Raw genomic sequence first — 144,179 nt, 5'->3', positions numbered from 1 at the left:
CGCAATCGCGATAAGTTACAATCCGACCTTCATCAAAGTCGGAAACGTTCGAATGGTTCAAATGGCTCTGAGCACTATCAGACTTAACTTCTGAGGACATCAGCCCCCTAGAAATTAGAACTACTTAAACCTAACTAACGTAAGGACATCACACACATCGCCGGCCGAAGTGGCCGTGTGGTTAAAGGCGCTGCAGTCTGGAACCGCAAGACCGCTACGGTCGCAGGTTCGAATCCTGCCTCGGGCATGGATGTTTGTGATGTCCTTAGGTTAGTTAGGTTTAACTAGTTCTAAGTTCTAGGGGACTAATGACCTCAGCAGTTGAGTCCCATAGTGCTCAGAGCCATTTGCACCATTTGAAGCCATCACACACATCCATGCCCGAGGCAGGATTCGAACCTGCGACCGTAGCGGTCACGCGGTTCCGGACTGTAGCGCCTAGATCCGCTTGGCCAGTCGGAAACGTGATGGTACGCATTTCTCCTCCTTACACGAAGCATCACAACAACGTTTCACCAGGCAACGCCGGTCATCTGCTGTTTGTGTATGAGAAATCGGATGGAAGCTTTCCTCATGTCAGCACGTTGTAGGTGTCGCCACCGGCGCCAACCTTGTGTGAATTATCTGAAAAGCTAATCATTTGCATATCACACCATCTTCTTCCTGTCGGTTAAATTTCGCGTCTGTAGCACGTGATCGTCGTGGTGTAGCAATTTTAATGGCCAGTAGTGTAAGAGGATAACAGCTGCAAAGCTCACTGCAGAACTGAATGTCGCACTCGTGAGCCCTACCGGCACCAAAAAACCACGAAGAGAACTGTATTAGCTGTGTATTGCAGGGCGAGCTGGAATTTGAAAACCAGTCATCAGTGATGCAAATGCCTGTTACAAGAAAACGTGGTACCGAAGTGTTCTGCGTAGTTGTGCGTGCGTTATGTCTGAGCTAACTGAATTCGAACGTGGATAAATGGTGGACGCTTCCGTAACCTGGGTAACGGAGCAATGGGAGAAAGTCATTTGGTCGAATGTGTCTTGTTGCATACTGTTTCCAACTTCTTGCTGAGTTTACTAATGAGTGAAACATGGCTAGACTGGTTCAAATGGCTCTGAGCACTGTGGGACTCAATTGCTGTGGTCATAAGTCCCCTAGAACTTAGAACTACTTAAACCTAACTAACCTAAGGACATCACACACATCCATGCCCGAGGCAGGATTCGAACCTGCGACCGTAGCGGTCGTGCGGTTCCAGACTGTAGCGCCTTTAACCGCTCGGCCACTCCGGCCGGCAAACATGGCTAGGGTTCGATGATTATTTGGGCGGCCATATCGTGGTATTCCAGAGGCCCCATGCTTAGTCTGCAAGGTCGCACTACTGCCAAAGATTATGTGACCCTTTAGGCTAATCAGGTCCATCGCATGGCACGGTGTTTGTTCCCCAATCGTGATGCTCTTTTCTGAGAAGAGAGGACCCCTGTTCACACAGCTCGCATCGTTGAGGACTGGTTTATAGAGGACGAGAATGAATTGTCGCTTCTGCCCTGGCCACTATAGTCACTAGATCTCAAAATTATTGAGCATTTATGGTCTACTTTGGAGAGAAGGGTGCATAATCGCTAAATCGCTATCCACCTCCACCATCGCTACCTGAACTTGCCACTACTTTGCAGGAAGAAAGGTAGTAGATTCCCTTGAAAACCACACAGGATCTGTGTTCATCCATTTCGAAATGACTGGAAGCTGTAGTGAATACCAGCGGCTTCCCTGCACCGTATTAGGCATGGTAATGTGTTGAGTTTGTGGTGTTTCCATACTTTTGTCCACGCTGTGCACCCGCACCAGGGTCAACTCTACATGCCACAATATGAACGGGCAACTCACACCTAGCGCCAAAGTAAACTTTTAATGTCGATAAGTAACTTGAATTCACTCAAAGTTTCTATCTTCATTCATGTAGACGATGTGGTGCTTCGAAACCGGATTAACCTCTCTGAAACACTGACCTCTGACAATAAGGGCTAATCTAAAATTTAATAATAGTGTTTGTCAGTTGGGGCTGTGCGGAATTTCTTCTCATCATCTCCGTCTGGCGTACGGAAAACGCGTCGTCTCAGATGCAGATCTTGGTAGATAAACACTTTGCACACACACTGTTACAATTTTCTCAAGACTACTGAAAAGAAATATCCGCTGGTCAGTCGTATTTGTGTAGATTGGTTCTCTTTTATTCTGTATTGCTGCTTTTCCGTCTATCACGATCCAAAGGTCTTTAATGGCTCAAATGGCTCTAAGCACTGTGGGACTTAACATCTGAGGTCATCAGTCCCCTAGAACTCAGAACTACTTAAACCTATCTAACCTAAGGACATCACACACATCCATGCCCGAGGCAGGATTCGAACCTGCGACCGTGCAAGCAGCGCGTTTCCGGACTGAAGCGCCTAGAACCGCTCGGCCACAACGTCCGGCATCTTTAATGTGATGTTAAAATCTTCTTGATACAACAACTGATGTTCGATCAAAGTAACTTAGCGGTTTACAACCGAGCAAGTCAGATGGTGGTGGCAAAGAGCCACTGAGGCGCTACTCCCTTTGAGAATGGCTGTAGTCCCCCTTTCTGCAATGGATGCGACCTTGAATATCCAATAGCGTAATAAAATCGCACTTCGTGAGGCAAGGGCGCTTTCTTTACTTCAACTACGCGTGAAGCCAAGTTAATCATTCTATGATAATTTCGTACGTTTCTGCAACGTGAACCCAAACAATGTTCACAATATTACCAATTCCAAACATTACTAAAATACAAGCCGTATCCGGAGAAGAAAGATAGCAAAAACGATAGGATGGCTGTTCTTTCGTACTTGGTGACTCTGTTATTTCCTCTTGGGCTGGAATGGTGTATAAAAATTAATGCAAGCTCACTTGGGGCAGTGGAGTGCCAGGAAAGCGACTGCGTCGCTTACAAATCCCATCAATATCGTCCTGTAACACAAAAAGGAGATGGTACCTTGTGGAATGGGTTGTGACGAGTTGTGAAACTATGATAGTTCACCACAAAAGTGAGAGAAATCGACACACTAAGGGATGGCTCCAGACACAGTTACCACCAGAGAAGAAAATAGAAATTACAGCTTTAGAAACGGAACAACAGACCTTTTATAGGCTGAGGAAGCAGAGACGGACTACTTCGAGTCGAACGTTGGCTTCTGGTATATAATATCAATGTTATCGTCTACTCTGGGAACCTACGTAATGTATGTGGTACTGTACATAACAAACAGTGAGGAATGTTCTGCAGGAAAATTTGTTTACTGCATGATAGCAACGGTCCACTTGGCACACCAGCTCTGTCGCAATCCATCGGCTGGAAAGTACGGTTCTGATCTTACACAAAGTGACTGTCGCTTGTTTCTGTAGTTGAAGGAGCCGGCCGTTGTGGCCGACCGGTTCTAGGCGCTTCAGTCCGGAACCGCGCTGCTGCTAGGTCGCAGGTTCGAATCCTGCCTCGGGCATGGATGTGTGTGCTGTCCTTAGGTTAGTATGATTTAAGTAGTTCTACGTCTAGGGGACTGATGACCTCAGAGTAAGTCCCATAGTGCTCAGAGCCATTTGAACCATTTTGTAGTTGACGGAACACCTGGGTCACGTGGGTCGAAAGACTTCTGCTGACAGCGATGAGATTCATGACGGCAGTGAAAAAGTGTGTGAGAGGGTGAGAGTAGTAGAACGTCTACAGTGTTAGAATAATAAGCTGGTACTGAGGCTCTCGAAAGTGTTGGCCATCAGTGGTGATAATGTGGGAAAGGACGAAAAGGTATTGCAAATTACGAAACGTATCAACATATTCCTAGAAAACGGTTTATTTACTAAGGAAACTAGCTGTCTGTTTGTTATCGTGTGACCCTTAACTGACATGCAAATTAGGGGGCAGAATCGCGATGTTAAGCAAATCACACCCAAGTGGGTTTATATTGAATCTGCACAAAATATGTAGCGCAGTCTTATAATGGCCCTGATACAAATCCTGCACGGGTGGTTAGCCTCTCATATAATTTATTCATCAAATTAATTGATCAAAGTTCCCCTCCAAAAATGATGATGGGAAAGGATTCTGGTGAGTATGACTATTTAACAGGTTAAATTCCGTCCTAAAAATTTACAATTACATTTTTTTAAAATGGAACACAAAATTGATAACAGATTTGTACAAGGAACAGTCACGTATACAGTCCTCACTTGATAGAGGCGTTGGAAAGAACCTATTACAAACGACACTGCATGTAATCTAGAATGCTTCTCCACTACGCGAAGTGCGAGCAATGAGAACAGGTGAAATGTATAATAATGATAAAGAAATGGGTAATCGGATGCAGTACCATGATATCACTTAAGGAGCAAAGGCGTGCTACAGATGCCACCGCTGAAAAACCTCGCTTCGAATTTTGGACAGCTGAAAAATCAACTGGAACCCTATTGGTCAGAGCTTGGTGTGTACCGACAGTACGGCGCTATGTGGCGTGCTGATGATAGTTGCTACTCGTGGCCGGCCGCTGCATGGAGATGGGCTCCGCCTTGAAGACCGATCGAAGCGCAAGAGCGAGAAAACTGTCCGGATGGATGGACAAGTGAAACTGCGAATGAAATTACTCTGCAGTAAGTGCAGCAAATTATGCGACCGGCTGCTGTGGCGGCCAGCTTCTCTTCCGCCCAGACAGCCTATTGGCTTCTATTGATGGGTGAATAACAGCTTCCTACGTGCAGAGGAAAAATATGTTTGTGTTACCTATAAATAGCAGTCCTTCTAAGTGGTGTACTGAGATACATTCTTAGTGGGTTCATATAAGTATCTGGCAGGTCTATACAGGTCAGTGCCGAAATAGCACGTCTGAGTGGTTGTCTTGGTTAGTGAATAGCATGTATAAATTAATTTTCATGTTCTGGAAAGTAGGTTTGCTATGAAGGCTTAGACCAGAAGGGGAAATCATGTTTGTCGTGAGTACAAACAGCATCACAAATATTCTGCGAGTACCAGCAGGATAGAGATTAGAATCATGTGGGTGAATGCCTACTGGGTGAGTAATGTGCCCCAGTCAGCATGACGTGGACGAACTTGTGCTTGGTGATCGTATGAGACACAGCTCTGATGTCATGTGGCCATTGGCCATGGTGCTAGATCATTTGCTTTATTATATTGTAGCGGTCTGTGTGGGTACTGCTCAATTGTAACCACACTGATTGTATGTGCACATCAGTCTGCTGTTGATGGTGAAGGGGCTGGTGAATCATAGCGTGAGGACTTGGCTGACAGATCGGTGACAGTATGCACATAGCCAGCAGCTGATGGCAGTGGCAATGGCTGTAGTGTAGCCCACTGCAGTGTGTTGCAAACTCGACAGAAGACTTGTGACACACAGGCTGGGAATGGCAGAACTTGGCCATACTACCACAGACTGTTCGTGGCGCTGATGGAAACAGCACAGTGTGGCACAGCGACGATGGAAGAGGTCCTCCCAGTTGGTATTTGTTTAAATAAAGATCACATTTGTTCCATCCTGTCATACTGTAAATTTTTGAACTTAGGACAAGTCAGTTCTTGGGTTACAAGCTTTTAAGGTAACTGCAGTGCAGGAATTCACTTAAACAATCAAAGTTTTATGTCGGATGGGTAGGGGAAATGATGATGAAGTCCCATATCCTGAGGAGCGTAGGGGACGATGCGGGAGACCCGCACTGCCGACTAGGCAAGGTCCTAGCGGAGGTGGCTTGCCATTGCCTTCCTCCGACCGTAATGGGGATGAATGATGATGATGAAGACGACACAACACCCAGTCATCTAGAGGCAGGGAAAATCCTTGACCCCGCCGGGAATCGAAGCCGGGACCCCGTGCGCGGGAAGCGAGAACGCTACTGCAAGACCACGAGCTGCGGACTGGTAGGGGAAAACCCTCTAGGAAATGTGGGATGTTTTGAATTTCCTGCCAATATTCAAATATTCAATATTCAGATATAGGGAAACTGGGCTATATCACGGGGATGAGCAGAGGGTAGAGGGGGGGGGGGGGCAACCTGACATTGTCAATGATGTTATCAGAAATCTAGCAGCAGTACAGACTGCACCGAAACTGTCCCAGTCACTCTACTTGTATTGCCACAGCATCCCAGTAATTGTCTTGGCGGCCCATGTTGGAATACTGAGCTGGCCACTCAATCCAGTAAACACACTGGCGTTGAAGATATACGTCAACAAGAGGAGCACCATGAAGTTGAAATTTGAAGTTTCGTAAAGTAAAACAATGATGTAATGTAATTCAAAAAGGACCTTCATGAAACAAAAACATTTATCTTTGAAGAGAAGAGCTCCAGAGAGATGGAAAGATGCATTTTGCCAGATAATGACACCCTGAGCGCTCTTAATGGCCACCAGCGTACACGAGAGACAGACTGTTGTCATCCTTGGGGCAGACAGGAAAAGGATGCAATGGGTATTCCTAGCTGGTATCCCAGACTGAAGGCTGTGGCTAAGCCATGTCTCCGCAATATCCTTTCTCCCAGGAGTGCTAGTTCTGCAAGGTTCGCAGGAGAGCTTCTGGGAAGTTTGGTAGGCAGGAGACGAGATACTGGCAGAAGTAAAGCTGTGTGGACGCAGGCTGTGTCGTGCTTGGGTAGCTCAGCTGATGAGCACTTGCCCGCGAAAGGCAAAGGTCCCGAGTTCGAGTCTGGTTCCGGCGCATAGTTTTAATCTGCCAGGAAGTTTCATATCAGCGCACACTCCGCTGCAGAGTGAAAATCTCATTCCAGTTCCTATACTCCCTGTTAAAGATACTGAATACAGCCTTTTTATCCTAAATGTTTTGCTGCTTAATATTTTCCATGTATTACTTTTCAGTATGAGAAATCAGTTCATTGCAACATAAAAATTTTAGACTTTTTTGTGTCCTAGGATGTATATTATTTTGTTCTTATGCTTAACTTTTGGTCTACCGTACAGACAAAATGTTACACTTTTTATATATGAGGATGAATATCATGTTCCCAATATTATTTTGCTGTTACGAGTAACTTTTGGACTCCCATGTAAATACAGTTTTACACATTTTTATGTATTAGGTTGTTAAGCAGATTAATTTTCATCATTTCTACTTTTAGTAGCTCTACTTGATTAAGATTCACTAGTTATTGATTTAAATGATGAAACACCTCACGGCTACGTGTTTCATGCTTAGCATGAGGCCTTTCGAGGATTTATTCTCATTGTCAAGTGCATTTGCTTACATAAGTATTTTGTGTGATAATTGCATGTGTATTTTTCTACATCTCTTGCACTACTGTGTGCCCAAAAGAGACACTGCCAGGCCGAGGAACTTTTCCATCATCCCTGGAATACCATAGCTCTTTTCAACAACTACACACACACACACACACACACACACACACACACACACACACACACACAAACACGCGCGCGTGCTCGAAGCTTACTTAGTCCCATACCTCAAGAAAAGATGAAAATTTCCTCCACTGCTCGTCTCAGAGGCAGCCGGTTCAGTTCGAATCTCAGTGGTGAAAGAAATTTTCATCGCTTTTATTTGGCCAACAAGGCGAGGACAGATGTTGGCGTACAGTTTCTGATCACCAGACTTATTGTAAGTGTCGAAAGTAGAGCATTCGTTTTAAAAGGCGTTTTTCTTATAGAGGATGTCACAGGAAGATTGGTCAATATTTAGGGATATGACAGGAATGCTCACTATAAGCAAAAAGCTTCATATGAACGTGTGCAATATTCCGAATGGTTTATGAGACAGAACATATTTAATGTACATTTCTTTATGGGCTACTGGCGCGCATGTATGTGTCTTACTCACTCAACCTCTTGGACGTTTTATTCTAAGCCAAACGAGCTCGTTGCTTTTAGTCTCTTTGCTCGGGATATCTTTGTTTCACTAATCTACCCCGTTTGAAGACGCAGTTGTCCATGGTTTGTTGTTAGTAACGTAGTGCGAGGGATTTAGAGTGTATCAGACAGAAGCATTGGTTAACTGTGTTCAAATTAAAATGCCACACATCTATACTAATAAATAATATGCAGATAGGGTGTACGTTTACAGCTTCTGCAACGGTAGTGTTCCTACTGCAATCGATGAATACTGTGATTATTTTCCAACACGTCGAATTCCTAATCGTAGAGTGCTTACCAGAGTTTGAAGCAAACTGCTTGAAACAGGTATTCCTCTGAGTTTCAATTTTTTTCTGAACGTGTAGATCTACAAATTGTGCAGGAACAGCAATACATTGGTGAAATGGCGCAACGATAGTCCTACTAACGCACACGGCGACTTCCAGCACGTATTAGTGTCCCACGAACACATGTATGGCGAACAGTACATGTGTAAGACATGTACCCATTTCACAATCTTCATACTGGCGACAATGCCACACGACTTGAATTTTGTCACTGGTGAAATGATAATCGTCATTTGCTTCCATTAACACTATTCGCCACGTTTACAAGGAATGGAGTCAACAACACGCGTAATAATCACCGATAGTCGCATGAAAATCCACACGATACTATGGAAAGCAGCGCGGGATTAGCCGAGCGGTCCAAGGCACTGCAGTCATGGACTGTGCGGCTGGTCCCGGCGGAGGTTCGAGTCCTCCCTCGGGCATCGGTGTGTGTGTTTGTCCTTAGGATAATTTAGGTTAAGTAGTGTGTAAGCTTAGGGACTGATGACCTTAGCAGTTAAGTCCCATAAGATTTCACACACATTTTTTTGATACTATGGAAACAAATTTCTAAGTTCGTTTTCGATCAATATTTGGTGCAGCATGCTCGGTAAAATGTTGATAGATCAAGACATTTTAGAAGAGCGAATGACGGGACAGAATTACTTGTACTTTTTGGGAAAATCGTTTGTTAGACAGCTTGAGGACGTTTTTCGGTCATGCGAACTGAAATGTACTTCCAGTATGACGGAGTCCCTCCACATTTTTCCAGACATCTGAAGAAATATGAGTACCGCGCTTGCCATAATTGCTGAATTGGTGGTGGTAGTACAATTAACTGAACACCAAGATCACCAGACATTACTCCGTTAGATTTCGGCTTACAGGGTGTGGTGATGTCTGAGGTGTACAAATGAAAGGTGAATACGTGGGGTGAACTGCTTAGTCGCATCGTGGACACTGTTGCCGTCGTTAGGGAACATGCAGAGGCGCTCAGCCTAGCAACAGAAAACGTTCTACCAAGAGTGCACAGAAGCGATGAAGTTGACATAGTGGTATTCGAACATTTTTTGTGAATTCTACAACAGCTATAATTCGACGCATTCGATGAAGCTTAGAGCTGAATGTATGAAAAATACATATGTTTCAATTGATATTTTGTAAAACGCATGCTGTGATGTTTACCAGCTGTTGTAGATGTGTACACTCGTAAACCTGACAATGTATTGAATAATACAGAAAATAAATAACAATGTACATTAAATGTATTCTATCTCGGAAACTATTTTCAATAGGGGATATATCCATTCGAAGATTTCCGCTTCAAGCGACAGTCCCTGTCATATCTCCGAATACTGACTATTTCTCGTGGAACATCCTGTATATGCAAGCGTATCTTTAATGCATAGTAGGTACCAGCCTACGCCAGGTCAATTTAGAGCATGAGTATCCAATAATCATGGAACGTCATGAAACTCTCAACTTCAGCAAGGCGTTGTCCCGTGCGAAGAACTAATCCACAACGCACAGATATTGTAGAATTAAAAGAAGAACAGCAAAGGCAATGCGTAAAAGATGCCAGGAATGTAATGAAGAATAACGAGCTCAAAAATGGGCTCGCATTGTCATTGACATACACCGTCCTCAGGAAGTGTACAAAGAAGGTAGCTCACAAAATCCTCGTTCGACCAATACCGGAATATTGCTCGCCAGTCTCTGATCCTTACCAAACAGGACTCACAGAGGAAACGGAGAAAAGTCAAAGAAAAGTAACACGTTTCGTTACAGATTCATTTAGTAAGAGCGAAATCGTCACTGTCATGCTCAGAAAAATCCCGTTGTAGGCACTGCAAGACAGGAGTTGTGCATCACGATGTCGTTTGCTGTTAAAATTCCGAGAGCGTACGTTCCTAGAAGAGTCTACCAATGTATTACTTCACTCCACGTATATATCGAGAAAACATCACAGAGAGGCGTACCAACAGTCGGTGTTACCTCGAGCCATTTGCGAAAGGGAGCAATGACCGTGTAAACGAAGTACCCAACACCAGATAGTATAAGGTCGCTTGTGGATTACTGATGTACATGTAGATGTAGATGTAGCTTTATGTGAACACATGTCGGTGGTTTCATTCGCCTCATGCTGACTGCCTAGATTGTGAATATTATGCTCTATTTCAAGTGTTGGCAATGTGCGCACATAACCGTCGCATCCAAAGGACAGAATACTTGTGGCGCGCTAAGCAAATGTTTAAACGAATCGGGCTATTATCCAATGTGAGATCGAATTTTGTTTAATTAAAGAGAAGAAGGAAGAAGAGAAAAACGTTACGAAGCGAATTCAGTATTCCGAAGCCAATAAAATTTACCTGGCTGAGAAAACAACTACGTTCGATGCATTTTTCGCTTTCGTGATGAAAACCACCTAAGTTTAAACATTACCAGTCACAAACAGTATTAATAAAAGCTCATACTAAGAGATGTATCTAAAAATGTTTCAGTGGAGGTGCATCAGAGCTAAAATCTACAGACAGAAAGTAGACTAGCACACTACTGCAACTTTATCTCTAAAGAAAGAAAAACTGTGGTCAATTATAGAACACAAGCACGCTAATATTAACTCAATAAGGAGATGATAAGCTGGCTGATGACATGGAATTTGATATCTTTTCGAGGGTACCAGATTTTCACTCTACCACCTTTCGATAGTCAAGTAGCCCAGACTACGGGACCGTAAAACAATAGAAGTAGGAATTACAAAAACACCACGAGTATAATGATTCCCATCCTGCAGTGGTATATAAATTGGTTCAAAATACACGTTGATGAGTTGAAACTGTTGGCACAAGAGACACATCTGAAAAATTTTGACATTTCGCTGTTGAGGGTTTACAGCCTTCACCGAAAAAAACGGTATCAGTGGTAGTAAGGCTAGAGGAGGAGTGAGCATCTTTTTGGATGATGCATACTACTTCTCTTCTCTCTCTCTAACTACCTGCCTACAAGCAGGGGATATAACAGTGCATGTGCACCACACACTCACTATGTATTACCTGCCTCAGACCACGGAGGAGTATTCCACTCGAATCGCCACCCCCGCCAGCCAGGATCCGGTTTCCTACATGAGTACACTGCAGTTCACAATTAAGTGTTTGGTAGGTAGTTCATAGAACCGCTTCCATACTATTTCTTGACCATTCCACTCTCTAACAGCTCGTGCGAAAAATGAGCAGCTAAATTTTTCCTTGAGAGCTCTGATTTATTTTATTGCAATGGTCATTTTTCCCTATGCAGGAAGGAGTCAACCAAACACAATTCCTGACAAAGAGGTGAAGCACCCATAAGACACGGTCAGATATCAATGCAATATCGTACATGTACACACCATCAGCTAGTATGTGCATGATAACTGTTGCAATTCTATGTGACACGTAGAACGGTTGCCAGACTGCTTGCTCTTGTTTAGTGTTGTTACCAGGCCCAGTAGGATATATAAGGGGCGTGAACACCGTCAGTTCTTGTGTAATCACTGCGAAAGACACGATGATAGCGCGTATTTGTGTGAGACAACGTTATCAGCACCTGACAGCAGTTGTAAGCGACCTCATAGTGAGCCACCATTTGGCGGGCTGGTCGAATAGTGCAATATGAAGATTTGTGGGGAATTTGGATGTAACAGCGACAGTGACAACGTTGGGCAGCGTGGGAATGTGAGGGCAGGTATACTCGTCATCAAGGTTCCAGCCGACCACGTCTGACCACCACATGGGAAAATAGCCTTATTACCCATCCGAGAATAAGTAATGGATTTCTTGCAGTATTTTGCATCATCTGGCATCATTGGTTGGAGACTAGGAGGAGCTAAAACAGAGAATTACCGTCCCAAGCGTAGGCTGCCGTTGACACCACAACACAAAGCCGCTGCGTTTGGAATGATGCCATTATCGGGAAGCATGGACTACTGATGAATATTATCACATTGTGCTTAGCGATGAATCGCGGTTCTGCTCTATTCCCGATGACCATCGTCAGTTGTTATAGCGGTGACCTTGGGAGAGGTCCTATTCTTCCAATGTTTTGGTGTGGTACAGTGGTGTTACCCTGACATCATGGTAAGGACAACCATCGGGTGTGATGCAACGAATAAATTAACATTCTTAAAAGTATTACAACCAAGTAATCGGAAAATCATATCTAATTTCACCACAAGTCCGTTACGGATGGGGATGGAAGTGTAACACAAAAATCGTAATCTCTTAAATATTCGATCTGAATGATTTATTAATCAAAAAGTTATATACGGACCAAGCATAGACAATGTTCCCCAATCATATAGTAATCATTTGCGGATACTTTAATCATCCAACAATTAAACGGGAAAGTTGCTGTTTTGTTTGTGGTGGGCGTGATAAGACAAAAAAAAAGGTCCAAATGGCTCTAAGCACTATGGGGCTTAACATCTGAGGTCATCAGTCCGCTAGAACTTAGGACTACTTAACCCTAACTAACCTAAGGACATCACACACATCCATGCCCGAGGCAGGATTCGAACCTGCGACCGTAGCGGTCGCGCGGTTCCAGACTGTAGCGCCTAGAACCGCTCGGCCATTCCGGCCGGCTGTGATAAGACATCCTGAAAACGTTACTATATGCCTTCTCTGAAAACTGCCTAGAACAGATAGTTAGGATCCCCACTCACGGTCTAAATATATTAGGTCTAATAGCAACAAATAGACCTGACCTCTTTGAGGATGTCCACACCGAAACTGGTATGAGTGACCATAATGCGGTTGTGGCAACAGTGATAACCAAAGCACAAAGGGCAACTAAAACAAGCAGAAAGATATAATGTTCAGCACACTAGATAAAAGATCAGTAGTACCATATCACAATGAGAAACTTGAAACTTGAAACTTTCCGCACAGGGCAGGAGCTTGTAGAGGAACTATGTCTCAGCTTTAAAAGAATAGTTGATCACGCACTGGGTAGGTATGTACTCAGTAGAACACTCCATAATGGGAGGGAACCTCCATGGTATACAGTCACTGTACAGAAACTTGTAAAGAAACAGAGATTACTGTTATTCAGTAGGTGTAAAACAAAGGTAGCGGTATAGATAGAGAGACTCTGGATGAAAGGCGGTTGGCTATCAAGAAAGCAATGCATGACGCCTTCAATGACTACCGTAGTAGTATATTGTCAAATGATCTTTCACAGAACCCGAAGAAATTCTGGTCGTATGTAAATGGTACCAAAGTAAGTGCCCAGCCCCTGGCGCATGAGGCAGGAACTGATAAAGAGGGTAGCAAAGCAAAAGCTGAAATGCTTAACTTTTCCTTTACGAAGGAAAACCCAAGAGAATTGTCCCTAATTAATCCCTGTATCACTGAAAAGATGAATGAAACAAATATTAGTGTCAGTGAGGTTGGGAAACAGCTGAAATCGTTAAAATCGAACAACGCACCAGGGCCCAGTGGAATCCCTGTCAGATTCTATACTAAATTTGCGGCTGAGTTGGTGTCTCTTCTAACTATAATCTGAGTTAGTCTCTCTTCTAACTATAATCGACCGTAGATCCCTCGATCAAAAAACTGGGGCCAATTCTCGGAAAAAAAGCACAGATCATACCCATCTACAAGAAGGGTAACAGAAGTGATCCACAAAACTACCGTCTAATATTCTTGACATTGATTTGTTGTAGAATCTTAGAACATATTCTGATCTACATAATGAGGTATCTTGAACACAATGATCTCCTCAGCGTCAACCAGTACGGATTGCGAAAACATCTATCATTTGAAACACAACTCACACTTTTCTCGCATGACATACTGAGTGCTTTGGAGCAGGACAGTCAGGTAGATGCAGTATTTTTGATTTCCCAAAACGATTTGACTCAATACTACAACTACGGTTATTGACAAAAGTATGGTCATATGGGATATCAAGTAAAAGTTGTGATTGGATTGAGGACGTTTTGTTAGTGAGTACGCAGCATGTTACCTTGGATGGAGAGTCATCGTCAGATGTAGAAAGAACTTCAGGTGTACCCAGGTAAGTGTGTTTGGACCTTTTCTGTTCATGTTATATATTAGTGACGTTGCAGACAATAGTAATAGTAACATCAGGCTTTTTGCTGATGATGCAGTTATCTATAATGAAGTACTATCTGAAAGAAGCTACACAAATATTAAGTCAGAACTTGATAAGATTTCAAAGTGTTGCAAAGTTTAACAACTTGCTTTAAATTTTCAGGAATATAAAATTGTACACTTCACAAAACGAAAAAACGTAGTATCTTTGACCATAATATTACTGAGTCACTGTTGGAATCGGCCAAGACGTACAAATATCTGGGTGTAACACCTCGTGGGGCTGTGAAATTGAATGATTACATAGGGTAAAGCAGCTGGCAGGCTTCGGTTTATTGGTGGAACACTGGGAAAGTGCAATGGGTCTACAAAGGAGATTGCTTACCAGTCACTCGTGCGACCCATCCTAGAATATTGCTCAAGTGTGTGGGACCCATACCAAATAGGACTAACAGGGGATATTGAACGTATACAGAGAATGGCAGCATGAATCGTCACAGGTTTGTTTAATCTGTGGGAGAGTGCCACAGAGATACTGAAAGAACTGAACTGGAAGACTCTTGAAGATAGATGTAAACTATGCCGAGAAAGTCTAATAACGTAGTTTCAAGAACTGGCTTTAAATGATTACTCTAGAAATATACTACACTCCCCTACATATCGCTCACATAGGGATCGTGAGGTTAAGTTTAGAAAAATTAGAGGCATTCAAATGATCATTCTTCCCGAGCTCCATGCGTGAATGGAATGGAAAGAAACCCAAATAACTGGTAGAATGGGATGTACCCTCTGACACGCATGTTACGGTGGTTTTCAGAGTATAGATGTAGATGTAGAATGAAAGTGCACTTATCAAGGTATTACATTGGTATGATCCCTACATCGTAGAAGAGTTAAATTAAATATAACAGTGCATTAAATTGAGTAGTGATAAGGGTGGACAGGATAATGCAGGGATGGCAATTTACACTCGTTATACATCAAGAAATAAAAATAAGCATCGCCTTTCACCACTGATCCCACTATTGAGACTACTGCTGACTCAGCAGAGGGAATCTCATCTCAACTCTGAGAACATCACAAATATGAAAAATCCAATAAATTCCATAAAATAAACGAAAAGAAAAATAATTCCCATGGATAGGTACTCTTTATGTTCCGCGAATTTAGATCAGTCAAAAATAAAAAATGAAAAAATAAATACAAGGACTGAATTTCAACCTACACTGAACGGCACGTGGTCAAACTTGCCACTATACATGCAAAGAAATCTTGTCTCTTCCTAGACAACATTCAACTGAAATTCAGTACTGTCCACAAATACCCCATTAATGCTGAAGCCAAAACTAATAAAAAAAAGAACTCAGTTTGGTCAAATCCCCAAACCACGAATATCTGTTAAATCACACCATTCCAAAACAATGAAAAATAATGTACGTATATAAGCATTCATTCTGCTCTGCAAATCGAGATCTGTTGTTGTTGTGGTCTTCAGTCCTGAGACTGGTTTGATGCAGCTCTCCATGCTACTCTATCCTGTGCAAGTTTCTTCATTTCCCAGTACGCACTGCAGCCTACATCCTTCTGAATCTGCTTAGTGTATTCATCTCTTGGTCTCCCTCTACGATTTTTACCCTCCACGCTGCCCTCCAATACTAAATTGGTGATCCCTTGATGCCTCAGCACATGTCCTACCAACCGATCCCTTCTTCTAGTCAAGTTGTGCCACAAACTCCTCTTCTCTCCAATCCTATTCAATACCTCTTCATTAGTTATGTGATCTACCCATCTAATCTTCAGCGTTTTTCTGTAACACCACATTTCGAAAGCCTCTATTCTCTTCTTGTCTAAACTATTTATCGTCCAAGTTTCACTTCCATACGTGGCTATACATCATACAAATACTTTCAGAAACCATTTCCTGACACTTAAATCTATACACGAAGTTAACAAATTTCTCTTCTTCAGAAACGCTTTCCTCGCCATTGCCAGTCAACATTTTATATCGTCTCTACTTCGACAATCATCAGTTATTTTGCTCCCCAAATAGCAAAACTCGTTTACTACTTTAAGTGTCTCATTTCCTAATCTAATTCCCTCAACATCACCCGACGTAATTCGACTACATTCCATTATCCTCGTTTTGCTTTTGTTGATGTTCATCTTATATCCTCCTTTCAAGACACTATCCATTCCGTTCAACTGCTCTTCCAAGTCCTTTGCTGTCTCTGACAGAATTACAATTTCATCGGCGAACCTTCAAGTTTTTATTTCCTCTCCATGGATTTTAATACCTACTCCAAATTTTTCTTTTGTCTCCTTTACTGCTTGCTCAATATACCGATTGAATAACATCGGGGATGGCTACAACCCTGTCTCACTCCCTTCCCAACCACTGCTTCTCTTTCATGCCCCTCGACTCTTATAACTGCCATCTGGTTTCTGTACAAATTGTAAATAGCCTTTCGCTCCCTGTATTTTACCCCTGCCACCTTCAGAATTTGAAAGAGAGTATTCCAGTCAACATTGTCAAACGCTTTCTCTAAGTCTACAAAAGCTAGAAACGTAGGTTTGCCTTTTCTTAATCTAGCTTCTATGATAAGTCGTAGGGTCAGTATTGCCTCACGTGTTCCCATATTTGTACGGAATCCAAACTGATCTTCCCCGAGGTCGGCTTGTACCAGTTTCTCCATTCGTCTGTAAAGAATTCGCGTTAGTATTTTGCAACCGTGACCTATTAAACTGATAGTTCGGTAATTCTCACATCTGTCAACACCTGCTTTCTTTGGGATTGGAATTATTATATTCTTCTTGAAGTCTGAGGGTATTTCGCCTGTCTCATACATTTTTCTCACCAGATGGTAGAGTTTTGTCAGGACTGTCTCTCCCAAGGCTGTCAGTAGTTCTAATGGAATGTTGTCTACTCCCGGGGCCTTGTTTCGACTTAGGTCTTTCAGTGCTCTGTCAAACTCATCACGCAGTATCATGTCTCCCATTTCATCTTCATCTACATCCTCTTCCATTTCCATAATATTGCACTCAAGTACATCACCCTTGTATAGACCCTCTATATACTCCATCCACCTTTCTGCTTTCCCTTCTTTGCTTAGAACTGGATTTCCATGTGAGCTCTTGATATTCATACCAGTGGTTCTGTTTTCTCCAAAGGTCTCTTTAATTTTCCTGTAAGCAGTATCTATCTTACCCCTAGTGAGATAAGCCTCTACATCCCTACATTTGTCCTCTAGCCATCCCTGCTTAGCCATTTTGCACTTCCTGTCGATCTCAGTTTTGAGACATTTGTATTCCTTCTTGGCTGATTCATTTGCTGCTTTTTTACATTTTCTCCTTTCATCATTTAAATTCAATATCTCTTCAGTTACCCATGGATTTCTGTTAGCCCTCGTCTTTTTACCTACTTGATCCTCTGCTACCTTCACTATTTCGTCTCTCAAAGCTACCCATTCATCTTCTACTGTATTTCTTTCCCCCATTCCTGTCAATCGTTCCCTAATGTTCTCCCTGAAGCTCTCTACAACCTCTGATTCTGTCAGTTTATCCAGATCCCATTTCCTTAAATTCCCATCTTTTTGCAGTTTCTTCAGTTTTAGTCTACAGTTCATAACCAATAGATTGTGGTCAGATCTATCCAATGATTAAATATGTGATCGAACACGCCATGATTCACACGAAGAAGGTTCATCTCTTTCTAAAAGAAGTGGTCAGATTTGGAAACTTCAGTAGACGCCACTCACACACTGAAGGTGAAAATGTTTACTGAAAATTAAATATGGAACAGACTTAAATCCTACCATTGCGCATATGGTATGCTACTTGAACAATCCCACATGCTTCCAAGTCCCAAAAACTCATGAAAAATATAGAATTCAGGCCCATGCTTCTCCCAATTACATTCCACGATTTTACTTTACACACTGAAAGCAATTTCACCATGATAACCATATTGGAGAAAGAGGTTTCTTTGCACTACATCACACGTGGTGGACAGACATGCACTCACGAAGTATTACCTACCAAAAGTGCAAGAAATAGTAAGTCCACCTCCGAAGTGTCTGCTACCATAACTAATGTAATTTTCCCCAAAATTCCAAAAAGACTAAGTACATTCCAATACCTACATGTATAGACTGTATGAAGGACACCCTTTCTTACCTACACCCAGAGGCCGAGTGAAGTACCAGACGAAGAGAGAGTGCCTTCCTCTACCTGCTTTCTTCTTTCTCCCTCTCTTCTTTCAGCGTTTCTTACTTTATTTTATATATCGATACGGTTACGTCCTAGCAGGTCGTTTTATGCAAGAAACGGCCCCTCTGAAGATGGTGTATTAAGTGTACCCTATTTTTAATATTCATGAATGGTACAACATCCGTGTCAGAAATGGAAGACATTACTGGGTCTATACGTTTTTATGCGCAGCTTACCTGTCCTCTATAGAGGGGTCTCTAAAAGCACATAGTATTTTAAAACTTGTCACTCCACTTGTATCGTACCTTTGTGCGATAACGTCTTGACAGTGGATCTATGGTATATGTGCCTACAACGTCGTTATATTTAAAATTGTTAGATACAGACCACTATGGGTGTTCTTAAGGCCAGTCCTATCAGTCCTGATAGTCTGATTCGTCTGACTGCCATACTATTACGCACATTTAGGGCTATTCTTTACGATTGTCAGCTGCTAACAAAACCATTTTAAATCCGAGCACACGGATTTATTTCAGAGCTGAGTGTAGAAAATATTGTTTTCCACCACAAGACTGGGGTTATAACCCGTGTTGGTTTTAGAGACCCAGAATTATTTTAGAGTTTACTGTATAAGAAAAGATCCAAAACGTAATTTGTAGCCATTCTTGTAATATTTTAGATAAGTGCCACACGCCTAGTATATTCTATAAGGATAACTCACAACAGGAAAGACTCAGTTTCTTGGTAGCCATCTCTGACTACTTCTTCAAGTCTCGATTTTTAAAAAAATTTACTGTATTTTCTGGGGAGCTCTATGATATTCTGAGTCAATGGGACAGATGAGATGTCGCTGAAAAACAAATTTTTTTACTTCTCTGATTCCCTCAGTGCTTGGACATACACGAATTAGGGGGAATAAGCAAGCGGTTGTATTAGGGTAGGAGAGCTACAGGGATCACAGTGAGTCACAATGTGCTATTCCACTGCACGCCTTTATATCGTTGTTGAGTCAAAGACCCATGCAGTTCTGAGACGTGAAGCTGCAGGTGGTGTGGGACAAGAAGCTATTGTCCCTAAAGTCATCTGTCTGTGGTGCATTTCATACTGGTCACTTTGACGGGACATAGTCTGCCCGGCGCTTCTCTTAATAGGGCACTGTCCATTGACACATGACTTCATACTGAGGAATGAAGATCCGCCAGTGTGTGGGTCAAATGGCATATAGATTAATGTACACCACGTATCAGCAGAGTACGATCTATATTTTGACAGAGAGGGGAGAAACAGAACTAGCCTTCTACTTTATATGAAGATGGGATGAGTGAGCTTTTACACACTCTAGGCATATTATTTGTGCAGGGGCATTCAGTATATTGTAGAGTGGCTGATTCACCCGTTCCTAGTCAAGTGGTCAGCCCATACAGTTGTCATGCTGTACAACAGGGCCCGCCATGGCGTGCCAAACTTTACACATGCAGGGTGTGTGGGCCGTGTGCAGGCCAAGGCTGGGCGTGGTGTTAGCTTTGCTCGTTCCTTCTCGGAAGAACCTGCAACAGTGCAACATTTCATTGAGTACTGGGGGTGGCATGGTATTTTTCGGTCGGCACAGCACTCTTCAGGTCGACAGAATCGTGCTGTCAGCGATGTTTACCATTCGCTATTTGTTTGTGGTGTGTAGTACGTTCGCAGGTCCAGTGATGATGATGTTTGGTTTTTGGGGAGCTCAACTGCGCGGTCATCAGTGCCCGTAGAAAGTCCGAATTTTTACACAGTCGAATCTAACCACTGTCACGAATTATGATGATGAAATGATGAGAGCAACACAGTCAGTCTCCGGGCAGAGAAAATTCCCAGTCCGGCCGGGAATCGAATCTGGGACCCCGTGATCCAGAGGCAGCAACGCTAGCCACTAGACCACGAGCTGCGGACCGCAGGTCCAGTGGCTGTTTGCACAACAAGACGCAGTCTAGCGATCTATTGTTACAAGCTTTTAAAAATGAATGGGGATGACAGAAGACAAGGATGAGAATTCTAAATATATGTTATGCAGTCGCAGAAGTGATGGGTACCGCAAATTTGCTATGAAACGATATTGCAGTACCATGCAAAAGAATTTAAAGATTTAGTTGACAATGCTCGTGACAATGATCGTGAAATGATCGGCGGATGGGATTCATTGTTCTGTACATCAAGAAGCACTCTGTGCTAAATTTGCAGGCATGCAGCACGTGAATATATTGGTAGTATGAAGGGTAAAATTTCTGATATCTCCCACATTATTCCACTGTCAGTTTCAATTGTTTCCTCTGCAACTGAACTAAGAGTATGGAGACTTTATATATCATTGCAAGTACGTTGGTTAAATTAAGGGGCAAGCCCGGAATGATCTTTTGATTTAAAACCTACTGTTGTAGAATTTATGAAAGAAAAAGGAGTGCAGGAACGAAAATTAACATCCGAAATGGATTTCAGACCTCGTATTTTAAGTGGACCTGACTGCACTTTGCATTTGCAAAGTGAGAAGCAGCTTTCTGATTTCATGGGGATGCATTTAAAAAGAAAATCGAATTGTAGGAGTAACATATTTTGAGAAAGCTCACTGGCATTAAAGAAAACGAGAGGTTTGAAGAATTCATTGTGGCGTTGAAAGTATTACAAGAATAATTTCCTAGACGCTTAGAGGAGACTGCCAATCTTAAATCAGTTCTGGAGCTGTTTTCGAGACTATTCGTCGTTTCAGTTGCAAGCGTCCCTATGTATGTGAAGATGTAACTGACTGAACTGCAAGGTAATCCCCATTTTAAAGACAAATTCCTTTGACCTCAAAACTATCCAAGACGTGTACATTGCTTTCGTCAGGTAGAGTTTCCACGTCAGCATAGTGAGGTTGTATAAGTGCTACAATATTTCGACCAACATATGTGTATGAAAGACATTTTTTTGTTATGAAACTAAATAAATCACGATTATGTCGCAACCTGAATGCGAAAACTTATGAAATTGTGTCTCGTATGCAGACAGTTTGTACCAGATAAAAATTATATTATGTCTTCAGCGCACCAACGATAATTAAATAATACTGAAAATTTGTTTTGTTCTTTATCTGTGTTGTTGATAAATGTGAAATATAAAACCAAGTCATAGGCAATGGGACTTCATTGCCATTTACATGCGGAGCGTTCGCAATTCGCTCTCCTCACGTTCCGACAGCGTGGTGTGGTGGTGGGAGAAACGTGCCACCCAAGCCAAGTGCTGTAACACTCGTGCCAAGGGACGGCTCGTCGGCCAGATTCTTGGCTATCCCTGCTGTAGGATTTTAGATCTTTTGCTAATGAATGTCTCCTTTCCATCAAGTTTCATATCTCATGATTTTAGCATGTGCACGCCTAAGGTTTGCGCACGCGCCTGTTTCTGTGTGTGTGTGTTTTGGAGAGAGAGAGAGAGAGAGAGAGAGACAGAGAGAGAGAGAGAGAGAGAGAGACAGAGAGAGAGCGACAGAGACAAAAAGAGAAAGCAGAGACTCTGAGTGCGTGTGGCTTAGGAAAATACGATATTTCTATTCTACAAGCCCCCCCATGAACCATGGACCTTGCCGTTGGTGGGGAGGCTTGCGTGCCTCAGCGAAACAGATAGCCGTACCGTAGGTGCAACCACAACGGAGGGGTATCTGTTGAGAGGCCAGACAAACGTGTGGTTCCTGAAGAGGGGCAGCAGCCTTTTCAGTAGTTGCAAGGGCAACAGTCTGGATGATTGACTGATCTGGCCTTGTAACAATAACCAAAACGGCCTTGCTGTGCTGGTACTGCGAACGGCTGAAAGCAAGGGGAAACTACAGCCGTAATTTTTCCCGAGGGCATGCAGCTTTACTGTATGATTACATGATGATGGCGTCCTCTTGGGTAAAATATTCCGGAGGTAAAATAGTCCCCCATTCGGATCTCCGGGCGGGGACTACTCAAGAGGATGTCATTATCAGGAGAAAGAAAACTGGCGTTCTACGGATCGGAGCGTGGAATGTCAGATCCCTTAATCGGGCAGGTAGGTTAGAAAATTTAAAAAGGGAAATGGATAGGTTGAAGTTAGATATAGTGGGAATTAGTGAAGTTCGGTGGCAGGAGGAACAAGACTTCTGGTCAGGTGACTACAGGGTTATAAACACAAAATCAAATAGGGGTAATGCAGGAGTAGGTTTAATAATGAATAGGAAAATAGGAATGCGGGTAAGCTATTACAAACAGCATAGTGAACGCATTATTGTGGCCAAGATAGATACGAAGCCCACACCTACTACAGTAGTACAAGTTTATATGCCAACTAGCTCTGCAGATGACGAAGAAATTGAAGAAATGTATGATGAAATAAAAGAAATTATTCAGATTGTGAAGGGAGATGAAAATTTAATAGTCATGGGTGACTGGAATTCGAGTGTAGGAAAAGGGAGAGAAGGAAACATAGTAGGTCAATATGGATTGGGGGACAGAAATGAAAGAGGGAGCCGCCTTGTAGAATTTTGCACAGAGCATAACTTAATCATAGCTAACACTTGGTTTAAGAATCATGAAAGAAGGTTGTATACATGGAAGAACCCTGGAGATACTAAAAGGTATCAGATAGATTATATAATGGTAAGACAGAGATTTAGGAACCAGGTTTTAAATTGTAAGACATTTCCAGGGGCAGATGTGGACTCTGACCACAATCTATTGGTTATGACCTGTAGATTAAAACTGAAGAAACTGCAAAAAGGTAGGAATTTAAGGAGATGGGACCTGGATAAACTAAAAGAACCAGAGGTTGTACAGAGATTCAGGGAGAGCATAAGGGAGCAATTGACAGGAATGGGGGAAATAAATACAGTAGAAGAAGAATGGGTAGCTTTGAGGGATGAAGTAGTGAAGGCAGCAGAGGATCAAGTAGGTAAAAAGACGAGGGCTAGTAGAAATCCTTGGGTAACAGAAGAAATATTGAATTTAATTGATGAAAGGAGAAAATATAAAAATGCAGTAACTGAAACAGGCAAAAAGGAATACCAACGTCTCAAAAATGAGATCGACAGGAAGTGCAAAATGGCTAAGCAGGGATGGCTAGAGGACAAATGTAAGGATGTCGAGGCCTATCTCACTAGGGGTAAGATAGATACCGCCTACAGGAAAATTAAAGAGACCTTTGGAGATAAGAGAACGACTTGTATGAATATCAAGAGCTCAGATGGAAACCCAGTTCTAAGCAAAGAAGGGAAAGCAGAAAGGTGGAAGGAGTATATAGAGGGTCTATACAAGGGCGATGTACTTGAGGACAATATTATGGAAAGGGAAGAGGATGTAGATGAAGATGAAATGGGAGATACGATACTGCGTGAAGAGTTTGACAGAGCACTGAAAGACCTGAGTCGAAACAAGGCCCCCGGAGTAGACAATATTCCATTGGAACTACTGACGGCCGTGGGAGAGCCAGTCCTGACAAAACTCTACCATCTGGTGAGCAAGATGTATGAAACAGGCGAAATACCCTCAGACTTCAAGAAGAATATAATAATTCCAATCCCAAAGAAAGCAGGTGTTGACAGATGTGAAAATTACCGAACTATCAGCTTAATAAGTCACAGCTGCAAAATACTAACACGAATTCTTTACAGACGAATGGAAAAACTAGTAGAAGCCAACCTCGGGGAAGATCAGTTTGGATTCCGTAGAAACACTGGAACACGTGAGGCAATACTGACCTTACGACTTATCTTAGGAGAAAGATTAAGGAAAGGAAAACCTACGTTTCTAGCATTTGTAGACTTAGAGAAAGCTTTTGACAATGTTGACTGGAATACTCTCTTTCAAATTCTAAAGGTGGCAGGGGTAAAATACAGGGAGCGAAAGGCTATTTACAATTTGTACAGAAACCAGATGGCAGTTATAAGAGTTGAGGGACATGAAAGGGAAGCAGTGGTTGGGAAGGGAGTAAGACAGGGTTGTAGCCTCTCCCCGATGTTGTTCAATCTGTATATTGAGCAAGCAGTAAAGGAAACAAAAGAAAAATTCGGAGTAGGTATTATAATTCATGGAGAAGAAATAAAAACTTTGAGGTTCGCTGATGACATTGTAATTCTGTCAGAGACAGCAAAGGACTTGGAAGAGCAGTTGAATGGAATGGACAGTGTCTTGAAAGGAGGATATAAGATGAACATCAACAAAAGCAAAACAAGGATAATGGAATGTAGTCTAATTAAGTCGGGTGATGCTGAGGGAATTGGATTACGAAATGAGGCACTTAAAGTAGTAAAGGAGTTTTGCTATTTGGGGAGCAAAATAACTGATGATGGTCGAAGTAGAGAGGATATAAAATGTAGGCTGGCAATGGCAAGGAAAGCGTTTCTGAAGAAGAGAAATTTGTTAACATCCAGTATTGATTTAAGTGTCAGGAAGTCATTTCTGAAAGTATTCGTATGGAGTGTAGCCATGTATGGAAGTGAAACATGGACGATAAATAGTTTGGACAAGAAGAGAATAGAAGCTTTCGAAATGTGGTGCTACAGAAGAATGCTGAAGATTAGATGGGTAGATCACATAACTAATGAGGAAGTATTGAATAGGATTGGGGAGAAGAGAAGTTTGTGGCACAACTTGACCAGAAGAAGGGATCGGTTGGTAGGACATGTTCTGAGGCACCAAGGGATCACCAATTTAGTATTGGAGGGCAGCGTGGAGGGTAAAAATCGTAGGGGGAGACCAAGAGATGAATACACTAAGCAGATTCAGAAGGATGTAGGTTGCAGTAGGTACTGGGAGATGAAAAAGCTTGCGCAGGATAGAGTAGCATGGAGAGCTGCATCAAACCAGTCTCAGGACTGAAGACCACAACAACAACAACATATTCTACAAGAGATTGTACTTTTTCTCCTTTCTAACCACACTCGTTGCATATGGTTATAGAACTGATGGTAAAGACCCCGACATTTTCCACCGCCGGCCGAAGTGGCCGTGCGGTTAAAGGCGCTGCAGTCTGGAACCGCAAGACCGCTACGGTCGCAGGTTCGAATCCTGCCTCGGGCATGGATGTTTGTGATGTCCTTAGGTTAGTTAGGTTTAACTAGTTCTAAGTTCTAGGGGACTAATGACCTCAGCAGTTGAGTCCCATAGTGCTCAGAGCCATTTGAACCATTTTCCACCCATGTAAAACTGTCATCATCAACTGTTTACAGCTGTATGTGCACTCTGGAAGTTATTGTGCAGTGCATGGCCAAACGTGATTCATATTAATACCAACAATTTTACGTGCTATTCTATTCATGGATTGGATAAGGAAGAACACTGTTTGGCTGGCTCTGAGCACTATGGGACTTAACGTCTATGGTCATCAGTCCCCTAGAACCTAGAGCTACTTAAACCTAACTAACCTAAGGACATCACGCAACACCCAGTCATCACGAGGCAGAGAAAATCCCTGACCCCGCCGGGAATCGAACCCGGGAACCCGGGCGCGGGAAGCGAGAACGCTACCGCACGACCACGAGCTGCGAACAGAACACTGTCTATATTCCTCTATACGTTCTCTACTCTCTATTACATTATTCTCATAATTTCTACTCGAGACAGATGATGGAGATAGAATTGTGTCATATTCTGCCTGGGACATCCGTTTTCTAAATTTACCGAAGAGAGTTACGCGAGAAGAATATCGCCTTTCTTCCAGAAAGTTTCAATTAAGTTTTCTGAGCGTCTGTAATAAATGCTTGAGGAGCTATACCAACTTGTAACTATTCTAGAAGCCTGTCCGCCTGCTTAGCTGAGTGGTAACATGTTTGCCCACCATAAAGCGGAACCGGCTTCGATTCCCGGCCATATTGGAGAGTTTCTCTGCCCGTGGACTGTTGTCGTTTTGTCCTCATCATCACCGACACACAAGGTGCCCGATGTTGCGTCACTTGAAATACGACTTGTAACTCAGCGGCAGAACTTCCCCGGAAAGGGACTCCCAGCCATCAATATCACACGATCATTTCATTTCTAGCAGCCCGCCTCTGATTTCGTTCTATGTCTGGAATCGTGCCTACGTGATGAAGATTCCACGTTGGAGCAATTCCTTAGAACTAACACCAATTAGCGTCTTGTGTGTGCTCTTCTGTATAGATGCACTGCACCTGCCAACAAATCTAACTCTTCAATTTGCCATCCCCATAATCGATTCCTCGCATTCATCTCATTTCATATCGCTTCTTAGTAGAACCACTAAACATTAAAACCATTTAAACGAGTGAGGGGCTCCAGAAGATTACCTCAAATTTTGTACTTGTATAGTATCATGTTATTTCTCTTTTTACAATCATCATGTATTTATCCGCACTTATTACACCAAGTGGATAGTCTATGCTCGGCGTTCTGCATTTTCTTACAATACTTAAATGATGAAACTTTCCTGTAAACAACACAGCCGTCAACGAGTAACCTGAGAGTGCTGTTGTCCCTATCTGATAAATCATTTATGTGCATTAGTGGACCTATTAAACTTTTTCTTTCGCTTGTACCGTTTTCCCGCAGGGATGCAGGGTCGGCAAGGTTAATCGGATTTGGCAATGTTAGATGAAGGGGTGGCTGGATGCCCTCCCTGCCACCACCCTGTACCTCCCGGGATGGAAATAGTATACTCAACTGTCTGCGACTAGTGTAATCCATGGAATAATGCGAAAGTGTTCATGTGTCTGATAGCCGTGGAACTGAGGCGGGACATGGGGACCAGCCCGGTATTCACCTAGGGGAATGTGGTAAACCGCCTAAAAACCACATCCAGGCTGGCCGGCACACCGACCGCCGTCGTTAATCCGCCGGGCGGATTCGATCCGGGGCCGGCGCGCCTACCCGAGTCCACGAAGCAGCGCATTAGCGCTCTCGGCTAATGTGGCAGCTAGTGGACCTACTAAACTTCTTCACAACAAATTTGTTGCTTTCGTTTCCGTTAAGCATTTGGCGTCCAGTGTAACCTACTGGGTGCTATCAGTCATAAAGATTACGAGACAGTCACATATCTGTGATAATGATGATGATGATCTTTGGTTTGTGGGGCGCTCAACTGCGCTGTCATCAGCGCCCGTACAAAGTCCCAGTTTCTACACAGTCCATTTTCTTTTCACAATACAATATAGTCACTCTCACAAATGATAATGGTGATGATGAAATGATGGGGACAACACAAACACCCAGTCCCCGGGCAGAGAAAATCCCCAACCCGTCCAGGAATCGAACCCGGGACTCCGTGATCCAGAGGAAGCAACGCTAGCCCCCTTTGCTTTCATTTTGTTCCTTATTATTCGACGTATTTGATCGTAGCGGACGTCATATGACATCCGTTGAAGTTCGTTGCTGATGCCTTCACTCAGTTTTTTAATTACAGAGACCAGCCAGCTCTTTAACCAACACGCTTAGCTACCGTGCCGGCAAGTGCACAGAACATCTGATAAATTACCTCCTAAAGTAATAAACCTACCTGTCAATTTGAATCGACTATTTGAAAAATATCGTGTGAGAAAATATCGAGTTATGTTTCACACTAGCGCAGGTATGTGACCGAGGATGGAAGGGCAGAATGGAAGGGGGAGTCATGTGGTTCGTTAACCCCCTCTCAAAGAACACTTTAATAAATATATGTTCCTTTGATACAGATCGATAACAATTTTCAAACTTTTGAGACAACTATCGGAGAATAAAGTAGATTGAAATGAAGGGCCTCGAAAATGACAAGACGTTATAGCAAATTACAAGCTACACTACCTAATCAAAAGTATCTGGACACTTCTATGTAATGCAGAATTTACCACTAGATGCCACTGTAGATGGACACACCAGTATAATAAGAGGCCGAAAGTATTGTGTTATCAGGTGAGAAGCAGTAACAGCAGAATGGATCGCTCAGGGGAGCTCAGTAACTTCGCACGGGGGCTACTGATTGTATGTCACCTGAGTAACAAATCCATCAGGGTCATGTCAACCCTTCTACAGCTGCCAAAGTCAACTGCCGATGAAGACTGATTGCATTTCCCGAGTATTCTACCAATAGACCCAAATTTGCCACCTGCTTTACATACTACTGAGCCTATGTGATCATTCCATTAGTTGTCCCTACAAAGTGTTACACACAGGTATTTGTATGAGCTGGTGTTATAGTCATAGGGTACTACATTATTTAATTTTGTGAAATGTATGATTTTGCATTTCAGGATATTTAAAGTAAACCGACATTCTTTGCACCATTTTGAAATCTTTTCAAGATTTGACAGAATATTTATACAACTTGTTTCAGACAGTACTTCATTAGAGGTAACTGCGTCATTTGCGAAAGGTCTGAGGTTACTCTTAACGTTGTCCGCAAGATCATTTACATACAGCACGCACAGCGGGGGTCCAACACATTTCCCTGAGGCACACCAAAAGTTATTCTATGTGATCAAAAGTATCCGTACATCGTGCTGAAAATGACTTACAAGTTCGTGGCGCCCTCCGTCGGTAATGCTGGAATTCAATATGGTGTTGACCCACTCTTAGCCTTAATGACAGCTTCCACTGTCACATGCATACGTTCAATTAGGTTCCGGAAGGTTTCTTGGGGAATGGCAGCCCATTCTTCACGGAGAGCTGCACTAAAGAGAGCTATCGATGTCGGTCGGTGAGGCCTGGAACGAAGTCGGCGTTCCAAAACATGCCAAAGGTTTTCATAGGATTCAGCTCAGAACTCTGTGCAGGACAGTCCATTACAGGGATGTTATTGTCGTTTAACCACTCCGTTACAGGCCGTGCATTATGAACAGGTGCTCGATCGTGTTGAAAGATGCAGTCGCCATCCCGTAATTGCTCTTCAACAGTGGGAAGCAAGAAGGTGCTTAAAACATCAATGTAGGCCTGTGCTGTGATAGTGCCACGCAAAAGAACAAGGGATGCAAGCCCTCTCCATGAAAAACACGACCACACCATAAGACCACCGCCTCTGAATTTTGCTGTTGGCTCCACACACGCTGAGAGACGACGTTCACCGGGCATTCGCCTTACCCACACCCTGCCATCGAATCGCCACATTGTGTACCGAGATTTGTCACTCCACACAACGTTTTTCCACTGTTCAGTAGTCCAACGTTCACGCTCATTACACCAAGCGAGGCGTCGTTTGGCATTTACCGGGGTGATGTATGGCTTATGAACAGCCGCTCGTTCATGAAATCCAAGTTCTCGCACCTCCCACCTAACTGTCATAGAAGTTGCAGTGGATCCTGATGCAGTTTGGGATTCCTGTGTGATGGTCTGTATAGATGTCTGCCTATTACATATTACGACCCTCTTTAACTGTCAGCGGTCTCTGTCAGTCAACAGACGAGGTCGACCTGTACGCTTTTGTGCTGTACGTGTCCCTTCACGTATCCACTTCACCATCACATCGGAAACAGTGGACCCAGGGATGTTTGGGAGTGTGAAAATCTCGCGCACAGACGTGTGACACAAGTGACACCCAATCACCTGACCACGTTCGAAGGCCGTGAATTCCGTGGACCGCCGCCTTCCGCTCTATCACGATGTCTAATGACTACTGAGGTCGCTGATATGGAGTACGTGGCAGCAGTTGGCAGCATAATGCACCTAATATCAAAAAGTATGGTTTTGGGGGTGTCGGGATACTTTTGATCGCATAGTGTATGTCTACATCTGCTGATAACTTCCCTCCTAGATAACTTTCTCCATTCTCCTTACCAAAACTCCTCAATCCAGTTACAAATTTCGCTTGATACCCTGTATGATCGTAGTTTTGATAATAGGCATAGTTGTGGTATGAGCCGAATGTATTTCGGTAATCCAGGGATACTACAGCTTCTTGACTGCATTGATCCAAAGCTTTCAGTACATCATGTGTGGGAAGTACGAGTTGAGCTTTACAAGAACCACGATATAGATAATTCTGTTAGAGATACCTCATCATGTGTGTAGTCAAAATATGTCCTAAAATTCTACAACAAATCGATATCAAGGATATTAGACGGTATTTATATTTGTACAAGGTGGTCAGAAGCTGTCTGAAGGGCTTGTAAGGGTAAGAATATTTCTCTCCGTTTCAGAGTTGAATAGCACTGAAATTATCCAGTCAGGCCGTTGCGAACGCAGATTCAAGCAGACCACCAGAGACGGGGTCGCCAAACGTCTGTTTTGTTTTTTCCTAAAACCGAAGAAAAGGGCGATACAAAAACTGGACATGGGACGGTAGTAAGGATCGAACCAGAGCCAAACGCTGACCAGTCTTGTGCGCTATCATCTATGTTATGAGAACAACTGATACTGCATCTGGCGGACCACTTGAATTTGCGCGTGCAACGATCTGATTGGCTAACTTCAGTGCTAATTAACTCGGCAACGGCGCAACTTACCGAATTTTTGTCTTCACAACTGTTCCTCCGTACAACCAACCCTCCAGTACTCTTACAAGATTTTCATACTGTTTCTGACTGCCCTGATGATGAACTACAGTTTCAAATATTGAAATTTATTCCTGAAATTCAACTTAACTGTAATAGGTACAGACGTACTGCTAAAACGACATATGAAAATTTGTGCCGGGCAGGAACTCGGATTTCCCGCTCATCGCAAGCGGTTGCCTTACCACTTGCGCTATCACTGCAAACTCCGCGGACCGACCCAAACTTGCTTATGTCACACACCTATCTATTTCTTATAGATTACTAATTCATTTACCCATCTCGTGATATCCTCTCAAGTTTTTAGAATAAAGTCAACAAGAAGTCATAGACTAACATCGTCATTTTCGTTACAGGCATGTCTGCGCCTTATATACTCTAATCGCCTCAAATATATGTGTATGTAAGGCGAAATCTGTCCTGTGACGAAAATGACAACGATAGTCTATGACTTCTCCCTGTCTCGATTCCAAAAACCTGCACGGGGATCACGAGATGTGCGAGGGTGGGTAAATTAATTAACCGTCTATGACAAGAAATATATAGGTGTGTAACGTAAGGATGTCTGGGTCGGTTCGACGAGCGTTCTCAGATAGCCTAAGTGGTCAGGCGACAGCTCGCGATAAGCGTAAAATCCGGGTTCAGATCCCGGCTGGCACAAATTTTCATGTGTCGCTTTAGGTAGTACATCTAAACCTATCACAGTTAAGTTGAATTTTAGAAATACATTTCGATATTATACCTTAGTTTTGGGGATCATTACTGCTACTCTTTTTGTAGACGGGTGTGGCCTATGCTGTCTTCGAACTACTGGGCATGACTTTTGTTTGAGGGAACTACGATAGATTATAGTTAAAAGGGGATCTAACTCAGCTGCAATTTCATTATAGAATCTGAAAGTGATTTCATCGGGGCCTCGACCATTGTCCAGTTCTGACGATTTCAGTTTCTTCTCAACGTCGTTGACACTAATACTTCCTATACTTCCTTTACCCATCTTTCCAGTGGTACGAGGATTAAATTGGGGCAATTTTCCTGGGTCTCCCTTCGTAAAGAGACATTTGAAAGTAAGTTAAACAGTTCTGCTTTTGCTGTGCTACGCTCAATTTCAGATCGTATTTCATCCATGAATGACTGGACGCAAACGTTGGTGCCAATAACAGCCTCTACATACAACCTATTATCCAGTAGTCTCGGTTTCTTCAGAAGTTCCTTTACAGTGGCTGTAAACCATGAACCCATCATGAACTGTTCTGCTGGGTTCATACGTATCCAGTGCGTAGTCAACTATTTTTTTTAAAAACTTGAGCCATAGTTCCTTCACGAGATCCTGATCTACGCTAAGAGTTTCAAGTTCCTCACCGAGATATTACGCTATTGCTCTTTTTTCTAGTTTACAGAGAATATAAATCTTTCCACATATTTTAGTTGCTGGTCGTACTTGGGTAATCATTGTAGCTACAACTGCCTCATGGTCACTGATACCTGTTATAATGTCAACGCCTCAAGGAGGTCACGTCTACTTACTGTCATTAGATCTAATACATTTCCATCGTGAGTGGATTACCGAGCTATCTGTTCTAAGTAGTTTTCAGAGCAAGCATTTAGTCATGTTTCACAGGGTATCTTATTCGTGAGTTCCAAAGTGCTACCACCGTTCCAGTTAGCACACGGTCTATGCCTGGGGAATTAGAAGGAATAGGGTACAATGGTCGAGCAGGCCCTTATAAGCGAGACATTTCTAAGTGACGCTTGAGGTGGTGTAAAGAGCAAAGCCACTGAACAGTAGATGACCTGAAACAAGTGATTTGGAGCAGCTCGGAGTCGATGATTGTATCTTCACGACAATGCACCATGTCATAAAGTAGCATCCGCGAAGCAATTGTTTGTGGACAATAACATTCCTGAAATGAACTGGCCTGCCCAGAGTCCTGAGCAGAATCCAGTGTAAAACCTTTGAGATGAGTGATAACCTTGGCTTTGCTCCAGAGCCCAGCGTCCAACATCATTACCGTCACTGGTTTCGCCTCTTGAGGTTAAATGGGTTGCCAGTCGTCCATAGGCATTCGGACACCTCACTGTTTCCGATAGAATTAAAGCCGCCATGAAGGCGATGGGTGGACACGTCCCGTATTGATGTCCACTAATAAATGTCCGAATACTTTTAATCAGATGTTTACCATTGGATACTTGCAGCTGCTTGCCTGAGGTCTAGCCTAATTGGATGGTTTTGTGGCCTGATCGCCGCAAAAAATTTCCCATATGGGCTAGTAACCCTTTGTTTCCTAAAATAAAAAACTTCTCTCCGCAAGCAAACTCATGGTGTGCTGCAGAGGACACATTGTGCAGCACTGTCTATTCCCGTCTTTCCTGTGCCAGTCGTGAATGGCGCTCGGCTGTCGGTAAGCCTCCGTATAACTAAACATCTTTCTAATTTGATCTTCATTGTCTTTTCGCGGGATATGTGTAAGAGTTGTGGTCCAGGGGGTAGAACACTACACTCCGGCACTGGGGGTCCCGGGTTAAATCACTGACAAGGGTAGGATTATTTTTCGTTCCAGTCCCTCCAGGATGGCTCCAGGTCCCCTCAGCCTGCTATCAAATGAGTACTGAGGACCTTTCCCGGGGTAAAAGACGGCGAGGGCAAAGGACTCGCCATCCTCCCCCTACCAATGTCGGGGTGAAAGGCTATGCTGTAGCTACAGTCAGGCCAATAGCCCAGTCACGGGCTTGTGCAATAGACTTTAATTTTTGTATGTAAGAGATGGCAATATATTGGTTGACTCATCTACACTAATGAACCAAAACATGACCACGAGACTGAATGCCAAATCAAATGGTTCAAATGGCTCTGAGCACTATGGGACTTAACTTCTGAGGTCATCAGTCTCCTAGAACTTAGAACTACTTAAACCTAACTAACCTAAGGACATCACACATATTCATCACACACAGGATTCGAACCTGCGACCGCAGCGGTCGCGCGGTTCCAAATTGAAGCGCCTAGAACCGCTCGGCCACATCGGCCGGCACTGAATGCCACCTGGTAGTGTTGTAGCCATGGTAAGGGAAGTATATAAGCGGAACAGAGATGAATGGGGAATCAGTTCAGCGCAGATACGGGCCGAAAATGTGGAAATTTTCTGACATGAGCGACGCTGACGAAGAATAGATTGTTATGGTCCAGCACCTGGGTATGATCATCTCGTTAACGGCGAAACTGGTATACTGTTAGCATGACAGTGTCGCAAGCATCTATGGAAAGGGGTTGAAGGACGGTGAAATCACGAGTAGGTGACAAATTGTTGGATGTTCATGTCACATAACAGAACCTGGATGTCGCAGGAGTGTTGCGATGGGTAGTGCAGGACCGGCAGCGATCTGTGGCAGATCTGTCGGTAGACTACATGCTAGTGCAGGCACGAGTGTTTCTGAGCACATTGTTCAGCGCTCAATGTCGAACATGGGGCTCCGCAGCAGACGACCCTTAAGTTTTCCCATTTCGACACAAAATCATCGTAAACTAGATAGAATATTGGCACGGGAACACTGAGATAGGATCGTGAATCAGTCGCATTGTGTCGCTTAGTCGGATGAATCATGCTTGTGGTTACACCAGGTCGATGGTCGTGTCCAGATAATCCGTCATCCGTGTTATGCTACTGAGGGAGTTGGGGGAGGGTGGGTTCATTCACCTGGGATTCCGTGGGATCTGTGGTAGTAATTGAAGGCACAGTGCCAGCTGTGAAGTACATGAACATTATTGTGGACCACCTACATACCTTCATGCTTGATATCTTCCCCATCGACGATGGCATCATTTGGCAGAATCACTGTCCATGGCACGAGGCCATAATCGTGTTACAGGAATTTCAGGACTATGAGAGTGAACTCATTTTGATGTCTTGGCGATTGCCAGCCGGTGTGACCTAGTGGTTCTAGGCCCTTCAGTCTACAACCGCGCTACCACTACGGTCGCAGGTTCGAATCCTGCCTCGGGCATGGATGTGTGTGCTCTCCTTAGGTTAGTTAGGTTTTAAGTAGTTCTATGTTCTAGGGGATTGATGACCTCAGATGTTAAGTCCCATAGTACTCAGAGCCATTTGAACCATTTGTCAGTTTCAGCTGATCTGAACTCTTATGGAACACATCAGTGACGCTATCGGACGCCAGCTCCGCACCCACAAACCACAAACCCGTAATTTATGGGAACTGCGTGACCTGCGCTAGAGGATTAGGTGCTACATATCTCCGAAAACCAACCAAGGACTTATTAAATCCATGCCGCGCAGAATTGCTGCAGAACTGCTTTCCAAATGTTGACTTATGCGCTATTCACCAGGTGGTCATTTATTGGCGCATCATTATATGATCGTGTGGTCTCGCAATTTTAACATAAACTGTTCTGTAACAAACAACGCCTCTCTTGTAACGTCTGACAACGTAGTTGGATGAGTATTTCCTTGACGCTTTCGGGCTTACTAAACAGATCCATGACGAATGGTAATGAACATCTCTCGATCTTCACTATTTCGTCTATCAATCCTATGCGGTAAGAGTCCCAAACTAAGGAGAAATACTGAACTATCGGTCGAACGAGGATTGTGTAAGTTACCTGCTTCGTGGATCCTATAAACTTCCTGAGAGTTACATGAATGTATTCGCAGTTGCGAATGATGACAATGAAAATTTTCAATGGCCCGGGATTCGGAGCTGATTTCCCGCTTATCGCGAGAGGTCGCCTTACCTTTTGGCCATCCGAGCGCGACTCACGTCCAGACCCGAACTTCCATGTGTCGTCAGCGATCATACCGTTTACATGGGGCTCCCGAAACCAGATTTAGTAAACCGATTTCCCAATGCCGCTTCTGGGTGGTCATGTTAACACTTCAAAATCGATTCTGGAAATCCACTTCTAGGTGTCGGTTTTCCAACCCCGTAATCGAATTTCGCTCCCGTGTAAACGCAACCGGTTTTGAAACGTGCTTGGACTGTCAGGTTTCGCCTAGTTTTTAAAAATTTTCTGCTGATGTGGAGGGAGTGACTTTTTGTACAGTGAAGGATAAGTTGAAATATTAGACTGAAGCTGTTTACACCTCGTCTAATAGAAAAGAAATAGCTATTGTGCTAAGTCAGAAAATGTAACAACTTTTCCTCAGGCGACATATTTAAATGGGCTAGCAAATCCGCTTGAGACCTTAACACGCAAATATGACAGCGAAAAACGGTTCCCCAAATTCGGTTTTCGTCTTTCGGAAGATGTGTCGCATGTAAATAAAGGTAGTGCAGGTGTCCACAACCTGTGCTCGTACATTCATTACGTATATTCCGGTACAGGGGAGAAATTTTACTTGAAAGTCGCTTGCTCAGTGTCCCGGATAAATACGATGTTGCGGTGCCTGTGTCATTTCGAATTACGATGCAACGTCCCACTGTGGTGACTACAACCTTCTTGAAATACATGAAATGTACACGTATTCGCAGTTGCGAATATGGACAACCTTCGGTTGTATAATGGAATGACGACAACCAAAATTTGTGCTCTACCAGGACTTGAACCCTGCTTTCCCACTTTACGCTTTGGCTATCCGTGCGCGACTAACGGCGAGACCCAAACTTCCATTTGCCGTCGCTCATGTGTCACAACCTGCACTCGTACATATTATGTAACTCCCGTACGGCCGAACGGGTGGGTGGGTGGGTGGGAGGGTGGGGGAGGCGCGGGGTGGGGGTGTGTGAAGGGGGAGAAGGAAGACACTGTAATTGAAAGTCGCTTCCCGTTATCGGCGAATAAATACGATAGTGTAGCGCCTGCATGTTCGAAGGAGCATTGCATTGCATTTCTTAACAACACGGCCATTGCAGTATCGTCTTCCTGAGATATCTTTCAAAGCACCTCAGTCCGTCGTATGCCTTTCCTAACGTTGGTTTTATATGATCGTTCCACTTTAAATCTCTCTGTCCACATACACCCAGATACTTTATGAATGTGACGGTGTCTGTTAATCAATCAGTGATCGTGTAATGGTGCAATAACGGGTCTTTTATGCACAACACTTCGCATTTGTTGACGTTGAGTCATCGACAAATATACAGGCTATACATAAAGTCCGGGAACACTTTCAATTATTTATTGCACAAGAACCAAACATTGTACTGGTATCATACATATGTCACTTTGAAGAGAAACGCTGAAAGTTTTTTTTCTTCATGTATACCGTCACAGCGTAGTTTGGTAATTTGCCAGTAGTCAGTGGTAGTCGCGATCATGGCGAGTTCAGGCGCGGAGCGAGCTTTCTGTGTGTTGGGATTGTTGATAGTTTAATTTTTAGCGACGAAGCCACTTTTCACACTAATGGAAAAGTGAAAAGGCATAATTGTCGAAACTGGAGTGTTGTGGCGTAACAAGGTTGCTACGCCACACTGGGAAAGGAGCCGAAAGAAAGGCACGCGTACACACACGCCGACTGGCGTCAAGTCTGGAACAGGTAACTATTGAATGGTAGCAAGAAAAGTACGTAGCTGCTTTATACTTAACTTTTATTCTTTGATGAATACAGCGTTCTTCTTGAGACATTTATACGATAACTCTCAAACTAGGTAAGGCTAATGGCGCCTTGCTAGGTCGTAGCCATGGACTTAGCAGAAGGCTATTCTAACTGTCTCTCGGCAACTGAGAGGAAGGCTTCGTCCGTATTGTCGCTAGCAATGTCGTCGTACAACTGGGGCGAGTGCTCTATCGTATATCGAGACCTGCCTTGTGGTGGCGCTAGGTCTGCGATCACACAGTGGCGACACGCGGGTCCGACATGTACTAAATGGACCGCGGCCGATTTAAGCTACCACCTAGCAAGTGTGGTGTCTGGCGGTGACACCACATGGAGTACAAAGCATCAACACGACTGCATTGAATTTGAGCGTGATTCCCCAAAGGTAAATGTTTTTGTGCCTTGTCATGTCGAAAACTGTATGGGCCATTCTGCTTCGCCGAGAGCACTGTCACTCGATATTCCATATTCTGCTTCTACATGTTGTAATAATGGCTAATGCTTCAAATGTAATCGGACTCTCCGTTCATCTGTCAGCAGGATGGGGCTCCACCAGCCGGGCGCTGTGACCGAGCGGTTCTAGCAGCTTCAGTACGGAACCGCGCTGCTGCTACGGTCGCAGGTTCGAATCCTGCCTCGGGCATGGATGTGTGTGGTGTCCTTAGGTTAGGTTTAAGTACTTCTATGTCTAGGGGACTGATGACCTCAGATGTTAAGTCCCATAGTGCTTAGAGCCATTTGAACCATTTGGGGATCCACCCCATTCTTATCGTGAAGTTCGTGGGTACCTGGACACGGAGCTGCCGCATCGATGGGTCGGCCGTGCTACAGAAGGGGACAGCCGTTTCATGAAATGGGCTTCCCGATCACCAGATCTCACTCCGTGTCCCTTTTTTCTGTAGGGACACGTTAAAGATCTGGTGTATGTACCGCCTCTACCACGTGATGTAGCAGAGCCCCGGGAGAGAATACGGGAAGCGACTGCCACAGTCGACGATGCCATGCTGGGACGGGTATGGCAAGAATTCGATTAGCATATTGATGTCTGTCGGGTCACTCATGGTTCGCATATCGAATGTTTGTAAAAAAACTTTCATGGTTTCTCTTCAAAATGCAATATGTATGACATCTGTACAATGTTTAGTTCTTGTGCAATAAATAATTGAAAGTGTTCCAGGACTTATGTACAACCTGCAGAAGTAAATTCAGGCATGCACTACAAAAGCGTATTGGGACCCTTGCTGTTCATGTTATATTTTAATGTCGTGGGGAACAATATCAGAAGTAACCTTAAGCGTTTCGTAGATGGTGCAGTTATCAATAAAAAATACTATCTAAAAAAGGCTGCAAAAATATTCAGACAGACCTTGGTAAGATTTCAAAGTGGTGCAAATACTGGTAAATTGCTTTAAATGTTCAGGAATGTAAGATTATGCACTTCAGAAAAGGAAAAAAAGAACGTAACAATCTATGACTACACTATCAATAACCATAACTGCAATCAGTCAACCCACGCAAATACGTGGGTGTAAAAACTTGAAGGCATATGGAATGGAAAAATCACACAGCCCCAGTCATAGGTAATGCAGGAGTCACATTTCGGTTCATTTATACGATACTTGGAAAATGCTATCAGCCTACTATACAAAGGATATTGCTTACAAACTACTCGTCCGACTCATCCTAGAATATTGCTCAAGTGCGTGGGACTCATAACAAGTAGGACTAACAGGAGGAATTGGAAGCATACAAAGAAGGGCTGAATGAATGGTTACAGGTATTTCCTACCAATTTGAAAGCGTCACGGAGATGCTGGAAAACCTGAACTGACAGACGACTGAAGATATACGCAAACTATGCCGTAAAGGGCTACTTGCTAAGTGTCAGGAACCTAGGAATATACTGTAAGTCTCTAAGTATTGCTCCCGTAAGACCATGAAGACAAGATGGAACTAATTACAGCGCACACAGAGGCATTTAAACAATCTTTCTTCTCACGCTCTATAAGGGATTAGAACGAGAAGACGCCCAAATAACTGACAGTACGAAGTATCATGTACCATTGACTTCACAGTGGTTAGCAGGGTGTGTATGTAGATGTACAGGGTTATTCATATGTACTTCTGGGGTTGTAGAAAAAGACTGTGCGAAAATTGTTAGACATACAGAAAAATGACAAATATCAGTGGGTAGAGCACCTCACGAAGGTTAGATTCGTAATACTCGCCATGACAGTCACAGAGCGAACCAATACAGGTCAAGCGTTCAGAACATATCATATAATGAAGAAATGCGGGGGTTCTGTGCCCTTGAATTCGCTGTATGTGAATTAATTATGACGGTTCACCCACAATTTAGCACCAGATATCAGGTAAAATCGCCAACGGACAAAAGAATTCATGGATGGTACTATACATTCCGCGAGACTGGCTACTTCTGTGGTGCGAAGAAAACAGACTGCCTGGGACCGTCAGCAGAGAAAGTTGAGCGTGTGTGGGATCATTCGTCAGGAGCCCAAGGAAACTAACGTGAGATGTGAGAAAAATACACCGCAGTCAACTTTCCGGCGCATTCTGCGCAAAAGTCTCGGTGTAAATCCATACCGTATGCAATTGTCACAAGTGCTGAATACTCAGGACCATGAGCTTTGTTCTGACTATTACAATGTCTTGCAGAGGCTACTGGAGGAGTACGGTTTATCGCAGAAGTTGGTTATCAGTGAAAAAGCCGTGTTTAATATGTCTGGAAAGGTGCATCGTCATAAGATGGTATTTTGGGCACAGAACGTCCAAGCTAGATTGTGGTGCACATTCGTGATTCACCTAAGGTTAACATCTTTTGTACCATGTTCTCTTCAAAATTTCACTGGCTGTTCTTCTTTGCGGAGAAAACTGTGACAGGTTTCATGTTCCTGGACGCGTTGTAGCATTGGTTCAAGCCTCAATTACAGCAAGACTTTGAAATCTTTATTTTGCAACAAGACGGTGCTCTACCACACTTTATTTCAGACGTTCTTGATTTTCTCAGTGATGAACTGACTCAGCACTTGATTGGACGAGCTACCCACTAGGACTCTCGTCTTCAACGGCCCTCACGGTCACCTCACTTAACTCCGAGTGATTTCTTCTTGTGGGGTTATGTCAAAGATCGTGTGTTCCTACCTACGCTGCAACTTCATTTCGAAGAGTTGCTATAAAGGATAACTAATACGGTCTCTGGCATCGACCACACCATGTTAGGATGTGTATGGCAAGAGTCTGACCACCGTACTGACGCGCCTCACAGACGGTGCCCATACTGAGCACCTGTAATGTGAGTGAAAAACTTGGAGAGATTCTCTATCCACTATTATGTGTATATTTTCTGTATGTCTTGTAGTTTTCTTGCAGTCTTCTTCTGGAACCTTGCAGGTACTTATCAATAACCCTGTAGACAGAATTTGGCGTTGTTGTCTTCAGTCCGAAGACTGGTTTGACGCCGCTCTCGATGCTAGTCTATCGCGTGCAAGCCTCTTCATCTCTGCATAGCTAGCGCCACCTGCATCAGTTTGAACCTGCTTAAGCCTTGGTCTGCCTCTACCGTTTATACACCCGACACTTTTTTCCATTACCAGACTGGCAGTTCCTTGACATCTCGAGATGCGTCCTATCAACCGATCCCTTCATTTAGTTACTTTGTACCATAAATTTCTTTTTTTTTCAATTCTATTCAGTGCCTCCTAGTTTGTTATTGGGTCAGCATTTTTGTGTAGCCCTACATTTCAAAAGCTTCTATTCTCGTCCTGTCTAAACTGCTCATCGTCCACGTTTCACTTGTGTGAAAGGCTACAATTCAGTCGAATGCCTTCAGAATTTCTTGCCATTGCCAGTCGTTATTTTATAGACGCCTACTTTGGCCATCATCTGTTATTTTACTGTCCAAATAGCAAAACTTATTTACTACTTTTAGTTTTTCATTTCATAATCTAATGCCCTCAGTATCGCCTGATTTAATTGGACTACACTCAATTATCCTTGTTTTGAGTCTGTTGATGTTCAGTTTATAGCCCCTTTTCAAGAGATTGTCCAATCATCAACTGTATTTCCAGATCCTTTGCCGTCTCTGACAGAATCACAGTGTCGTCGGAAAATTTAAAGTTTTTGTAACTTCTCCGTGAACTGTAATTCCCTTTCCAAATTTCTACTTGGTTTCCTTACCTACTTTCTCAGTGTGCAGATTGAATAACGTCGGGAAAGCATACAACCCTATCCCGCTCCCTTCTCTATTATGGCTTCATTTTCACGACATTGGACTCTTACAACAGCAGTCTGGTTTCTGTAAAAGCTGTAAACAATCTTTCGTTCCCTGTTTTTTATCCTTGGTACTTTCATAATTTCAAAGAGTTTAGTCCACTCAACATTGTCAGAAGCTTTCTCCAAATCTAAAAAAAGTTATAAATTTAAGTTTGCCTTTCTTCAACCTATCTGCTATAAAGGGCGTTCAAAAAGTTTCCGTTCGAAGGCCGTGCAGTCCAGAACTGGTATGCCGATCAGGACAAATCGCCGTGTGCATCGAGGCAATCATCTCACTGACGCACCAGGTTGAAGATAAACCCCACCCGAACAGACCATGAAGGCCCAACGGTACCGACCGACCGCCGTGTCATCCTCACACGAAGGCATCACTGGATGCGGGTTTGTAGAGGCATGTGGTCAGCACACCGCTCTCCCGGCCGTATGTCAGTTTACGAGACCGGAGACACTACTTCTCATGGGCTGAGTGCACCCCGAGGTTGAAGATACCTGTTTGATAAAACACCGTGTCCTGCTGCATGAAGAAGTCCGTAACTGCCTGCTGCACATCCTCGTCCGGCAGTAACCGTCGACCCTTCAAAGCCCTTTTGAAGGAAGCGAAGGCGTGATAATTGCATGGATACACAGCAAAACGATAGGGCGAGAGCTCGAGTGTCTCCCACTTGAGCTGGCGCAACTTCTGCGTTACGACATTTGCGATATGGGGACGTGCGTTACCATGAATCAGCACCACATGTCGCAATTTTCTCGGACGTTTCGCCTTAACTGTCACTATAATTCATCCAGCGTTGCGCTGTATCGTTCTCCAGCGATGGAGACACCAGGTTCCTTGAAATGGTTTAGGCTGGCCTCCCAGATAGACCGGCACCTTGTGTCAAATCGTGACCAGCGTGGAAGTTGGTGCACCATTCCACATCGATGGTTTTCGACAGCTATGCTGCCCCATACACATTCTTCACTTTCCGATGGATGCCTACGAATGTTTGGCCCTCGATAGCCAAGAAAAGAATCCGTTTGGATGCATTTGGTATTAACGTAGCCACACTTGCGGTTTTCATCATTTTCTGCATGCACATCAGAGAGACACGAATGTCACACTAATCCCTGTCTACATGTCGGTGTTGCATTAGGACTATTGATATTTTTAAAAATATCGGGAACCCGATATATTGATATTTTAAAAAAAATATCATTCTCGACGACAGATGTGTCGAAAAAAGTATTGATATATCGACGGAAAAAATATCGATGTACTGGCCTGTAAAAATATTGGTTGCACATTGTAAATATACTGCCAGTTTTAGAGCTGTACATGTAACTACTGGTATATTACTAGATATTCTATACACCAACAAACTATCAGCCTGCCCTTTAAAACAAGAATTGATAAGGAAAACGATGCACGTTCACACTTGGCGATAACCACTTTGCTAACAGTGGTAATTGTGGGTAAGTGGCACAATAAAAGGTGTCCGATGGGTCCGTCGTTCGGTTTAGTCACATATCGAATTTGTCTGGAACACTTCATGTAGACTTCCCTGTTTTTTCACTCCTGCAAACTCCAGCTACCTAGCAGTTATAGTGTCAAACATTGCGTGGTGAAGTTAAAAAAAATGGTTCAAATGGCTCTGAGCACTATGGGACTCAACTGCTGAGGTCATTAGTCCCCTAGAACTTAGAACTAGTTAAACCTAACTAACCTAAGGACATCACAAACATCCATGCCCGAGGCAGGATTCGAACCTGCGACCGTAGCGGTCCTGCGGTTCCAGACTGCAGCGCCTTTAACCGCACGGCCACTTCGGCCGGCGTGGTGAAGTTAACCGTTGCAATTTCTGATACCAGTACCGAGTGACATTTACGTTAGCATTTCCCCTCACACGCCTCTGCCCGCCGCAAAGACCAATTTTTTCAATTAGATTTTTGTTCATCATTTTCAGTAACTGTTTTTGAAAATGCCGTTATGAAGAAGTAGCACACTAGTGACGTTAAAAATTGTTTTCTAACCCAAGTGGTGTGCTATTTCTTCACATCGCAAATCTTGTTATTCCAATAACACCGCCACCCCCATTGTAATCGAACTTCTTCTTTGTGCCACCTATTTTGCTTCACACAGTCAAAGAGAAAGACTGGGTGTGATGAAAGCTCAAAAAGTTTGTAACACTCCTTCACACAGTGAAAGTAAAATTACGTTCCACTATAATTTTAAAAGAACAATTTCAAATATTTACTGAAAAATGCGAAAAAAATATAATATAAAATAAAAATATCGGCAGTCGATATGGACTTTTTTATATCGGTATAGCGGGAAAATAGGAATCGAGCCGTTATATATCGATATTTATTGGGCAGAATATCGATAATTCGAAGTATCGAAATTTTTTCAACAGCCCTAGATTATATACCCATACCGGAGTCGCACTACGTTCCATATACGATGCAGAAATGGCGTCAAAAGGAAACTTTTTGATCGCCCATTATAGTCGTAGGTTCAGCAGAACTGCCAATTCTTGCACCAGGCATCGATCCTATGCAGGCGGTCTTAAAACGCCCTAAACGACGAACAATCTGCGACTTGACAAGGTGACACTAAATTCTTCATTTGTGTGGCCATAGTGTCTGTAGTTGCTTTATAATTCTTGAGGGTATTTTTGGTCTGTCGTTGCAACTACAAAAATGCGTGATTTATTCACCAGAAGCGTTTCGTTTTATTGAGGTAAAGCATCATCAGTGGTGGTGATTTTTCGGCTGATTTCTCGCTTACATCGGGAAATGCGGTCTGCTAGTGCATAGATGGTTTTCTCTATTTGACACTGAAAACTATCTTCTAATTTTTAGATGTCTGCAGAGCTATGCACTTCTCACACCACACTTTTATTCAATATAAAAATATAAAAAAAATAAGATAAAAATATCGGCACTCGATATTGTCTTTCGATATCGATATAGCGGGAAAGGAATCGCGCCGGTATATCTCGATATTTATTGGCGAGAAGGTCGATATATCGAAGTGTCGAAATTTTTTCGTCACCCCTAGATTGTATATCCATACCGGAGTCGCATTACGTTCCATCTACGATGCAGAAATACCGTAGAAAGGAAACTTTTTGATCGCCCATTATAGGATAAGTCTTAGGTTCAGCAGAACTGCCAATTCCTGCAGCAAGCGTTGATACTCTGCAGACCGTCTTAAAACGCCCTAAATGACAAACAATCTGCGACTTGACAAGGTGACATTAAATCCTTCATTTCTGTAGCCATAGTGTCTGTAGTTGCTTTATAATTCTTGAGGGTACTTTTGGTCTGTCGTTGCAACTACAAAAATGCGTGATTTTTTTCACCAGACGCTTTTCGCTTTATTGAGGTAAAGCATCATCAGTGGTGGTGATTTTTAGGCTGATGTTTCGCTTACATCGGGAAATGCCGTCTGCTAGCGCATCGAAGTTTTTCTGTTTTTGACACTGATAATTTTCGTCTAATTTTTAGATGTCTGCAGCGCTATGCATTTCTCACACCATACTTATATGCATTTCTCACACCACACTTTTATGCATAAAAGTGTGGCGTGAGAAATGGATAGTGCTGCAGAACACCTAAAAATTAGACGAAAATTATCAGTGTCAGAAACAGAAAAACATTGATGTGCTAGCAGACCGCATATCCCGATGTAAGCGAGAAATCAGCCGAAAAATCACCACCACTGGTGGTGCTTTACCTCAATAAAGCGAAACGCGTCTAGTGAAAAAGTCACGCATTTTTGTAGTTGCAACGACAGACCAAAAATACCCTCAAGAATCAATGACTGTCACGTGTTCGAACCCTGAATTCGCGCCATCACTAGTGCATTTTTCTAGAGGGTAGTTCTTTGAGAGGTATTTCTGTTTCGTTAGGGACGTCATAAAGTTCACGCTCTCGGATTCGGTAAAAGACGGTCGTTAGCGTTATCGGTATACAATTGTACACATGTCGTCGGGGGCGCCCACCGTGCGTTCCGTGGACAACAAAAGGCTAGGGAGCAGCGGGCTCAGAGATTGCGCTGGCCGAAAGGCCGCCTACCGGTACTTTCTCGCGGCGGGCGTGTATAAGCGCAGCCGCAAGGTCGCCGCGGCCAGTCCGGCGCCGCGTCGCACAGCAACATGAGACCCGCAGCAGCAGCCGCCGCCATCCTGCTCCTCGCCTTCGTCGGTGAGACTCCCTCTCGTTCCGCAGCACAGCTTCCCGGACTCTGTGAGAACGCTCGATGGTCACAGAACTGCGGGGCTGTGCGCAGGCGAGAGGACCGCCTATCGTACCTGTGTATTTGACACCAGACAGCACCGCTAATTTTTAAATGTCACAGTTCACTGCGGTCTGCGAATTTCAGTTCAGAATTTAGATCGCTGTTCATTGTTGCTTTATTATTCGTGAGTTACTAAATTGCTCGACTTTTGGAGAACACGTATGGTATTTCAACGAGTAGCGAAAAAAAAGTTGTTCTAATTCATTTTGCTGAGATTTCATATTGTGTGTTTCAAAGCAGACAGGTATAACGCAGTCAACGAGTTTAGTAGGTGATCTATTGATCCGATGAGATTACATTTCCCTGGAGATATACTGAGTCTCAATTTTAACTTCCACCATGGTAGAACCTGAAGCACTGAATTAAAACTTGTGCCATGATGGGCTGAAGTGTGAATTTGTGTTAGGGAGGGTCCTGGAGTAGGGTAGTCTGTACAGCTGTGTCGGCTACAATTCCACGGTGGTATAGTGGGCAACACATCTGCCTAGTGAGCACGAGATCTGGATTCGAGTCCCAGCCTAGTCACAAATTGTAATTTGTTACTTCAGCTTCTATCCTTATCGAAGAGTTTAATAGGCACTAATTTACTGAGCACTACTGAACAGATCTACATAGTTGTTTGCTGAATAATCACATTTCCGTACTTGGAGAGTATTTGCACCGATGCTATGGCAACAATGTTTGCAGACGTTCTCTTGCAAGTGGGCTTTATCCTAGACGATTGTTGAGACATTGCCATTTCTGAACAGCAACTTATTTTCTTTCCTTATATTTTACTTTACTCGTACATTAAAAGGAATTACGGTACTTTCTTTTGATACATAACCATGACACCGGAAAATTAACAGAAAAAATATTTATTTGTTGGCGTAAAGATATTTTTCATGACATTAATGGCTCACTATTGTCCGCGAATTGCAGTTCAGAATTTAAATCATTATTCATTGTTACCTAATGTATTACGTAAATTACTTCAATTTTAGGTAAGATGTATGTCCGCTGATAGACACATCAGCAAGTGACATTCTAGTGCGAACTAAACAAAAACCAATTATTGCACCTTTGGTTGGTCTTTTATACTGGGGTTTCCAAGCAGCTTTTCTTGCGCTGTCAGCGAGTTGACTAGGCGCTCGTTTCTTGAGCATCAATTAACATATCTGTATCTATATAGTTGTGTACGTAGGAATAATTTGCGCCAGTGCTATTGCAATAATATTTCTGGAATTTCTCTTACAAGCAGGCTTTATCTTAGACGATTATTGAGACCTTGCCATTTCTCAACAACTGGTTATTCGCTTTCCTACTGTTTCACTTTGTTCATACATAAAAGTTAAGAGAAACTACGGTGCTTGTGATATGCAACTCCCAGACTCGAAAATTAAGATAAAAACAGCCATGTGACGGCGCAAAGCTGTTCCACATGATTGTAAAAATAGATTTTTGCACTGTGAACAATGTATTTATTGGGCAATATAATGATAAAATCATTTTCTTGTAATATGGGTCCACAGATTCTACTGTATAATTTTTTTAATTACGTCATATTTACTTTTAGCTTTTACTGTTTTTGTTTTACTATTGTAATTTCAGCATTTATGCCATTTTTGAGCATAAGTGCCGGCCGCAGTGGCCGAGCGGTTCTAGGCGCTTCAGTTCGGAACTGCGCTGCTGCGATGGTCGCAGGTTCGAATCCTGCCTCGGGCATGGGTGTGTGTGATGTCCTGAGGTTAGATAGGTTTAAGTAGTTCTAAGTCTAGGGGACTGATGACCTCAGATGTTAAGTCCCATAGTGCTCAGAGCCATTTGAATTTTGAGCATAAGATTTTTGACTTCCACGTTGACGTTGGACAGAGATAACAGCTGAAAGCAGATATGATGTCATTTAAATAATAATAAAATTCGTATATGCTCTTTTCGATAGCGTTTTTACGTCACCAGAGTACATTTCGAACGGTTTCGTCACTAGTATTCAGTTTTCATGGAAGGGCCTTGATTGCGACGCGCCAGAGACGCTTATCTGTCAATTTTGCTGTTTTATGTTGTTTATGACGCCCCAATGGAACAAGTTACACATGTTGTTTACATTGTTTTTTAAAAAATTTATACATTTCCAAAGAAGACAGCTGAAGTCCTGATCAAGAAAATGTGCTTCGAAACGCGTATTGGTGAAGTATAAAAGCTATTCATAGCACAACACACGGATTTTATTATGAAGTTTTGTCCTTCCACTGTTCTGCCAAGAACAGCCTCTATGGCAACCATGAAAAAAGCTGGAAGTGTTTGTCACTCTGCAGTATAAATGCGAACGCAAAGTCGGTATCAGTTCTCCGCATGCACAGTGTTTGACGAAGTTACATCGTGTACCAGGATCATCTTACCCCCTTCATTTTCCACTCGCTGGTTCTACGCTAGAAGAATGATTTTCGTTACCCCTATGGTTTAGCACGAATTTCTATTGTTTCATTGTCGCATTCATTATGCGAGAGGTACGTTGGAGGAATTAACATGTTTTTTGGCTCGTACTGGAACTTAGGTCACGTGACACCCGATGCCGCGTGTTCTATTGGAGTTCGCTGAGCGACTCAGTGAAGCAAAGGTCATTCTGTAGCCAGACGACTTGCATAAAGTAGAACACGTCGCGAGACACTGCAGGCGGCGGACAACTTCCCCTAGAAGGACACGCGCTCCGGAGGCCGTGCCAGCGTTTTCCTTCGTTTTTGTTACTTTGCCTTGAAACGGCTTCAATAATGTCAAGTGTGCTGATATATCCAAGGACATTCTAACGTATTAGCTGCTTTTTGAGGGACACTGATCATTACATTGTAATTCGTCTATGCACGCTGGGCGACCTTTTGACTGGAACGGGGTTGAGAGAGTGAAGTAACATCTTTTTCCTTTCATTGTAGTTACGTAACTGAGCGGATTCTACAATAGCTGGTATTATGTAAGTTACGATATAAAGAATAGTTATAACTGTTTACTTCCTTAAATATTGTTCCTATCCAGAATGGTTCAAAGGGCTTTGAGCACTATGGGACTTAACATCAAAGGTCATCAATCCCCTAAAACTTAGAACTACTTAAACCTAACTAACCTAAGGACATCACACACATCCATGTCCGAGGCAGGATTCGAACCTGCGACCGTAGCAGTCACGCTGTTCCGGACTGAAGCGCCTAGAACCGCTCGGCCACCGTGGCCGGCTATACAGAATGAATTAGAGCCATTCAGAAGTGTTTAGAAATTACCATCACAATGCTCTGTGCTTTGCATCGTCTATAGCAATTAAGCAGTCACGTTAGGAAGAAAAGTTCTGTGAAACAGACGGGTGAAAGATTACTTAAGTTAGTTGTTCGCGTCTTTGTTGTAACGCTTTGAGACAGTAGGGAATTTGTAAGACGTCCAACTGAACACCTTTGCGAAAGACTTTCACCTCGCCAGCAGAATACGTGCACAACGGAGACAGCGCCTTTGTCTTTTTCCATGCACTCGGTCATATCTCACCTGAATCTTCGAAAGCCTTATTTCCAGGTGGTTACGAAATTTTGATGTAGTCTTCTGGTTTCTGTCTTTCGTGTGAAGAAACATTGAAATGAAATGAAATATCGTGTGGCTAGGGCCTCCCGCCGGGTAGACCGTTCGCCTGGTGCAAGTCTCTTGAGTTGACGCCACTTCGGCGACTTGTGTGTCGATGAGGATGAGATGATTATTAGGACAACACAACATCCACTCCCTGAGCTGATGAGGAAATCTCCGGCCCTGCCGGGAATCGAACCCGGGATCTTTGGCATGACATTCCGTCGTGCTGACAAACACTCAGCTACGGGGGGGACTGAAGGAACATTCATAAGAGTGAACAATGATGAAGGTCACTTTCGCCTGCAGTGTGCATCCAAATGCAGTTACCTTGCCTATACCAAGAGCGGGGAATGTTTCCACTCCGTTGGAAAATTTTTTGTGGCAAGTTTCTATGGGCCCAAACTGCCGAGGTCATCGGTCCCTAGGCTTACACGCTACTTAATCCAATTTACGCCAAGGACAACACACACGCCCACGCCTCAGAGAGGACTCGAACCTCCGACTGGGGAAGCCGAGCGAACCGTGGCAAGGCGCCTGAGACCACGCGGTTAGCCCGCGCGACATTTCTGTTGGAATAAACTATATGTCACACATCAGTGAAACTCATCCGGGAAGTTTTTCAGGTGTTCTCAAATAGCAATATGAAAATGTGGGCAATATGAATGATAAGAAAGAAACTAATCATAGTTGTTTTAATTTCTACCAGTGATTGCATGCATTTCGATGTAATACAACCGAAAGTAATCAGCTACGGAAATATATTTCCATTTTAGGACAAGCGAGACCGTTTCAAGAGGACGAATGAACACCTAACATGTCGATTTCACAAGATGGTGGCTGGTTGCTGTTTTTATTTCGTTCACATCGTGTTAAACACACAGTCGTGGATTTCCACTATTGAAGAAGTATAACTAGGACGACGCTCGTTTCACCATAGCACTGAAACGGAACAGTGAGAATACCATTAGAGCTGCTTCACCACAAATGTGTATGTATAAAGGACGATTAAAAGTTTTCCGCTTGAAGACTTTGCTTCAGCGTATATGCAACGCAACACGGTTCCGATGCGAGCGTACAAGCAACGAGATTTAGACAAGGGATGAGTGTGGCATTCGTGTCTTTCCTACGTACGTGCAGTAAATGCGGAAAAGTGAACTATGGCGGCGTTATTACGAAATGGGTCCAAACACGACCAACGTGCTGTTATTCTTCATTTGGCTGCCGAAGAACAAACATCGGTAGACATCCATGGAGAATGAAGAATATGTGTGGGGCAGCATGTCTTTCGAAAACCACCGTTGCGGAATGAAAACTGCGACAATGGGTGCTGCTACTTCATGATAACGCACGTCTCCATAATGCAAATGTCATAACGCGGAAGTTACGACAACTCAAACAGGAGACACTCCAGCACCCGCCCTACAGCCCTGATTTCTCTTCGGTCCCTTAAAAAAGACCTTGCAGGGTTGACAATTGCTGTCGGACGAGTATGTGAAGCGGGTAGTTGCACAGTCCTTGACGCAGCAGGACGAACAAGTATCTTCAGCCTGGTGCGTCGGTGGGATAATTGCCTCAATGCTCACGGCTATTTGTCCTGATTGGCATACCGATTCTGGACTGTATGGCCTTCGAACAGAAACTCTTTGATCGTCTCTTAATCAACTGCTGGAAACACAGGCACAAAATTATACGTGCAGTGAACTCGATACATGTTTCATAGCCGGCCGGAGTGGCCGAGTGGTTCTAGGCGCTTCAGTCTGGAACCACGCAACCGCTACGGTCGCAGGTTCAAATCCTGCCTCGGGCATGGATGTGTGTGATGTCCTTAGGTTGGTTAGGTTTAAGTAGTTCTGAGTTATAGGGGACTGATGACCTCAGACGTTATGTCCCATAGCGCTCAGAGCCATGTTTCATAGGGCACCTATATCAAAACAAGTGAGTACCGAAATGGTTCACTGAACAGAGCCTAGAATGATTTCTTTCAAATCTGACTTTATATCTCATGGCTTTATTGTAAACGGGACTTCCAACCCAACAGAAAAACCTGCGTAAGGTAGAGTTATTTTTACGACAACGCTGGCTTCACTATCAGCTGTTTGAAAACGCCGCAGCCGGTTCTGAAGTACATCGGCAGATTATTATTTGGAAAACGGTACGACGCTCTCCGGTGTAGATGGCAGAAATGTGCGAGGCGGAGGAAAGCACACGGCGGGCTGGCACGTATTTTGTTTGCGATGCGCGGCGGTCGGCGGTCGCGAGCGCTGCCAGGAGAAAGCGGCCACCGACAGCCGTCTTGTGAAAGACTCGCGCCGCGCCGTTACGGCTTCTCTCTCTGCTAACGTCCTCCGCACGCTTTCGGGACAACCCGTCTATAGCTTGCGATCCGCTTGTGCCCTCTCAGCAGTTCCGTCATTCTCTCGGGTAAACGGACTCTTGTTTGTGAGGCATTGCACCGAGGTGACAAAAGTCGTGGGATACCTCCTAATATCGTGTCGGACCTCCTTTTGTTCGTCATAGTACAACAACTCGACTTGGCATAGACTCAACAAGTCTTTGGAAGTGCCCTGCCTTGCTGCCGTCCATAATTGCGAAAGTGTTCCAGTCGCAGGATACTCTGCACTAACTGACCCGTCCGCCCCCGGTAGCTGAGTGGTCAGCGCGACTGAATGTCAATCCAAAGGGCGCGGGTTCGATTCCCTGGCGGGCCGGAGGTTTTCTCCACGCAGGGACTGGGTGTTGTGTTGTCCTAATCATCATCATTTCATCCCCATGGACGCGCAAGTCACCGAAGTGGCGTCAGATCGAAAGACTTGAACCAGGCGAGCGGTCTACCCAACGGGAGGCCCTCGTCACACGACACTAATATTATTATTATTACTAACTGACCCCATAAATGTTAGATGAAATTCTTATCGGGCGATCTGGGTAGCCAAATCATTCGGTGAATTGTCCAGAATGTTCTTCAAATCTGCCACGAACAATTGTGGCCTGGTTACATGGCGCATTGTCATCCGTGAAACTTCCATCGCTTGGGAACATGAAGTCCATGGATTTGCAAATGGTCTCCAAGTAGCCGAACATTACCATTTCCAGTCAATGATAGGTTCAGCTGGACCAGAGGACCCAGTCAAAAAATGGCTCTGAGCACTATGGGACTTAACTTCTGAGGTCATCAGTCCCCTAGAACTTAGAACTACTTAAACCTAACTAACTTAAGGACATCACACACATCCATGCCCGAGGCAGGATTCGAACCTGCGACCGTAGCGGTAGCGCGGTTCCAGACTGTAGCGCCTAGAACCGCTCGGCCACAAAGATGCAGTCCATTCCATGCAAACACAGCCCACACCATTATGGAGCCACCACCAGCTTACACAGTGTCTTGTTCACAGCTTTGGTCCTTGTCTTCGTGGGGTCTGCGCCACTCTCGAACCCTGTCATCAGTTATTTCCAACTGAAATTGGAATTCATTTGACCAGGCCACGGTACCAGTTGTCTAGGGTCCAACCGCTGCTCTCAGTCGTTAAGTGAAGGTCATAAGCCATTGTGTTGTCCGTAGTAAGAGGTAATGCCTGATATTTGGTATTCTCGGCGCACTCTTAATACTGTGGATCTCGGAGTACTGAATTTCCAAAGATTTCCGAAATGGAATGTCCCATGCGTCTAGCTCTAATTACCATTCCGCGTCCAAAGTCTGTTAACTCCCGTCGTGTGGCCATAATCACGTCGGAAATCTTTTCACATGAATCACCTGAGTACAAATGAGAGCTCCGCCAATGCACTGGCCTTTTGTATATACCTTACGCAAGCAATACTGGCGCCATCTGTATATGTCCATATCACTATCCCACGAACTGCTGTCACGTCACTTTAAAGTCATCCAAATGTGCAAACACGTTTCCTATGCTATCCTGCTTATCTGCAACTCGCATACTGTAGAAAAACAGACGCAGTGTTGGCACAGAACCACCGTACCATAGACGCCTGCACGCAGCAACTTGTGCAGACATACCAGGTTTTATCGTACTGTCGTGCCCTTAATGTCATGAGTTTCGTTTAGTCCCGCCACAATTATGTTGGCACAGTGTATCCAGAACGCAATGATATTTTTGTCTTGCATCTCGAAGATCCCTGAACTTACGAGTATGAGCAAACAAACCGCTCTTGTAAAGCCTTGCGAAACAGTCCCAATTACGTATTTTCCTTTCCAAAAATTTTTTGACGTTATTAAATGGGTCTGTCAGAAGTTTTTTCCAAGTATTTTTTGATATATGAGCATACTAACTGTTACACTTCTGCAGAAGGTCCTCTCTAGAGTCTATAATAGTATCAAGGCAGAGTCGAATGGCTCAAGATCAGACTGTCAGAGGCAGCCTGAAGAATGTAAACCGCACTGCAGGAAAACACTCGTTGAAAATTTTCGATGAACGTTCTGAGGTGCTGTCATGATGAGAGAACTGATGTAGGACGAATGGTTTTAAGTGCCTCTGGTGCTTGTGGCGGGTATTCCCAGAAATCGTTTACCATTCAGGGTTCTCGAACTGCTACTGGTGTGTCTTCATATTCAAGAGCTCACTTCTTTTGAGGTTTAATTTGAACCGTATAATGATAAATACAGTTTTTTAAACCTACTCGTGTAATCGTTATATTTAGACTGCAAGATAAACTACTTCGAAATTTTTGTCTCACACTGACGCATTTGTCTCTTTGTCAGGGAATACGGTAACTAGTATTGGTCAAGTTTCATGCTGGTCTTCCAGTATGACATGACACTCAAGCACACACAGGTCCAAGGACCCCCTAACTCGTGAGATAATACATGTAGGCCTTCCTTCATTAATGTATGAATGTCAACAAAGTTCTCATAAACGGCCGAGTAGACCGGACAGGGAGACACGTCTCTTCAAGACTGAGGTTAACCCCATAATCCTTTGGAACCGTATGGATACTGTAGAGTGAGGTCGAAAGAGTTTCCCTGGCACTGGAGACAAAATCTCAAAGCACTGATTCACTGTCAGTTCTAGGAAAAAGTTTTACTGCAGAACAATTCACTACTCTTCTTTCTAATACTAAATACCGTGCAGATTATCGATCAACAGCAACGCCAATATTGATCAGAGGAAGTCAAACTACACTACTGGCCTTTAAAATTGCTTCACCAAGTAGAAATGCAGATGATAAACGGGTATTCATTGGACAAATACAGTATACTAGAGCTGACATGTGATTACATTTTCACGCAATTTGGGAGCATAGATCCCGAGAAATCAGTACCCAGAACAACCAACTCTGACCGCAATAACTGCCTTGATACGCCTGGGCATTGAGTCAAACAGAGCTCGGATGGCGTGTATAGGTACAGCTGCCCATGCAGCTTCAACACGATACCACAGTTCAAAAAGAGTAGTGAGTGGCGTATTGTGACGAGCCAGTTGCTCGGCCACCATTGACCAGACGTTTTCAATTGGTGAGAGATCTAGAGAATGTGCTGGCCAGGGCAGCAGTCGAACATTTTCTGTATCCAGAAAGGCCCGTACAGGACCTGCAACATGTGGTCGTGCACTATCCTGCTGAAATGTAGGGTTTCGCAGGGATCGAATGAAGGGTAGAGCCACGGGTCGTAACACATCTGAAATGTAATGTCCACTGTTCAAAGTGCCGTCAATGCGAACAAGAGGTGACCGAGACGTGTAACCAATGGCACCCCATACGATCACGCCGGGTGATACGCCAGTATGGCGATGGCGCATACACGCTTCCAATGTGCGTTCACCGCTATGTCGCCAAACACTGATGCGACCATCATGATGCTGTAAACATAACTTGTATTCATCCGAGAAAATGACGTTTTGCCATTCGTGCACCCAAGGTTCTTCGCTGAGTACACCATGCAGCGTCACGGGTAACCGCAGCCATGGTCTCCGAGCTGATAGTCCATGCTGCTGCAGACGTCGTCGAACTGTTCGTGAAGATAGTTGTTGTCTTGCAAACGTTCCCATCTGTTGACTCAGGGATCGAGGCGTGGTTGCACGATCCGTTACAGCCATGCGGATAGGATGCCTGTCATCTCGACTGCTACTTATACGAGGCCGTTGGGATCCAGCACGGCGTTCCGTATTACCCTCCTAACCCAACGACTCCATATTCTGCTAACAGTCACTGGGTCTCGACCAACACGAGCAGCAATGTCACGATACGATAAACCTCAAGCGCGATAGGCTACAATCCGACCTTTATCAAAGTCGGAAACGTGATGGTACGCATTTCTCCTCCTTACAGGAGGCATCACAACAACGTTTCACCAGGCAACGCGGGTCAACTGCTGCTTGTGTATGAGAAATCGGTTGGAAACTTTCCCCATGTCGGCATGTTGTAGGTGTCGCCACCGGCGCCAACCTTGTGTGAATGCTCTGAAAAGCTAATCATTTGCATATCATAGCATCTTCTTCCTGTCGGTTAAATTTCGCGTCTGTAGCACGTCATCTTCGTGGTGTAGCAATTTTAATGGCCAGTAGTGTATTAGCAGCAGTACACACGTAGACGGGTGTAAAGCGTGCTGTGATTTGTTCGTGTGGATTGCGATGTTATAAGACTTCCACTGCACTCCCTACAAGAATCGGGTCCAATTAACTTCCAGAAAATCGTGTGTATCGAAAAAAATTGAAGCCTCTGCTCCTGAAATTACATTTTACTTTTCATGTGGCACCACGTCAGAGCTTTACCGTGCGCAGGTCTACTTCGTTTCTGGAGGAACCACCACCAACGGAGGCCACTGACGTGGGCAACAACGTGGTGATGAGAAGGATCGTGTCCCGCTATGACGGAATGTATTATTTGGCAAAGTAACAGAAGACCTAACTTCGGTGGCAACACCGTCGTGTTCACACACGAAAAACGAAGAGGCAGTGGTGGAGTATACTCAAATATTCTTATAAGTGGAGCACTCTCACACTCTACGCACCAATATCACACACAACACAATAATTGAGCATTGACCGACAATTTTGTTTCATAACAGTCCTCGCGCACTTAACAATATTTATTCACGGTGTAATATACACTGTCTGATAAAAAAAGTGAAGCACCCAGAAGACACGATCCGGTATGAATGCTACATGGTACACGTACACACCATTGGCGGATATGTAAATATTAAATATTTACCAGATTAAGGGGCTTGAACAGCGTCAGATGTTGAGCGATCACTGTGAAGGACACAGAGATGCCGCATACTCGTGAGAGACAGAGTTACTCGTATCAGCACTTGACAGAGTTTGAAAACGGCCTCATTGCCGGTCTCCATTTGGCCGGTCGGAAGAATCGTGCAATATCCAGATTTATGGGGCATTTGGAAGTGACAGAGGCCCGATGTTGGACTGAATGGGAACGTGAGATCAGTCATACTTCTCGTCACGGTTCCAGTCGACCACCTTTGACCACCACAACGGAGGATCGCCGTATTGTGCACCAAGCATCTGGTAACTCCTTCACATCTGGTATCTGTGGGACCAGTGCGGACGTCAACTGGTTCTCAGTGCCAGTATCGAGCATATCAAGAAGCAGTTACAATAGCTGTGGGTCAGCTTATCTCAGGAGAGGATACAACGGCCTTATGAGACCTTCCCAACCGAGTCAGTGCATGCATCTAGGTTAGGGAGGGCGGGGGTTGGGGGGTGGGGTGTGATACCGTCATACTGATAAGGGGCTCATACTGTCAAGTTGTTTGCAAATATGATTAGATTCTATAATCACTGAAATAACGTCCCGTATCGTCACAATCCACGATATTTCATTCCGTTTCCTCCTCTCCTGGGTGGTTCTCTTTTTTTGGCCAGACACTGTATGAGAATTCACGTTTCTTTTGAATAAGCTGCTGGTCGCTATGATTCTAATACTTACTTCTTTCGTAAAAATTTAATGAGCCTTTTTTTTTCAAGTATGTCGTCTTGTTCGCTCAAAATTCGACTCGTTCACTCAGTGTTCTTTTAGAAACAAATCTTGCAGACAGAAAAATTTTTCTCAGAGTTTGTTTGCTTTCCTTGAAGTGCAGATCTGTGGGACAAAAGCTCCGAAGTTCTCGCAAATTCGGTATTTTTTGTAGTTTTCATGAAATCACTTAAATTTTGCCTAATACGACACCTATCCATATGTGCACACTTCTTCTTGTTCTTTGGGCACATAGAGGATGGACAAGACAAAACTGGTTCAGAAATATCTCACTGTACTTAAGATCCGCACCAGGTTGCTTATCTTAAGGTACATGAAATACGAGGGCTCTCTCTCCCATTTTTTTTTTTTTTTTTTTTTAAATGGTCCGATCGGTTGCGAATTGGAAACCACAGTGAAAATCAAACAGGTTTCATTTGCAACATTTAGATACACCTTCCAGCTACTTCTCTACAGACTCGCCACTGCGACTCAGACGTCAGTCATAGTGCGTGGTACTAACTTTTTAATACTCTCGTCATAGAAGGCAGCCGCCTGTGCTTTCCGGCAGTTCTCTACGCTGGGCTGCAGCTCGTTTCTGTACCAAAATGGTGTCCCCATAGCAAGCGTTTCGTATGAGCAAAGATATGAAAATGAAAGGGAGCCAATTCCGAGCTGTATTGTGGTTGATGAAACACTTTCCATCGAAAACGATGCAGGAGGGTCTACGTTGCAGCTGTGGCATGCGGTCGAGAATTGTACTAAAAGTACCAGCACCACTGCCGCACCTTGCTGTTTCTCATGACATTTACGTTATGTGAGCTGCATGGAAATCAGGCGGACCCCCTCAGCATGAAGAAATTGAATGTTAGCACGCACTTCAAACTTGGCGGGGGACATCTTTATATGCTCACTGTGCGCCCATAACTGAAAAGTGCAACATGACGCCATTGACGGTCATACTAGAGACACCGCGCAACACATCTGCGCAAACGGTTACTGGATCTTCGGTATGCTCTTTCGCGACTGATCGGACACTGAAAAAAAAAATGCCCTCACACTTCCCGGGCCAGTTTCATTTTGCCCACTCTACACTTGCACCCATACCTCTCTGCATCGTCTCTCTCTTGCCGTAATTTGCACACCATTGACTGTCTCAGTTTTAACATTTTGCATGGATATACCATCATTTTTAACTGTCAGAACTGTCGCTTCTTTGTCCTTCTCACCATCAATAAATGTAATTACGTTAACGGCATGCCGTCGTGGCATGTTTCGCGACCCCTTTCCATGCATACGCTGTCAGGGAACGACGCGTGTTGCTTTGAATGAGAAGAGATGATGTTTGGTTTGTGAGGTGCTCAACTGCAGGGTCATCAACGCCCGTACAAATTCCCGATTTTTACACAGCCCAGTTTTTACACAATCCAATCTTGCCACTGTCACGAATGATGATGATGATGAAATTATGAGGACAACACAAACACCCACTCCCCGGCGGAGCATCACCACCCGGCCGAGAATCGAACCTGGGATCCCGTGATCCAGACGCAGCAACACTAGCCACTAGACCACTAGCTGCGAACTTTGAATGAGAACGTTGCTGCAGCTAGACATCTGACCAAGGTAGTTCCTGGTTTGGTAGTGGCTTCGTTTTGCGTTGGTTAGTAATGACAGTGGACAGGCGAGCCGCAACGCAGCAAATAAGTCGTCAATTTAGCGATGGACAACAATAACCGGTAAGCTGTCACACCATCTAGAACAGTGGTTCCCAACTTTTTTTGAACTATTACCCCCCAAGTGCAATTGGTTATTTTGCCGTACCCGCACCCTCCAACCACCCTCCTCCCAGTCATAAACTTTCGCGCCTTTAGAATGAAAAAGAAAACGCTGGACAATTTTATTTATTAAATTATGAAAGATGAATGATATTTAGTATTTGTGGGTATTTTATCAAGCTACGTACTAGTGAGTCAATGAGGCAATTGGTACTGCTTATGTCTCACAACCGTTTTTGTACTCCAGTTGTTATCAGTCAGTGTACGTCATAAATCACGCTCCAAAACTATTCAATTCCTTGTTTTTATTTTCATTGGTTCAAATGGCTCTGAGCACTATGGGACTCAACTGCTGAGGTCATTATTCCCCTAGAACTTAGAACTAGTTAAACCTAACTAACCTAAGGACATCACACACATCCATGGCCGAGGCAGGATTCGAACCCGCGACCGTAGCGGTCTCGCGGTTCCAGACTGCAGCGCCAGAACCGCGCGGCCACTTCGGCCGGCTATTTTCATTGCTATCATAGTCAAAAATCTAATTTCACATGTATAAATCTTGACTAGCACATTTATTTTCGATCTGTTGTGTTCTGGCAGTTGGTGCGTGGTGTGTGTGTGTGTGTGAGTGAGTGTGTGTGTGTGTGTGTGTGTGTGTTTTGGAATGAATGCTGAAGCAATTCCCACTGTATCGCGAGTGCTACCTACAACTCCTTCTCACGTAAGAAAGCTGACTATACACAATAAGCGTGGGCACTTGTTAAAAAACAATTCCCCCCTGCATACTCCTCTCCCTAGCGGTAACTGCTTCCCCTGCACTGTGCACCTCAATTTAAAATTAACAACTTTAAAGTGTGTGCTCTGTACTTACTGTTTGTAAATCACTTGACTGGACTCCTTACTTATGCACTGTCAGAAATTGGTACACTTCAAACTGTTAATGCTTTATGTCTGACCAATAAAATAATAATAATAACACTGCGTAGACTACTACAGCAACCTTACGTAGTTACTGTTGTTTGGTGCTGTCAATTCGTTCATTTAACTGTTTCGAAGTGAGAAATGGCTCAATTTCTGGTCTACTGCAGGAACTATCTACAATCTGGAGAACACGTTTCAATCAAATATTTAGTGTTTGTTACGTGTATGTCTAACTTTTCCCGTCATGTGTGTATGGTAGAAAGCACAAAGTACGTGTGTAGCGAGTGGATTATGTGAGTGAGAGTAACCTTTCATCTCCACCGCATAGTGTCATAATGCTATTAAGTGAGGAAAAGCAATTATTGAGAAAAAGTAACCAATATTATCATTTAACAAAAATTTAATTTCGTGATAAACCACAAACAAATCCTTTTTGTTTTCACCCCTCAGAAAATTTCATTTTAGCCATCAGGGGGTAATTACTCCCAGGTTGGGAACCACTGGTCTAGAACCACCTCAACGTGATAGGGTAGAGAAGCCAACGACTCACACGTGTGCCATCGTTCACCGCACGTTAGTGGAAGCAGATATTAGCACGAACGCCTTAACACCGCCATTGGACGCCCGAAGCACGATAAAGGTCGTCTGGAACGGTATGCTATGATGCTCGCTGATTGCAGGGCACGAACACTCCGACAACCAAATTAGATGATCACTGCGATTGAACATTGGGCAGCACTTACGAAAGTACTCTTCTCTAGAATACCTTTATCGGTGATAAAAGGAAAACTCTGATAGTCTGATATCTTCCCTTTCTTTTGCATCATCAGTCATCTGACTGGTTAGACGCGGCCAGCTACGAATTCCTTTTCTATGCCAAAGTCTTCATCTTAGAGTAACACTTGCACTCGTCGTCTTCAATTATTCGTTGGATATATTCCAGTCTCTGACTTTCGCTGCAGTTTTTACTCTCTACACCTCCCTCTAGCACCATGGAAGTTATTCTCACGTGTATTAACGTATTTCCTATCATCCTGTTCCTGCTGCTTGTGAATGTTTTCTTCGCCGATTCTGCGGAGGACGTGCTCATTTCTTATTTTATCACCCCGCCTAAAGTTTAGCATCTTTCTGTAGTACCACATCTCAGTCACATCGATCCTCTTCTTCTCCGGTTCCCATGTAGTCCACGATCATTTCCAGAGAATGCTTTGCTCCACACGTGCATTCTCAGAAATTTCTTCCTCAAATTAAGGCCAATGTTTAATACTAGTAGATCTTTTTTGCCAGGAATGTCTTCTTTGCTTGTGCTAGTCTGATTTTTGTACCTTCCTTTCTTTCAAGGTAGCGGAATTCCTTCACTTAATCTACTTCGTGATCCCAATTTTGATGTTAACTTTATTGCTAAGCTTATTTCTGCTGTTTCTTATTGCTTTCGTCTTTCTTCAGTAGACTGCTGATTTGGTTCAGTGTGTCCTTTAATTCTTCCTCTTTTTCACTGAGGATAGCAACATCATCAGCAAATCTTATCGTTGATATTCTTTCGCCCTGAATTTATTGCCACTCTTTAACGTATTTTTCATTTCCGTCATTCCTTCTTCGATGTGCAGTTTGAACAGCATGGAAGAAATGCTGCATACCTGTCTTATAGCCTTTTTAACCCGTCCCTTCGCTTCCATTCTTATTGGATCTTACATATGGTCTATTAGCTGTATTTCCCTACAGCCTACATCTATTTATATCAGAATTTATAATATCTTTGCGAGGCGTTTTATAAGTCGACAAATTCTATGAAAATGTCTGAATTTTTGATAAGTCTTGCTTTCATTTTCAAGCACAGCTCAGAACTGCTTCTCTGGCGCCTTTGCCTTTCCTAAAGCAAAACTGATCTTCACCTAAGAGACTATTAACCATCTTTTCCATTCCTATATATTATTCTATTCAGCAGCTTGGATGCATGACTGTTAAGCTGATTGTGGGATAATCCTGGTATTTGTCTGCCCTTGCTGTCTTCGGAATTGTGTGTATGATATTTTCAGAATGTCTGATGATATGTCTACAGTCCCATTGGCTCGACACATCAACCTGAATAACCGTTTTGTTGCAATATCTTCCGGTGATTTTAGAAATACCGAAGAAAGGTTATCTCTGCCTTTACCCTTATTTGACCGTAAATCTTCCAAAACTCTGCCAAACTCTGTAACACTGGATCCCCTACGTCTTCCAAATCAACTTCAATTTCGTCTTCGACCATGTCAACAGACAGTTCATCTCTCTCGTAGGGGCTTTCAGTGTATTCTTTCCATCTGACCATTTCCTGCTCTACGTTTAACAGCGTAACTTTTCCTGCACTCTTAATGTTGACACCTTTGATTTTGACTTCGACTGAGGTTGTTTTGATATTTCTATATGCTTAATGTGTCCTTCCGACGACAAATTTTTTCCCAATTTCTTCACACTTTTCCTCCACCCATTTCGCCTTGGTTTCTCTGAATTTAGCATTTTTTCACTGCTATGTGACTTATATTGCTGTATTCCTGTCTTTTCATTAACATTCTTAGACTGCCTTATTGTGTCGATCAATTCAAGTATTTCTTCTGTTACTCACTGCTTCGTCTAAGCTACCTTTCTTGTAACTTTATTTGTCTGCCCAGCTTCTGTGATTGCCCTTTGTAGAGATGTATCTAAAGATACAGAAACCTACAGAACGATCGTGTGCATCCGTATGTGTGTCTACAACGCTCCACAGGCGACCTATAACTACAGCAAGACAATATACCATCCTATTTCTCCAGAATGATGTGAAAGTAGTCTGAGGAACAGGAAACGATTAAGAGGCTACCTGTGTTGCATACAGCTCGCCTGACGTCATTTCCGTTGAGTACTTTTGGCGTATCTGGCATTCCATCGAGAGAGATGTGTGCACCTTGGACTCAATTCTGGCTAATCTAGATACAAGTTCTTTTGGAATGGACCGAAATAACAGAATCGCTTAAAGAAATTACCTTTAACAGTTTTGCGAAAGATATGTATAGTTCATCCTTTAATACCCATCATAATTCGAAATGTTCCCTCCATTGAATTCACTCATTCATTTCAGTTATTTTTACGGTTTGAATGCCTGCCTTTAAAGATTCCTCTATAGTTCTTCCATTTATTTGCTTTAGTGCGATCATTTATTTTTTCGAGACTATTCCACAGATTTTAATGACTTTAAGTTTGAGATTAGTCTAACCAGTCCACGTATGTAGTAAAATGAAATTTTGCAAAATGTGTTCAAGATATTGATTCTACTCCGTATCACGAGAAACACCGACACAATAAACGTAAGGCTGTTAGAGGGAAGAGAAGTGGTATAGGAACAGAAGAGGATATTGTCGCAAGGGTTAGCGGACACGAGAGCTGAGTCAGAGACGCGGAGCGAAACCGTTAAGCGGCTGCGCAGATAGGTCGCGCTGGCATTTGCTGGTAGCAGCGCTTTCCTCCAGCCGTTTCTCCTTGCGTGCCGTAATGTTCACAGCGATCAAATGAGAACTCACTTGCTCTCATCTAAATCTGATAAAAGACCAAGCAGCCTCGGCAAGATTCATCTTCTCCGTGGGAGACCGGTGCTGTTATATGGTTTATCTGCTTTCTTTCTCTTTTTGGGATTAGTGGATTTGTACTGGATACGGTTTGTACCCACGACTTGGAAGAGAGGAAAGATTGATATGACGTAATAAATGGAAGAGATGATGCAGCGTGGCGTTCCATTTTTTGCCTAGATAAATATCGGAGAGTGTTAGCATTAAAATTACTTATACTGCTCCCCAAGAAGTATTGCACAAATTCTCGTTGAACAAAATTGAGATATATCACCATAAGATGACGTCCACTCAGAAATTGTATAAATACGTTCTCGGCTTAGTCAGTATTCTGAAAATCACTATGTACTCTAGCACTGACAGTACATTCGCCTTGCTCCGTTAGTGATATAGGTTAAAATTAGCGGTCTGTCTCTGGCAGATTCTCGCATTGATCAGTCACTAGAGCACTGGATACGAAAGACGAAGCTCTGGGATCGAATCTGGGTCCGGTACGTATGTTTAACTTTTGAGGGAAGATCACTTTGACTTATCTTGCTTGTTCGCTACGTGATGCAACGGTAGCAGAGTACTTTTTAATATGCTCTTTAAGTACACTAATTGTCTAATCCATTTCCGCAGTTTCTACATGGTTCAAATGGTTCAAATGGCTCTAAGCACTATGGGACTTAACATCTGAAGTCATCAGTCCCCTAGACTTAGAACTACTTAAACCTAACTAACCTAAGGACATCAAACACATCCATGCCCGAGACAGGATTCGAACCTGCGGTCGTAGCAGCAGCGCGGTTCCGGACTGAAGCGCCTAGAACCGCTCGACGACAGCGGCCGGCGTTTCTACATGAGCGAAATGTACTGTCTGCATCCTTCCTTAAATTACCGATTGAGGTGGCGAAGTAGTTACGACACTGGCCTCGTCTACTCGAGGAGCAGGATTCAAATCAACGCCGAAGTATGCAGAATTAAGTTTATTGTTATTTCCATAACTCACAACAGGTGAATATCTGGATGATTGGTTTACAGTAAATAGACCGAGGCCTGTTTATTTCTCTTTCTCATTCAACTAAACTAGTCCTCCCTCTCTAGTGCTCTCGAATTGACATAACATTTTTTAACTCTTCCCTACCTTAAATCTTTCGATATTGGTGTAGAAATATGGGATGAGTTCCACAGTTTAATCGTATGTTCTATACCTTAATATCTATCTTACCAGAGAGATATCTCATATGCTTCCCAATCACACTGTGAAAGGTTTCACAACTGTTTAGTAATTACGTTGCTAACGAAGTTATACAGTTCCTGGACAGCTGACACCTATTCTGGAGAAACTGTTAGCGAGAGGAGTGACGCTCAAATGATGGTCTAACCATCCTGGAACAGTTTTCGTATAGTCTGTATAATCTGCAGTAAGTTACTAACCATATGGTTCCCTAACAAATTGATTTCCTGCCCCCTTCCTTGAAGAGCCGAAAATTTTGTATGATACTAGGTTTAACAATATAATAAATATAATACTATTGTTTTTTTTGGTAGATTGTCACAACCGTTTGTAATTGGAACAGGTGTTAGACAAGGGGATGGGCTCTCCCCACTGTTGTTTAACATTGCCCTTGAAAAATGCGGTAATAAAACCAGAAAGTTTGTATGCGATTGAATGCATCCCACTGAACAGAAAACGTCTGTTGGAGAAATTGGAAATAAAAGAGAGAAAAATACTGAGAAAGATCTTAGGACCTAAAAAGGATGGACAAGATTATAAATTGCGATCCAATAAAGAGTTATACGAGAAAATTGAAAAACTGACAACATCCTTTAAAAAGAGAAGACTGAGTTTCTATGGGCATGTCAAAAGAATGGCACCAGAAAGAACGGCAAAGAAAATCCTGGAATACATGGAAAGCAGAAAGACACAAATTAACTGGCTGAAAGAAGTAAAAGAAGACATTGCAGAAATGAACATTATACCAGAGACAGTTTACAACAGAATGGAATATAGGAATGCCATCAACAAAATACAGGGATTCAAAGACCGAACGCAATCAAAGAAGACGGGAACAACCTGGTCGCAAGAACGTAAAGAAGCCCACTCAGAAAAAATGAAGAAGTACTGGGAAGAACGCAAGAAAAAGCACAAGAAATGACTGATGCTTAGCGTAGTCCAAAGTTGACTGTAACGAATAATAATAATAATAATAATACTATTGTCGGGAGTGTCGGTGTACATTGAGTAAACAAATGGGATAGCGATATGAACATATACAAATGGCTCAAATGGCTCTAAGCACTATGGGGTTGAACATCTGAGGTCATCAGTCACCTAGACTTAGATCTAATTAAACCTAACTGACCTAAGGACATCACACACATCCATGCTCGATGCAGGATTCGAACCTGCGACCATAGCAGGCGAGCGTTTCTGGACTGAAGCGCCTAGAGCCGCTCGGCCACAACGGCCGGCACATATTCTAATGACGATAGCACCACGTACAGAAGGTATAAAAGCAGAGTGCAGTGGCGAAGCTCTCACTTGTACTCAGGTGATTCATGTGAAGACGTTTCCTACGTGATTTTGGCCACACGACGGGAATTAATAGACTTTGAATGCAGAATAGTAATTGGAACTAGGCGCATGGAACATTCTATTTCGGAAATCGTTAGGAAATTTAATATACCGAGATCCATAGTGTCAGGAGTGTGCTGAGAGTACCAAATTTCAGGCATTACCTTTCACCACGGTCAACACCGTGGCCGACAGAATTTACGTAACGACCGAGAGCAGCGGCGTTTGCATAGAATTGTCAGCGCTAACAGACAAGCAACGCTGCTTGGAATAACAGCAGAAATCAATGTGGGACGTACGGCGAACGTATCCGTCAGGACAGCACAGCAAAATGTGGCGTTAATAGGCTATGGAAGCATACGATCGATGCGAATGCCTTTGCTAACAGAACGAAGTCGCCTGCAGCTCCTCTTCTGGGCTCGAGACCATGTCGATTGCGCGTTAGACGACTGGAAAACCGTAGCCTGGTTAAATTAATCCCGACTGCAGTTGGTAGGAGCTGATGGAAGGGTTCGAGACCACATGAAGCCATCGACCCAAGTTGTCGACTGATGGCGGCTTCATAATGGTGTGGTATGTTATATGGAATAGACTGGGCCCTCTTATCAAACTGAACTGATCATTGACTTCAAATGGTTATGTCCTGCCACTTGGAGGCCATCTGCAGCCATTCAGAGACTTCGTGGTCCCAAAGATATGGGATTTTTATGGAAGACAATGCGCCATGTTATCGGGCCACAACTGTTCGAAACTTGTTTGAAGAACATTCTGGACCATTCTATCAAATAGTTTGCTCACTCAGATAGCCCGTCATGAATCCCGTCAAATATGTGAGGGACATAATCGAGAGGTCAGTTCGTGCAAAAAGTCCTGCACCGGCAACACTCTCGCAATTATGGACGGCTATAGAGGCAGCATGGCTCAATATTTCTGCAGGGGACTTCCATCGACTTGTTGAGACCATGCCACGTCGAGCTGCTGCACGATATTAGGAGGTATCCCATGACTTTTGTCACCTCAGTGTATGTTTCGGTGATCCGGAAGTTTATGCTGATGAATTTTCCGTGATAATACTCAGGAGCAATCTTATTAATATTGCAGTACGAATTGTTTTGTCCATATTAGTAACAAATGAAGCCTCCTGTGTATTTCACATGGAATGACCCTCGGTCGTGGTGATCCGAAACTAATACTCGGATCTGCGGATTCCATATCTTACTCTGCTGATCTTATTTGGCTAAAATTTGCGAACTTAAATCAGGTGCACAATATCTATGATGAAGGCAGGAGTCGGACACAACTTTATTTTAAACCACTTTACTTAAAATCCGTCGTCTAGAGTAATAAAAGAAAAGTATAAATATAATTAAAATCCAGTGCATAGAAAAGCTATTCTGAGAAAATTCTGTGCAACTTGCATCCAAAGTTACTTTCACATCGTCCAGCCGGCCGGTGTGGTCATGCGGTTCTAGGCGCTACAGTCTGGAACCGCGCGGCCGCTTCGGTCGCAGGTTCGAATCCTGCCTCGGGCATGGATGTGTGTGATGTCCTTAGGTTAGTTAGGTTTAAGTAGTTCTAAGTTCTAGGGGACTGATGACCTAAGTTGTTGAGTCCCATAGTGCTCAGAGCCATCTGAACCATCTCACATTGTCCAGCACACACACACACACACACACACACACACACACACACACACACACACAATATGGTAACTAAGGAGGCCCAGACAAGCTCACCCAACCACAAAAATAAATTGCAAGCTCTTTATTTGCGTGGAACATATTACTACAGGAACAGTCTGACAGACATTAATTGCTAATGAACTTAAGCTCTCTTATTAGAAAAGTGTTAAGAAAGGTCTGAAATAAAACCAGACAACAACACTAAATAGTCACAGCGTAAAAAGCCTCATTGCGTGCACGCACCGTACCTCCTGTAAAGCTAAATTATTGGTTGGGTTTGAATGACATGGGTTTAAACCAGATTTTGGCTGCTTGATAGTTTATATTTAAATATTCTGTACTACACAGCAGTTAGGACTTTCAGAAAAAGCGTAATTATTTAAACAAACAGACTTAAATCGAGACTGGACGCGTAAATCGCATTTAAATAATTATTCTGATGAATGTGAAACACTTCTTTTAATTTATGGTTTCAGAATAAATTCACCCTATTGATTTACGATTCCGCGTTCTGCAAAACACAAAATGCTTTTCTCTGTTTTTTTAGTAGCATGAATTCACTCTTTGAATACACTACACAAAAGAATTAAAGGGTCACTTTCTCTGAAACCACATCATTTTCGCCCACTGCGACGCAGAAGCTTGAAATTTGTCTCAAAGATGTCTACAGCCTTCCTCTGTTATTCTGAAAAAGTAGGACGCCCAGCGACATCACTCTCGGTCTCAGATAGCAAGATGTCGACTCATGCGAGAAGAATCCAGAGCTCAGAAGTTCATGTGAGGTGTAAGGGGAGTAAATGAAGTCGAATTGCTCCAGATTTTCACCACAATTCTGCCCAATTCCACTGTGGACGTGTCACACAACGGGAAGGACGTCACACTCTCCCTTACCCACGTCTCACGCCTCCTCTTGAACCCTCTGCGATGGAGGCAACACCTAGCGTTGAAATTGTTTTCTTATGAGTGTCCAATAAAAACATTTCAGACACACCGCCGAGGCGTCAGGAGAACGCTTTAAAGGACGTTAATGAAACCGCTCCTTCCCTTGGGGCGTTTAGTTACACACATCTCACGATCGAAAACATAAGTTTTCATTGCGATATGCAGCAGGACGACCTTCTTGGGAACCTTTGACGCTGCTGACGGCCCCCGCCCATCCCAGACGATTCAACCATTCTGCAAGGACACGGTGGGGTTGCAAACCCGTGGAACATGTGTGGTGCCACCTCCAGACACCACACTTGCTAGGTGGTAGCCTTTAAATCGGCCGCGGTCCGTTAGTATACGTCGGAACGCGTGTCGCCACTATCAGTGACTGCAGACCGAGCAGGTCTAGAGAGACTTCCTAGCACTCGCTGCAGTTGTACAACCGACTTTGCTAGCGATGGTTCACTGACAAATTACGCTCTCATTTGCCGAGACGATAGTTTAGCATAGCCTTCAGCTACGTCATTTGCTACGACCTAGCAAGGCGCCATTATCAGTTACTATTGATCTTGTGAATCATGTACCGTCAGACCGACGTTCACCAATTAATGGATTAAAGTTAAGTATTCCACCAGCTACGTCCGTTTTTCTAAATTCTAATTTCCTTGTTCTGTTCCAGACCCCACGCCAGCCTGCGTGAGCTAAAACGCGTGCCTTTCGGCCTCCTCTAGTAACACGGTGTTGGCTCTCCTGCCAACCAAAACAACATGATCAGACCCATTTAGAGTGTAGGGACCGTTCAAAACCATTTGACGATATTTGAACATGATCCGAAACAGCTAAGAGTCTTTATCCTTTATCATCCATCCTGTTTTACACCCTCCTGTGGTGTGTTCATGGGGGCGTGTAGCACTGACACGTGCTCGAATAAAATGGCAAAAGGTGCGTCTAAGACAATTCAGTTCAACAACTCCGTCGGTGCCTACCGTACTCATTTACTGAGCAGCTTAGAAATTTGCCTGTGCAGACACAAATCCTGACCGATTTCAGGGCGTCTGCAGGCAGACAGCCCCTTCGACATCCCTCATATTCTGCATACTTACAAGCCGGCACTTGAGCAGCAGTGTAGAGCCACTCAGCAGTAGTATGTTGAATGGGTTACTTGTCCACAGGCTCCTAGAAACCGGTCAATGTTTGTCTCTGTACGAGTACATTTTTAAACTGCTCAACAAAGGTACGCAGTTGGCTCCATGTGTGCTACCGAATTGGGGGATCTTGCCATTTTATTCATAAATGTGACAGTGTCGCACTACCCTGTGTTCAGTCCACAGGTGGGAATGAAACAGGAGGGCTGAAAAAGCATAAACACCATTTGCTCCTTCGGATAACATTCAAATTTCGTCGAATGTGTTTGAACGGCCCCTACAGCTTCCACACTGTATACCAGAGCAAAACGTGTGATCTAAATACACTCCAAAATGGTCAGATCACTTTCGATGGGGCTGCTGCCCCACGATGTCCTTAGAGAAGGCCTAAATCATCCGATGGTGTCAGCAGTGTGGAAGGTTGTCAAGAACGTCATCGTGCTGCTTATCACACTGTGAACTGTCGTTTTCGATCGCGAAATGTGTGGGAATCATCGCTCCAAGGGAATGGGTGGTTTCATTGCCGCCCTTTATTCCATCCTCTGAGGCCTTTTCGTGTGGATACTGAGTGGCAGTGTGCCTGAAATGTTTTCCACAGCCGCCCATAAATAAACTGCGTGGTTTCAACGGTGGGTTCCGCAGTTCTGGCCCCCGTCACAGAGGCGTCAAGAAAAGGGTTGAAATTTGATAAAGGGGAGAGTAGGACGACCTTTCCATAAGAATGTCAAATCAAACACTTTTCAGCCGCCTAAATTTCCAAATTGTTATTTTATTGGGTTGCCATTTCAGGCCCCCTGATCTTCGTGTAGAAGATTCCCATCAATAGCCCAGTCAAAATACGGGCATTCAGAGACTGGTATCCATAGGACCAGATGTGGGAATTTTGCTACATGCGTGCAGGGACCGGAAGATGGCGTAATATATCGCCAAAACTGGTAGCCCAATAAAATAACAATTTGGAAATTTTAGACGGCTGAAAGGTGTTTGGTTTGACATTCTGTAATAAACAACCGAGGTACCGCAACCAACTGTGAAAAGATGGACATACGGAGACCTTCACATCGTGTGACACGTCCACGCAGGAGTTGTGTAGTACTGTGGTGAAATCTGGAGCCAATGTAAGATCATTAACCTACCTTTCACCTCAAGTGGTTCAAATGGCTCTGAGCACTATGGGACTTAACATCTGAGGTCATCAGACCCCTAGAACTTAGAACTACTTAAACCTAACTAACCTAAGGACATCACACACATCCATGTCGGAGGCAGGATTCGAACCTACGACCGTAGTGGTCGCACGGTTCCAGACTAAAGCGCCTAGAACCGCTCGGTCACTGCGGCCGGCCCTTTCACCTCACACGAACTTCTAAGAGTTGGTCACATTTTCGCATGTGTCGACACATTCCTATTTGAAGCGGCACCGATCCCGAGAGTGACGTCACAGGCCACCACGCTCTTGCACCATTACAGAGGAAGGTTGCAGGCAGCATTGAGCCAAATGTCACACTTCTAGGCGCTTCATTCCGGAACCCCGCTGCTGCTACGGTCGCAGGTTCGAATCCTGCCTCGGGCAAGGATGTGTGTGATGTCCTTGGGTTAGTTAGGTTTAAGTAGTTCTAAGTCTAGGGGACTGATGACCTCAGATATTAAGTCCCATAGAGCTTGGAGCCATTTGAATTTGTCACACTTCTGCGTGGCAATGAGGGTTCAAAAATGGTTCAAATGGCTCGGAGCACTATGGGACTTAACGTCTGAGGTCATCAGTCACCTCGACTTAGAACTACTTAAACCTAACTAACTTAAGGACATCACGCACATCAATGTCCGAGGCAGGATTCGAACCTGCGACCGTAGCAGCAGCACGGTTCCGGGCGGAAGCTCCTAGAACCTCTCGGCCACAACGGCCGGCGGCAATGAGGGAAAATTATGTAGTTTCAAAACAGTGAACCTTTAATTCATTTGCGCAGTGTTATTGCCTAATGTCCTCTTGATTTCTGCTGTTAGTATATACCGACAGGACAAGGAAACAGTGAAACGGTTAAGGAGTTGGGAAACACAATGTTGAAAAGTTCGTCATACGTATCATACTAAAGAAGCGTAACATAGCAGATGGAGACAGGTGATAAAGAGTAGTAAAATGCCATCCTGTTAGGTCTAAGACAAATGGTGCACATTTACAAATAAATCGATACGCGAAGAAGTTGACATACTGTTAGGTGACAGAGCCGGCCGAAGTGGCCGTGCGGTTAAAGGCGCTGCAGTCTGGAACCGCAAGACCGCTACGGTCGCAGGTTCGAATCCTGCCTCGGGCATGGATGTTTGTGATGTCCTTAGGTTAGTTAGGTTTAACTAGTTCTAAGTTCTAGGGGACTAATGACCTCAGCAGTTGAGTCCCATAGTGCTCAGAGCCATTTGAACCATTTTGTTAGGTGACAAGAAGTCTCGGTAGCAAAAATGAGAGGAAATAACTTTGTATTCTACTGCTGTCGATCATTCTGGCCCCAATGGACCCGTCAATCAGATTGAAGTTGGAGGTGAAGGTTGAACGTATGCACGATTCTGGGCTCTGCGCCTTGGCGGCCGAATGGTGTTCCGGGCGACGGCGGCCACACCCATCAACCTTGCAGGGCGGGGCGGCCTTCTGGCCACGTCCCAGACGCAGCGCGTTCCGTGTCCTCAGGTCGCACGCTCCAAGCCAATGAGACACGGTTCCTCGCATCCGTGTTGCGTTGTTTGGCAGCTCAGAACGCACGGAAATATTTCAGGTCCGGTCTTTCTGATGTGACACGTTAAAGTCGTAGTCTATGTTAACGATGAAACGTTCCTTTCATCCGTCGTCGGAGCTTCCGCGGCTATGACCTCAAGTCCCACTCGCAGTCACGGCTGGAATCCATGCACTGGCAACGGTGATCGGCGCGCGAGATCAACTACGTGACTTATTGCTCCGTAGATTCACTCGGAAAAGTATATTGGCTTGCCCGGATTAATTCCCTGTATTGGTACCCCTGTGGAATCAGTTTAAATTAGACTAACCAGCCTCGCTTTGACCTGTGAGACAGAGTTAAAAATGTCCCTATCCCAGAGTCGATAACTGAAAACAATATTTGGAGATTCGACCAGAGGACAGGAATAAGTACACTGCTAACAGTTCATACATCGCCACCAACTGGCGTCTAGCAACTTCCGCCAACACTCTCCAGAACAACAAGGAAAGGAATACAGTTAAGTGTCGGTAGGGCAACAGCTCCACATACACACCAGCGAAACAAACGGGATCTATTCGCTTAAATTAAATCTCAAACTCTTTCAAGATTTCCCGTGCTGACAGAACAGCTACACTGAAAAGCCAAATAAACTGGTACACCTGCCTAATATGATGTAGGGCCCCCCTGTGACCACGCAGAAGTGCCGCAACACGACGTGGCATGGACTCGACTAATGTCTGAAGTAGTGCTGGCTTGACTGGGAGGGCTGTCCACTATTCCGTAAGAGTACGAGTGGGTTAGATCTCTTCTGAACAGTAGGTTGCGAGGCATTCTAGATGTTCTCAACAATGTTCATGTCTGGGGAGTTTGGTCGCCAGCGGAAGTGTTTAAACTTAGAAGAGTGTTTCTGGGGCCACTCTGTAGCAATTCTGGACGTGTAGGGTGTTGCATTGTCCTGCTGGAATTGCCAAAGACCGTCGGAATGAACAATGGACGTGAATGGATACAAGGGATCAGACAGGATGCTTATGTACGTGTCACTTGTCAGAGTTGTATCTAGACGCATCAGGGGTCCCAAATCACTCCAAATGCACACGCCCCACACCATTACAGAGCCTCCACCAGCGTGACTAGTCCCCTGCTGACATCCAAGGTCTATGGATTCATGAGATTATCTCCATACCCGTACACGTTCATCCTCTCGATACAATTTGAAACGAGACTCGTCCGACCAGGCAGTATGTTTCCAATCATCAACAGTCGAATGTCTGTGCTGACGGGCCCAGGCGAGGCGTAAAGCTTTGTGTTCTGCAGTCATCAACGGTACTCGAGTTGACCTTCGGCTGCGAAAGCCCATATCGATGATGTTTCATTGAATGGTTCACACGCTGACACTTGTCGATGGCCCAGCACTGAAATCTGCAGCAATTTGCGGAAGGGTTGCACTTCTGTCACGTTGAACGATGCCCTTCAGTCGTCGTTGGTCCCGTTCTTGCAGTACCTTCTTCGGACGCAGCGATGTCGGAGATCTGATGTTTTACCGGATTCCTAATATTCACAGTACACTCGTGAAATGGTCGTCCGGGAAAATCGCCACTTCATCGCTATCTCTGCTGTGTCCCATGGCTCGTGCGCCGACTATAACACTACGCTGAAACTCACTTAAACCTTGATAACCCACCTTTGTAGCAGCAGTAACCGATCCGACAACTGCGCCAGACACTTGTTGTCTTATATAGGTGTTGCCGACCGCAGCGTCGCATTCTGGCTGTTTATATATCTCTGTATTTGAATACACATGCCCATACCAGTTTCGTTGGCGCTTCAGTGTATATTAATCACTGAAGATCACTAACACCCTCTCTCATACAAGCAATACTCAAAATTGACCTCCACTAGCAACTACCACACCCCACTGTCTTCCACAGTTCTTCCAACGCTAGGGGGTGCAAATAAAAGGAGCTAATCCCAATTCTAAATCTACATACATACGCCGCAACCCACCTTACGGTGCATGGCGAAGGGTTCCACGTATCACTACATGTCATTTCCTTTCCTGTTCTACTCGCAAATACAGCAAGGGGAAAACGCCTGTCCAAAAGTCTCCGTACGAATCCTAATTTCTCTCGTCTTATCTTCGTGATTCTTACGCGAAAAGCACATGGCGACAGTAGAATCGTCCTGTAGTCGGCCTCAAATGGCAGTTCTCTAAAATTCTGCAATACTGCCTCGTGAAAAGAGCGTCGTCTTCCCTCCAGGAAATCCCATTTGAGTTCACGAAGCATCTTCGACATACTTGTCTGCCGAGCGAACCTACTGGTGAATAATTTAGGAGCACGCCTCTGAATTGCTTCGATGCCTTCCTTTAATCTGAAAACCCCAGTTAAGGGGCGTGGTAAATGTTAACGAGCTGCCGGGATTTTAAACTGATACCTACTAGCAGGATGTCCCTGGTTTGTTTGGATACTGGCAAAAGGTGGGAGGATATCACTAATAAACTACTGGCCATTAAAATTGCTACACAACGAAGATGACGTGCTACAGACGCGAAGTTTAACCGACAGGAAGAAGATGCTGTGATATGCAAATGATTAGCTTTTCAGAGCATTCACACAAGGTTGGCACCGGTGGCGACAACTACAACGTGCTGACGTGAGGAAAGTTTCCAACCGATTTCTCATACACAAACAGCAGTTGACCGACGTTGCCTGGTGAAACGTTGTTGTGATGATTCGTGTAAGGAGGAGAAATGCGCACCATCACGTTTGGTTCAAATGGCTCTGAGCACTATGGGACTTAACTTCTAAGGTCATCAGTCCCCTAGAACTTAGAACTACTTAAACCTAACTAACCTAAGGACATCACACACATCCATGCCCGAGGCAGGATTCGAACCTGCGACCGTAGCGGTCGCCCGGTTCCAGACTGTAGCGCCTAGAACCGGTCGGCCACCCCGGCTGGCCACCATCACGTTTCCGACTTTGATGATGGTCGGATTGTAGCATATCGCGATGGCGGTTTATCGTGTCGCGACATTGCTGCTCGCCTTGGTCGAGATCCAGTGACTGTTAGCAGAATAGGGAATCGGGGGGTTCAGGAGGGTAATACGGAACGCCGTGCTGAATCCCAACGGCCTCGTATCACTAGCAGTCGAGATGACAGGCATCTTATCCTCATGGCTGTAACGGATCGTGCAGCAACGACTCGATCGCTGAGTCAACAGATGAGGACGTTTGCAAGACAACAACCATCTGCACGAACAGTCGACGACGTTTGCAGCAGCATGGACTATCAGCTCGGATACTATGGCTGCGGTTACCCTTGACGCTGCATCACAGGCAGGAGCGTTTGCGATGGTGAACTCAACGACGAACCTGGGTGCACGAGTGGCAAAACGTCATTTTTTCGGATGAATCCAGGTTCTGTTTACAGCATCATGATGGTCGCATCCGTGTTTGGCGACATCGCGGTGAACGCACATTGGATGCGTGTATTCGTTATCGCCATCCTGGCGTATCACCCGGCGTGATGGTATGGGGTGCCATTGGTTACACGTCTCGATCACCTCTTGTTCGCAATGACGGCACTTTGAACTGTGGACGTTACATTTCAGATGTGTTACGACCCTTCATTCGATCCCTGCGAAACCCTACATTTCAGCAGGATAACGCACGACCGCATGTCGCAGGTCCCGTACGGGCCTTTCTGGATACAGAAAATGTTCGACTGCTGCCCTGACCAGCACATCTTCAGATCTCTCACCAATTGAAAACGTCTGGTCAATGGTGGCAGAGCAACTGGCTCGTCACGATATGCCAGTCACTACTCGTGATGAACTGTGGTATCGTGTTGAAGCTTCATGGGCAGCTGTACTTGTACACGCCATCCAAGCTCTGTTTGACTCAATGCCCAGGAGTATCAAGGCCGTTATTACGGCCAGAGGTGGTTGCTCTGGGTACTGATTTCTCAGGATCTATGCACCCACATTGTGTGGAAATGTAATCACATGTCAGTTCTAGTATAATATATTTGTCCAATGAATACCCGTTTACCATCTGCATTTCATCTTGGTGTAGCAATTTTAATGGCCAGTAGTGTAAGAAAGAAATAAGGAATAACAAAACTGTTGATACATTCTGAAATTGGAATCGGGTAAAAAAACAACATTTAGCCGAGATCAGCTTTCACTGACATTATGCGTTGTAAATTGACACAGAGCACATATATTGCAACCATATTTAGGTACACAGAAATGTGATCAGTCTGCAGGGAGAGTACTGAGCCACAGAGAACAGGCGGCAAAGGGGGAGACTCAGGTGAATCGTACCTCATAGCTGGCGGTTTTGATTGCGGTCTTGGCTCGTGATACTCGTGTTTGCGAAGCGAATGCAACGGCGAACGTACGCGTGGGATGTCGCTACATTGTGTTCAAGGTGATGAACAGCCAAACTACTACTAATTATTGTACCTGTAGCAAGTCGTGACCGCGACAGTAACGAAACTGCAGCTGCTGGTCCCCCGACTAGAAGCTCGAACTGAAGGTCGAATGTGACGTCAGATAACCCTTTTACGGCTTGGTGGCACAGTACTCCTGTAGGCTTCCGACGTTTAAAAAAATTGAGCCTTTTCTAAGTAAATAGAAAATCTTGCTCCAAATCTCCTTACAGGGACATAGCGGCCAACAATACCTTTTTGTCGACAGAGGTTCCTACCCAGCCTCAGTTCCAGCTGCCGGGAAGGCAGTTCTCACTGTATCGTTACACCTCCTCAAGGAAGAAAAAAAATAGTTTAAAACTTGAATAGTTTTAAGCGGTTGAGGCCATTTTGATTAAATTATCGGCTCCTCTCAGAATGACGGCAGTCAGAATCTGTTTTCAGATTTCTATTCCTCAGTATATTAGGAAACGTTATTATGACGTTTCTTTTCTCTCGGAAATTTCGTTAATGGTTTAAATTGTGACTGAATTTTCAAGGAACTCGCAATAAACTTGACATGGAAGTTTTGGATACACCGGTAGGTTATTCATTAATAAATGGTCTTGGGTCTCTCATCTGATTTTCTGCTTATTAATTCGTACTCGACTCTCTCTGTGTCTGCGGCGTTGAGCTACTGCACACGGGAGCGGCTCCTCACGTGACGGTCCTGGGAAGATCTGTTGTGTTAGCCGCTCCACAGGGCCCAGCATCGCTTCTTACACCTTCGACGACTACCGCCGACTCCTCGATTTCACGAACTCCAAATAATTCCACAAAATAATATAATATTTATCCCGTCCCTTCTTTCTCAGCCTGCTCCAACAATAGATTTAAACATTTCCATTGGCCGTTTCCCACTTCCTCTAATACACACACCAACAAACGTTTTGCAATAGCTTGGTATGTCGTGCAGGTGAGTTTCTATACCGATCGGAAGGTCACCCCTGACGTTGTTTGTAAACACACACACAGCTACCATGAGCGCAATACAGTAGAACGCCGCACTCAGTGATTACGGCATTACACAAAAAAAAAAAAAAAAAAATATGGTTCAAATGGCTCTGAGCACTATGGGACTTAACTGCTGTGGTCATCAGTCCGCTATAACTTAGAACTACTTAAACCTAACTAACCTAAGGACATCACACACATCCATGCCCGAGGCAGGATTCGAACCTGCAACCGTAGCGGTCACGTGTTTCCAGACTGTAGCTCCTACAACCGCACGGCCACTCCGGCCAGCTACGGCATTTCAGTTGAAAGTTAAGCACCAGTAATGACGCATTGAAGACATATGTCAAGAATGAACGTTCTTTATGCCAAGAAGGACATTTGAGACCAGTGATCATGTCCGCATCTTCAAGTTACGCGCAGAAGTATTCTCAACCAGGGAAGTTGCTAGACGAGTGCACTGGAGTCAAAGCGATATGCTGCAGACATGGCTCTGAGCACTATGGGACTTAACATCATTGGTCATCAGACCCCTAGAACTTAGAACTACTTAAACCTAACTAACCTAAGGACACCACAGAACACCCAGTCATCATGAGGCAGAGAAAATCCCTGACCCCGCCGGGAATCGAACCCGGGAACCTGGGCGTGGGAAGCGAGAACGCTACCGCACGACCACGAGCTGCGGACAACTGCAGAAATGGAATCGGTTCCTATTGAAGTTAGTGTTGAGGACTGACGCCACGCAAGCCATCCACGTTCGACGGGTGCACTAGATGAACAATATCTACGACTTTTGACTCAAAGGAACGGTGGGCAGAGTGCTTCAGGACTGAATTTGGCGTTCGAATAGGCTAGAGGACGTTATGTATCGCATCAAACTGTTTGGAGACGACTGAATGATGCGAATCTCCATTCCCGACGACCATGGCGAGCACCACGTCGTATTTCGTAACACGGTGGACTCCGTTACAGATGCGCAATAAATCATGCAGAATGGACGCCTCGGGATTAACGGTGGGTGGTCTTTACTGACGAAAGTCGTGTCTGTTTGTAGCCTGATAATTTCTGACAACGTGTTTGGAGACAACCCGGTGATATCGAACGTCTCCAATACTGTGTCCAACATGTGGAGCGTTGTTCTGCGGTGGCATTACATAAGGCCATCGTACACCTCTCGTAGTTGTTGAGAACAGTCTAGCTCCTCTCCGGTACGGGGACGAGATTCTTCAACTAATAGTGGGACCGTATCGCCAACATTTTGGGATGATAATTTGCGTGGCGTTTTCAATGGGAAATGTTTGATCACCCACAGTACAGACCGTAAATGACTCCCTCTGAGTTTCATCTCTGCTCCCATGAGCCGCTGGCTATGAAGACAACATTTCTTCACAGACAACGAGCTGTAGACTGGCGTAGAGGACTGGCGGAAAGTATAGGTGGCTGCCTTCTATGACGAGGGTGCTGGAAAGTTTGAACAGTGTTACGACAAATGTCTCAGTGAGAGCGACGACTATGTAGGCAAGTATCTGCAAGCTGTAGCTAACTGTTAAAAATAAAACATTTTTGATTTTCACAGTGGTTTCCACTCGCGACCGATTGGACCATAATTTCTGAATAGCCCCCGTACAATGTCCTCAGGTAATGGCGTTGGAGGGCCAAGGTTTCGGCAACCCGTGATGCATTCCTGTATAGTTGGCGTCTGTTTCACAGGTGGTAGCCTTGGAACACAACAATTTTTCATCGGCGTCTCTGATGTAGTTTTTCTGTACTGATGCAGTCGTTCTCCAGGTACGTTTCCTGTGCCCAAGTGTACGGTCTTGGGCTTAAGAGCTTAGCGAGGTATCCAAAGCCTAGCTATCTGCTGCAAAGAGCTGATGGTGAGTACAGAGGAAGATATTTTCTTGTTCTTGCAGTGTGACTCCCTTTCCCACAAACTGCCATTGTGGGACAAACTGTGCACAGTGTATGATGTCATATACCATGCAGACAGAATAACCCACATGTCAAATCACTTCACTTCTAGATGAGGGACAACATGGTTACCTTGAAGGTAACAGCTATATAATGTTTGAGAGTATGTCAGAGTCAAGACAGTCTTTGATCGTAAATTTCCTTAATTCTGTTCAATAACTGGTTTCGATCGTAATGATCATTATCAGACTGATTTAAAACAGAAGAAGCACCTTTATGAGTAAGAGCATTATGGTAAGGTGCAAAATTATAATTAGTAGCATTGATTGACATTTTCTGAGATGCATCTAACAAATGACATACCTGCCTCCTTAAACTTAGTAAACGAAGCAAATAAAATTGATAGACATGGTTGACATCTTCACATGTTGCAAAATGCAATAAAGCTGTGATTAACAGTTACGGCCTGTAACGTTGGGCCGTCATTAAAACACTACGATAACGGCTCAATACAAACAGCATAGGGGGTGGCCGTTAGGTGTCACTCTCGGTAAGCAGAGTCTACAATGGCGTGCTACGAGCGCAGGGAAGGGATATTTGAAATGTTACGTAAGCTAAAATGCAATTTGTTAAAAGAGGCAGAGCATAAAAATGGGTGCACAGCAAAATATTAGTTAAAATTACAAATGCCAGCTATGCACAATTTACAAAGGCTTGTTACAAAGCCAGTGAAAATACTATACAAGTCACATTATAAGGAGTGAAGAATGCAGTAAAAAAAAAAAAAATAAGAACTAGAGCATTGAAATGAAACGACAGCAAGATAGTAGTATCAGATGCAAATGTCACCTCTCAAGCAGGTATCCACGACGTATATAGTACATAACGAAATTAACTGAAAGTAGCGTACCAGCACACGAAAAATATCTTCTACGTATCAATATAATGATGGTCAATGAAGTCGGAAACAGTTATTGAAATGAATAAAAAAAAATTGCAATCAAAAACATTTGTTTTCGATGTTCACTTCACTCCTATTTGCCAAGACATAAACAGATTTGTGCTGTAGGAGAAGCAGGTTATTCTGAACGACTCAGTTGGAGTAAGGCGGCAAGAAAGAATCGTACAACTCATTATCGAAAGAACCACCCTCTCATTGCCTTGAAGTAATGTAGGAAAACTGAGTAAAATGTAAATCCGCGTGGCCGGACGGGAAACTAAAACCTACGCCGTTCGAAATCTGACCGAATATCTTAACCATTGTTCATGACCTAGTTTCCCGTATTTCAACTTGTCTGGCTTGTATTAAACTTTGCTTAGCTGCATGTTAATAGAACATTCAGTTACAAGTGTTGTATCCTCAATTTCAAAAAAACGATTTCCTAATTAAGATTGTTGAAACAAACATATTTGTTGATTTCTGGAATTTGTTTGTAGCAAGTGAAGAATTTTCTGGTTTCACTAAAATAACTTTTGGCATTGAGGCCATGCGGAAGCTTTGAAACCAAGACAAGTGTTATGCTGGCACTCTTGCTGATATTTCCAGGAATCTGTCCTACAGGACGCAATCAGATTTCTGCAGAAACCGACCTCTGGCCGTTTCCAGTTAATAGACTTTCACATTGTCCAACGCCTGCCGATGACTGGAAGCTGAACAGTTCGAGGAGAATTTCTGATACGTCTGAGTTGTAAGATGGACAAATGTTTCCCATTCTGTTAGTATAGAGAAATACTGCCATATATAAATGAAGCAAGATTTGTGAAAAACGTGTTTTCTCATAAAATTTAGGACCTTTTGACCTACGGAGTTTTTCTCTAGCTTAGAGATGTTTTGAGTGAGCGGAAAGAAAATCATTGATTTGCGAAAGGGATATCCTTTGTCTCACAGAATATCGTATTGCCTACCCGCGTAAGATTCTAATAAATGTTGTTTTCCTGTGCATTTCTGCTATCTGTTATTAACTATCAGGTCGATATCTAAATACTGTGTGTGCTTGTTCAGAATAGGGTAACGGTTGTGATGTCATAAATGAAAGAAGGGGGTAGTGAGAAACAGTGAGCCGCCGGCACGTAGCCTAGGGCCTCCTTGAGCTTACGGTTCCCATCCTACCGACGGCTCATTATCAACACATGTTCTTTCTCCACGGAGGGGGAGACAGCATTCACAATTTCCCAGGCGATCTCAAAGACTTCGAAATAAATTCGCTGAATGCGAATATCTTGGAATCAATTGTATTACGTATAGACATAATACATATTGAACAATGGAAAATCAAGGATAGAATGTAACAATATTATGAAAAGGAAAGTTGCTACTCACCATATAGCTATATGGTCAGTAGCAAAAAATGTTCAAATGGCTCTGAGCACTACGGGACTTAACTTCTAAGGTCATCAGCCCTAGAACTTAGAACTACTTAAACCTTTCTAACGTAAGGACATCACACACATCCATGCCCGAGCCAGGATTCGAACCTGCGACCTTAGCGGTCGCGCGGTTCCAGACTGTAGCGCCTAGAACCGTTCGGCCACCCCGGCCGGCGTTAGTAGCAACTTTTCTTTTCATTGACATGAAAATTTATGCTGGACGGGGAGTCGAACCCGGATTTCTCTCTTATCTCGAGCGGTCGCCTTACCCACATTGGCTACTTGTGCACGTGTCCTAACCCGATCCAAACTTTCATATACCACACTGTCTACATCACTAAACCATAGTCCCTTACACAGGCTGTAGATGAATCTCGGTTCCGCACAAATTTTCATGTGTCAGTAGTAAGTGGTACATCTATATCTAACACAGCTGACGCGAAGACATTCGCATTCAGCTAATTTATTTCTTATTAATTTTGGACGGCTGTAAATCGTCATTAATGCGTGTTCATCCGAACATGCAAGTAAATCTCAGCGAAGTTGGCAAATTACGACCTTCCACCAGCTATTCTCCCTCCGCCGGCCGTCAACAAGCCATCAAAATGTCACCAAGAATCAGGATTCGAAAAAAGCTTTCTCAGTGTCGAGCGTCACCGCAGAAGCGAGCCTTAACGATATCGTATGTGTAATATGAATGCATTAATATAATTGATTAGCATGGATGGGCAATGAATCCACAACCTCCAGTGCGAATGCACGGTATCGTTCGAACTCCTGTGGAAATCTAAAACAAAGGTAGCAAGCACATGGACGGGGACTGCGGGCGGCTAGGTACTGCTAGGTGGGAATGTGGATCGGCTGGGGAGCGTGCCGGGATAGTTCGTGCATTTGCGATAAACGCTGGGTCCAGATGGCGTAGTGGTTAAAGCAACTGTCTCGTAAGCTGAAGATCTCGGGTTCGAGTCCCCCCGCCGTTCCTTAAATTGACATAATTAACAATCTCGGATGCGACATCGTATCTTTTTTTATCGGTTTAGTGTTAAACAAAGAGAGAAATCATGGAGCATTATTGAGTTTTGGATTCCTGACACTGCCATTCGGAGTGATGCCCTGCAATTTTTCCTTCAAGGAAGACGTCCGTTACTGATTTTTGATTTTTTATACTAGTTCTTCCACAAAGAAATTGTTCAAGAGCAGAGCTCATATATTTCGTCGCCACACAAACATTTATTCCCGCTGTAGTATATCAGCGAAATAACAGTTTAAGTGAAACTTCCTGAGAGGTTAGATCTTAGGGTGGGACCCATGCCTTAAACCAAACCTTTGCTTTTGCGGGAATTGCGAGTCATCCGCTCCAGATGACGTTTCTGGAGTACAAGGAAAATAAATTAGTAGATTGCTGTCAACTTTTAATTGCGGATGTACGCGAGCCCGCATTGCCATTTCGGGCGACACTTGCTCGTTTGCCTTGATCTTTCCGAATGTCACGTCGTCTGACCTTTCTTAAACCCGTATGCATTAATTAACATCTCGTTCTACGGGATCTTCCTGCAGTACACCGTTTGGATTATACTAGAGAGGAAGCAGCTGTGAATCCACGACATAGGTATTTTCTTAACATGATTTAAGACTAAAACATAAAACACAAAAATGTTTGATTTTTTCTTGCTGCCGCCCACTGTAAGGAGACGTTTAGAAAGGAAGAAAGGAACATTAGGGTGTACAGTTCCTTCGACAACGAGTTCATGGGAGACGAAGTACAAGCTGGGACTGGGAAAGTATGTCGAAGAACATCGCCCGTGTTCTTTGCAGAGGACCCATTCCGGCATATATCTTAAGCGATATCAGGGAACCACGAACAACCAAAATCTGAATGGCCGGATGGGGTATTTACTTATTTTATCCGACCAGGGGATCCCGACAGTGGAGAGGAACATACATATAAAAAAGTTGCAAAAATTGTTTACCAAACTTCTCAATTTCTTTACGTACTTGTGGTTCAGTTATGTATACATCTGAGATACTCTAACGAGGAAAATTATAACTGCCGACGTATCTAATAATAATTGTGATTCTCAATATCAATAATAACATTATAAACAATAACAAAAATATTAATTTTGCACTTTTCAACATCATCCGATACTGGAGATATGATGACATAGAATATGGATATGCCAGTGACGGAAACTTGTAAAATAGGGTATATTGTTTCAATAGAAGGCACCGTAGACACAGAGGCTGGGAAAGACTGAGAGAGGGGAGGGTGACTATACTGTACTGCAGAAACGTATGCAGAATAAATGGCAGTTGTGATAGAAGATAGACCATTAATTATCTTTCGAGGTGGAAAAGGAGCGGAGTTTTGCTGAGATTTTGAAGGAGATCGTTACGAAGTTTGGCTCCCGATACAGAAAATGATTTTGAAAAAATGGTTGTTCGAGTTTATCTCCCTATACTGCTCATATAATAGTGTTGGATGTTAAGCTGGAAAAGAGGAGAGCAATGATTGCCTAGACGGTACTATAAACAGAGTATATGATAGTCTTTACGCTTATCTACACGTAATTGTCCATAGCCAGGGCTTGTATGGTCGAAAAAACGAACATCAGGAATGATAGTTCAGCTTCTTAAAAACTGTGCCACTCGCAGACGTTATATACTGTGGTGACAAAAGTCGTGGAATAGCGATATGTACAGACACAGATGTCGCTAGTATCGCGTACGTAAGGTATAATAGGGAAGTGTATTGGCGGAGCTGTCATACGCATTCAGGTGATTCATGTACAAAGATTTCCGATGTCATTGGGGTCGCACGACGGGAATTAAGAGACTTTGAACACGGAATGGTAGTTGGAACTACATGCATTGGACATTTGATTTCGGAAATCGTTAGGGAATTCAGTATTCTTAGATCCGCAGTCTCAAGAGTGTGCTGAGAATACCAGATTTCAGAGTAGAATTAGAAGCGATTGCTTAATTAAATTCGGACCTTTATAAATGAGATGTCAGTTCAGAGCAATTTGACGTAGTGGTGTGCACTTACGATTAATTGTACAATGATTCGTGGAACATGAGACAAACTGGGTAACAACTATAGACCAGAGCAGCAACAAAATACACTGAAGTACGACGAACATCGCATACACGCTCCTCCAACGACACATATTGACAGGTAAATACAAATATCAATCACGCATACAGAACCGATAGAGGAATTCATCATAAACCAAATTAAATCAGAGAATTCGTAAGTTGGCTATATTCATGCTGATAAGTGTGGTACATCTGTTACACCACAACAATGAGGATAAATGTTAAAAACGACCATAGACTTATCACTATCCATGTAAAAATGAGGACACAACTGAGAGAGTAAAAGAACGACCAGCAGAATGTAAGCCGTACATAAGCAGTGCGCTAAAGATGTGTATGCCCACAAATTGTTCTCATCCTACTTAGTTATGCAAATAATAGTTTGGAAAATTTTTTGGGGTAACAATACTAACGATACTTCAATACAAGAAGACAATTAGAAATAATTAATCAATTATATGCAGACAGTTTTCCAAATACTTTCACCGAAAGTTTTGTCCAAAAGCGGAATTATCTGAGCATAATTTTAGACTGCAGCCTTGGTGTTTCTATAGTAAACACTAGTGGTTTTCTTGTGCTGTATAGCACCTTCTTGAACTTTGATCTGTTATTATAGAGGGTAGACAAAATATGAGGGCTATTTGGAAAATGTGGTCCTATTGGGCTCGAAATGGAAATTACATTGAAAATCCGATGAAGCTTTGCATAGATGTGTTGGGCAGTCTCTAGTATGCCTGTCGATCGCGTCACGTCACTCTTTTCAGTTATGAGGGAACAGTGAGCATGTAAAGATGTCTGGATAAATAGTGTCACCCGCCAAGTATAAGGGCCTGGTGAGAGATTTCACCTGATGTCATGCAGCCCACATAACACAACTGTTACGCGTGTCCTTCTTCGTGACAATATTCTCGGTCCCATTCTGCAGGGGCAACGAAGAAGCCCGTGCAGCATTATCGATGGCAAATGTTTTGCAGCGTTATCGACGGGAAATGTTTGATCGCCCAAAATAGAGCCTGTAATCGTCTCCCCCTGAGTTTCATATCTTCTCACGTGAACCGCTGGTTATAAAGACAACGTTTTGGGACAGACAACGAGCTGTAGACCAGCATAGAGAATTGACTTTTAGCGCAGGCGGCTGCCTTCTGTGACGATTAGTTGGAACAATGTCTAACAAGGGGAGGCCACGACGTTTGGATCGCGGATTTACTTAAAGCTTTGTACACCTTTAGTAGGCAATTAAAACAACATAATGTGCAAACAGTAAGGTGTACTACTCTGGCAATTTCAGGAAAATCGCAAGAGAAGTTTTACGCGTCTGTTATGTAACTGATGTATCTGGGTGTAGGTGCCGGACTTGGTGAAGTGGTTAGTTTTGGAGCTTCGTAAGACGAACGAGTACGGATTGACGGTTCGACTCCTGCTCAAATCTTAATTTTTGTAGTACAAGTGTAAATCCTGTGATATTCGAAAAATTTGCACCTACACTATTCGTTCTTGCTACATTAGCAACGTCTCACCGCTAAGCGGGTTAACTTCCAAATGGGGCCTGCCTCCGTGTCTGCAGCTCGAAGAGTCGAGGTGCAAAGTAGTTCCGAGTACCTCACTAGATTGCATGTATATAGGATTTCGCAAATCACATCTGGAATACATTTTCAGGAAAACTTTAGGCGTTTCTTCATTTCCTTGTCGATAGTTATAAACATGTTTGTTCTAATAATTAAATTTAATTAAAAATAGTTAGTAGTCAAATAACATGAAATTCACTAAAACTTCACGCAAATACACGTGGTTTTTGAAATTATATTACCTCTCAAATGTCATATAAATTAAATAATATGGCCAGTGATGAAAAAATTATCGGTTAAAAATTGAGTTTGAGTGAGTTCGAAAGTTGACCACCGTGAAAACTAACTTCCGACACCTACGCACATATGCATGAGTTACATAATAGACGAGCATAATTTCTCTAGTGGTTTCCTCGGAACTGCCGGAGTAGTACACCTTACTATTTGCACGTTATGTTGTTTTAATGGTTTACTATAGTTATACAAAGTTTGGAGTAAATCTATGATCCCAACATGATGGGCTCCCCTTGTAAGTCGGAACAGCGACTATATAGAGGAATAGCTGGAATATGTAGCAAACTGTTGCAAACAAAACATTTTTGATTTTCACAGTGGTCTTCATTTCGTGACCGATCGGATCTTACTTCCCAAATAGCCCTCGTAAAACTGGCCGGAAAATATTTCATGCACCTAAGATAGGCAACCCGACTTATATCGTGTGCCCCAGATGTGGATGATGGGAGTGGTGTTGCCGACGCTAAGGAGCGTGAAATATGTTCTGGGAGTCTTACTTTTCTCACGCTGTGTTAAGTGTATGCCTAGCAGTTAGTGTGAGTTTATGTGCATGAGACAAGGCACAGGAAGTACGAGTGTGTGTGTGTTGCAGGTGGGAGCGCGGCGCAGTCGCGCAAGAAGCCGACGACGGCGGCGCCCGCGGCGGAAGGCGAACTGGCGGACGAGTGCCCCGAGCCGAACGGCTACTTCGCAGACGCCTACCAGTGCGACAAGTACTACGAGTGCCGCGACGGCGCCATCACCGAGAAGCTCTGCCCCGACGGCATGGTCTTCAACGACTACAGCCCCGATCAGGAGAAGTGCGACCTGCCCTTCAACATCGACTGTTCCAAAAGGCCGGAACTCCGTAAGTTGTGTACAGACTGCTCTCGTGGCATTCCTTTACGTTGTTACGAAACTTCCATCATCATATGCAGCAATCATAGCAATTCTGCACTAAAATTTTAGAGGTAGCGATTTACAATTCAAATTCTGAAAAAAGAATGAACAGAAATCCCTGGAGACTGGAAATAAACACTCATAAGCTCGCTCCAATCCTTTCGTATCAGGTTTAAGTGACGTGCCGGTAACCTGTTAGATTTAAATAGGATCACAGTCAGCAAATGTGAAGCATACATTTTAAAAAGATATATAGAGGGGTCCAAAAAAATGTATCCACTGTTTAAAAGTCCATCACTTGCAAACTAATCGACGGAGTTGTCTCACTTTTGGTGAAAGTGTAGCTTAAAGTCCAACATAACGATATCACTGTAGGTGTTTGAAATGGTCACCATTAACATCCGCACACAAACGATCCCACCGAACTGCAGCACGAACTACCGACTGCAACGTGTTCAGTTGGATATTTGCACATGAATGTACGATGGATTCTCGAAGTTCATCCAATGTGCGTGGCTTTTGTCGATAAACGACGTCCTTTAGTGTTCCCCACAGGTAAAAGTCCAGAGGAGTTAGGTCTGACGAACGTGGTGGATACACACAGCACCTCTACGGCCTATCCATCTTCCTGGTAGATTTTCGTCGAGATACGCCCTAACACGATTTTGGTAGTGGGCTGGGGCACCATTTCGTTGGAAGTAAACTGTTCCGTCTCCATACAAGTCTCGGATGGCAGGTAAAATGGATGTCTGAAGCCTCTGGAGGTACACCTCACCGGTAACTGTGGCGTCAAAGAAGAATGGCCCAATCAAGCCCCGGTAAGACAACCCACACCACACATTTTCTCCTGGCAAATTCACGGCTTTGTCTGCATGGACGTTCGGATTTTCGGCGGTCCAATAGATGCAACTGTGACGATTTACTGTACCATTGAGTTTGAACTGTGCCTCATCAGACCACACAATCATCTCTGCAAACTCTTCATCGTTGCACACCATGTTAGTAAAGCACTCGCAGTACTCCATTCTACGATCTGGGTCGTCCTCGTTCATTGCGTGTAGCAATCGTGGGATGTAGCACTTCCACTTTGCTGTCTTCAAAATTCGCCGAACACTTGAGCGACTCACTCCAGTTTCACGGGCACACCGTCTCACAGACTTCTGTGGTGAGCGAGTGAATTGTTGTAACACACGAGTGGAGTTAGCTGGACTTGTTACTGCTACAGGTCGTCCAGATCGTTGTTTGTGTACATCTTTAACACAGCCTTCGGCTTCAAATTTGTCTCGAATGCGACGAATCGTTAAACGTGTCGGTGGCTCTGTTTGATACTCATTTCGCCATTGCCGTTGAACATCATTAATGTTTTCGTACTTAAAATACCACTTCAAAACTGACTTCCTTTCATCGAATGTAAGTCTTGCGACAGCCATGTTTATTCGAGTAACTAGGTGCTACTAAGAACAAAACTATCTGGCGACTGTCATCTGACAAAACAAAACAACGCAATACAACACTTGTGTGGCGATTGCCGGAACTACAAACTATTACACTACCAAAGATGAGACAACTCCGCCAATTAGTTTGCTACTTATGGACTTTTAAACAGTGAATACATTTTTTGTACCCCTCTGTATAATAAACAAATACTGTTTTGCATTCAAATTTGGTACCCTTACTTTAAAAACTCTATACGTACTGTCTATATAAGTTCAGAATCACGTTTTGGTGCTGATCATTTACAGACATTCTCGTAAATGAAAAAACACACAACTTCTTTTTTTCATTGTCAACCAACTTCATATCATTTTCCCCTGTTGCGCCACATGGCACATCGTGCAACGGTTTGATGGCCTCTTCTTCTTTACAGCTGCTGGGATATTCGTCGGCAAATGAGTCCTTAGTCCATTGCTTGTAAATGGACGAGGATTCTGGGAGTTGCACTATTGTAATACTTATTCTGACACTTTTATACGAAAATCTGAGAACGTTTTCTTCTTCTGCCACGTGAGTTTTGATACACAATAAAGGTATATAGTATGCGTATCTCCAGAATACGAAAAAATATATCGTCATACTTTTCTTCACTTTTTCATCACTAGAATCATGGTCATCCTTGTTTACTACAGAAGAAAAATTTCTCCCAGCGTCTGACGTATCACTCTGTACTGAACTACTATCTAAAACAAAGTTTAAAAGACCTATAATTGCATCTTAGTCACAAAAGCGATAGTAACGAAGGCTCAGACTACTATACACGGTGTTTCACCATATCTGTTGCAAGATTCTAGTGGTTGTAGAGGGGACTTAGTAAATAAAACTTTGATAATTGATCACTCTCCAGAAATCTATGGTCTGGATGTAAGAAATGAGGGGCAGCCAAATGAAAATCGAAAATCAAACATCCGCTACAATGGGACCATGGAGTAGTTCTACTCGAAAGTAATCACCACACCCGTTGAGGCATTTATCCCACTGGGAGAGGAGACAATCAATTGCTTTTTCGTAGAAAGCTGCTGGTCGCTGACTCATCCGAAAGCGAACCCACTGTTGCGCTCCCTCGTCCGACTGAAACCGATGTCCTCGCATATCTTTCCAGGTTGCTAAGGATGTGAAAACCACACGGTGATAGATCCAGACAGTGCGGAGGATGCTGCAGTGTTTCCAAATCAAATCGCTGAAGCGTAGCCTTCGTCCGATTGGCAAGGGGGGGGGGGAGTTATTGTGCACCAGGATAATTCCGTCCGACAGCATTCCTGGGCTTTTGGACTCTATGGCGCGTCGTAGTTTCTGCAAAGTGCCTTCGTAGCGCTGCACTCTGATTGTGGTTCAGATCTCGAGGAACTTTAAGAGCAGAGGGCACCTGCAGTCGAAGAAGAAGGTCATCATGACCTTACCGGAACTTGTGTGAACAGCTCTGAATTCCTTTGGCGGGGTAGATGTGGGATGTTTCCAGTGCTGGCTTTGCCAGTTGTCCTCGCGCTGTCGGACTAAATCATCCTGTTGCACGATAAAGCCCGATCCAAACACTGCCAATCACACGAAGGCTACGCTTCGGCCATTTGGTCGGGAAACACTGCCACATCCTTAGGGATGGCCCGGATCTTTCACCGTGTGCTTTTCACATCTTTGGCGACCCGAAGAAAGAGATATACGTGGACGTCGGTTTCAGTTGGACGAGGATGTGCAAGAATGGGCGCGGTTGTGGATCCGTTGGCGGCTGACCGCTTCCTACGAAACAAGATTTGGTCGCCTCGTCTCGCAGTGGGGTACATGTCTTAAGGTACATGTCTTAACGCGTGTCGTGATTACTTTTGAATGGAACCATTGCATGGTCCCGTTGTAGCCTGTGTCCGGTTTTCATTTGACTGCTTCCTATAAGTTTGAAGATCAGATTGCTTTCAAATCTCCCGCTTTACGATACGTACAGAAACTGAGAAGAGGATGCCGTCGTCAGTCCCTTCTGCAATAATTAGGACATCGCATTCCACTGAATACAATAATGTCTGCGAGGAACTGGCACGTTCACAACTACAGGGTTGACTGTGGTGCTTATTCTCGGAGAAGACAACATGGCGACAAGTATTCGAATCATTACCCATACTATGGGGTCTTTTACAGCACACGGCACACGGATCAGAGCTCTTTGTTTTCGCTGTGTGCGTACCGTGACCCAGTCTTCAAAGTTATTTTAAATACAAACTGTACGTTTCTGGACATGTGATCGTTGTCAAAACTTTATCTACTGAGTCCCCTATACAACCCTCAGAAGTGGGTTACAGGAGTTCTGAAATACTCTTTATGTAGAGACAAAACACGAAGAGAAAAAAGCGCAGTCAAAATCCACAGACTTGTAATATGTGTTGAACTACATGCAAGAGTCATCTCTGGTCATATGATCGCGCTACATGGAGCACTATACGCGCTGTGATCGGCAAAAGATGCGAGGGCCTGGAGTGGCGTGGCTAACTGGTCTCATCAAATAACGCGAATGGAAAAAGAACAGATGAAAACCCAATCAAATGACAGGTGAGGGTTTGTGTTCCTACCCGTTCCTTCTACGAGGGTTGTTCGGAAATTAAGGAACGATCGGTAGCAAAATGGAAACCACAGTGAAAATCAAAACTGTTTTCTTTCCACATTTAGCTATACCTACCAGGTACTTCTCTACATAGTCGCCGCTCCGACTTAGACATTTGTCGGAGCGTTATACCAAATTTCCAACACCATCGTCATAGAAGGCAGCCGCATGTGCTTTCCGATAATTCTCTACGCTGGTTCATAGCGCGTAGCCTGCGCCCAAGTGTTGTCTTCGAATCTAGCGTTTCATGTGAACAGAGATGATACTCAGGACGAGGCAATTAGGGCTGTGTTGTGGGTGATCGAACACTTCCCATCGAAAAGGCTGCAGGAGCGCCTTCACTGCCCCTGCAGAGTGCGGCTGAGAATTGCCATGAAGAAGGAAGTGCGTGGCAGTTGTGTTAGGAGGGCTGCATTCATTAAGGCGAAGCCTTTCAGCGGGCCCTCCTAGTTGGCGGGAGACATCGTTGTTCTAGGCACCTTTACTCGCTCACAGTGCGCTAACAACTGAAAAGAGCGTCTTGATGCGATCGACGGGCGTACTAGAGACACTGCCCAAAACGTCTGTGAAAAGCCTCGTCCGATTTTCACAGTGGTTTCCATTTCGCGATGGATCGTTACTCACTTTCTGAATAGCCCTCGTAATTAATTTTACAACGTCGTATTAAACAAGGTCAATGAAAGTTTGGTTTAGCAGTTAGCTGAATATCAAAGAGGTTGCAGAAATGGGAAGTCGTGTGTGGAAAAACGTTTTTATCTCAAGAGAATTCTAAAAGGAAGACAATCTGAGGAGAAAACAAAGTAATTATGTTCGTTGTTTTCGGAGTAGCGTATGGCACATCCCGTAATTTTAGAAGATTTTTGAGCAGTCAGAAAGAGAGAATCAATTACAAACCAGAAGTTAATGGAAGCTTACTCCAAAGTCAAATATTAGGGGGAAAATTTCGGTGACCTTCGGGAATCGAATTTAACTACGCAGGCTTGTGGCGTATCACATCAAGTATTACATCTCAGCCTAGGAAAAGTGGCGAGAATCAAGAAGACCAAATAAATGTAGAAGAAACATAATGTATTTATCTAGGTGTGACAACATAAGGCCTGAAGAGGAAGTGCGTAGAATTCACAGCTGAGGTGAACTTAAGAGCAAGGTATACAGATAACGTTTAGAAAACTGTTGACGAACTATATAAAACTATAAAATCCGAGATTTCTCATAATATGACAGTGTACATAGAATACTGACATGACAAAGAAAAGTACGAGGGCTGTCCAGAAAGTAAGTTCCGATCGGTCTCTAAATGGAAACCACAGTGAAAATCAGAAACATTTTATTTACAAGAGTTAGCTAAACTTTCCAGATACTTCTCTACATAGTCGCCGCTCCGACTTAGACATTTTTCGGAGCGTTATACCAAATTTCCAACACCACCGTCTCTACGCTAGTCCATAGCGCGTAGCCTGCGCCCAAGTGTTATCTTCGTATCCAGCGTTTCATGTGAACAGAGATGATACTTAGGACAAGCCAATTAGGGCTGTGTTGTGGGTGATCGAACACTTCCCATCGAAAAGGCTGCAGGAGCGTCTTCACTGCCCCTGCAGAGTGCGGTTGAGAATTGCCATGAAGAAGGAAGTGCGTAGCAGTTGTGTTAGGCGGGCTGCATTCATTAAGGCGAAGCCTCTCAGTGGGCCCTCCTACTTGGCGGGAGACATGGTTATTCTAGGCACATTTACTCGCTCACAGTGCACTCACAGCTGAAAAGAGCGACTTGATGCGATCGACGGTCATACTAGAGACAGTACCCAATACATCTGCGCAAAACTTCATGGGGTTTTCACTGTGGTTTCCATTTCGCAGCTGATCAGAACTTACTTTCTGGACAAGCCTCGTATTTGCAAACGACGTTGGAAAAAGTTGGGAGATTAGAGAAATAGGAATAACTTGTGGAATAGATGACGTTAAATGGACTGTGTAAAGAATCAAATGTGCTAAGAAGTAGGAAGATAGAACCAGATTTGTAACTTGATTTGTAAAACATGAGATTCCAGTACTGTAACTTTCTGGTGGGTGTTATTCATATTTACTTGTAGACTTCATAAACGTTAACACTTTTCTGAGCATTTTAAAAGTATTAATTCAAATTTGTACTGATAAAAAATAAAACTCCCATGTTTACTAACCAGCACTTATTACATGTTTTATTAATTTTAACATTATTTCTCTGTTTATGATCTGTTACAAAAATGAAATTGCAGTAAGGTGAACCCTTTGAAAGGTTTTCGTTGATATGTCGCCTTGCTGTTGTCTATAGCAGACTGCCGTTATGAAGCAGCCAAGATTCCACACACTTTGCAGGGTCAAAATGAGTCAGTGGTGGGCCATTAAGCTTCAGAAAAAGTAGTGAAGAAACAGTTTTTGTTAACAGAGAGGCTCTACCGTCAGTAATGATCAGATTCATTTGGGAGAAGGCTCTCTCACGTTAACTAGATGACACTGAAATTTTCTTGATGATAGCTATCAATGGAAGGAAATTTGTGGCATACTTTTTTTCACGATTTCCATCAAAGTTCTCACAATTTTCAAAAACATAAGAAATGCTTTAATCGTATCTCATTTGTTCAACTGCGAATGACTCTACCTATCTTTTCCCAGAAGTATTGTTATAATGTCTTTGGAACAAGTGCTTTTGGCAACTCTACAGGCTGAATTGGCTAAAACTGCATCTCCACCACTCAGCATTCTCATTTAAATGACTTTTGAATGATTATTATGAAAGTCAACAGGATTCATGGGCAGTTCCTTAGTGTTTTCGTAGAGTTTGATTCCCACAAGTTTTTTGTTGTTGACAGATGTCACAGCTGGCTCATAAAAAGTTCCCGGATTACCTGTCCTAGCATTAAATGTGTTAACCAATATCTGAAGTCTTCTTATTAGACCGAAATAACTCTACATCTCGGTGTTGCAGCTTCTCACTAACTTCTGAAAGTTCTTGAAGTTCATAACATATCAACGCCAAATGTAGAACAAAGCATGTCGATGTTAGTTTTCTGAGTGGCCTTCATACTTTGATCTGTTCGAAGCATCACGTGTTGCGTCTTCTTTGGCTACTACAAAATGGTTTGCAAGAACGTCGTGTTTCTCCCAGACTCCTGAAACTGTACAAAAACTGGACGAAAACTACCTTGTGTCTAACAATCTTCCAGTTTTCAACAGTTGAACAACAAACTAGTCTGCAAATTCTTTTAAAAAATCTATGTGACCAAGACGGACTTGTGAAAATAAAAGTGGTATGACTTTACCTTGTTCCATGGCTGCTTCATATCCGCCTGATAATGCCAGTTTGTTTTGTTGATATTCTCTTGTATCAATACGACTATATTTAGTTTACAGGCGAGCTTGCTGCACAGTCCAGTGCCTCTTAGATGCTCACAGAATGTACACATAAATATTGACCATTTACTATGTGGTCTCTTTACTCTACAAACGCATCCATTATTTTCCGTGAGTTAAAATACATACTTTTCAGATAACCCACAGTCCGAAAAAAATCAGTTTCATCATTAGACCACTGAGGTATTCTGGTATGCAAATAAAACCAGTATTTCGCGCCAATAGATTGTGTTTAATCTTTCAGTGGAATTGTTTTGTCGCGCATAACTTACAGTTCTGACTTATCATAGTAAATATGAAGTAAGGGTCTGGTGACGAAAAATATACTCCAGCCATTGGAAGTATTCCTTTTTCAACAACAATTGTGAATTACTACAATATGGGATTAAAAGTATCCGGACACCTGGCTGAAAATGACTTACAAGTTCGTGACGCCCTCCATCGGTAATGCTGGAATTAAGTATGGTGTTGGCCTACCCTTAGCCTTGTTGACAGCTTCCACTCTCGCAGGTTGGTTCAAATGGCTCTGAGCACTATGCGACTTAACTTCTGAGGTCATCAGTCGCCTAGAACTTAGAACTAATTAAACCAAACTAACCTAAGGACATCACACACATCCATGCCCGAGGCAGGATTCGAACCTGCGACCGTAGCGGTCGCTCGGTTCCAGACTGTAGCGCCTAGAACCGCACGGCCACTCCGGCCGGCACTCTCGCAGGCATACGTTCAATCAGGTGCTGGAAGCTTTCTTGGGGAATGGCAGCCCATTCTTCACGGAGTGCTGCACTGAGGAGAGGTATCGATGTGGGTCGGTGAGGCCTGGAACGAAGTCGGCGTTCCAAAACATCCCAAAGGTGTTCTATAGCATTCAGGTCAGGATTCTATGCAGGCCAGTCCATTAGAGGGATTTTATTGTCGTGTAACCATTCCGCCACAGACCGTGCATTAGTAACAGGTGCTCGATTGTGCTGAAAGATGCAATAGCCATCTCCGAATTGCTCTTCAGCAGTGGTACGCAAGATGGTGCTTAAAACATCAATGTAGCCCTATGCTGTGATAGTGCCACGCAAAACAACAAGGGAACGCACTGTATTTAGTCGCACTGCATACGAGTTGGCTCCACATTTCATATTTCTCAACGAAATAGATTTAAAAAAAAAGAAATTTTCAACATCTTTTAATTAATTTTGGAGCATTGAAGACACAATATAATTTTTATCTGGTACAAATTGTCGGCAAAAACGCAGGCAGAGACAGTTTTCCACGTTTTCGAAATCAAGTTTCAACATAATCGTTACATATTTAGTTTCATAATCGAATAAAGATCTTCCGCACATATATGTTGATGAAAGTATTGTAGTACTTTCGCAACATCATTATGGAGACGTGGAAACACTACCTGAGGAAAACAATATAGATGACCTGGACAGCTGTAACGTAAAAAATTTGCCTTTAAAGCGGGAATAACACTGCAGATCAGTGAGTTACATCTGCGCATCCATGGGAGAGCTTCCAACGGAACTAGCAAATGGTCTGGAATACAGCTCTAAAACAGATGTAAGATTGACAGTCGCCTAAAAAGTTTAGAAAATTATCCTGGAAATTCTTTCGAGGCCACAGTGAATTCTTCAGACATCACGTTTTCTTTAATTCTGGTGAGCTTGGAGGACCTGGACTGTGTTTGTCAGGATTTGTCCCCTCCACATTGCGATTTTCTTTTTAAATGCATCCCCATCAAATCAGGAATAAGTTGTTTCTCTTTCTGTGGGCAGTGTGTAGTCAAGCCGACTTAAAATGCGAGGTCTGCGATCTATTCCCGATATTCTAATCGTTCCAAGCACGGCCCTAGACTTAAGCAACGTAATTTTCAGTAATTGGTAAAGTCTGCATACTTTTCGTTGGTTGGTTGGTTTGGGGAAGGAGACCAGACGGCGTGGTCATCGGTCTCATCGGATTAGGGAAGGATTGGGAAGGAAGTCGGCCGTGCCCTTTCAGAGGAACCATCCCGGCATTTGCCTGGAGTGATTTAGGGAAATCACGGAAAACCTAAATCAGGATGGCCGGACGCGGGATTGAACCGTCGTCCTCCCGAATGCGAGTCCAGTGTCTAACTACTTTTCGTTCAGTTCCACTGAAAACTGTTACTGACATTGGACTTCAGAAATTTTACTATCTGTACCATCAGTTTCTTCAGGTGCTTCGTGGCTGCAAATTTAGCCTAAAGTGATTCTTGATGCAGAGAACAACGAATCCCCTACGGAAAAACTCGCCGAGGTTATGCAGTGGGTAAAACTCTTGGCTGCAAGAGGCATTGGGATCAAATCCCCGTCCAGTGTTCCCGATTTAGATTTGCGGTTGTTTTCCACAATCACTTCTACGGGGTGTTGGGATCGACCCTTAAATATGTTATGGCCGTTTTCGTACTCGATCCTTAGCCAAACTTCTTTCCAACTAACGATAAATATTTCTAGTAAAAAGTTGTTCTAAAATCAGCAATAGTATACTAACATGACAAAATAAAAATAATGAAATAAAATAAAAAGAAATCTGAGCCTAATTGATTAGATTACGTTTCGAGAAATTTAGAGCGAAAACCTTACAAATTATGTTTTAAAAGACATAATAGTCGACATTGACTGTAGAAATTAGTTAATTTCACTGTTACCATACCAGCTGGTATACAGGTGGCTGGTAGTTGGTCAAACTGCAAAAATCTTCTGGTATGTACACATGTTGTCGTTGTATCTGAGCCTTTAAAGCACAGTCTTCTGTAGTATAACACTTGATAGTGACCTGAAGGCCCAAGTTGTAATAGTGAAAATAAAAGATTTCTGCAATCAGTGGCGACTGTGACGTCTTTTAAAAGTTTTACAAGACTCCGAACCACAGAATTGAAAAGTTAATTACTAATTATTGCTGAGTGATAATTTATTATATACTGATTGATTTGTCCTGCAAATACAAGACAGCTTTTGCAGGGCAATTACACCGGATCCACGGTATTTGTAGAAGCGTAATTTAACTTTTTATCGTAGAAGACAGGTTTCCGATCTTAATTGGATCTCTCGTGCTCTTAAAATATTTTAAGATTTGTGCAAACGCTGTAGTCTTTGAGACTTTCGTTGGGTAGAAAGACTTATTAAATCAACCGATATTAATTATCTGTGAGTACTGAGTTCAATAATACAATGTTTCTTGTGCTGTAGTACCGCATTTCAGAATTTCTCACAGTCGTGCAGTAGATGACATTCAGGTTACCGACGGTGTTTTAACCTGATTCTTAAGTGTATTGTTCCGATGCTGTACACAAACTACCCGTTCTAATGGCGACAGTACGTCTGCATTAGGCAAAAAGCTGAAAGTTATTTCAACAGATTTTAGTATCAGAGAAGACTGAAACTAAGATATAGAGTAAACTGGAGGATAGCAGCTCGGTCTCCGAGTCCAAGGGACGATGGAAGTTGTGTGCACGCTGCCGGCTGCGGAGACAACGCAGTGGTAAGGCCTTGAAGAGTTGGATAACCTTTGTGCAAGGTGAACAGGTCATCTGGCAACATCCGAGTGCCTACTCCGAGCAAGAAGTTCACGTTCTTCTAGCGTCTACAGGATGTTTCCGTAAGAGCGTGCAAAAATGTAACAGGACATAGAGAATGCTCCACTGAACAATTTGAGGTAGGGAACCCGGTGTCGGAGAAGCCAGCTTAAGGAGACATGGAAGTAACCTTATCTACCGCTTTGTGCAGCATTACTATTTTGCGGTTTATCTACAACAAGGGTGCGTACAAATTTACACTGTTTATTTACATATACATTCTTCATTTCCTGCAAGGAAACAGGTTCAAATGGTTCAAATGGCTCTGAGCACTATGCGACTTAACTTCTGAGGTCATCAGTCGCCTAGAACTTAGAACTAATTAAACCTAACTAACCTAAGGACATCACACACATCCATGCCCGAGGCAGGATTCGAACCTGCGACCGTAGCGGTCGCTCGGCTCCAGACTGTAGCGCCTGGAATCGCACGGCCACTCCGGCCGGCTAAGGAAACAGGGAAGACGAGCCTGATTACCAGGAAGTCATGATGCAGCTTTTGTTTACTTTACTCGACTATAACATACTTTACTTGTCCCATAACAGAATGTGCTATGAATCAACGACAGACTCTTTCATTACTCAGTACTATTCATAGACATACATACGACGGAGGAGTATTGGTACAGTTCACAGAACTAACTGGCATGCACCTTGCGTATGGGGAAGTACGTTGCAATGCTCTGGCTGCTGAAAGTTTGTACAGGGCACGATTTCCTAACAGACATCATCCGCCACAACGAGTGCTTATTTTTCTCGATCGACGAATGCTGGTTCACTGTAAAGAAGAAACGAGGGACCTGACAGTATGAGGACAATTCGCACAACCGATTTTGAAAAGGAGTTGCTGGAATGTGTTGCAGCGGACCCTACTACAAGTACTCGTCGTATTGCACGTGAAATGGGCGCTGGACATACTAGCGTGTGGAATTACTCCACGAACAACGGTTAAACCCGTATCACTTGCAATGATTGTCACTGACTTTGCAGCAAGGGTCGCATTGTGTCAGTGGTTGCTTCAACAATGGATTAATGGCTCAAATTTCCTCCAGATCTTGCTGTTTATTGACGAGGCCTCATTTGATCGTGATGATATTTCGAACAGCAGGAATAGCCATTTATGGGATGAAGAAAACCCTCACGCAGTAGTAGAGTCACACCATCAAGTTCGTTTTGCAGCGAATATCAGGGCCGGCATTGTAGACGACAATCTCATTGGGCCCTATCTTCTACCTAGCCGTTTGAATGACCATTTGTACTTGAGGTTCGTGCAAAGAGTTCTATCTGAGTTGTTGGAGAACGTACCCTTCGCTGTTCGTGAGAGGATACAACATGACGGTGCACCCCCTAACTTCAACGTGGATGTCCGCAACCATCTCAATACTGCATTTCCTGGTCGCTGGATTGGAAGGGGAGGTCCTATCTCATGGCCTGCGAGGTCACCTGACCTGAATACCCTTGATTATTTCATGTAGGGATACCTAAAGTCACTTCGAGATCTCAACGGACACGGAGATGGAATTCGTTCCCGGATTTGTAGCTGCCTGTGATGTGATTCGAAACACACCAGCGATAATTGTCAGGGTGTATCAGAATCTCGTTCGCCAATGTCATGCTTACATTGAGGTTGACGGCCATCAGTTTCAGCACGCTTTGTAAGATACAGTATAAATGGTATGTTCAGTGTGTCAATGACTGTAATTGCAGTTAACTGTAACTAATGTAAATAAAAAAGTACACAGTAATGTAATTTTATTCCTAATATCTCCTTAAGCTGGCTTCTCCGACTTCAGGTTCCCTACCTTAAATTGTTCAGTAGAGCATCCTGTATGTCCTGTTAAATTTTTGCACGCCCTTACGGAAACACCCTGTATAAACACAGAAAAATTACAACAAACAAGTAATCATTAATGTTCACAGGTTTTCCCTCTTGGCAGTGTACACGGTAATTTTCTACCTCCACTTCTATATTTAAATTTTGTAAGTAACTGTGAGCTGCTTGACAGTGGTACTTTTCATTGTGTAACATATTGAGACAGCCACCCTAGTCCATTCAGAGATCGAGTAAATCTGTGAGAATCACAATAGTCTTGCTCATTTTGAGAATGTAAAGGAAATATATGTATACGGGGCTTAAAAATTAGAATTCTGTCCCTTGGTTAGATAAAATTAGGAAAAGGATAAATAAGGTTACATGAACCCATAATCAAAGCATTTGTTTATATGGAGCGGAATCCTGGGAAATGACAAAACAAGATAGAAGAAGACTTGAAGCCGTGGCAATGGATTTTTTGAGAAGAAGTTGTGGAGGTTCAGCGTGAGACAAGATCCCAAATAAAGGAAACAGGAAACTATCGCAAACTCCCATATAGCTCACCGAATAGGGGGAAAAACTGCGTCTGAAACGGCATAGACATGTGATGATGAGATTAGGAATGAACCATGGCCGAAAGAAGTACTTTGTTGGCAACCTACGTGGAAAAAGAGGAATAACCCGTACAGAATGGAAAAATCAAGTTCAAATGGCTCTGAGCACTATGGGACTCAACATCTTAGGTCATAAGTCCCCTAGAACTTAGAACTACTTAAACCTAACTAACCTAAGGACATCACACACACCCATGCCCGAGGCAGGATTCAAACCTGCGACCGTAGCAGCCTCGCGGTTCCGGACTGCAGCGCCAGAACCGCACGGCCACCGCGGTCGGCAAAAATCAAGCGGAGGAGGGCATATTATCAAGAAATTTGAACTGAGACTTGGGTGAGAGGTTGCAGGAAAAGGTCTAAACAGCTGTAAATAACTCGGAACATATATATATATATATATATATATATATATATATATATATATATAATCAGGTGTCTGCCTGTTCGGAGTGAACAACGCTTCTGACACACTCTTCCATCAGAGAGACTTGGCTTCGCCAAGTAACACTGTTTTTGTAGATGAACTCCTGTTTGTAGAATGTAAGCGTTCAAGGCTCGAAATGTTACGCTCATTAAAATGTCTATTGTTCTGTGAACCAACGAATTTTTTGTTAGAAATTCAACGAAGATCCTATTCACGTAATGGCTCGCCACCGACAACAGTAAAACATCGTTTCCGTGTGTTCCTGCACCGAAGCGTGACGTCACCTTTCAAAAGACGAGCGCTATTGGCTGGTGTCGGTTGCTGTCATCCGCTACTTTTATTGCTTCATGATGGAACATTGGTACATATCTTCCTCGGAAGATTCCGATGTTGATGATGGTCCCACGGTACAAGTCAGGAATATTTTAATAAGTGAACTGCAGTTTCCCAGTACCAAATCAATGAATCGAAGCTTCTCATTTGCTTTATCTAGAACAGAGCCCGTGGGATTGTTCCACCGTACATACCCATGCATTGTTGTTCGCAGGTATTTGTGTGAGATGACTTCCTCCAATTATGACATATTAATTATACAGTCAAATGCTAAAACACTTTAACATTTCGTGGCATGCATTAATTTACATTTCTTTTCTTTTTTATTTGCTTCATCTTTATAAAAATTGATACACATTCAACGACACAAAGGTACAGAATATATTACACAACTTACTGGAAAAATACAAGACAGTATCATATTCTTTAAACACTGCAATGGCGAAGTGAGAAGATAAGAACATGCACTGGAGCTCGCTGTATTCGTAAATATGAATGAAGCGACATTTACATAGTAGTTGGCAGCGTGCTGGTTTCAGTTGCTAACCAGAGGACCGGTCGCGGTGCCATGTTCAGCCTGATTTCCTAAGACATCGACCATGACCAAGATCAAATGGCAAGTGAAAAGATGTGGACTAGTGGTTTGGTGGGTGTGACTGGAGGCGAAAACACTCGCCTGGCAAGATAAGGATGAAATAAATGTAAGCGTGGTTTGTCCGTGCGTTTCACTACACCTCCGCAACCCACACCCGCTGCCCAGTGGGGATTATATGGGACGGCAGTGTTCCATCCCCCATCCATGAAAAAGGTTTTGGTTTGGAACTGCAGGAGTTGGGTTCGTAAATACTGGTGTCAGAAGAGGCCATAACACCAATAAACTTCTTACAAGAAGTCGACAAACCAGCTGCGAATCCAGTCCGGAAATGTTCGAGACTGGCAAGAATATTCCTTCTAGTTGGTTGGAGAACGTTCCAGAATTTTAGAGTATTTTCCTGAAGATTAGAAAACGTTCTAGCATGTTCCAGAATGTTACAGAATCGTCCATAAGATTCAAAAGTGTTTTAAAATCTTTTAGAATTTTCCAGAATGTTCAATAATGTTCTAGAATGTTCAAGGCTGTTCTCGAATGTTCCAGATTGTTCTCGAACGTTCTCGAATGCTCCATTATCCTGTTGTGGTAGGGATAAGTTCCAGCTCAGAAGGGTATATATATATATATATATATATATATATATATATATATATATATATATATATATATATATATATAGGCGGTGGAGAGGCACGTATACCAGTTTGGTTTTGAAAATCGATTACAGTCGATCAAGGAAAAGTAACAGGCGATAGAAAGTGAAATAAATGTAAATGAATTAAGGTAGTGAATAGTGTATTAAGTCGAATCTTAATGTGTAAAGTACTACTAACATTTACTAGGATGCCGAAACGTAAAAGAGGAGGGGTCTAAATGGTTCAAATGGCTCTGAGCACTATGGGACTTAACTTCTGAGGTCATCAGTCCCCTAGAACTTAGAACTACTTAAACCTAACTAACCTAAGGACATCACACACATTCATGCCCGAGGCAGAATTCGAACCTGCGACCGTAGCGGTCGCGCGGTTCCAGACTGTAGCGCCTAGAACCGCTCGGCCACTCCGGCCGGCCGAGGAGGAGGTCTGGCCAGTGATAAATTGAAAAGAAGGAAACAGAAAAAACAGGGAAGAAAAGAAACAGATGATACGCGAGCTGCACGTTGAGCTTCACAATGGAAGAGAATGAATACACTGAGAGAAAACTTAAATGGTAATACCGAGATGAAAGTAGAGTAGGGGATCGAGTGAGACAATCAGCAAGCAGACATAGAGAAACTGCTGAAGAAACAGTATGAAATGAACTAAGCAGAGTTATGATGAGCGAATTTTCTGAAAGATAACGATTGCAAGCGCATGAACAAAACATTTATGTAAGAGAACTGCAAAGCCGAAGTAGAGAATTCCACCACTATCCCATTAAAGACTACAAAAAACTCAAATATGTTGTCGTTGACAAAATGTGGATCTAGTATGTCAGTTCCACAGTGCAAAGAATTTCAGTAGAGAAACCAAGAATTCGTCTCAGGAGTGGAAAAATTATATTAGCACCACTGAAAGTGTTCTAACAGAAATATTTAATTACATGAGTGGAGAAACTTCGAAATCAAATCGTTTTCTACAAAATGTAAGATGGTAGAATAGTTGCTTTCAGATGAGATCATTTGGTGCTACTTCTGCGAGTAGTGGAGAGCATCAATTCAGTCCTGTGTTTTCGATTAAAATGCCACCAAAGGAAGCTTATAATTTTTTACAAGTGTATTTCAGGCGCAGCGAGGATAAGACCATGTTTCTCTGCCTCCCCCGTCCCCCCTCCCGCCTCTCTCTCTCTCTCTCTCTCTCTCTCTATCTGTCTATCTGTCTGCTGTCTCTCTCTCTCTCTCTCTAGTGTTTACGAGAGAAGGTTACGGTACCTCGAAACCCCGTCACTGTCAATCACTAGTTTTTGTGTCTAGTGCTACCCTTGGTTTCCCATTTGTTTACTATAGTGGTTGTGCAGTGGTGACTGTTGTGGTGCCGGCTGATGTGGCCGAGCGGTTCTAGGCGCTTCAGTCTGGAACCGCGCGACCGCTACGGTCGCAGGTTTGAATCCTGCCTCGGGCGTGGATGTGTGTGATGTCCTTACGTTAGTTAGGTTTAAGTAGTTCTAAGTTCTAGGGGACTGATGACCTCAGATGTTAAGTCCCATAGTGCTCAGAGCCATTTGAACCATTTGACTGTTGTCGTCGTGGGAATATGAGATTTTGAAGTGGTCGCTATCACAATGTGGTGGTCACCAGCAGATCTTCCATCTGTTTCGCATGAATGTATAATCCAAGGGAAAAAATTTGATATTACCTATAATGTTCTCGAGCTTTTGCAAATATTCTTGAATATTAACGAATGTTTTCGAATGTTTTAAAATATTCTAGAATGTTCCAGAGTACTGCAGAGCGTTCTACATTATCCTGGAGTGCTCTTTAATGCTTTCGAATGTTCTTGAATGTTTTAGTGTTCTAGTAAGTTCCACAGTCCTCTTTAAAATTCTCTAACGTTTTGGAATGTTCTCAGTGTGCTATAAAGAAACAAAAAAGTAAAGTCGAATGTCATGATTGGTTGGGAGACACGAGGGGGACGTTTACCCATCTAAATGGAAAGGTTTTTCCTATCCTTCGCTAACACCGGCCCCTTTCCTTCACCAATCGTGCAATCTGTGAGTTAAGCGTATCTAATACATGTACTTGACTGTACTGCATATGTGTGTAGTGTGGTGTCTCTTCACGCTATATGATGAGTAGAGAAGGGAGAGGATGAAACCCTGTGCCGGTACATTACCTACTTCTCTCAAATAGCGGCAAGGGGACCGCCGAACTTAACGTCCCTATCCGACGGACGGATCACCATAAACAGCGTCACATTTCCTCACTCAATGAGAAACATTGGAGAGGTTTGGAATTTAGTCCAGTATATTGGCGCAAAGTCTGCTGATCAGAAACTGTAAGTCACCAGCCCTCCTCTTCTTCGGAGGAAAGGCAAAGGGGAAATTGCCAACAGCGCGTGACATGCCAGGGCGGTTACTTATCCATGTAGGGTCACGCCCAGCGTTGCTTAACTTCGGTGATCCGAAACGAATCGGTGTAGTAAACGTGGCAAGGCCGTTGGCCTGTACAGAAATGAACATGTGCGTAACAGAGTGCTTTATTCCAAATTAGTGGATTTAACACTACTCAAGACTGGTTTTGAGCCTTCGAGATTATTTTTGAACGTGAAAAACTAACTTTTTTTTGAATATTCATTCTTTCGATGTTCTCATATGTCCTCGCGTCAGCTGGAATGTTCTCAGGAAACACAAAAATATAAAGACCAAGCGAATCAGGTCTGTTTCAACTATTTTTATTATATATTTTGGATGTTTTCTCTGTGTTTATTTTGTCATTGTGGTTTTCGTCTCGTTTTCCATGTGGCTGCATCTTAATTTTCCCTCCTAGAATTACTGGCTTTCGTAGTGTATGATCGCAGTGTAGACCTAACACTAGTCACCTGGAGTGAATTTGAATCTTCAGGCTAATTAACAATCAGCTGACTCTTTACCGTGCCAGTGTGATAGACATAGCACAAACAAACGTATCGTTTATTGTCAAGTAAGGCGTATCTGGCACATAGTTATGAACTGTTAACAAGTGTTATTTGTGTTTACAAATATATTTTATACGCTCTTCACATTAATCTGACCTAAAAGAACCACGGTCACTACAATTATTCCAGCGGTTTCTGTGAAAGGTGCTCTGCAATCGTCTGCGATGATAAAGAGAACAGCTGATTTCTTTATCCCACTGAACACGGATATTCAAGCAGTTAAAACAGAAATACTGATTCTCACTATATGTTTCCCAACTCTAAAGGAAAACTGACTAATGCTTAAGAAATACTTGTACATTTTGCTCCCACTGTGTTACATCTGTTCTACAGAACAATGTAGTATCTGTTACTGAACTTGCTGAACATTTTTCTTCTTAGTATTACATATCCTTCACCACATGGTGTGCTATGTGTGATAAGCCCAAACTTTTATAATACCAACAAGAATAAATCTCTATAAATTCAACTTTTCCTTTGTCCAAAATGCACATATTAGCTCAATTTTTTAATATAAACAGAAAATTCACGCTGTTAAGTTAAAAGAAAATGGCTCCGAGCACTATGCGACTTAACTTCTGAGGTCATCAGTCGCCTAGAACTTAGAACTAACCTAAGGACATCACACACATCCATGCCCGAGGCAGGATTCGAACCTGCGACCGTAGCGGTCGCTCGGTTCCAGACTGTAGCGCCTAGAACCGCACGGCCACTCCGGCCGGCGAAGTTAAAAGAATGACAGAATCAATACAGATCGGATTCAGCCTTCGACGGCACATTAAGCCACAAGGAAGTAAATGGGGCTTACGAATAACAGTTAAGTAAGAATTCGCTTACTGTGAGTTAAAGCTTTAGCACAAAATACTTGCTGGGAGCAAAGAGTTTTAGACGTCGATCAGGAATTTGATGACTGTCTTCTAATAGGGAGCATTTGATCTCCATGTCCTCGTTACAAACTAATTCGTCCTGTTCTTTATTCCAGCTATCTTTGTCACTCAATTCCACAGAAATTTTTTTTACATCAAAGCAGATGCATGTAATATGTAAGATGCACTGCACAACAGAATTATAGGATAACTTTATCGAAACCCCGTAATTTTCGTCCTGTTGCGACGCATATGTTTGAAATCTGGCTCGAAGATGGACACAACCTTCTTCTGTAAGGGTGCAAAAGCTTGGCACCCTGCGACTTCACTCTCGGGCTCAACGGTGCTTCAACCTGCAAGGTGTCGGCACTTACGAAAAAAAGGGGCAGAGCTCAGAAGTTAATGTGATGTGTAAAGTGGGTTAATGATGTCACATTGGCACCAAATTTCTGCCCAACGCCACCGTAGACGTGTGACGCTATGGGAAGGTCGTCAAAGCCTGTCTTACCCAAAGTTCATCCTTTCTTTTGACTTCTCTCCGATGAAGGTCACAACCTCGACGCTCAGCGTTGAAATCACGTGGTTTTCTTATGGGTGGCTGATGGAAATATTTCAGACACACAGCGCTCAGAATCGAAATGAAAAGTCCTCAGGGGGCGGCATAGTGGGCGTCAATGAAACCAGCTCTTTCCTTGGGATGTTGGTTCCCACACATTTCGCGGTCTTAACATGGGCGATTCACCCCTTCTCGGAGGGCTACAGCCCCATTTAACGTGAGTGTAGCTATATGCCTACTTATATTCACGTTTGGTGGATGGATGTACACTTGGGAACTACTTGTGTGACGTATGGCGGATGTGTAACATAGTCCTTGTCGTGTATACCCTCTTTGGAGTCTGACATTAACTATGAGGGTTGTCGAGAAAGTAAGTTCCGATCGGTCGCGAAATGGACACCACAGTGAAAACCCGATGAAGGTTTGCACACATGTCTTTGGTAGTGTCTCTAGTATGACCGTCGACCGCATCAAGACGCTCTTTTCAGTTGTGAGCGTATTGTGGGCGAGTAAAGGTGCCTAGAGCAACGATGTCTCCCGCCAAGTAGGAGGGCCCGCTGAGAGGCTTTGCCTTAATGAATGCAGCCCGCCTAACACAACTGCTACGCACTTCCTTCTTCATGGCAATTCTCAACCGCACTCTGCAGCGGCAGTGAAGACGCTCCTGCAGTCTTTTCGATGCGAAGTGTTTGATCACCCACAACACAGGCCTAATTGGCTCGTCCTGAGTACCATCTCTATTCACATGAAACGCTGGATACGAAGACAACACTAGGGCGCAGGCTATGCGCTATAGACCAGCATAGAGAATTATCGGAAAGCACAGGCGGTTGCCTTCTATGACGATGGTGTAGGAAATTTGATATTACGCTCGGACAAATGTCTGCGTCAGAGCGGCGACTACGTAGAGAAGTATCTGAAAAGTATAGCTAACTTTGCAAATAAAATTTTTCTGATTTTCATAGTGGTTTCCATTTAGCGACCGATCGAAACTTACTTCATCGACAACCCTCGTATGTTCATAGGCATCTCGTCGCTATTCTATGTAGGCTGTATCCCATATCTTCTGGAGCATACCGCACTTTTGTATCAAAACATTCAAGAAACCACCGCCGTCAATGTGCCAAGGTTGATTTTAAGGGACAGACCCGCCCCACAGTATCCTTGTAGATCGTAAAGGGATTTCAATGACTTAACCTACCGAAGTGAAAGAAGAAGACCGTTGCTCTCTGTTACAAGAAAAACAAAACTTAATTTCTGCAGCTGTATCAGACATGTCTAAAGAGTATATTCCTTCTTATAGTTGCAGTCGACCATTCTACGAGAGTTCACCGAAATTTAATAAGAAGACGATTTAAGTCATGTACAATACAGTCTGAGTCTAGCTAATGCGAACCATTTTTCTTACTTTCTGTTTCTGGTTTTCTGTGATAGAAAATCTTCATTCCATCAAAATAGCTTTGAGCAAAAGCCCTGCAATGAATATGATATCGATGAGTCGTGATTGGGGACTAATGTAAATGTTTGTCGCATCTTTTTCCGCAGAAACGCCACAACCCAGTCTGCACTGCCCACGTAAGCACGGTTACTTCGCGCATGAGGAGCCGAACGTGTGCGACAAGTTCTACTACTGCGTGGACGGCAAGTTCAACATGATCACCTGCCCTGACGGACTCGTCTACAATGAGCGCACCGGCATCTGCACGTGGCCAGATGAAGCCAAGAAGAAAGGCTGCTCCTCCCAAGGTAAGAAAACAAAGGCGTCACCCAAAGCATATTAGTTCTTTCTTCAATAAACCGCTAGAAATAGTGGTAGTACTATTACTACGGAAACACCTATTAACTTATGTAATGACTATAACTTTTGACAGGAAAGACCACAGGTGAATCCAATCATGTTGTTGTGGTCTTCAATCCGAAGACTGATTTGATGAAACTCTGCATGTTAGTCTGTCCTGTGCAAATATCGTCATCTCTATATGGGGTGATTCAGCTGCCCCTACCGACGTCGTTTTATGCAACCCACAAGCCTATACATGGGCTTCAAAAACCACCTGCGAGATTTTCATAGTCTCTCGCTCGCTACGCGCAAACTCTAAGTCTTATAGAAAAAATTAACGTGACCTTTCTGCAGGAAATTTAATGAAGTCAGATTTTGCCCAGGGATACTTTTTCGCTAGAGGACGTAGTTTTCGAGTTATTCAAGAAAAACTACCAAAACTGACTTTCGGGCGCATCCCCACTTCCACACTCAGCCCCAAACAGTCAGGATTTCTGGTACGTTGTTTATGGCAATCCGTCCTATCACTGTACAAAAATTTGCGACTGCACGAGTTACTTCCACATTCGACATTTTTGCTCTTCATGCAGTGGCCTTATTACGTCACCGGCTTATTCGAGTACTTCAAAATAGTAAAACTGACGTTTGTGTAAATTTTACCTAAATTTTTTTGAATTTTAACAGCATGAACTGAACAATTACGTCGTATTCGTCAGGCCTTCTGACTACGAAACTATCGTGTCTGTAAGGGTTAAGCTTGGATCGAATTTCCAGCGTAATTGGTTGTAGCGTGATGTTTACAAAAGTCGTTTACCTTTCATCACCCTCACGGACACGTTTAAATTATTAACGTGAAGGAAATAGCCGATTATGTTGTCGACATAGTAGCCCAATCAAGAGTGACCGAAAAAGGTCAAATATCGGATCAGTTCGTGTAATTAGAAAGTTTTGTACATTTGTAGGAGTGATTGCCATGAAAAAAATACTAGAAATGCTGATTGGTGAGGGATGAGAGTGGAGATGGAGGTACGCTTGAAGGTCACTTTCGTACGTTTTTCTTGAATAACTTGAAAACAGCGGCTTCCAGCGAAAACGTATCCGGGTACAAAATTTGACTACATTAAATTTCCTACAAAAAGGTCAGGGTCATTTTTATGTAGGACAAATAGTTTTAGCGTAGTGAACGAGAGAATATGAAAATCTCGCCCATGGTTTCTGAAGGTCAGAAATAACATTGCGGGTTGCATTAAACGACGTCAGTAGGGGCAGCTGTATAGCCTTGTGTAACTAATACAACTTACACCCATTTGAACCTGCTTTCTTTAGTCAAGCCTTAGCCTCCTCCTACAATTTTACCCACCTCCCCCTTCCAGACACACGCACACGCACACACACACACACAAACTAGCACTATACTTCAGAAGCTTCTGCTCTGTTCTTGCTTGAAATGTTTATCGTCCACGTTTCACTTTCGCACAAGGCGACACTCCAGATAAATACCTTCAAAAAAGACTTCCTCACTATTGAATTCATATTTAGCGTTAACGAATGTCTCTTTGTCAGAAACTCTTTTCTTGTTCTTACCAGTCTGCATTTTATACCCTCCCTACTCCGTTATCGTCAATTATTTTGTTGCCTAAATAGCCAAACGCATCAGCTACTATTAGTGTCTTACTTCCTAACGTAATTCCTTCAGCATAGCCTGATTAAATTTGACTATGTTCCATAACACTTAGTTTGCTTTTGTTGACGGCATTCATCCAATCACCCCTTTTCAAGGCGTTATCCATTCTGCTTATTTGATCTTCCAAGTCCTTTGCTGTATCCGACAGAATTACAATGTCATCGGCGAAAGCTCAAAAATTTTCTTTTTCACCCTGAACTTTAATTTCCTTTCCTAATTTGTCCTTGGTCTATTTTACTGCATGCTCAATACGCAGACTGAATAATGCCTGCCATAGGCTATAACCCTGTCCCATCCCCTTGTCAACTGCTGCTTCTCTTGAATGTCATTTTATTCATATCTGCAGTCTAGCTTTAGTACAAGTTGTAGATAAACTTTCACTCCCTGTATATTTACTTACTTACTCCTTGGCGCTACAGCCCATGTAGGGCCTTGACCTCTCTGATGATCACAGCCTAATCCTGACAATTTTCTGCTCGTTTCCTCCATCTCCTGACTCCAGTCTTTCTCAAATAATTTTCCACATCCTTCAGCCATCTTTTCCGGGGTCTCCCTTTGCTTCTTTTGCCACCTGGATTTACTGTTTAAACCTTTTCGACAGCTCGATCCTTCGACATTAGCTATACATGGCGCAGCCATCTCAATCTGTTATACTTAATTTCAGTCGCCAAGTCAGGATTTCTATATAGTTCTTCCAATTCCTTGTTTCTCCCTATTCTCCCATGCCCCGCCTTATACACGACTCCAAAAATGTTTCTTAATATTTTCCTCTCCCATCTTCTCAAGACCTCTTCTTCTGCTACCGTCATTGTCCATGTTTCTGAGCCATACATTACCACCGGTCTTATGACTGTTTAATAGACAGTCACCTTCGATTTTCTGCCCAGGCTACGTGACTGAAGGATCTTGATCAGCGCCCAATAAGCATTATTTCCTGCAGCAATCCTAGATTGTATTTCTTCTCTTATTCTGCTATCCTCCGTAACCAGCACTCCCAAGTATTGGAACTTCTCACATCTCTCATAATTCCCTCTGTTCAACTCTCTGTATATTAGGCCTGCTATATTCATAATTTCAAGGAGTGTGTTGCATTCAATGTGTCTAAAGATTTATTTAAATATACAAAGGCTACAAACGTAGGCTTACCTTTCATCAACCGATTTTCTAAGATAAATCGGAGAGTCTGTATTGCACGCGTGTTATTACATTTCTCCGGAGTTAAAATAATCTGTCCCATTATCGTCTTCTATCAGTCTTTGCAATTTATTATAAATAAGTCGCCTTCTTTGGAAGTGGAGTCATTACACTCTTCTTGAAGTGCGAGGGAATTAAAAATAAAGTTGCAGCAAATATCGAGAAAACAAAGAAATCTAGGTTATTGTCAACATATGCAAGCAGACAACGTCTGCAGGTAGTGTGCTAAACTCAGATGTAATCTAAATAACTAATCTATCAGTCGCTCAGTGATGTCTATGATTTTTCTTTCAAGTCTGTTGCCATTCATAATATAGTGCTGTTGTGATCTCTCTGATGGGCTACACAATAGTTCATAGAGCAGCTTTCAAAAAGACCTTTGTATGTTATCAAAGCAACTTATCTCTAGTTTTACTACTCCATCGAATATCTGAGCGACACACGCTGTACCTAGCTTCTCACATTAGACTGAATTTTCCCACACGTATCCTGCACCAGTATATAATGTCCTTTCACTTCCTCTAGCACCGTCCCAATAACCCACTGTCTCCCTCCATTCTTGAGAACCCTGGCTTGTTTCAGTGTCTGTGTCAGCATACACCCCGCCTTTGTTTCATTTTTAACCAATGCTTCCTCTGCATATGTTTTAACACTTCCCTCTCATAGACCATAGGACAAACTTCAAGATCGGCTCATCTTAGCTACCCCACCCGTCCCATCTCAAATGATGTCTCGAAGCCAGTCTCTCCCTAACCGAAATCCTAGCATCTACTAACCTCTAATCATAACAGTTCCTCCCTCAATATACATACATCACTTTTCATACAAGATTCACTCCAGTACCATCCTCGTCCAAAAGTACATCACGTCCTTCTTGAAATCATAAAAAAATTGTATTTCTTTGATTCATAAATCAAAAGGTGAAGAGAAGTGACGATAATGCCGCCAACCCGTCCAATTAGTGGGAAATGAAAAAAGTGATGGTAGAGGTTTCGTTCTAACAGTGATCACTGTACGTAGGAAGTCTTGATTCGAGCAATGCCCTCTACTGGTGCAGTCGCCTGATTTCCACTTTTCTGAAATTCCAGCCAACACTATAATTCTATAATACCATACACTTAATCTTACTTCTCGCATCCAGTTACCCACCTCTAAACAAATCCTTTGCCGACTCATCAAAGTCTCTAACCTAGTTGCCTACATTTAATAACTACATTACCTACTATTAAGTGTATCCAGCTCTTCTCATCCTATCCCTTATTAGGGCTCTTTCTTTGCCCTTTTCGCTTTACTTTTGCAATTTTTGTTTCTCCTGATAACTGTGACTTGGCTAACATCCTGTTTACACTTACTCCAAATCCCTTGTTTTCCTACCATACGCCCTTTTACGTGACACTCTTCTGCATATCCTAACACATCTTCTCTAGCGTTCCTCTTCATCCTGAACTCTCACAGAACCACTGAAACACTTCTGTCTGGTCCCATACCATCATTGTTAACTATCTATTCAACAATGTAAAAACATGCGATGACTTTTACCTATTAAAAAAAAACTTTAAAGCCTTTCTCGTGTTACTTTAAATTATTTATGGTAGAAGAGCGACATAATGACCACCTACCAACCCAACCACAGCCGTATGACATTGTTGTGCTAATTGCGGTGGGCGGCAGACGTGTTCCAGTTCACATGTCCAAAAGTGAACGAATCGGAGGCGCAGCAACATCCGCGCTACTCTGACCCGGAGGACTGCCAGTTCTTCTACGTCTGCATCAACGGGGAGGTGCCCCGCCGTAATGGCTGCAAGATGGGGCAGGTCTTCAACGACGCCACGCGCAGCTGTGACTGGCCTAGGAACGTTCCCGAATGGTACGTATTTGGCAACCAACTTAGATTGGAAACGTGCATTCAATTTCTCCTCTCGCAACTGCCCTTGTTAATAACTTTACATGCATATCTTTTGTTCAGGATTTTAATGTTACGTAATTGAAGTATGAGAGGAAGTAGATGAATGGTAGGCCTAGGTACAATTAATCAGAGCCAACACAGATGACCAACAAATTTATATTCTGGGGGAGATAATTCAGTTGCCTTCAAGCTCTCCTCATTCAAGAGGCTTTCATCTATTCTACAACTGTTGGATAGCTGTTCTCTATATCAAAATTACGTGACACAGTACGAAATTCGTAGATGTTATATTTATATTTTAAATGATAGTTTCCTCATACAATCGAAATATATAAACATGGAGATAATTTTAACAGAAAAGAAGAAGCAATGAAACTCAGCGATATATGGACAGTAGCGCAACAGAATCGATGAGAAGTTTTTATCTTTGACGTACTATGAAGGAGAGTTATATTTTATCTTTGACAAGGTTTATCTCAGCTATCACACGGAATCCAGACCATGCCCACTTTTCACGGTATTTAGGGCGCTCTTAGACGTCCGACTCGTCAGTCGGCAAGACTCAGCACAACGTCAAGGATAGGAGAGGTCCATGGACCACGGCCATACAACCTGGAAGAATTCTCAGCAGCCGATCGTTTTCTCATTTCACTGTCAGTCTTTAATGAAAACAGTATGGACACAAAAAGTCTTTTGAGATATATTTAAATTAAAAAATACTTTACAATTGTCTATTTACGTAAATCAAAACTTTTTCACTATCAGTGCACCGTTCATAATCACAAGCACAAACATATTATTATCACTCAGCCTCCATGGCCCGGTGAAGTGTGTTGCCGTCTAGCAATATGGATGTTACAGGTTCATTTGGTGGCGAATAGCTTTGTTTTTCCTATTGTGGAAAACACTGACACAGGATTCATTAAATCTAGTAAGGGTAAATGATAAGTTGCTCGATTAAATATACAGCGAAACTGACAGACAAGCCGTCAGAGCCACACAAGCTGTCAGAATCGCATTAAATCGAAAGACTTGCATCATGTTGGGTGCCACACGATCTTCATTTAATTATTACTTCTCAGTGGCATCATGTACACATAACAGGAGGTTTATCAAGATCCTAACATTTATAATACAAAATGATTGCGGCGGAAACGCTGAAAGTAGAGAAGGTGTTAGATTTCACGTTACATCGACAACGAGACCATTAGAGATGAGAACAAGTTCGGATTGCGGAAAGATGGAGAGGGAAATCGACCGTCCATTTTTCAAAGGAATTATCCTGCAATTTTTGTAAAGTGATTCAGAGAAACCACTATGTGAATTCCATTTCTCTCATATTCGAGACAGCTTTCTTAAACATTGCGCCACCATGCATAGTTAGACTGCTAACAACACACCTCAGTACATTAGTGTACGAAATTTAATAAAGGCAACTCGTACGCATATGTGTATACATATTCCACTGCTCATAGGCGTGCATCAAATATTGGATAGATTTCCATTATAAAATTTGTTATAAAGAAAGATGGGAACAGCCTACAGGCCCCCTCACTTCTATTCCCTTTGTCGTTTTCGAAGAAATACTTAGCTGACAACACGAAAAAATTACCAGCAGGTAAAATATTTACTTGTTTTCACTTGAAGCTGTAGACAAATCACTATTTAGTCTTTTGTCTGATTAGTAGGAATGAAATGACGATTTCAAAACATTAATTCACGTTGGCGCTGCAGTCGCTGGTAGTGTTGAAAAATCAAAAAATCCAACATGGCAGCAAGCCACGCCCCCTTATCTATCATGAGACAAGCCATTTCTCCTTATCTATGATGTTACAAACCGAGACAAGATGGCAGTAAGCCATGCGTTTCTCCTCCAAACACTGTGCAATAGTTTACCATGGAACAACTAACTACTATCTAGTATTTTAGGAGCCAATCACAATGCAGCCCATCGTGGCTATGCTGAAAAGTACCTGACAAGACAGGGATGGAAGTTCACTGTCCCAAAGATAAGAACTTGCACCAAAATAAAACTACCTGTTTCAAATAACTAACGATTTAGAATACAAAAACAGGTAGATAGGTTGCGTGTCATAATGTAATGTAATGTAATTACAGATCTCTCATTGTGAGCAGAAATTCGAACTTTGCACCAATATAAAATTATTTCTCAAACTATGCAAGACTTTGAGCATAAAATAAACATGGCACTACTATCATAACTTAAGTGGTCTCCAAGATAAAAAAAAATCACGTGGCTTGCATATTGGCACTACTGGTAAAACTGATAGGTAAGGTAGCACTTGTTAACACTCACAAGTTCAGTATCCATACCACAGTTTTCAGGCACAGTAAATCCTCAAACTCAACATTTCCACATGTAAATTGTCCATATTACTAATGAAAATTCATGTTGCTCACTTACTGGTACTACTGAAATTAAGTAGAAATCAGTTGAAGTGCGTTGTTCAGCCTTTGTGCCATGCATGAAATGCATCAAATTACATGAAAATTGGTACTATGACGTTGCCAAACACGCATGGTCACTACTGCCGATCTAACTTACGCCTCAAAGTGCACTAGTCGAAGAGAATTACCAAACAACCAATGTTATTTCCATTACGGTGATACTGACAACCTCTTATGCTCGAAAAAGGAGTTTCATGTAGTTTACTATTCATCCATATAACTTTCTAGTCTTGGAATGCACTTAGCATAGAAATACGATCAGAATTCCTACCACTACAAATGCTTCTTGCTGATATGTCTAACAGCGATTGTCCATACTAGTAACAGAAACATTTGGAAAGATGGAGCTATTTAAACGTGTTTCACAAAAAACATACTCAGCAGTAGCAATGCATATTTGTATAGATGAGAAATATGGGTTAATATGTTTTCAACTACACACTTTAAAAGTCACCCAAACATTATAGTCATCCATACTAAGATATTAACTTTAGTTTTTAGTATAAAAAGTTTGTCATCTTCTGCTGACAATGCTAATCCGTGCTATTGCACAGTGGAAAAACGCTAAGTAGGCAAGACAGTAATAGTTGACACAAATAAATAGGCTTTCAGAACTGAAACAGTATTTTAAATCTGAAGCTAACAGTCTATATTCCACAACTTGACAGTTATGTGCAGTATCTTGACAGTGGGTGTCAGTTGCTGGAGCTTAAAACAGAACTCTAGCATCAGTAGCTGATAGTGTGTATGTGCAGTGGGTGTCAGCCACTGGTGTTTCAGCTATTGGGGGTGTCAGCTACTGTCAGTTACTGCGTGTGTGTCAGCTACTGGTTCTTAAAATTGTATTGTAACACCAATAGCTGACAGTGTGTATGTGAAGTAGGTGACTGCAACTGACACAGACACATGGCAGAGACTTACACCATGCCAGAGAAAAAACTGTAACAAACTACTCCATTTTACAGCAAGCTTTGTAACAAATTGCTTCATTTTACAGCAAGCTTTGCAACAAATTGCACTATGTTTCGGCAAAAATTGTATCAACCCATCTTACAACAAAATTGTAACATATTGCCTCATATTACAGTAAAATTTTAACCATATGGACATATTGCACAAGTACACATCTTAGCATAAATGGTGGTGTCTAGTGTAACCATTTTCAGGTGTAACTACTTCTCAGTCTAACTGTTTTAGAGTGTAAACATTTTCTGGCACATCATTTTCCAGGATAACCATTTTCAATTGTGATAGCTTCCCAGCGTCAATGTTTCCCATTATGTTTGTTTCCAGTGTAGACATTTTCCAGAGTAACCATTTCCAGTGAAATAGTTTACAGGGTAACTGTTTACAGTATAATCATTTCCAATGGAACCATTCTCCAGTGTTACCATCACCAGAATAACTGTTTTCCAATGTAACTGTTTTCTCGTGTAACAGTTTTCCAGTACAATCGTTTTTCAAGGTAATTTCTTCCAATGTAATTGTTTCCAGTGTAATTGCTTTTTCACGAATGGTACTAACACGCAAAATGCTTTGTCAGGTTTGTGAAGTCACATGCCACAATCATTGCGGAATCATGTGGTCAAGGTAAGTGACCTGTGAGTGATATTGTGACATCATAGTAAAGAGGTATGACTTCTGTCCACATGAACAGGTTACTGGGCTGAGCAATTGGTCTCACAAATCTGACTAAGTGTTTCATTTCTTGGAAGAAGTTTTGATGAAATGTTATACTGGTAATGTTTGCACTGGAAGTGGTTACACTGGAAAATGGCTACAATAGAAATTGGTAACAGTAAAGAACCGCTACATTGGAGAACTGTTACACCAGAGAATGGTTGCATTGGAAATTAAGTAGACTTGGAAACAATTTAGTGGAAAATGGTTACACTGGAAAACAGTTACACCAGAAAGTGGTTACACTTGAAATGGTTATAATGGAAAATTGTTACACTGAGAAGTGGTCTGGAAAACTGTTACATTTGAAGATTCTTACATTTGAAAATGGTTACGCTGTAAAATGATTGCACTGGTAATGATTACACTGGAAAATGGTTACAGTGAAAAATGGTTACACTAGCAAACAGTTACAGTGGGCTTCACCATCTGTGCTAAGATGTGTACGAGTACGACACCTACGTATGACTACAATTTTGCTTAACATGCGGCAATTTGTTAGAACTTTGCTGTAACATGGGTTGTTACAATTATTACTGTAACATAGAGCGATTTGTTTCGACTGTTGCTGTAACAAGGGCTATCAACCACACATTTAGGAGAATTGTAATCACCCACTGCTGATGCACACTGTCAGTTACTGGTCTTAGAATTCTGTTTGAAGGTACAGTAACTGACACCTACTGTCAAGTCATGACACATACGCTGTCAGCTTTTGGTTTTAGAATACTATTTCAGTTCTGAATGCCTGTTTGTTTATGTCGACTGTCATTGCCTTGCCTGTTTAGCACTGTAGTTTCACTGTATGACTACATAAGTTAGAATTATCAGCAGATGACAAACGTTCTGTTAATAAAGTTATTACCCTATCGTGGGGTCACCATAATGTTTGACTGACTTTGAAGGTTAAAGCGTAGCAATACTCATTTATTTCCTATATGAATGTTTATTACTGTTGTTCAGTATGCACCAACTTTCCAGAGGTTTTTGTTAGTAGTATGGATAGTCAGCATTTGCATGTGAACAAAAAGCAGTTACTATCTGTAGGCATTTTTTTTAATCATGCTGCTATGCTAAATCCATTCCAAGCATGGGAACATGTATGCATGAATAGTGAACTAGCTGAAACTTCATCTGTGAGCATAAGATGTTGCCATTGCAAATTTTGCGGAAATAATATTGTTTACTATAATTCTCGTCGAAAAGTGCACTTTAAGCTCTAAGTTAGATTTTCAGTAGTGCCCATGTGTGTTTTGAAATGTTACAGAACCAATGTTAATGTATTTTAATGAATTAAATGTGTAATACATATATTGAAATAAACTTTGTCTTTAGCTATGTTTCATCTCTGTCTTGTTGCACAACTGTCTTTGTGCATGTTGTGTTGTACGTAAACTTTTCATGTTATAACGTCCTCCTTGTGTATTAAGAAAATATGCTGTTTAATTGATACTTTGTAATAAAAGATCTTGTCGAAACATCTACTTCTCATCCTATAATGGTGCTTGGTCAGTCCTTTTGTCTGTGTCTACTTTGTTTCTTTCTGTATGTCGTCTTTTGGAGCATTACGATTAAATGTTTAGTATTATCTAGTAGTTGCTATCGGAAATACAGCTGCAGTACTTCATCACATCCTTTGATTTCTGAGCTGTTCTTCCATATGTAGTTTGTTACAGTTGTCATTCCATCTTCGAATGTATTCCCTTCTATTTATATATCCTGATAATATGTACTTATTTCCTGTAGACTGTATCAGTTCAGTAAAGTGACTCTGCTTGTAGAGTATTATTTATTCATTGACAGTCACACAGCAATCACACACAACTACCAGCAACCATCTCCAGATCATGTTAGTACCTTAGAAGTACATTAACAGATTAGTGTATGTTCAAGCACATCCAATACCACAAATGTAGCGTGTTGTACAAAGACAGGATATGTATTCCCAAGGCAATAAACTGAATTGAAACAGCCGCTGGTGACAAACTGCTAATTGTGTATGACCGTTGCGCAATTTTATCGGTGAATAAATAATATCTTGAAACGAAACATATCATGGTATACTATCCTGTCAGGGTATAATGTCCCACTTCACAATGGTTATTGTTATCAAGAACTGATAAAATGCATTGAATATTGTTCTTTGTACACGCTTTAGTGTACAAATACGTCGTCCATAATGGGCAATTTGTTAAGGGCTAAGACTGGTTAAATGTAAATAGTTATTGCTACACTGCTTCAGTCACTTTTATTCTTATTACAACACAACCACACGCTTCGGTGGTGATGCCATCATTTTCAGGTGAGTTATGGTATATTTAAATTGTTGAATTTGTCTCTGCAAGGTAGGAAACAGACGCGTATGTTACAAACGAATTTAACAATGTAAAAGTATCCTAGAACACCTGAAGAGATGGCGTGATCATCGAAATGCATAGTGGTGTTAAAATAAAAATAAAAGGGACTGATACAGTTTACACATAATTGTTTCCTGTAGTATGTATACAAAACGTGAGTACCGAAAATTGGAATTACTATAAAGATTCGCAAAGAGTCGAATTTCACATAGAAGGTGAAGGGATGGAAGACAGAACTGAAATGCGAATACTTATGTTTAGTTATTTATTTAGTCATTCTAGCCGACGTTCTAGATACAACAATAGACCTGTACTTGTGAAATTACTCTTTTTCCGCGACCGAATGGTTTCGCGTGTTCAAACCTATTTTTTCCCTTCCCACGCAACCATTCCAGATTTCAGGCTATTTATTCTGTTCCCCTCACTAAGGCCATCTGAGGATTCACAGCAACTTTAGTTTTTAGTTATTTGCTCTTGCATTTGCACCTAACATCAGTAAGGGTGGCTAGAGGTAGTGCACCACGAGATTGTGTGTTAATGTCCTGGGTTAAATCCCAAGCTCTCCGCAATCTCTTGTGGAATGAGGACAATCTAAACTGTTGATGATGATCTGTCCTCTTACTGGGACGATGGATCTGGCGACCCTCTTGCTGCTATTAAAGAGAAGGAAGTTATTTACTTGTACCAGGTTTCATCTTCTTGCTTCCTTTCGTTTACTTACTTATCCATAACAACAAAAACGCAATGCTGCGCGACGCAAGCACTCTTCATAACCACCCACAGGAAACAGAGCCTCACGTGGCGTGTAACGAGCAGGAGAAAGGTAAGGATGAAGCATTAGCATTAAGATATTATTCTCTAAAGCAGTGTGGGATTCCCACGTGGTCTAGAACTATCACGGAATCACGGATTAATTTGAGACTATTTGGTATTTCCCCCCCCCCCCCCCCCCCCCCCCCCCCCCCGCGTCCCACAATCCGTTAATATGTTTCTGTTTTCCTTCTGCGTACTGATTATTATCAGCTTGTTATCTTTTCTCTTATAATTTGCAAACCATTTTTGTTTGTCAATTTTTTTCTGTAAACAACACTTTCTACTGCGTCTTGTTACGTTATTTCGCCTTCAACTACGTTCAAACTTCTTGACTCTAGGTTTTATAAGACACAAACAAGTTCTTCTTCTGGTCTGTATTATTTTACTATATTTCGTAAGTTCAAGACTAGGGTGGCTGTCAGTGAAATTTCGCAATACTTCTTCCTGATGTCTCTGATTTGTTTGCTCCATAGTCACTCAGTGCTTTGTTTAAAGTATTCTGGCCTCACTGACCAGTTTTTATGCCTATGTCTCATTTATACGGTACGTTCTCTTGCGGATACTTTCATTTGGCACTGTTTTTAAAACTAGTTACTTAATGTAATCACTCTGTTCGAATATGATATACTAATTCGCTGTTAGTAAAATTTATTTCCTGCTGCGATTAATAAGCGTTATTTATTATCTGTCTCCTAGCTGAATGATTGGTATTTCTGCATGTATTACACTTTCGGCAGGTATAGCAAATTAAGCTGCAAATGTCAAGCACTTTAGCTCAGTACTGTCTTACACAGGTTCTCTATGTTAGTAATACACTCTGAACCATAATTTGCAATTGCGGATATGGCTGTATTGGATACGTGGAAAATATAGTAATCAACGTGTTTCGTGTTGATAATGTACAAGTCAATAGCTGAATTTTCCTGAAGCCACTGCACCACCTAAGCTGAGTGTAGTAGCCACTGATGGTACAAAAGACGTAACATCTGTGGGGTCTTATGGGTAGCTCCAAATTGTTCTGAACATTGTGATTTTTCCGGCAACGCGACCTGATGTCGATCCCTATGGCAATGATAAGTTTTCTGTGACAAATATGGTCTGAGGTGTGGATAGCAGAGCATCATATTCCATCCTGAGTCCTGGAGAGATCTACAGGCTTGATTCATTTGACTTTACAGATCACAAATTTTAATGTGAATGTCTGATGATTCTGTTCGGAGCATCGTTTGTATCATTGATCTGCCAACAGACTCGACAGTTGACTGAAATTTAATTTCTATCTGCAAGTGAAACAAGTGTCGTTGTGAATGACGCGAAATCTGTGGAAATGATGAATGCGGTAGTGGGTAAATCCAATTCCTTGTTTATTTTATTTGCATCAGAACACAGTATGTGCAGTTTCTGATACAGAAATCTGATAAAAATGACATTCCCAAGGTGAACGAAATATCGCAGAAGTCAAACAATTTAAATTCATAGGATGCGTAATAGATGAAATGTTGTCTCGGAAATACAAAATTCAGGATCTTGAGGAAAAACTGAGCGTTTATGTCTCCACTATAACACGATTCTCCATGATAAATGACACTGATAGCTTGTGTACTTCCCTTATCTTCACTCTATTATCTCCTGTGGCATCATAACATTGGGCCAAGTCTGTATTTTCACAAAGGGATATTAATAGAAAGGAAAAGGACACCGTGGGCAGTCTGATGGAATTTGCGAGCTTTGTTTGAACCCTTATTCAAGCGTCTCGGAATACTCAGTGTACCGTATGTGTTCATATTCTCCGTCATGGGACCTGTGGCTAATAATATGGACTCATTCAACTGCAGTATGTAATCAGTAAATACTAGATCGAAAAATGATTTGCACATGGCTGAAACTTGCTTAAATTATGTGCAGAGGGGTGTACGCTATTGAGCAACCTACATTTTTGTAGGCTTCCCGTAGAACCGAAAAATGATGGTACAATGATTTCCTGGTATCGTGTATTGTGGCAGTATTATTTTACAAGTTCCAAGATCGAGTACTTTTGGATCAGATGATTACGTAGTCAAGAGGAAAAATAAAAATGAGGCGCCAGGAATTATTATTGATAACAGTTAATAGTAATAATGAGCCATAGTAGTGTTGGTGGTGTAAGAGTTTGAGGGTAGCATTCGCTTTTGTAATGCTAATATTTATTTCAGTTCTCTGTAACTGTAGTACTTGCAGCAATCTATCTGCTTGTAATAAAAACTCGTATCTCATTAATAACGTAACTATTAGAAAATGATAAAATAAGGGTGTAGGAAAAGTCGTGTTACATTACATCAGGCACAAGAGTGTTGATTTTTAACAGCAACTACTAGTTTTTTGTTGATTCACTTACAGATGATTTTACACTGGTATCACACGTGACAAATCGATGTAGCAATGTACAACACAGTTAAAAGGTAAGAGTAAAACGCTACTGAAAGCTAAAAATATTTGTTTTTTTCTGGCATATAGCTCATCAGGCCTAGTGCGCAAATGAGTTAATTGATAGTGACAAATGCAGTGTCCTACTGCTCATTCACATTTCATCGCTAGTGACAGCACACATTGCACACACTACACAGAAACATACATATACTTTTCAGCTGATGTCATGATCACAAAGATACTTTTACCTCCCCCCCCCCCCCCCCACCCCCAATCACTCTCTTCGTGATTTCCCATTTGTCTGTCAGGAAAACAGAGACCCCATTTCTTTTCTAAGGAAGAGAAAGTCGAGCTTAGAAAGTAAAGGATCTTTCGCATATTACTTTCCTATAACATGCATTATACTATGAAAGTGTGTTGTAGAACGGCAGAGATGTTTTAGCATTTATTTACTTTACATATTTAGAAACTTTGTATTATCTAAATAATTCTTTAATTTATAGTATTTTTTTTGTTTGAAAAATGTGATTTAAATGACATTAAAAATATATTGGTTTTAGTTATCTAACAAAAGTATTAATAATGGAAGTAGCAATAACAGTTGTTCCTCTTTTGTAATAGAATATTCTTTTTATTTTAATTGCAGCAGAGACACAGAAATTTGGGTTTGTGTGTTTCTCTATTTTCTCCCAACTAGATGTGCGTACCAAAGAACTATGTCACAGAATGTATAATAATATACACACTTAAATAGACATAACAGAATGATAGAACATACAACAATCAAGTTAGAGAATGAATATAGCACTGTAATTAATAATAATAACAAAATATCCAGTATAATTAACGTTGTTTTAAAAATCTTCACAAGGTGCATAGAAATGGAACAGGCGTGCTAGTAGGAACTATCCTAACTTGTCTGAAGCGTGTTTTTATCCCAAAACTGCATATTCAACAGGTCCATTTGAAGATGGCATGAATATGAAGGCCAAAACCGATCGTGGGCTTAGGTAAAGTACATGTCAGCAACTGGAGCGGCCTTACATTAATTAATATCATGATACGGCCTCGAATCATTTGGGAAAACGCAAAGCAGCCACTAAACGGAATGTTTTGATCACTTAAATATATCCATTTTGAATAACCATGAACCATCCCGTGTAACGTCATTGAATAAAAGTACGCAAAATAAAGCAGTTGGAGTTTATCACACATGCTAACTGTGGCATGTGTTTTGATCATATGAGTAGCTACCACAGAATTACGTGTAAGAAATTGAGCATTCTGTGTCTGATAGCAACTGTCAGTCTATTATGTGTGAACTGGGAACGATTTTTATCCAACAAATTAATCATTTTATTATTCAGTTATGATGTGATTACCTAGCCTTCCGAAACTACTTCGATATATATTCGCCGAATGCGAATTACTTGGTTTCAGCTAAATTAGATATAGGTGTACTGCCTAGGACATATAAAAATTTCTGCCTCTCGCGATAAGTGGGAAATACGGCGCCGAGACCCGGTACGGCACAAATTTTCACATGTCACCAATAGGAAGTACATCTATAAATAATACAGCTGAAGCCAAGTTATTCGCATTAAGCGATTTTGTTTCGAACTTATATTTGTATCACTGACAAATAAAATGCCTTTGGAGCTATGCCAAATTATGCATATTATAAAAAGGATTGTTCCAAAACTGAAACCCTGAAAGAAGCTTCATGTTAAACTGTCCAAGTCAGACGTAAGATAATTTTATATTATACGATGTAAAGCAACTTTCTTCATTCTGGATACATAAGAGTGAATCCAAACTTTTGACATACTTATCAGTATGTTTCAGCCTCTACAGTCAAAATTCGTTATCCATATCGCAAAACATACCCAATGACTGCAGCTTTTTGTCAGAATCTTTTATTGATTCAAGCAATTAGGAGTAAAATATTTTATTAGATTGTGGGCGAATGTGGAAGATTATAGCTAAGAGCGGTATGTACGATATGTTTCAGTGCGGACTGGTACAAGGGCGTGCTGACAGACGAGGAGCTGTACGCGCTGGAGCACCCGAAACCTAAGGTGAAGTCGCAATCGGCATACAAAACGCGCAACGGAGGCCGGCAGCGCCCAGCGACAACGTCGCAAGAGGAGGACGCAGCCTAGTGGCCGCCGCGGGAACTACCGTCTCCCAAGTCTTCATGCACCACATGCACAATGAGGGCAGCCTGCGTCCTGTACGTGCCCCTCCTTCCAGCGAATCCATCCTATTAGGTTAAGGTAGAAGACAGTGACAGCAGTGATCGCAGTACTGCACTGGTCGTACGTTCCTTAAGTTTTACAAACTTATTCGTCTCGATTTGCATATCTCAAAGCAATCACATCGATTTTTACTGTCACTTGCATTTGCTTCTTGTCATTGAATTACACAGCTATGCTGCAGAAAACACAAATTAAAGCTTCTGGAAATTCGAAACATGTTCAATATTGCGCCTCAGATGTCATGTTAAAAGTAATAATCATTATATTTATAGCTTATTTTACTATCAAATAGGCTAAGAGATGCATGTGATTCAGCATTGCATTATAATCTTGTTTTCGATCAATAAAGCATATGCAAATTTCCGATGAAAATTACCGTATATTCATACCTGTAGTTTCGCAAAATAGTTATTTGATGTGTCTGTGTGTGTGAAACAGGGAGAATGAGTAGTACTGGAATTACAATTCATTAAGAAAGAGTTGCAAAAACACACTAGAAAGTTTAAAGTAAAATCTCCTCTATTATTACACTTGCTTCTGTCTCTCCCCGTTTCCATTTGACGTGTCACTTTACATGTCACTACATTTACGCTACGTGTCCTCAAGGTACAACATAACAAATAAGGGGAGTTACAGCTGAATGTGTTGTGGAGAGAGAGAACTATGTCTGATTTAGAAGAATACAAAAGAGAGCAGACCCCAGCTTTACTGAACGAGGCAGCGAGACACTCATTTGAAGTACCATACATTAAAGAATCCATAGAAAACCTGAATGCAGGTGGCTCGAAAGGGATTTTAGTCCACTTCCAGTTTAGGAATCCACGTCTTAACCACTGCACTGATTACTCGGTTTGTTGAAATTATAGCATATCCGAGAGATGTCCGTAACCGAACTAAATTATATGTACTCTGCATTTATGTTTGATGTTACCTTTAAAGTGATATCGCTGTACATATGCCGGCTTTAAGCTGTCACGACTACGGAAAGTTCACAAATAGCAGTAGTTTCTGATGGGAATATCTGTAGTCACTCAAGAAAATGCTGTAGGAAGACCTCTTAGAGAATGTTTAAATCAGCTTCTGCCCGTTAGGGTGGGTTAAAATTGAGGACGAGCTTCGTAAATGCTCAGAATGTCGGAATTATGTTGTGGAACTGTGCAAAGTGTTTAATGAACTTTAGAAGATCAATAAAGACAGAAGTACGAGGTGCGGCTAGAAAAAAACCGGACTGATGCTGGAAAAAACATTTATTTACAATTATTTACAATTTCATGTTATCTCCTTCAATGTACTCTCCTCCTCGGTCTCTACACCACTCCATACGAATTTTCCACTGTTCATAGCAATGCTGCAGATCATTTTCGGTAAGTCCATACATTACTTCCGTCGCTTTTTCTTTTACTGCTTCAACAGTCTCAAATCTAGTTCCTTTCAAAGCTGACTTGACTTTAGGGAAAAGAAAAAAGTCACAGGGGGCCAAATCAGGTGAGTAGGGTGGATGATCTAAGATGGGAATGTTGTGTTTTGCCAAAAACGTCTTCACTGACAACGCACTGTGAGCTGGGGCATTGTCTTGGTGAAGGATCCATGACTTTTTTCTCCACAAATCGTTCCGTTTTCTCCGTACTCGCTCACGTAGGGTAGCCAGGACGCTAATGTAGTAATGCTGATTCACTGTTTGTCCCTCTGGTACCCAATCAATGTGCACAATCCCTTTGATGTCAAAAAAAAAACAATCATCATTGCCTTGAATTTCGATTTTGACATTCGTGCTTTTTTTGTCGTGGAGAACCAGGAGTTTTCCAATGCATCGATTGGCGTTTAGTTTCGGGATCGTAAGTAAAAAACCACGATTCATCGCAAGTAATAACATTTTGTAAGAAGGTGGGATCACTTTCAATGTTTTCCAGGATGTCAGAACAAATCATTCATCGGCGTTCCTTCTGTTCAATTGTGAGACACTTTGGAACCATTTTTGAACACACTTTGTTCATGTTGAAACTTTCATGAAGAATCTGCCTAACACTTTCCTTGTCAACTCCTGTTAACTCAGACACTGCTCTGATTGTTAAACGGCGATCTTGTCGAACAAGTTTACCGATTTTTTCAATGTTTGCATCAGTTTTTGCTGACAATGGTCTGCCAGTGCGAGTGTCATCACTGGTGTCTTCGCGGCCATCTTTAAATCGTTTAAACCACTCAAACACTTGTGTTCGCGATAAACAATCATCGCCGTACACTTGTTGTAACATTACAAACGTTTCACTTGCAGATTTTCCTAGTTTGAAACAAAATTTGATGTTAACACGCTGTTCTTTCTGTACACTCAACATTTTCCGACGCACAGACAAAACGTCAACTACTTAAAACAGACGCCACGGGCAGACTGAGTGCAGGAGGCAGATGAAACTCGAGCAGTAGGCAGAGCGAGAGTCACGTGACAGGCCACGCGACTTTCAGCCTTATTGCATTCGGTTTATTGTTTCACCAGTACTAGTCCGGTTTTTTTCTAGCCACACCTCGTAAAAGAAGGAAGATTTCAGTTTAACAGTTTGTCAACAAAGAGACCATTGGAGTCTGAAGACATGCTGAACTGGACAAGAAAGTCAAACAAAGTCAGTTGTTACCTTTTCAAGCCACCATAATGGATTTTAGAGAACCGCAAATAACTTACATTTGTACGGCCAGATTGGGACAGCTCCCCGCGAATTCGAGTCTAGTCTCATAATCATTGCGCCAACTCTATCGATCAATGTGCAAAGAGCTTAAAACGAAACTAACAAGATGTCAAATGACTGTAGCTCCTGTACAAATATTCAAATGACTAGAAAAGAGAAGTGACACAATACGTTCGATGTAGTGTTCGTCACAGCCAGACATACTACAATCATCCGGTCATAACTGTGGGTTCTTTGATTCCTTTGGGAGACGGCTGATTGGAACTACAAGATGTGTAACATTAGTCCACTTTATTACAAGAATGATAAAAGGATTTACTAGACTTTATACAATCCATTGACACAGGAACAAGCCGAAAATTTACAACAGCCTTTGAACAGTAAAGCATCACTTGATGCACACAATTACAAACACTTCTCTTGAAGTACGAGTTCAATATTTACAAAAGTACAGTTTTATCTGAGACTTGAATAGTATTGGTGACCTAATTAGATGATGCCAATCACTTCATCGCAAAATGGTTCAGATTGCTCTGAGCCCTATGAGGCTTAACATCTATGGTCATCAGTCACCTAGAACTTAGAACTACTTAAACCCAACTAACCTAAGGACATCACACAACACCCAGTCATCACGAGGCAGAGAAAATCCCTGACCCCGCCGGGAATCTAACCCGGGAACCCGGGCGTGGGAAGCGAGAACGCTACCGCACGACCACGAGCTGCGGACACTTCATCGCAGCCACATATAGGATGGAGCGAGCCATCCTTCTCCAGCAGCACCTCCCGTTCGTCATTACGGATTGCAGCGAGACATCACTGATGTCTGTAGTATTGATGCTCGATGTCGACTTTGGTGTGGCACCACGATCTTTCGATGATAACACAGCGTTTAAGTGAAATATGAAAAAAGTATGTTTCAGTATGGTTGATAAAGAACAATAACTGCGAAACATTTTGCAGTTTAAGTCCGTAAATAAGATAAGAAAACATATTTGACTTTGAGACGAGCTTTTGTGTGGATTTTTACAGCTATAGATGCAGTGGGCAATTAGGTTAACGCAAATATCACTTTCAAATAATTAAAAACTGGCTGATTCACTACAAGAATGCAGAGAGCATTTGAAATGATTGCTTGTTAACTTAGCTGCTCTTAAAAAGTAAGTAACTATAGAAAGCATTTAATGACGCAAGTGATACTGTCAGATGAGAGACCTGGTATTATACTCGTGACACCAGCGAATTACTACGGTATTAATTAGATGGGATCTGATTTTTCACAGGGAGGTTAATCATATCCAGTGTATCCAGGAAACTATAAGAAATTGTGTAAAAATGACATCGAACACTGTAGAGTGGGTGTTGACTAGAATATGCAGGAATTCTAGAAACTTTACGAAAATGCAGGAACAGAGTAGCTTAGGTGTATCCAGGTAAGGAATTTATGGGAAAGGACTTCAAAATATGCCACAGGGATAGTTGATTAAGGAAATATTTATAACAAAATATATTAGAAAGGAAATAAACCAGGGCGTGCACTGAATAAGGACAGTCATAACTTCAGTCTGTGGACAAATCTACATTCAACGTAGAAAGAGCACAGCTCGGCTTTTTAATATTTATAGCTCTGCAAAATCTCTACAGACTGATAGCTCTACCTCCGTGTGAGATTTATGTACTATAGTAGTTCACAGATGGAATCAGGAAACAAGCAGTCAGTCTGATGCAACAAATAATTTGACAGAGAATAATGGAAATGAATTCTTAAGAGACACAGAAAAAGAATCTTATGGTAGTTAAAGTAAGATGTGCAGAAAACGTAGAGGAGTTTATGCTGATACACTAATATGTAAGAAAATGACACTGTAGGCGGACAAACTGTTGTCTCTTCCCAGTAGAATATGTACCACTTGCTAATACCTTACAACATAAAAACCTATTTATTTACGAACGCACAGACGAATTTATGGTCATATGTACAGATTGTTGAAAATAATGCGTTTAAGTTTCTGCAAGTAATGGTACAACTTCGGATCTGCGTTCTTGATAGTGTATCATAAATACAACTTATAAGACGAGTAGCAGTCGATCTCGATTTTCCCTGAAATGTTGGAATGTTTGGTAAATTTTCTTCCAGGGTTTTAAGACAAACTGAGATACATGAGAAGGAAAATCTTCTACATTGACAGAACTACTTTTCCAAAACATGTAGAACTGTTCCTTCCATCCGTCCAGATTTTTTAATTGTCTCTAAGGAAAATTATTACTCTTTCAGATGATTTATTTCGTGTGTATACAGTTTCGAAGGAAGCTCTTCCATGCTATCTCTAGACGTTGAAATATGCTCATGATTGAAACTGATCGATATACATTGATCTTAATGCGCAGCACACTGAATTGACAGCTAAGACTACTTCTTGATTCCGTCCCACCCTTTCGTGAAGGACAACAAAATTGCCATCTTAGAAATAGTAAATGTTTTTATATATTAAAACTTTTTGCCAGAATCCTCATTTTGTGATCTTCGAAAATTTGTCCTTGATGTATTGTTTTATAAGTAACCCATTACATATTTCCAAAGTTTCTGTCATTACCACAATCATTCTGTGTGTATCGTCCTACAATCTCACAACAGTTCGAGAACTGGTAGTACTTTTAAATTGGTGATCCTTGGTTTAGTTCTACTTTACATTACCCGCCTGCCCAGGCTTCGCAAGCGTAGTACGAAGCATCTAAGGCCGGACGACTTGCTTGGCGTAGTGGTACTAAATTTTACACGCAAGCTCTCCTCGTGAAGCAGTCTGTATATTAGTGACAACAGTATCAAAATCCATGCAGTGGTTCCTTGACATACCGACGAAAAACCACGGCATGGGACTTTAATATAATCGTATGTATAAATTTAGCGAGAGGGTGTCCTCGTGATGGAAATATTTTAAATGGAACTTAGAAATGCTTAGCAAAGGATCAACCTGATTCACTGCAGTTCCTGCTAATTGAATTTGATTAAAGGTTCCTGTGTTTTGCTAGCGATTATTGACAGAGGCCATTTTACGCTTTAAACTTATCTTATTACTTAACATTTTACAGCAACATTAAAGCTACTTACCGTTCTGCCACTCAAACGATAACTGCTATTTAAACTTTACCGATTGCAAACACTTTAAATGTCGAGAGAGAATGAAAGTAGCCTGATTACTATGAAGGTTAATAGTCTAACTTCTTTCTGTTGCCTTTCCCTTTCATAAAATCTGCATTTCAATGAAAGTTTAAACAGTAACCCAATTTTTTTCTGTCGTCATTCTGCAGAAGGAATTACAGTTTATTCTTGTTGATGCACATGATCATAAATAATAACCTACCCTACCCAACTGATGAGAGATCAGTTACACTTACTTACACTGCAAAAAAGCATTAGGCTATGAGCTCGTTAGAAGTATTCACTATTTGTTCTCATTCTGTTTCGAAATCTTCATCTCCAAGTGTATGTTCTAATTAAATTCATATATGATATTTGTAACGTAATCGCACCATCATACATACTTACCACAGCAGTCACAATGTCTTTCTGTTGTTATTTTGCATTATATGTGAGATGTTTCGGGTCACAGACGCTCGTCATCAAGCAGAAAAGACAGACAAAACACTTAACTGTTATTTATATTATCAACATACTGTCATCTAACGAAATCTATAAGTTATTTGCCATTTTAATTATGATATTAATTTAGTTGGTAGCATTTTGTTTCTAAAAATGTTATGTAAGAGTTTTGTGTACCTTGAAGCTTGATGACGAGCACCAGGGGCTTGAAAAATATCGCAACTACGTTAACGTTAACAATGACATCTACACTGTGAGTGGTTGCGGTAAATGTGTATAACCTTCATTACGACAGTCACGAAAACCAGTATTACCAATATGTAAAATAACTATTCCAATCTTAATATCTTTCTGCACTTAGTCCTATATGCTGCTTCAGCCCTTATGAGATTACGTAAGCATCTACTCGTACTTCTTGGTACAACATTGAATTTTCTGACTGCAATTGTGGAAGAATTTGAGATTAACGTATTGGATGAATTTTTTTATCTGAAACTTCTTGCTAGCATTTTTGGTACTCCTAAAATTTAACGATGTTAAACAGTAGCAAAATACGTATGAAAATACGTATGATGAGAGTTTTTCCCCTGCTTCTGTTTGTCTGGCTCTTATACTAATCTCACATGGACTACTCTGTTGAAGTTACTTGCTAAAGTGCCAGCTTGCTTCACTTCCTCTATAGCCTCCCTTGTCTTATTAGAATCGCTAACTATTCTGCATCTGTTGTAATTTGATGGAAAGTGAATAAGCCATTTTGAAATACTGTAATCCTACTTGTTCTAAATTCTACTTTCATTTACATTGGTTCCTTCTCAATATACAAATTAAGATATGGATGCACAGAGGTGCAGCAAAATCTCATTCCTTTTCTCACTTTCCATTTACTCATTTCTCATTTTTGTCATTTCCAGGTGATATTCACAAATATATTTTAACATGTTCTTTAGTCATTAGATCAGGGGTAGTCTTATCAAAAGGTCAAACATTTTACTTAGTGTCATGAAAACTTTCGTCGCACTGGAATGCTATAAAATATTCTTGGTTTTGCTAATTTTCCCCAAACATGTCAGAGTAATATCTACAAGCCATCTGCGTGTTCTACATGCAAACTTATAAGAGTTCGAAAACTCAATTATTTTGAACTTTTTACCTTTCAATAGACAAAACATAATATTTTGATGCACTCTACTAAGCGGGAATAGCAAACAGGTTAGAATGTTGTAACTTCTTGAGCGTAGATTTTGAAACTAATTTAAACACAGTAGAACTCCTAAAATATGACTTCAGCTGCTTTTATCACCAGAGTAATCCCCTGCTTTGGGGACACGTAAGTTAGTAAGTTAACGCATTTTATACTTTTAGATCCACTGATATCATATAGATTAATATTTTGTGGTAGCTCCCTATCTTGGCAAAAAGTATTCATCGCACTGAAGGAGGTGATCAGAATTATGTATGAGGTTCACTCTCGCACCCCTCCGTTAAGTATTTATTTATTGATGACATTTGTTGTCACCCAATGCATTTGAGTTTTCGATTAACTGTCATATTTAAAATGTCGTGCTAGAATGAAAACTGATCTATACTACTCTCTTGTGAACACAATTTTTTCATTGTGAGGAATGAAATATATTGTTGCAATCAGCCTTGAAAAGCAGACTGGTAGAATATAGTGATGTCTCCATATGCAGAGTATAATTTGTTTCTCTTTGACACCTTCTTCAACTAGTCTGCCGTGGAGTTAATCTAGAACAGAAATATGCAGTCAACTGTAAAACTTCAAGTGACCAGAAAGTAAGAAATATTGCAACTTCTTCTTTCAAACAGAAACGTTACACATAATAGCCTTTACCTGAAATACTGTCGATCGAACTCAAATTTAATAATACATAATACGGTTGCATGTTGCCCGTAATGTTCATACCAGCTGAGCACTCAAGATACGACTCACTGTTTCAACTGTGGCAGTACTTATTTTCCAAACTTGATAATAGCTCTCCCAATTACCTTGTTGCACTAGCGCTTGTTGAAGAAATGATATCGCAGATGTATTTCTTAGCCATGGCCTAGCAATTGTTTCGAGAATGAACAGTTCACTCTGCAGCAGAGTATGCCTTCTTTGGAGACTGTTTGACAGGGGCAATGCTCTTACCAGAACGCTAAGGTCGGCGTTCCACTCCTGTCCGGTTGCACAGTTTTAATACGTCAATATTTTCCACAACTACGCACACCAGAAGAAAGCAAAATGAAAGGTTTGTTTTAGGTATTGTGTGGATTCCATAGACGACCTCCTGCAATTGTCCGATTGGCGGTTTGATGAAGGACACGACTGATCCCTTTTCTTCTCTCTTCCCCCCCCCCCCCCCCAAAAAAAAAGTCACCTCTCCTCCACTGCCTCTTTTTATAAATGAGCTTGTGATCAAACTTTGAACGACCTCAGTACTGTTGGGATATTAACGAGTGATAAATAATTATTTATATGTATTAGCTTTTTCCAGTCCGTACTCCTGAAGTTATTAATCTCCTTTCTCCAGTCTTTTGTTCCATTTCTCTAATGTTATGGTAATGGCTATAGCATGTTTCTTTTTTTTTTAACTGCAGCACCCTTCTCTTTCAACATCACTGCAATTTGTGTATCATACTTGCAGTTAATTTAATTTGTGAGTCACGTGTAATTGCTCCATTAATTTCTCTATATCTGTAGATCTTTCTCCTCCGGTATAAGTGTATGTCTCATTCCACACAAGGTTTTCTCTTACTTTCTTTCTCATGCCTAATGTATTTTTTACGTCTCTGTTTATTTTCACGTCTGATACTTTCGCTTCTTTTCATTAAACTGCCTTCGATGCTTTTGCTATGTGCTGTGAGATGTTCAGTCACACCACTGTTGTGTAACTGATCAATGTCTATTCCCTGGAAAAGTTCATTCTTGAAGTTAGAAGGTTTCATGTCATTATTAGATTATACCTGATGACCGCTTGATTGATATTTTATATTCGAAAGTCTTCGTTTAAGATCTATGCAAATGTCTATCTTGAGAATAACATCCTGAAATGTGAATTTGCCACTACCAATTGGAACCTGCCACAAAATCATAGGAATTTTCAACCCATTTCGTTATTCATCATTCTCTGCTAAAATTACCCCTTTTTAATGTTCTTACTATAGTTTTTTGGCATATTACGGTTAAAGTATTTTAGTATTGTTTAGTATTAGGTATTAGATTCTCAGGTCTTACCTCCTTGTGTGCCTGGAGTATAGATCCGATGGTGGCTGGTCCTCATTTGGTTCCGATGACGAGAGCATTAATTTACTCAAGTAACATTTTAATTAAGGTCGTTACGACTCTACCTGAATAGGGAAATTGTAAATAATAGCTTTTGTACCGTCAAGACGTTAGCTTTCTCAGTGAATAAGTTGCCATAGTGCTAAGAAATCAGACACGATATCAAGAAAATCTAGTTGCAAATCCCCGTACGGTGATTGTATTTTATGAGTCACTCCCTTTGGAAGGCCATGGTTATACCTTTCCCCCTGGGTCCTCTTAACGCCACCCCCTCCTCAGTCTCCCTCCCCAGACTCATTCCAACTAGTGCACCATGTCTAAGCAGGGCATTAAATCAAAGGAAAAAGCGAGAAAGCTCGATAGCTTTATTTTAATCATTCTTCACTCGAGGTGTTACAAACACTCTGAATTATAGGCGGAATTTTTTTCCTACTGAGATAGCCATTAAAAGATTACATTGTACATCCTTAGAAATGGTTTCTGCCTTTACTGACTTAGTGTCATTACGGTCTGCACAAAGTCGTTGAACGTCAAAGGACGAGAAGGTGCTTCATCTTCTTACAACTATTTGATTTTCAAAGACAGAGAAAGAGAGAGAGAGAGAGAGAGAGAGAGAGAGAGAGACAGAGAGAAAGACAAGATATCTAGACTCGGCACTCGAAACTGCCTTGCTTCCGTAACAGTGTTGGCTATGTGAAAATCAGCAATTGCGGATTATGTCCCGTCCGCTGGAACCCGTTTATTCGTATCTTGAATCCAGCATGCAATTAGGAAGGCAAACTGTGAATAAGCCAACGAGATAATGGATGGGTGAAAATTATGACATTCTGATTGCAAGAAGAGTTGTTGTCTGGGAAGTTTTGTTTATTTCGTGGGAAGAAAATATCTCCCAAATCAGTACTTTACAAGCGCAATACTAAAGACAGCACAGTAAGGTAAACCATATACCACAAGTAATTACAGACGAAATTGACAAAAGACATACAGGGTGTCCCTAAAGGGCTGGTCGGTGGTCAGGAATATGGCAGGAACAATCATTTGAAGCAAAAACCTCATATGGACATCTGCCCTATTCCGAAAGGTTTTTGAGATAGAACACATTTATCATATATAGTTATTTTCTTCTTTACTATTTAATACATTGTCAGGTTTACAGGTGTACATATATACAAAAATATATACAAACATATATATAAGGTTTGTATATATATACATATATACAAACCTTACAACACGCGTTTTACAAAGTATCAATTGAAAAATACGCATTTTAACACATAGACCTGTAAACATGTGTACTGGTAGTAGGACTACGCTTCACCATTTCAGCAACGTGCTGTTGTTCCGGTACAGGTTGTTGAACTACACGTTCAAAAGAAAAATGGGAACTAAGAGGAATAACTATTTCAGTAATGTGCTGAAAATTCTGGTAAACATTCTACGATCAGGAATTCGACGTATCGGAAAGCACCGACGGTATTCTGTGACAACAGCAGGAGCACTACCATCGCAGAAACCATCGCAAAAACAATGTTTGTTGCTTCTTAAACCTTTCCGGCGTAGTAACTTGTGATATTCATGTCGGGTCGCCAGCCGGAACATATCGTCATCCGGACACAAAATTTCGGCGGACCATCTGGCCGCCATCTTCAGGTGAGAAAGATGGCGGTCAGATGGACCACCAAAATATTGTGTGCGTATGACGATATGTTCCCGCTGGAGACCAGACATGAATATCACATTATGATGTTTGTCTGGTGTGCCTCCATGAAGTTGCGGAGGACTGCTGTAGTAGGAGTAGAGTTACGCTCTACCGAAACTACGGTTCGATAGTTTTGTACACTCCATAGATGACGTACTGAATGTTGGGATCACCGGTAGTATTGGTAGAATTGGTAGGAAAAGAATCATAAATGAATGTGTAAGAGAGAAACTGGAAGCTGTTGATTTTTCTTTGTTTTTTGTTTGTTTGGTTGTTTATTTGGTGCGGTATCAGACCCGCGCATTATTCAGTGTTAGTCCATTGTGTATTTTATATCCTTACAGAGTAGAAATTGCAGTTTAAAAGCAACGAAAATTAGTTTTTCACTCAACTACTGCGCTTTTGTGTAACCAAAGCAAATACTTTTGATGTAACTACAGTTTACATACGTTAACATAAAAATATATGTAATTATTGTTGTTGTTTTGTACTCAACAGAACCTTCTTCAACATGATCAAAGGCAAGGGTTCCTGTTATAACTGATAAACGCGAAATTTGTTTATGAATAACAGTACTCGTTGTATATTAGTTCAAAGAAGTATTGAAGCAATGTTTGATATATTTTTGTTTTGTGGCCTTTTATTTTAGCTTTTCGCTGAGGAAATTGTATTTTCTAGCGCTATACGATAAATCTATATTGTTTTCTTTGTTTTTGCTACGACATTCCTCTGATTCATATTACAAATCAATTATTTTCGAAGAAAACCTTTTTTTAAACCCTCGTCGCCTCTTTTGTTAAGGCCTCGTCGCTACTGCTGTGGACAACGAGTAGCCACTGTTGTTACAGTAGTCAGAGTTTGTGAGTACGTGAAATAGCTTCTGGTACAGAACACCGCAAAGACAATTTCTCCCTGTCACCACTGCACAGCTATGCCCCAGGGTCAGGTAACGGGATAGGATAACGAAGGCTCTACAACACTCCAACAAATCTGTAACAAAGTCACACAAATGAGTTAAAAAGGTTTACTTATCTTTGTGACTTGTTGAATAATGAAATCTGCCACACTGCACGTAATATAACGCGAAAAAGGCCCTCAGTGGCTAAATGCAAATAATCGTAGGTAAACTTCACAGTACATAGCAAATGCAATTTACAACTGTCTGTTCAGTCCTAAGAGTTCACTAAACGACGTTCCCTGCCAAAGTCAGCCCTGGAAGATGATCTATAACCAAGTGGGCGAGAGCTGCTCTTCTATATTCCTCACAGGCTTCTGTCCGTTTTCGTCCGGTTACTGGCGGATTGTACTCGGCCGGAAATTGGCCGAGACGAAGTCGATATTTCGTCCTCAGGGCCGCACGTGGAGCTGGTGGAACTCGCGCAAGTGGCGAGTCTCTAAGGCACTGGCGTCAGCTTGCATCTTTGCGCCTGTGGTGCTTTTGCTCTGGCTGAGTCTCGTTCGAATGACACAGCAAACCTAAACTAAGTATTGCCAATTTCAGTTTTGCTATAAATACCGTTTATTCTTAAGTAAGAGATAGGCGGATGCTATGTAGAATAAAAACGTTCCGTACGTTATGCGACCCTTTAGGTATCCTCACCCAGTTTCTAGACGGTTCACCACTTCCGGTTCTCAGGGGAATCTAGTGAGACACTGATTGCATACGTATAGAAAGCGGTCGTTACGAGGTAATTGCCGATACTATGCAACACACCCAACACACAGGTAACGTGGGTACGGCCTTAGCTGACCAAAGCTAGTGGGAAAGCTACCGTAGTCTCCGCTTACTTATGGTTGTCTACGGTAATTTTACAACTGAGTAGAAGTTAACAATACAGGTAAGTAAATGCAACGACTATGATTTCCAGTATTGTCAGAAAAAGATATGTTTACATTTCTGGGATCCCTTCACAGATCACTTTCACTACGTAACTAGGTAAATACAGAGAACATAATAAGATTTTAATAATATAGGAACAGATGCTGATTATTAGACCCTGTAATTCCGTGACACTGTAAGATCCAAATAACGAATAATGAATATAAGTAAAAAGATTTCAAAATAATATTTATAGGCAAATTTAAGGGAAGGAAGATGGATTAGCGTTTAATGTTGATTCGTTGACCAGCTCATCAGAAAGGAAGCATTAGCTCAGAATGGGAGGTATTAGAAAGTAAAACGACACTACCTTTTCCAAAGGAACCATCCCAAAGTTTGCTCCAGTTGATTGAATGATTCATTCACCATGTTGCGTGGATCTCAACAAGAAGGTAAGCGTTCAGGGATGTGGATCGAGTCAAGATATAGTTTACTATGAGACAAAGACATCATATAAACTTAATCTGTATGCTGTATTAACGATAGGCTATCACTGCACTGCTTAATATCATTCAAACTTATGCTACCTAAATTTAATCTAATAAATTAGTAAGATAACTGCTACTTTGAGAAAAAGTACTGCTTCCTCAAGATTACTACGCAGCCGCTGTTTATCTCCTACTAGTAGCTTCTTATTTACCTGATAACGAAGACATTTTTCAAAGAGAACATTTTTACATGTATAAATACTGTCATAATTAATCGTACATTATTACTTGTCATACAGTTTTATAACATACACTCCTAATTTCCATGTAGCTAACAAAACGCCTGAATTCCTTAGTCTAGATATTCTGATAATTGGCAGAAAGAGTGGCTTATGAGGCATCATGTTTTTAATTTTCTTTTGTGTTGGTAGGGATGCTCAATTTCTTGCTTTGTGTTATACAGGAGCGTTTTGAATATTTTAGCACAGGAGTTCAGAACTTCATTCTGAACCCTAAACAAAGAGGCAAAGTCTATATGCAAATTATTTTTGTGTCTTGTATTGTGATTGAATATATCATTGTTCAGTTGAAACTGGTTTTCATTACCAGCAACAAAAATCATGAAAGAATAAATGAGTGAAAGAATTCGAAGATCCTTAAAAATACAGCTGCAAAATATGCAATTCTCTGCCACATAATATACTTACTGCTGAACAAACACTTTAATTACTTTTGGTGCACTGTCCCAGAAGATAACTCCATAAGATAACAGGGAGCAGTAATACACAGAATTAGTCAATACTCTCGTCAATATGTTAACACAACGGGAGATGGCTCTAAGGGGTTAATTCACTGAATAAAGGTTCTTGATTGGTTTATCGATGTGTAGACTACATTTTAACTTGTTATCCACCTAGACCCCAAGGAGTTTTAAGCACTGTGCCTTATTCAGTGCCGGCCAAAGTGGCCGAGCGGTTCTAGGCGCTACAGTCTGGAACCGCAAGACCGCTACGGTCGCATGTTCGAATCCTGCCTCGGGCATTGATGTGTGTGATGTCCTTAGGTTAGCTAGGTTTAAGTAGTTCCAAGTTACAGTTGACTGATGACCTCAGAAGTTAAGTCCCATAGTGCTCAGAGCCATTTGAACCATTTGAACCTTATTCAGTGTATGACTATTAATGCTTGTCTGAAATTCAGGGAAAGCACGGAAAATATTAATATGGATCACCGAACAGGGATTTCAACCATGTTCCTGTAGAATGCGAATCTAGTGTCCTAGACTCTGCTAAGAAAGATTAACAGAAAAATAAAATTTACTTCATTTCAATTGTTCCTTGACCTGCACAATTAGCATAATGGTATAGAGTAGCTTCAGTTGAACAATACTTTTAATTCAACTCGGAAAATGGTGAATTCACTCCAGGAAGCACAATGACTAGAAACTTACAAAAGATGAGAGTGACAAAACACAAAAGGCATTGTTCTTCTCTGGCAAGTACCCCACTATGTTACTGAATATCTACCAACTGTCTATCAGAAAATTGGTCAGCTTCGAGATAAACGTTCTCTTTGGAAACGTTTTGTACTCTTTCTAGAGAATGTAGTTTAAATATAAAGGTAGATATTAGTGGGTAAACACCATGGGTGATGTATTCCTTGAGAAATGAAGTAGTACTAAGGAATGTATTTGTGCCTGTGAATAAGGCTACTATGTCATCTGCACCCTCATTGCAGAAAATAGCGAACATCGTCCGATTTTTACTAACTCAAAAATTGCTACTCTATATATCAAACTGAGCCGCACAAGATCACAAACTGAAGAGTGGTCATAAGCCACTAACGTGAGAAGGGTAACAGAATGATATGAGGCTCTTTATAAAATCATGATGTTATGTCACAGAGCAAGGAAAGTCGAAACTTGAACTGGTCCACTGGTTACCCATTTGGAGTGTGGAGAACTGTAAGAAAAACGACTCGAACAGCCACACGTTCACTGCTTCGGTTTATTCCTTTGGCATTTCATTAGATTTTTCTGTAAAATGTACCGGAGGCAAGGGCGCCCGTACACGGGGCAGCCCCTGTCCCCCTTTTCTCTCAGGGAAAGGGAGCAATATAGTGTAGTCAGGTGCTTCTCTTTCGAGAAAATGATTTAAGAGACGGTGTTAAGCAGGTTTTAACACGGTCGGAACTGGAACTTTTTTATGCCTTCTTATGGGTAGGCAACATACTAAAAATATTCCAAACTCCGTGCCCAGTCTTCCTCACACACATTACAAGTTACCGTACAGGCGCTCTTGAATGGAGGATAGTTGTAAAGGATAGTTCTACTGAAAAATTCAGAAATAGCTTATTGAAGAAACAAGTGGAGAGGAACGTAAGATGACGGTATGGTCGTCTGCTGACGGGTAACGAGGTCACTATTATGTATCCGGCACTCTAACAAATAACAACAAAAATGTTTGTGTTTCTATAACTTGTTTCAAAATGTAATTTATATATTAAAAAAAACGATCCGTTTGGTTATTTGAGTGATGAACTACGAATAAAGGTAAATGAACATAAAAATATAAAATAATTCTAAAAGTCTATATGTTAACATAGCTTGAGTTTTGCTATTATTACAGTGTTCTGTAGCCTACAAAGTTCATTTTAATACCTGGGTATATCATTTCAGTATGTTATGACTTTAACAGCCACTTCGCATGCACATGAACAAGTTCGGTTGATTGAAAATTTAATTAGTCTATGTGAACAAGTAATATAAAGAACAATAAGAAAAAGGTAAAACAAGATCTGATATAGCACCATTCATCCTGGTGATTATGCAATGATTCCTTGCACTACAGACATGGTTTTACTGTCTGCACGCATGGCACCTATTATCTGCAGCGATAAGTTCAAAGGACGACATTAACGTGATATATAGTAGTTAAAGTCAGTCAGGAAAAGCATAGTCATATGCTTGAAGATTCAAGTGCTGGATTGCAAAAAAGGACCATCCAATGTGGAATGGAAAATGAGGATATCAGGAAGTGATGGTCGTCATCGCAATAAATGCAACGATCCTACTCAAAATTAGTTACATAATTTGTTGGTTGGTTTCATGTTGCATGAATCATTTTGCACGATAAATGGTAATCAAGACACAAAGGAATTAAATGCGTTAGCTGCCAGTGGACATTGATTTAGTTCTATGGGGCAAGTTGAAACTCTGTGCCAGACCAAGAATGCAGCTGGGGCTCCTGCTTACTAGGCAAATGGGCTGACTGCTATGCCATCCAGACACAGTGGTCACCACAAGCGAACGGACTACTCTAGCACACCTCTCTTCAGACACAAATTCTCAACCTGTACCACGTACTATTGATGTAATGCCCCAACTCATTAGCTTCATTAATCGTGGAATCTCGCTCATTCCCGTAAAAGTTCGAGCTTGGTGTGCATATCCACTGAAAGGACCAATAGCCGTCATCACCTAATTATATACAGGGTGGATTACCTAAAACTTGCACCGCAAATATTGGGGAAATGGGAAGAGCTATTGATGTGCTGTTTGCAGTGAGTGGATTGGTGGTCAGGGCTTCGTATTGTTAGCCAATCAACAGATCGTAGTAAAACTTAGCGTATTTTTGTGCAAAAAACACACCTTTTTAAATGAAGCAATGCCTATTGACATTAATAAACGGAAAGTAGGGTAAATTAGACTGACAGTGGTATTTATTGTAGGATTTTTGCGCGAGTCGCTTACGAGATATCGTATTTTGAAACGTT

The 144,179-nt window shown here is 42.3% G+C and overlaps 1 protein-coding gene across 1 annotated transcript; it reads left to right on the top strand.

Annotated features, from left to right (window-relative positions):
- The first annotated feature begins 45,870 nt into the window (after window positions 1-45,870).
- On the top strand, window positions 45,871-127,206 carry LOC124556570 (protein obstructor-E-like). The gene is made up of 5 exons (XM_047130525.1): window positions 45,871-45,979; window positions 88,136-88,390; window positions 109,833-110,033; window positions 114,617-114,812; window positions 126,588-127,206. The coding sequence occupies exons 1-5, from the start codon at window positions 45,931-45,933 to the stop codon at window positions 126,736-126,738; spliced, it is 852 nt and encodes a 283-aa protein (XP_046986481.1). The 5' UTR covers window positions 45,871-45,930; the 3' UTR covers window positions 126,739-127,206.
- Window positions 127,207-144,179: the final 16,973 nt, after the last annotated feature.

The sequence above is a fragment of the Schistocerca americana genome, chromosome X (assembly GCF_021461395.2).
Source record: "Schistocerca americana isolate TAMUIC-IGC-003095 chromosome X, iqSchAmer2.1, whole genome shotgun sequence".
In the NCBI taxonomy this organism is placed as follows: Eukaryota; Metazoa; Arthropoda; class Insecta; order Orthoptera; family Acrididae; genus Schistocerca; species Schistocerca americana.
Note: the sequence above shows the minus strand (reverse complement) of the source record. Positions and strands in the feature narration are given on the sequence as shown.

What these genes read in the sequence shown, in the direction of transcription:
- LOC124556570 (XM_047130525.1), top strand. Translation starts at nt 45,931, where the DNA reads ATGAGACCCGCAGCAGCAGCCGCCGCCATCCTGCTCCTCGCCTTCGTC. An exon ending in TTCCAAAAGGCCGGAACTCC is followed by an intron (nt 88,391 to 109,832) that starts GTAAGTTGTGTA and finishes CTTTTTCCGCAG; the next exon opens with AAACGCCACAACCCAGTCTG. An exon ending in GAAAGGCTGCTCCTCCCAAG is followed by an intron (nt 110,034 to 114,616) that starts GTAAGAAAACAA and finishes GGTGGGCGGCAG; the next exon opens with ACGTGTTCCAGTTCACATGT.